The 144,179-nt window shown below is 43.4% G+C and overlaps 1 protein-coding gene across 2 annotated transcripts; it reads left to right on the top strand.

Moving 5' to 3' along the window:
- Nucleotides 1–67,855: 67,855 nt before the first annotated feature.
- CD99 (CD99 molecule (Xg blood group)) lies at nt 67,856–117,795 on the top strand. Of its 2 annotated transcripts, XM_053310174.1 has the most exons (11): nt 67,856–68,132; nt 87,787–87,834; nt 89,201–89,248; nt 90,341–90,385; nt 94,775–94,834; nt 98,310–98,369; nt 105,202–105,225; nt 106,967–107,008; nt 108,435–108,545; nt 108,891–108,944; nt 114,916–117,795. In XM_053310174.1, the coding sequence occupies exons 1-11, from the start codon at nt 68,072–68,074 to the stop codon at nt 114,942–114,944; spliced, it is 582 nt and encodes a 193-aa protein (XP_053166149.1). In that variant the 5' UTR covers nt 67,856–68,071; the 3' UTR covers nt 114,945–117,795. The 2 variants fall into 2 exon arrangements, with proteins under 2 accessions (XP_053166149.1, XP_053166150.1); XM_053310175.1 differs by lacking the exon at nt 105,202–105,225 and having other exon boundaries at nt 67,858–68,132.
- The last annotated feature ends 26,384 nt before the right edge of the window (nt 117,796–144,179 follow it).

Below are 144,179 nucleotides of genomic sequence, written 5' to 3'. Positions count from 1 at the left end.
CAGAATGGAAAAGTGAAAGGGAAGGATGGACAAATCAATATTTTCCAAAAATAGCAGCAGCAACATTTTAATCTGTGCATTTTAACAAAGTCAGGCTAATTTAGTGGATCATCAGGGTGACCATTCATTTTTCCTTATCTTTGAAAACGAATAAAGATAACAGATGAGAATGTACAGTGACAGAAAACACGGGCAATCTACATTAAGTATAATTCATTCAAATGGACTTTGACAAGACTTGCAATCTCAACTAAGCTTGGAGTCGTAGTGATCTTTCCCTGACATTTAGGGGTGGCTTGTATCTTCAGGTCACTGGGTCACACGCTCCTGAACTATAAACTATGTTTGTTAATGTGTACACACTAAGCCAGCCATACAAGAGACACATATCCTCCCTATCATATCCATCTTCCTGTCCTCTGCTAACATATTCTCAGTACATGCTGTAGTCTGCTGCTCACACTGAGCAAAGTTAGACACATCTCAAATTAGAATTTTTTCTAATTGTAAAATGCTAGTTTTAGAATTTTCTAATTTTAAAACTAGAATTAGGCCTTTTCTATAGCAGTACATTTTATATGGTATACAAGTTAATTAAGCAAGACAAATTGCACTATGAAATGGTTACATATAAGAATAAGAGATAGAAACAGCAGCTGAGCATGGGATTTTAGACTAGCAAATCCCTTTTATATATGGAGTCATGCAATTCTCTTATGCTGTAGAGAAAAACAAAGTGGCAACTCTGGCAACAACAAAAACCTTATTTGTTGGCCACCCCATAACAAATAATTCTCTGGGTGACTACACAGTAAAACAATAAAACAATTGACTAAAACGTACAATTAAAACACACAAAACAAAACATTATAATAAAATACAAACACATTTTAAATGCTTTTTAGAAAACCTATGTCATAGCTCCTACCAGAGCCAGGGGAGGAGCAGGAAGTGCACTAGGGGAAAACCTTGACCATAAGAGATTCACAGTAGGCTGCCACCATCCACTTTATTTTAATGTGGGACAAACCAGTCTCTCCATATGAGGTTCCTGGGGTGGGATGGGGGTAAAGTGACAAAATTCTCCCTAAAAAGAGCTGAGCATTACTAGGCCTCTAAGACATGTGTGACCAAGGCAGACCCAAAATGAAGAGTAGCACATTTCACCAACAATGGTTTATTGTTCGATTAATAGAAAAACAAGAGTATACAATAAGAATAATTGTTTCTTCATAAAGCAGAGAGAAGTTTTCATTAACCAGGCAACTCAGGTTCAGGCAATGTATAAAAAAAACAAAACACTTCCCTCATGCATCTATCTGAACTGGTCCCTATCACTCACAGGTAGGGATCTTCCTGCTGTCCCCAGGCTCCAGCTGTGGCCTTCCTATTTCCCCAGAAGCTTCTTAGCTAGCTGCTTCCTCAGGGTACTTTTGGGACAAAACAACCAAACAGAGCAAAGCTTTCCCTTCTTCTGCTGGTGGCTGAGTGTAGTTCCTTTCCAGTCCTCTAAATTGGTCCTTCTGTTTTTATTTCCCCAGGCTTTCCCCCTTATTGGGAAAGGCCCACCCGCCCAGCTATTGCTCTAAGTGAGGCCTAATCCTCCCTCAAATCCTTCCCATCACTACACCCCCTGCTTAAAAAGAGACCCATGGAGTGAAGGTTTTTCACGACTTGCACCGAGTTAGGAGGATTAGAACAGGTACATTATACTATGGTTTAAACTTTATATAGCCCAACCTTGGCTATCTGTTCCACATAGATATAGCACAACACCAAAAATGCTTTAGGGGAAGAGTAAAGTATACCCTCAACAAGCCAAACGTTCTACATCAGCTGTTGCTGATGCCTATATTATGCCAAACCATTTAACTGTCCCCCAAACCTTCATTGTTTTCTCCTTATGGGTTTGGGAAGAAGCATCTGTGTGCTGACTTTGGGTGGCTTGCAACCAGCACTCTAATCGCTCATGCAAGATCCTTTTCAGCTGGACATGGTGTATCCCAGACATGTGAAGCAAAGTCATCACCAATCAACATAGCAACAGGGCATTGGTCCCAAATTGCAAACTCCTATTCACCCCTCCAGTCCCTAATCTGGATAGGCAACTTCACTAAGGGCATCACCTTCTTTTCATGGGCCCCTGAAGTGTATATTATAGGTGCATTGACCAAGGGGTGGTCTTTAAGAAGGGCCTTGTGCACTTGTGCACCACAGAGATGTCAGCACCTGAGTCCCTGTGGACCACAACTGACCATTGACAATTATTGGAACTCTCCTCCCCTGGGGAATAATGTCCTCATTAAACTCTATATGAACTTAATAGTCTTCTCTTTCCTCTTTTTTGAAAGAGGGTGTATATAGTAGATACGGGCCACTGCTTGGGGACAGTCTCTTTTACGATGCCCCACTCTCCACATCTGAAACATTGAGAGTGGCCTCGAGGGTGGCCTCCAGGTGGGGGAAGTTCCTCGCCATTGGATACAGTACAGAGTGCCCTGATCCCAATTTCATGCATTGGTCCTCCTGACACACGAAGGGTTCTGGAGAGTCTTTTGGGTATAGGCTTAGGGTAGACTAGGAACTCAACCTGGCCTCAGTGAACCTTTCAGCCAATTCCCCTGCTTCTGTAATCGTCTGTGGAGCTTGACTGAACAGTTGTTCATAGATGGAGTCTGGAAGTTACATAAGGAACTAGAGATGTGCACAAACTGGTTCAGCACTCCTTTTACAGAATGCAGAACCAGTTTGGAAGTCCAGTGTTCAAGCTTGGGGGGGGGCTTTAAGGGGCAGGGAGGGTGCCCTTACCTTCTCCGCCACTCTTCTCCCACTGGCGCTATGCCAAAACCACTGGTGGAGGGCTGCAGAGTACCTCCCTGCAGCCCCGGTCAAGGCCATACCAGAAGTGGCCAATGCACGTGCGAAGGTAAGGGCTCCCTCCCTGCCCCTTAAAGTCCCCACCCCACCTCCCGGGAGTGCATGAACCCATTTGTACATATCCCTATAAGGAACTGCTCAACTTGCATAAGGTTCACCAAGTCTTCCAAGGTTTTCACCCCTGCCCTCTCCATCCACTCCTCACTGGTCCACCTCAACTGATGAGCAAAGGTCTGGTATATCTTACTGAATTTCTTCCAGAGGCTACGAAACCTCCAGCATGCATTCTTGGGGGTGAATCCAAACCTGGACAATTCTCTGCTGGAAAAGCCGATAGTTGTCTATTTCTTTCACCTTCATCTCAGCAGACATGGCCAACAATGTCCCACTGAGACATGGTCTCAGGTAATACATGTACTGTGCCTCAAGTATTTTATAACTGCTGCATGTTCTTTCAAAATTGGTCAGATATGCATCAGCCTCTTCCCCTTCCTTATATTCAGGAAACTTCTTCTTCTTTTTTACTAGTGCTGCTAGGGCAGTTGGATGGGGAATGATCCCTCTGTTAATCTGTGCCATCTCAGCCTTGTGGGCTAACTCAGCTTTCCCCTGCTCCATCACTAGTCTTTCTCTTTCTTGTTCCATTTCCATTCTCTTTAGTTCCACCTGGAACTTGCAATATTCTGGACTCTGGGTAATTGTCTCTGTGCTCCCATCTGGCCTCAAACCAGTTTCAGTTGACACTCAGGTGTCTCTGGAGGAGTCCCTTCCACCTGAAGCTAGCATTTGGCTTCTGTGCTCTCCTTTGCAGGTTTGGCACTCTTTGCACTCTTTCCTCCCCTAAGGAGCATATACACTCTCTCTGACCCTTATTCCTAGCACTACCGTGACTGTCCATCATTTCCTAGAAATAAAACTAGAAATAAAACAAAAATATACTTGCTTTGATCTGGTTGCAAAAAAGAAGATGTTTCCGTTTTCAAAAAAAGCCCATAATAACCGAATATTGTCCCTCCCATTTATTCATGGTTGCCTTAATGTTCTTCTGGTTTTCTTCCAAATTCTAATCCCACCGCATTGATGCTGTGTCATAGCTCCTACCAGAACCAAAGGATGAGGAGGGAATTCACTGGGGTGAATCCTTGACTGTAAGGGGTTCACAGTAGGCCGCCACCATCCACTTTATTTTAATGTGGGCCTATCATGGATCTCCCATGCTGCTACACTTGTTACAGCTGTTAATGAAACTGGTGAACACTCTTAGATCTATGTTTGGGCTTACATGGGGACCATACGCTCAGAAAGGAACAGTTTTATGTTAGATTTAATTTGCACAAAGTTGTGGACTCAGGAAATGATTGGACTGAGACAAGATTTACGTTTCAAAATCAAAAGAAGATATTTATTGTAGGGAGGAAAGAAATGTGTGGTTAAAGCAATATTACTATCAAAAATATGTTTAACTGCAATGAGGCGTTTTGGCTTAAAGTCCTAATTGTATATATTCACAGGCAGGCAAGAGAAAGAGGCTTTTCAGAGGGGGGGTGGGGGGTGGTTGGATTTAAGAAAGGGGAATAGAGATAGAACTGAGCCCAGTGAGGAGCAAATGCTCATATCTCCTGATCTGGACAGAGGGCTCCTGGAACAACTGGTGGACCTCATTCCTCAGGGACAGCTTGGGCAACGGTGAGTCTAAGAAGGTTGGAGGTGTTAGTTGAGAGAGATGAATCCACAAGGGTGCTTCCTCCGTAGAACCAGCTTCCTATGTTATAGAGGAAGACTGAGGAGATCAGGCTGGACAAGGAAGCCAGTCTGAAGGGTGGCATGAAGAACTGAACACATCCATGCATGGTGGCTTGTGGGACAGTAAATTGTCCCAAAAGCTGCTGGTAACTCCAAAGTAGTTGGTGCACAGAGAGCACGAAGATCACAAGGAGCACACTGGATTATGTAATAGGGACTTCTTATACCCAAAGACATAACCTGGGGGAACATTCCAATTGAGCCTTTCCATTCAATAGGTGTGTTGAGTGGAACCAGCGAGGATTCCATTGTTGCTAATCTTTTTCCCTGTGTGTAACAATGTGGGAATTGCCGAGCTTTGCCAAGGCTTTTGTCATAAAAACCAGGTGCATAGACACGAGAAGAAATCTGCGTGGACGGAAAGTCCAATAATCCAATTAGTGCTTTTAATGGGTGCACTTCTAGGTCCATATTGCTGATTCAACCTCTTTTGTGAAGGGGGAGATTTACCTCCACAAGCCTCCACTTGTGTTCTTCCTGTTGAGCTAATTGGCACATTAGCTGGCTGTTATCCTTTGTGAAAGGAGAGGATGTGGACGCAGTTCACTTTGAGGGCAGAGTGGCATTGGCAGAGAGTTAACCTGCTTTTAATTAACTTCTGGGGTCTACTTAGAGTATCCCAGCATATGGAAGGCGTGTATCTGCTCTCCTTCCCAAGTTGCTTATTAGGAACCAAATCTAGGGGCGACTGGCCCATTGCCACTAAGTGACCTGTCCCCATGTGCCATAAATGGAGAGCTCACCATACTGTGAGGCTGAGCCAGAGTGTCGCCAAGATAATTTGGGTGCCCGGACCACCCAGCCAAGAGTCCCCCCCCAGCATGAGTCCCCTCTTACCTCAGACAAGGGGTGGCTGTGGTGGGGGGAAGTGGAGCAGTCCTTCTCCCTTCTCCCCCTCCCCCTCCCCCCGGTGGCAGTGGGGTGGGAGCAGGAGCGATGCTGCACCCATGTGTTCAGGCCAGCATCTTTTAGCAACTGCGAGGCGCACCTGCACAGTGGAGAAATTGAGAGAGCACTGTTGTGATAGGATCCAATGCCCAGCCCAAGTTAATTATCTTGCTATTTTGGATGAACTACAGTCTTCTAACCAGTGGGAAGCCCCAAGTTGCAGTATTCTAAATGGAAGGTTATCATGGGTAACTGTGACCAAGTTATCTCCATCCAGGTAAGGTCACAGCCAGCATATCAACTGAAGCTGATAAAAGGTGCTCACTAGAGGGGCCACTTAAGCCTCTAGTGACAGTGCTGGATCAATGAGCATCCCCAGACTGTGAACCTGTACCTTTAGGATGTGTGCAACCTCCTCCTCTCCATATCTGGCAACTTTTAAAAAGGCACTGAAGACATATTTGTTCACCTAGGCTTTTAATTAGATAGATAGTTTTAATACTTTTAATGCTGGGTTTTTAACGTTAATTATTTTAATGTTTACATTATTTTAATTGTAAACCACCCAGAGACACAAGTTTGGGGTGGTATAGAAATATTTTGAATAAATGAATGAATGAATTCACCCAGATGGATTTACCACGAACCAGCAGTATTTCCATCTTGTCTGGACTGTCCAATTTGTTCACTCTCATCCAGTCCATTACCGAACCCAAGTACTGATTCAGAACAGTCACTGCCTCACCTGCATCTGATGAAAAAGAGAGATATACTTGGATGTCATCCACATATTGACGACTCCTCAAGCCAAATCTCTGGATCACCTCCACCAATGGTTTCATAAAGATGTTAAACATCATGTAGGAAAGAATGGAACCCCAATGCACAACTGCTAAGGGGTTGAGCAGTAATCCCCCAGCATCACCTTTCAGAAATAGCCATACAGGTAGGAGCAGAACCACCACCAAGTGATTGATTCCATCCAGATTGTCTATCCAAAATGATACCATGATTAATAGTATTGAAAGTTGCTGAAAGGTCCAAGAGAATTAACAAGGTCGCATTCCCCCAGTCTTTCTCTCTGCAGAGTTCATACCACAGGGTGACCAAGGCAGTTTCTTTTCTAAAACCAGGTCTAAATTCTGAAATGGATTTAGATAATCAATTTCCTCCAAGAGTGTCTGGAGCAGGTCAGCCACCACATGCTCAAGCACCTTGCCCAGAAAAGAGGTATTAGCCACAGGTCTATAGTTGTTAACATCCTCTGAGTCCAGACTAGGTTTCTTTTGGAATAGTTGAATGATAGCTTCCTTCAGCAAAGCTGGGACCACTCCCTCTCTCAATGAGGCATTTACAACTTGCTGGACCCAGCCAAGAATGCCTTCCCTGCTAGCTTTAATAAGCCATGGAGGGCAAGGGTCAAGCATGCATGTGGTTGGCTGAACTCAGCTAAACACCTTGCCTACATCCTTGGGCACCCATAATTTAAACTCATTCAACAAATCCAGACAAGATGACAAGTGGGCACCTCTCCCAATGATAGTACATTAATTATAGAGTTCAAATCATGATGAATGTGAGTGACTGACTTTACCTTCAAAGTGTTGAATGTATAATCATAGCATGCTACTAAAGGTTCTACCATATCTTGCCCTGGGCCAGATTTCAAAAAGCCCTGCACCACCCAGAAAAATTCCCAATGGATGGTTTTGAGAGAGAGCAATGGTAGAGGGGGAAAGCATTTGTTCTCTTTCATCACTACTACAGAATTGGCTTGATAATATGCTCTAATCTGTGTTCGCTTGGATGTGCCCCGAGTTTTCCTCCACTTGTGTTGCAGCCATCTCCCTGCTTGCTTCATCTCCCTCAGCTCGGGTGTATACCAGGGAGCTGCACAGGCTCTGCTTTGTGGGAGAGGGCGCTTGAGAACAGGTCGTGTCAGCTGCCATTCCAGAGAACTAAAGCTTTGATGGAGTGTCTGTCTGATATACTAACCATGGGGAGGGGTGCTGAAGACACACCTCACCCAGAGCACTTGTTATCCTACAACTGGCCCTGAATACAACAACTCATGCTGGGCAAATATTTTTCCAAGCCAAGGGCAAGCCCTATGCAGTATTTCATCTTTCCCCCCCAATCAAAACACATTTGATGGTTACAGACTTTGTCTGTATTTAATATATAAGGTCATCTGTAATGCAAAATAATCTCCTTGTACGAGGATCATATCTGCTATAATGGCAGGAGATAGAATTTGTTGGGGATTGCATTGAAACTTTGCTAATTATACTAAAAGATCTTTTCTTGCATATTAGAAGTTGGAAAGAAATGTCAGATATGGATGACATAAAAGGAAAAAGGAGAAAATTATTGCAACCAACTACACTCAAAGGCCCAGTCAGTGATGTTCAAAACTGACAACATAATGCTATTGACACATTTAAACATGTTTAGGTGGCTTCCACTAGCTTGAATGGAGGTATGGGAAAAAGAAAGCTCCAAAGTCCCCTGTCCACCATGGGAAATCTTACTGACTTCTTTTTCATGGCAGACTCTATCTTATAGACATCACAAAATCAGCCTATACATTGATCTAAAATCAAACCTTAATAGAGCTGCTCTAGGGTTGTTACTCACATATGAGAAGGCTGATTAAATGATATTGCTTTCCTTTTTAAGGTGCCTGATTTTGAGCTGATCAAGCAACTATCCCTTACATAAGGACAAAATGCTTTCAGATGTCCCAAAATGATCCCAGAACATCTCTCTCTGTAGAGATGGGAGAGATAATTTGGGATGCCCAGAAAAATTATTACCACTGTGATGGTGGATTGGATCAACTGAATTAATTACTTATATCCTTTGCAGTGTTGTCACCCATGATGCCTCACATCAGTGCTGCAAAACTTGATCCCAGCAGCCATCACTGCTCTGGTCTCATTCCTATATTAAAGGTAAAGTGTGCCATTGAATCGGTATCAACTCGTGGCGACCACAGAGCCCTGTGGTTGTCTTTGGCAGAATACAGGAGTGGGTTACCATTGCCATCTCCCACACAGTATGAGATTATGACTTTCACCATCTTCCTATATCACTACTGCCTGATACAGGTGTTTCCCATAGTCTGGGAAACATACTAGGAGTAAAATAAATGTAACAATTTGGTTATAAAACTGCAGGAAGAATCTCTCTCTCTCTCTGCTGGAAGTCTCATAGCTAGAACTAGTGCTTGAGAAACTAGGCCCTGTGAGAGTTTTCCAGACAAGCTAACCTTTCACTTTCCTCACAGAAGATGCACTATATGTATTCTACACAGAATGATATTTTCATACAGAGCAATTAGAATATTTGCTGAGGAGCATAGAAGGTGGGTTTTTTAAAAATTTAAACTACTAGTTCTCCTTGTTTAACAAAAACTAAGCACTGTCATTAGGTAAACAAAATGACCCTGCCTGCAGGCTTACAACTTTCCAAATGTCCCTAAAATACCCACAGGAAACTATAGGTGAAACTGTGTTTACTGTGAGTACAAAGGGGGGAAAGAAAGAAAAAAGCATGATGGAACTAAAAATGGAGCAAGGACACTGTTAACATGAGCTTCAGTTCTACAAAATGCATCTGTTGCAAAACTGGAGCACAGCTCATCCTATTTAAAATGAAAACAAAAGCATTCCCAAACATCCTACGCGATCATGGTCATGAAGTGATCAGATTTTCTCACCCTAGCTAAATCAAATCCAGAGAGACTAAGCTCTGCTGAAAATAGACTATTATGAAAGTGTTGCATTTGCATAAAGCAATGATAAAACTAATAGTCTCTTCTCACTCTTGAAGTGATTAAATTAAATTAGTCATTCCCTTTAAATAAGGTAGAGCATCTTCTAGGAACCATTGCTGAAATATTTCACCAAACATGCCCATCCCTTCTTTCATGAATTCATTGGCTCAGATATCTATATCTATATCTATATCTATATCTATATCTATATCTATATCTATATCTATATCTATATCTGTATCTATCTCTCTCTCTCTCTCTCTGTGTGTGTGTGTAATTTGCATACATGCAGCGGAAATAAATTAATGATTCCTACCTCTTTGGGTTAGGATACAAAGAACTTTTTTGTTTTGCTTTATTTAGCACTAGTACGTTTATACCCACTTGTAAACTGCCTTAAGAGCTAATTATTGGAAGTGTAGAACATACTAAATGAACTAATAAACTATCCCACCAAGGAGAGCTCCATGGAGCTCTCAGGATGGTATACCACTGTATGCCTGAGACTGAGAGGGTCAAAGTGCAATCTTCAAGGAAAGAAATAAAGGGGAAAGGTTAATGGAAATGCAACCTAGCTTGTGGGGCTAGGGGTGGCGGAGTTGTATTTTCCCAGCAGCTAAATATTGAGTGCAGAGAAAATGAGACATCCTTTGCACTGAGAAAGCTGTTTGGATCCCTTATAGCAACTGGATAACAACTCGACCTTTATTGCACAATCAAATATTAATCTGGAAAGTTTTCCTCCATGTGATTTAGTGCTTCTTCAGAATGGTCTGTGCAACTAGGCATTCATACTTTAAACAACAGATCCTGATTCCCCCCACCCCCAATTCGACTTCCAATGCATCACATAATAGCCAGAAAAAAGTAATTGCACCTACTGTATTTTTTTTCCTGGCTATTATATGACACATCGAAACAGGGAAAAAGCCAGGACCTGTCATTTAAAGTATGAAAGCTTAATTGCAAAGATCGTTCTGAAGAAGCAGTAAATCACAGTGAGGAAAACTTCTGTAAGGTCCTTTTGGCTTCAGTTATGTACTTAGATAAATGTTACTAAAGCCAAGGGAACATCTGGTTACAACACTGCGCAGAGGATTGCATACATGGATCTAAAACCTAAAACAAAGTTACAAGTTGGTCATTTCACTGATTTCTTCCCAAGTAAATATGCTTAAGAGAAGTCTGTGACTGCAGTCTTATGCACCCTTACTGAAGTAAGGCCCATTGATATCTGTGGGATTTACTTTTGAGTAAAGAAGAAGTAGAGGATCAGGCTACAGGAAGATACTGCAGTCCCATATACTTAATATGTGAGAATGTCAGCACACAACAGATTTCTTCCACAACTATTTGAGTTACTTAGAAATGACTGGGAAAGACCCAGACATAAAAATGTGGATTGATTGGTAAACTAGCAAGTACAATTTCTCTGAGGGCTTTCTCCATATACTAATCTATCTGGGTTTAGGATTGTTCAGACCCATGAAGAGATAATTGATAGAGACTCAGCCACTCACAGACAAAATGAAATGGTTTTTTTCACTTCCCTCACATGGCCTATCTCATCCTGGGGCCTTCATCCTGAATCTTAAAAAGGCAGTACTCTACACAATATCTCAAATCACAATTTTCTGCCAGCTGTATACATTTTGAAGTTAATGGTTGCATTAATTTGCCTATTTTTATCTTTTACACAGTGGGTGACATCCAGACTAAGGTACTCATGAGTACTTCCACTGAAATTAATGGGACATATTAGTCATGACTAATGTCTCATTAATTTCAATGGGGCTACTCATGAGAAATTTAGTCTGGCTGTCACTCAGTGATACAACTCAGCACAGGCACATCAAATGACAGAAATGTAACTGGCTAATTTTATAACCTATTCTGAGTTAATTTCATCATGTGTCCCCTTAGTTTTGCTTATCATGTGAGAGGATAAACAGCTGTTCTGTATTTGTGTTTCTTCTGCTAATTGAGCATCTGATTCTGTTTTTGTGCCTTAAAATGTCTTTTAAAATAAGATAAATTACAGCTATTACTTTGATGTTTTCACTGCACAATTTACAAACAGATTTCCCCCCCACTTGATCAGTTTGTTATAAACAACTTTTATAATGTTATGGCATGGTTGTATAATCCTTTTTTGCCAAGGGTTATTTTGACTTTTTTCTTTTCTTTTTGGCTTCTGAGTTTTTTATGGAAATCTGTCTCCTGTCTCTGTACTTCTCTTTCTAGAGATGTCTGTCACTGTGATACCTGGACAATCCCTTCGTTGTGCACCTCATCCTTAATTTTCTATTAAGCTAATGAAAAGCCAGTAGCACAACAGGCTGCAGGAAAGAGATGGTTGCTGTCTAAAACGCAGTGTTCTAGAGAACACAAGGAACCCATAGAAAATACATGTTTTATACAGTATTTTTCCAGAGCCTGTAGGCTTCCTCCACTGAATGACTCTTATCTAATAGCTCCACCTAATGGGATGAACAGGAATATGCTTACAGCCTGCACATTTATTCCAACGACTATATTTTTATTTGCCACATTTATATATGGTAGAGATATACATGATAGGGTCAGAGATTTGTCAGTGACTTGAGCGCTGCAATTTCAGAGGTGACATTGACCTATTTAATATTTATAACTTCATTTGCATAATCACCAACATCCTGTTCAGAATGATTCAAAGACCTCAACACTGCAAATTTCTACATGTACCTTGGCTCTGATGCTCTATTATTAAATTCAGTGCATGAATGGCAGAAGCTAGAATCTAGGTGGTGGCCATGAGCCAGTCTTTCCAGTACAAATCCCCCACTCCCCAAACAACCAAGAAAAGAGCAGTACAGTGTTATGAACAGGAGAGAGAGAAATTGCCAGAGGGCAGTGGCTGCAAGCTGCTGGGTGCAGCTTATCATCTGCATGGTACCTTCTTGTGCATAACTGGATGGATCATCATGTGAGTATCTCCCCTGTGATGAGATTTCAGTACTGCAATGTATTCTGACCAATGTAGTTATTTAAAAGAAGCAAGGGTTTCAAAAGGACCTTGGAATATAACATGCAATGTCAGCTCAAAGGTGCCCAAACTGGTACTAGTAGTGGACTCTGAGAAGTACTAGTAGTGGACTCTGATATGGAAACTAACATACATTACAACCATTGCACAACAGCCCTGCATTTTCCCAGTGGCAGCCACACAGTTGCAATAATGCATTCAATGGTCCTAACATGATGTCCTAAGCAGGAACTCATGGATCTCATCTTACAGGCAGCGGAGGGTTCAGAAGGTTATCTTCAAGCTGAACACAGAGATTGCATCACAGCAGATAGTCATCATTTTCCATGTTGAAAATCATATTTGAAGCATGAATTTGGAAGTGAGACTTTTAAAACCCTGTTTCTTTCAACCATCCAAATACACTCCTCAGGCAAACTTTATGTCCATCTAAATGCATTTAAAACTGGCACTGCCTCTTCAAAAGCATCCATGAGGCCTAATCTTGTTTGGGATCACAACTTGCAGGGAGAGGGGCTAACTCTTGTGCTGTTTTCGAGCCAGATTTTTTTCCTACTGTTATTTGTCCCTGAAACAGCTATTTGCCTTCAATATCAACTTTGCGAGGATGTTTGTTAGCAAAACAATTCCAGGGGATAGGTGCTTCCTGCTTGCCTGCTGTGATCCTGATCAATATCACACACCCTCATGCGGCTTTTTATGAAAGAAAAAGTGCTTCTGATTTTAAGCACACCTCTTAAATATTCATAGTTTGATCCTGTCTGAGCACTGGAAGAATCAAGGCATCATTTCTTCATGACACATTATTTTTGGATATGTAGGTGCACAAGGAGCTTGTGCATCTATCTCCAAGCCAGGAAGGAAAAATGTGAATTCACTTCTAAAAGATAAAAACACTTCTTGTGCATAATCAGATGGATCATAAAGTGAGAAGCATTAATGAAGGATCTCCCCTGTGATGAGCTTTCAGTACTCTTCTAGAGACAGGGCTTTTTCAGTTGTGGCCCCTCAGCTTTGGAATGCCCTCCCTGAAGAGATTTGCCATGCTTCCTCCCTCCCTCCATGTTTAAAAAACAACAATATAAAACACAACTTTTTAAGAGGCTTTTAAATCTTTCATCTCTGTTTATATCTGGTAGGTTCTTTAGTTTTTATAGTTCTCAGTTTTTAGCTTTTAAAATAACTTTTAATTTGAAACTTTTTTTAAAAATGTAATTTTAAATGTGGTTTTACCCTGATCTTTTAACTTGTTCAATTTAAATTTGGTTAACTTTGTTAGTCTTATTTTACATTGTATATTTTTATTGTTGTGAGCTGCCCCAAGCAGTAGAGTCCTGAGGGGTGAGGTATAAATATATTTAAACAAACAAACAAACAAATAAAATAAACTCTTGCTCAGAGAGGTTGCAAGGACCAAATATGGCTTCTGTAAAGAATAATGCTTGAAGTAGCTCTGAGCAGGGGTTCCCAACCTGTAGTACTCCAGAGGTTGCCAAACAACACCTCCCATCATCCCTAGTCACAATAAATTGTAGCTGGGGGTGATGGGATTTGTAGTTCATCAACATCAGGGATATTACAGGTTGGGAACCCCTCTGACCTAGAGAACTGCCTTTTTCCATACAATACTGTCTGTCCACTGATATATCCACTGCTTATCCTCCATCTGAGCCAAAGTTGGCACAAACTCATGAAAGAGCATATTCTGCTGTAGCATCCTGGTTGTTGAAGTTTCTGTCCCGAGATATCCCTTTGACCCCCGAGTTGGTGTTCTGATGTACCCAAAAAACCTTCTTGTTCTAGCCGGCATTTGGCTTGAGCAATATTTAAGTTTACTTTGCCAATGTTCTTCCTGATTTTTTTTAAATCTGTTGCTCTTCTGGGTTTTGCTTTTGTTTTTAAATAATTCACATTATCTGCCTTGAGCATTTCATGTGAATTGGAAAGGCTGGATAAAAATCTTATAATAAATAAATTAAAATCCCAGCAAGGTAGTTACTTGAAAGGAGAACCACAGGGGCACCATTCCGCAGAGAAAGCTGCTCATGGGAGCAGACTGTCATCAGATGCAACTCCAGCCTGGTTAGCAGCACAACACTCCCCTGCTCCCCAAGGTGTTGTGTTGATGCACTTGAAATTCTAAGTCATCTTTTTCTCCCCCTCTAGTTAATATTCTTTTGAAACCCATTAACACAAAAATCTGTGCTGTTAATCTCAGCTACATATGTCCATTCTGAGGAGTTTTTTATTTTAAAATAATTATTTTTTTCTATTTTAGATTTTTCAACACTAACTTTGAGAGGAGGCAACCCTCTTTTTATGAAGTATTAATATGTGGGTGCCTCATTGGTTCATAACAGGCAGGAGTGTATCCTTTCAACTTTTTCTTTCATAAAAAAAATGCAAACTGTTAAAAGGGTCATTTGGCATTTCTACTTAGTAGGGGTCATGATGGTGCATGAATGACCCAAGAACTAAATTCTGAGTCTGTATTGTTGTATATGATTTCTGGTTTTGCAAACCACCTGTAGCAAATTTCTGGTCAGGCAGGATATGAATAAAATTTACAACAAAGGTCTCCCAATAGTAACAAACATGTGCCTTTGGATCTCAACCCATGTCTTGTGGAGAAGGTCCTTAGGGTATGGGTGCTGTTCAATGTACACCTTGTATGGGAGATGAGGTGAACCCCTTCCTTGCCAGAGTTTTGGCAATGGTTGAAGATGTACCTGTTTCAGGAGACTTTCACTGTTGCATCTAAGGATTTTCTACTGGACTATTACTTTTTAATTGACTGATGTAATGTACTAAAGTGGGTTTTTAAACCTTTCAACTTAAAAAAAATCTCGCTGTAAGCGGTTTTTGACACCTCTTGAGGGGGAAAGTGGGGTATAACATTTTAAGTAAACCATGTGGGAGTACTCTTTTCTAATAATGACAGTTTTAAAAGAGCCCACAGATTACAAACATGCCTCTTTTTATGTATAGAATAGTTCCATGGGATTAAAGATCACAAATAAAAAGGCATGTTTCATAATTCCAAAGAGATTGAAAGTGACATTTTCATAAAGTGCAAGTGAAAGCAAAGCTTTTATATATCCCAAGAACTTCATGGAACTGAGTTCACTTTGACATTTCAGCAAAATGCAAAATGTCTATAAATAACTTTAATAAAGTATAGTAGTGGATTGGGTACTATAATTTATACAAAAGCACTCTCCCTGCAGTGATATATTTATGCTTCTGCATCTTCCTTCCTCCCACCCTCCCCATGCCTTTTTTTTAACCTTTGGCTTAATAAAAGCAGATTAATTCTGATGCACCACACTCCTTGAACAAAGAAGAATTAATTTCTGGATTAATTTATTTTTCCCATGTAGAAGAAGGATTTAAAATTTAGCCTGAAATATGAACAGAGGATATTTTCCAATAATGAGATGTAAAAAGACAAAACAAAGACAAAATCAAACCTATAAGGCAGCTAGAAGGGAGGGGGAGATAGACTCAAGAAAAGGTATCCACAGGGAGGTAAAATCCTATGAGGATGCATCTAGGTTTTCCTTAACTTTTTAACCGACTTTCCTTAAGGAAAGTAAACTTATGAGATCACTGACCCTGAAGTGTGTGTGTGTGTGTGTGTGTGTGTGTGTGTGTGTTTCCCATCAACCTTGCAATACCTGGACCAATATTAACCAAGTTGGGTACAGTTGTAGGGCCACACAGGGACACCTCAATGGCATAATTTGTAGGGATGTGTGAGGCGATTCAAGGTCAAATTGATTCGGCTTGAATTTTTTCTATTCGAGTGATTCAATCTCAAAACAAATCTGCCCAGTCAACACTGGCCAAATTCGAGGTTGAATCGAATCTCCCCAGATTCAAATTGATTTGAGATTTGAGTTTCCCTTATTCATTCTCCCTGATTCCCAGCTTTCATTAAAAACAAAACAACAACAACTAAGCTTTAGCCCTTGTAGAATTGGAATTATAGAGAAAAATGTACAGTCTTTTTTTTGAGAGAGTTTAGACTCTTTGGTGTGTAATGACTTTTCCTCATAATGAATCCCTAAGAGGATTCATCACACACCAAAGAATTTAAACACTTCAAACATCCCTTTAAAAAATGAACTGAGTACCCTACTACCTTGCGGGTGGGGCAAAATTAGTGGTACCCCATGTGCCAATTACCCCCAACCCACAAGCCAGTGGGGTACTCAGTTTATATTTTAGGAATTTTTGAGGTGTTTAGACTCCTTGATGTGTCATGACATTTCCTCACAATGAACTCCTATGAGGATTCATGACACACTGAATAGTCTAAACACTTCAAAATTCCCAAAGGGGAAAAAAAAACCTGAACCGAGTACCACACTGGCTTCAGTGTTCCCTCTAAGGCATGCACAAGTTTTTTTAAATGTCTGCTCAGTTAATTTTAGATCTCGCTCAGGTTGAATCACAAAGGCCCCACTCTGAATGCACATGCACACACATAGACTTGAGACTGCCACCCAGAACAAAACTCATTCTGTGCACAGATGAAAACAACTAGACAGAACACTGATTGGCTTGCAGGTTGTGGGGGGTAGTTGTCACATAGGGTGCCACTAATTCACACACACACACACACACACACACACACACACACACACACACTCTCTCTCTCTCTCTCTCTCTCTCTCTCTCTCTCTCTCTCTCACAAGACAATGAGGTACTCAGTTCATTTTTTTAGTATTTTTTGAATTGTTTAGATTCTTTGGTGTGTAATGGGTGTGTGCACGGAACCAGCTGGCCCAGTTCGGTTCGAGTCCAGACCGGACTCGAGCCTGAGCAGCCAAGTCCGGTCTGGCCCCCATCGAACCCCACCCCTGGTCCTGTCTGGACAAGTTCGTGGATTTTTTTTAAAATTAAATAAAAAATACCTCTAGCCCCTTCAGGGGGCTTCCTGTAGGCTGAAGGGGGGGATGGTCCATGAAGGTTACCCTTCCCCCCACTGGCCTCTTAATTCACCACTGCGGCCCAGAAAATGCTTGTATTTGGCCTGTTCGGGCCTCTACAAGCGTGTGCAGTGGCCATTTTGGCAGCAGCTGCACATGTGTAAATGGCTCCTGCAAGCCCTGGCATGACCCAGGGCCTCGAAGAGGTCATTTGCACATGTGCGGTGGTCATTTCCCCCCAAAAAAAATTTCTGAAAAGAAAATGGCCACTGTGCATGCGCAAATGACCTTTGAGAGGCCCTGGGTCATGCCAGGGCTCACAGGGGCCATTTATACATGTGCAGCAGTGGCCAAATGGCCACTGTGCACACTTTCAGAGGCCAAATATAAGCATTTTCCAGGCTTCCGTGGTGAATTAAGAGGCCGGCGGGGGAGGGGGAACCTTTGTGGTCCCCCCTCCCCTCCATGGCCTACAGGAATCCCTCTGAAGGAGCTAGAGGTATTTTTATTTTATACTTTTGAATTTTTTTTTAATAAAAAATATTCACGAACATGTCCGGAGGTTTAGTTCCGGTCTGGATTGAACCGGGTGTGTGTGTGTGTTTCAGTTCATTCCCAAACCACCGAACCTCCGGACCAAACCCCCGAATCCTCAAAGCTCCAGACCGGTCAGCACATCCCTAGTGTGTAATGAATCTTCATAGGGATTCATTATGAGGAAAAGTCATTGCACACCAAAGAGTCTAAACACATCAAAAATAGTGACTGCACATTTTGCTCCATAACTCTACTTCTACAAGAGCTAGAGCTTAGGGTGCTTTAAAAAAAAGAAGAAGAAGAAGCTGGGGATCTAGTTTAGGGTTAGGGCTGCTTCAAATGCTCATTATTACCTATGGCGGAAATATACAAAATCATTAAAAACTAAAAAATTCATTTAAAAAATCAACCGTGTGCCCCACTGCCTTGAAATTTGGATGGTAAGTGGCACCCTTGGGGCCTGATCCATCACCCCAGTTTGGTGCCCCCTAGACCTTTAAAAGCAGGTCAAATTTATTTGAATCTGAATCTCATCTCATCCAACTTGAATAGAATCTGATCAGATTCAAGTTTGCAGATTCAAGTTTGAATCAAATCTGGCTGATTCAATTTGACTTTGAATCAAATCACAAAAATTAATTTGTGTATATCCCTAATAGTTTGTGATTATGTTATGCATCCCAATTCAAGATGGTGGACATGCAAATGTTTGAGGCGCAAGCGGGCTAACTTGTAAAGTACCTAACTGATTTGAACCAAATTTGGAACAGATGATGTCATCCACCCTGATTTATTATAGCAGGCATATGAATGGTAGAGGCACAAGTGAGCTAACTTGTGGACTGCCTCACCAATATGAACCAAATTTGCTACAGTTGTAGTGAGTGACACATAGGGACACTTCAGTAGTGTGGTTTGTGATGATGTTCATCCACCCCAATTCAAGATGGTGGACATGTGAACATTTAAGGCTGAAGTGGGCTAACTTGTGAGGATGGTAATTTAGATTATAGTGAAAGGGAAGTAGGCAGATTAGTCCTTACCAGAACATTTATTAGTTTTGTTATTTCAATGATAGCACATCCTAGCCAAAATAATAATAATTTCATTGTAGAAACTGCAATGTGATTGGCACTTTTCTCTGCAATAAAAAGAACTGCATAGAAATAAAAGTTCCTATGCACCTCTAACTGAAGCAGGTTTACTCAGAAATAAGTCCTTCTGAGGTCAATGGACTTAGTGACACATGACAACAGCCATACAATACGAATATGCTTTATTGGAAATAAGTCCCATAGCAACAAAAATGGAGAGAGAGGTGGCTGAGGATGGGGTGAGGTGGGGAAGAAGGTTTATTTCCCAAAAAGCTTTTTAAAAGTGCAATTATGAAAGTCAATAAAAATTTAAAAAATAATAAAAGGCGGCCAATCATTCCTGAAAGATCTGGAAATGTTATGATCCTTATGAACACATAAACGGATCAGCTCTGGGTGAGAGAGAGGTACCAACAGACTTGGGGTAATCTGAAGATACATCCGTTTCACAAAAATCTGAAGGAAAAAACAACCCCCCCATCTCCGAATGTCCCAATGTAACTCAATGGTGCACAATGTTTGCAGACTTAGAGGGCACTTAACAGATACTCAGGAGCGTGGAGCTAATGGAACTCAGTGGCAATAAGAGGGGACGAAGAGCTTGGTGCGGATGAATAAATTAATTGTCTATGAGAGGAAATAATCTGTAATTAATTGTTGGATAAAGAGCAGCCTCTTATTTGATTTTGGAATACTGTAAACAAGATTAAAACAACAGGAAAAGGTTAGACGGGGAATATTAGCAAAGATAAAAGGCTCAGACATGGATTCCCCCCCACCCTTGTAGCTCTATTTATTATTATTATTTCGATTTCAATTTTTTATTTATGTCTTAAGATATGAATAGCCCTGACTTAGGGAATCTACTGTACGTATTTATTAGTTAGACTATAAATAGAAAAAATAACTAATGACAATTGCATTGTATTGCCTTATTATTCTTTGCTGCCATTGCTTGCAGCTTATACTTTGTGTTTCTATAGTTTTTGTGAAAGTATATTTTTAATGTATGTTATTTTTTAAAAAAACAAACAAACAAAAGCCACCAACATTTGTGTATATACCTGTGACTGATAGTGGGATTCCTAATAGTTGTCATAGGCAATTGTTCAGTACCTGAACCTATTCCAATAAATTCATATATCCATTTGGGAAGACAAATGTTTGTCTAAATTTATTTCAGAGCTGCAATATTGGCCTACCTCACAGGATTATTGTAAGCCCAGGTGGTCTTCATGAATGTGTCTGTGATTGATACTGGGCTTTTGATGTGTCATACAGATCACTGTTCAATCTCCCCCAATCTCCCCCAATCATCTCAGTGCATGCCTATGATCATCTGAAAACAATATCAAACGCACACCAATGTAATGGAATGACACATTTTTTGTATACTGTTATATTTTTTTGAGGATTGCAGGCCTGGGTGCAGAATCCCAACCTATTCTAATGCTTTTCAATGGCCATTCAGAATGCTTTTTTGCTTGGCCATATTGGGACAATTAATTACATTCGTTCTGGAAACAACCAAGCACCTGAAGTTTAATGTATTCCAGTGACCATTTGGAAATTCCATGCTGTCCTAGGTCCATTTGGAAGGAACCAGTGAATGCATTCCAATGGCCAATCTCCTCCCTTCCATTCTACTACTGAAGCTAAGCAGATCTGGTCCTGTGAGCTGCTCAGATAAGTGCTGAGCTCTTTTCTCATCTGCAAAGCTACATTCATTGGAGAGGAAAAACGGCTCATACCTTTGGCAGAAGGTGTGAACAAGATTATATGCATTTACGGAGAAATGGAGACTTCCAGCCATATCTTCCATTGTGCATGTGGAGATCAGGGATGGGACCAGTGGGTACAATCGTGCTCTACTCTGTACATGTTCACTGAATGCTGTTTTGAAGGTGAGAGCAAAGCTCTCCTGGGAACCAGAGGTGCTCTTACCCCCAGACCTCGGGGCTCTGGCCTTTGCCCTCCTAGGTCCGGGGGGGTTGCCCTCCAAAGGTCAGGGGCTCCTGCAGCCACTCTGCGTCATCTTGCCACTGCCACTACATCTGCCCCGCCAGGTGGCTCCAGCGTACCTTTACCAAAACAAAAACAAAAACCCAACATTGGGTGATGGTGGCACTAGCTGCAGGGAGGGGAGGCAAGGAGGGGAGAGTTCCTCTTCAAGAAGATATTTACCCAGGGAAGGGTGGGAAGGGGCACAGTGGTGGCGGTTGCAGGGAGGGTGGTGTGGTGAGGAGGGAAGAGTTACCCTCCGGGATGGGAGGCAGCAAGCGCCGTTCAGCTCTGCTGCTGATCAGCAGAGAGGCAAGAGGCTGTCACTTGGGAGAAGGGAGCAGAGCTGGACAGAGCTCTCTGCCTCCCATCCGGAAGGTAACAGTGGGAACTCTCCCCTCCTCGCTGCCCCACCCTCCCTGCAACCGCCACACCCCATCCCACCCTCCCTCGGGTAAACATCTCCTTAAAGGGGAATTGTCCCCCTCTCCCCCCCCCCACAGCTAGAGCCACCACTGTGCAGCAGTGGGGTTTTTAAACAGTGTGCAAAAGGGGTGGACTTTCTCCTCACCACCCCCACCATTGTGACAGGGGGCCTGCTGAAGCCCTTCAGATCCAGGCTCCCAAATGACCTGGGTGCACCACTGCTGGGAACCATTATATAAGCTGCTCTGGTCTCCTTAGAGGAAGAGCTACATATGTAAATAACAAATATGTGAAACTTTACTTCCTTAATTCCCCATTAATCAGGCTACATAACTCATGTGCTGATTCATTCATATAGTTATCCCTATGAAACAGAGCTGAATGATGTGCCAGGGGCTTTTTCCACACAGGGCTTTTAGCTCACACCTCTTCAGAATGGAGGGTGTGCATTCACATATCATGGTGAACTCGTGGTAAAGCCTGCTACATTTAGTCATGCAATCTGCCACATATTTTTAGAAATTTCAAAAGGTAAGTTTTGAATATCGTCATTCTTTGTATCATTTGAAGTATATATTGTAGAATGACAAAAAATTATATCATTATACAGTGTGGGGTGTTCATCACATCACCTTCATCTCTTGCCATTGCCTACATCAGAGGTTTCTGAGGTATTGTCACTTTCCTTGAAAAAACGTATTTGACTTATTTCCTTTCTCAGACTACAGTATTCATGTATTGCAAATGCCATACCCAAAAGTGCAGACAGAGGGAAATCAGATGGGGTGGGAGGGAGGAAATACACTTTTGGGAGGAGAAAAATACGTTTTGGGTATTTAACATGTGGATTATTACAGTAGCTGTCTGTGTGTGGGCGGGGGAGAAATCAGGCAGATGCAGGGAGATTCTTCAAATGCTTAGAGGAGATCTGCACACCTGGCCATGCCCCCTTTGAGATTTAATTAAGCCGAAATCTTGCCTGGGTGCTCTTTTTTATGCATTTGTTCCAAAATCCATTTTTCTCTTCCTGTTTAGGAAACTCTATCTGAAATAAAATATCCCACCATAAGGGCTTTATGTGCTTCCTAAACTGCAGTTAATGATATTTCACTTTTAAGATTCCATGTACAAAACAAGTCCCCCAATGCTGCTTTCCTACTTTTGATGTGACCTCATGCACTCAGATTTTGTGAGAATTTGGTTGCAAAATTGAATTCAATATGATGCATCGAACATTTACTACAGTGAGCACAGGATCAAGCACCCGAGTAGAAGTAACCAATTTTTTTCTGAAGTGTGCAGACTATGATGTATGTATTCTATTATATTGTGTGTTAATTAGGCCCAATATGAAATATAGCCATTATGTTTTTATATTTTAGCTTAATATTTTTATTGCCATTTTATTGTATGTTTTTTAAGTTTTGTAAACCGCCTTGAGATTGTTTTAATGAAAGGTGGTATATAAATTCAACAATAATAAATAAATAAATAAATAAATAATACTTTGATAAATCTTCTGATGTCTGCTAGCAGATTGAAATCAAAATATTTCTACGGATGAATTTCAGTGTCAAAACTCCTAAATTCACAATGAAATTACACATTCTACTTTGAATGTAAATGTAGTGTGATTCTGGTTAAATTGAAATACTGGAAATAATAAAGACATCTGAAACCCTTAAATTAGATCTAGCCCAAGGAGAATATATATATATATATATGAAAGCTGGTTGTCATGATGTGGCATGTAAGTACCTGGTGTGTATCACAGAGACTTGGTTGGGGGAGGCTGGGGGCCCAGTTTGGGCCCAGCTTCTCCCTCCAGGGTACTCTGTAGAGGAGCAGGTAAGGGAATGTGGGCGGGGAGGTGGAGTAGCTGTGGTCTTTAAGGATAATATCTCCCTTACCAGGATCCCTATCAGAGTGTCTGATCATATTGAATGTGTGTATGTACGTTTGGGGACCAGGGATAGATTGGGACTTCTGTTGGTGTACCGATCACCCCGCTGCCCAACAGAGTCCCTAACTGAGCTCGCGGACTTGGTCTCAGGTTTGGTGTTGGAGTCCCCCAGGCTTATGGTGCTGGGGGACTTCAATATCCACTTTGGGACTGGGTTGTCTGGTGCAGCTCAGGAGTTCATAGCGGCCATGACAACTATGGGCCTATCCCAAGTGGTCTCTGGACCGACACATGTTGCTGGTCATACTCTTGATTTGATCTTTCATTCTGATCAGGGTGGTGTTCCGTGGGTGGGGACTCCTGTGATCTCCCCATTGTCATGGACGGACCACCATCTGGTTAAGGTCAGACTCACAGTTGCGTCCCACCTCTGCAGGGGTGAGGGACCTATTAGAATGGTCCATCCAAAAAGGTTATTGGATCCAATAGGATTCCAAGAAGCCTTGGAAGGATTTAACATTGGCCCTGCCGGCGATCCAGTTGATGCCCTGGTGGAGAATTGGAATAATCAGCTCAACAGGGCAGTAGACATGATCGCTCCTAAGCGTCCTCTCCAACCCGCTTCAAAAATGGCTCCTTGGTATACGGAAGATCTACGGGAGCTGAAGCGGCAAGGTAGGCGACTAGAGCGCAAGTGGAGGAAGACTCGACTTGAATCCGACAGATTACGACATAGAGCACATTTAAAGATCTATGCTTTGGCTATACGTTCAGCAAAGAAGTGTTTCTTTTCTGCCCGTATTGCTTCCGCAGGCTCTCGTCCGGCGGAGCTATTCAGGGTTGTGAGGGGTCTAGTAGGGCCCCCTACTCCCCTGAATCCATCTTTGGAACCATCAGTTGCTCGCTGTGATGCTTTTAATGAGTTTTTTGTGGACAAAGTCTCTCGTATTCAGGTCGATTTAGACTCCACAGTTATCTCAGTGTCAGATGCAGAGGTATCCAGCAACTCCTCTTGTGTGGTTAGACTGGATCAATTTCAGTTTGTGACTCCTGAGTATGTGGACAAGCTGCTCGGAACGGTACGTTCTACCACCTGTCTGCTTGATCCTTGCCCGACGTGGCTTATACTATCTGGCAAGGGGGTTGTTGTGGAGAGCCTGGTGGCAATTATAAATGCCTTTCTGAGGGAGGGCAGGATGCCTCCTTGTTTAAAGGAGGCAATTATTAGACCTATTCTTAAGAAGCCTGCCTTGGACCCCTCAGAGTTTAATAGCTACAGGCCTATCTCCAACCTCCCATGGTTGGGCAAGGTGATTGAGAGGGTGGTGACCTCCCAGCTCCAGGTGGTCTTGGAGGAAACTGATTATCTAGAACCATTTCAAACTGGTTTTTGGGTGGGCTATGGGGTGGAGACTGCCTTGGGCGGCCTGATGGATGATCTCCAATTGGGAATGGACAGAGGAAGTGTGACTCTGTTGGTCCTTTTGGATCTCTTGGCAGCTTTCAATACTATCGACCATAGTATCCTTTTGGAACGTCTGAGAGTGTTGGGGGTGGGAGGCACTGCTTTGCAGTGGTTCCACTCCTACCTTTCTGGCAGATTCCAGATGGTGTCGCTTGGAGACTGTTGCTCTTCAAAATCTGAGTTTTTATATGGAGTCCCTCAGGGCTCCATATTGTCTCCAATGCTCTTTAATATCTACATGAAACCGTTGGGAGAGATCATCCGGAGATTTGGTGCTGGGTGTTATCAGTATGCTGATGACACCCAAATCTATTTCTCCATGTCAACATCATCAGGAGAAGGCATATCCTCCCTGAATGCCTGCTTGGAAGCAGTAATGGGATGGATGAGGGATAACAAACTGAGACTGAATCCAGACAAGACGGAGGTATTTATTGTGCACGGTTGTCACTCGGGAAGCGATATTGATCTACCTGTTCTAGATGGGGTCACACTTCCTCAGAAGGAACAGGTACGCAGTCTGGGAGTGCTTCTGGATCCACTCCTCTCCCTGGTTTCCCAGGTTGAGGCAGTGGCCAGAAGCACTTTCTATCAGCTTCGGTAGATACGCCAGCTGCGTCCGTTTCTTGAAGTTCATGATCTCAAAACAGTAGTACACTTGCTGGTAACCTCCAGACTTGATTACTGCAATGCGCTGTATGTGGGGCTGCCTTTGTACGTAGTCCGGAAACTACAATTAGTACAAAATGCGGCAGCCTGGTTGGTCTCCGGGTCATCTCGAAGAGACCATATTACTCCTATATTGCAGGAGTTGCACTGGCTGCCGATAGGTTTCCGGGCAAAATACAAAGTGCTGGTTATAACCTATAAAGCCCTAAACAGCTTAGGCCCACGGTATTTAAGAGAGCGTCTTCTGCATTATCCCCATCGTCCACTACGTTCATCAGGGGAGGCTCGTCTGTGGCTACCTTCATGTCGTTTGGTGGCCACCCAGGGATGGTCCTTCTCTGTTGTCGCCCCGAGACTTTGGAACGCACTTCCCGTGAGAATAAGAGTCTCCCCATCTCTAGTGGCTTTTAAAAGGGATTTAAAGACTCATCTTTTTACCCAAGCTTTTTAACTTTTTAGCTTTTTAACTTTTTAACTTTTAAATTTTTAAACTTTTGATTGCTTATTATTAGTTTTAAATTGTTTTTAGTATTTGTTGTTGTGAACCGCCCTGAGACCTTGGGTTAGGGCGGTATAGAAATGTGTTAAATAAATAAATAAATAGACTTGATAAGTTAAAGTTCTATTTGTTAAAAATAATAAAATATTTTTACAATTATATAAATCTCACATTAACAAAATTAAAATATTTTAATCATTATACAGGACCATAAATGGAATCAGATGTATGGTGACATGATAATTAAAGGCAAGATGTAATGAATGAATGAAGTTTTTCAGCAACCATATGGTCATTTCCCAAAGGATGAACTTTATTTTTCAATACAGGTACTCAATCTGGCTAGCAGCATTATGTGCATGGAAGTAAACCTTTGTATACATATTCCTCACTGGACTGGGTGGATGGAGGATGTTTGTGCATCTAGATCAGGGATTCTCAACGTTGTGTCCCCAGATGTTATTGGACTTCAACTCCCATAATCTTCAGCCCCAGGGCCTTTGTTTGGGGATTATGGGAGTTGAAGTCCAATAACATTTGGAGACCCAACATTGAGAATCCTTGATCTAGATGACATGTTCATGGTGAAGCCCTGAATATTTATATACTGCTCTTCAATCAAAATTCTCAAAGTGGTTTACATAGAAAAATAAAGTAAATAAATAAGATGGTCCCCTGTCCCCAAAGGGCTCACAATCTAAAAAGAAACATAAGGCAGATACCAGCAACAGCCACTGGAGGGATGCTGTGCTGCGGTTGGATGCTCTCCCCCCTGCTAAAGATAAGAAAATCACCACTTTAAAAGGTGTCTCTTTGCTCAGTTAGCAGGGCATGTGTTGGCAGTAGACAACCACGGAAGATGATAGATATATTCCAGATAGGACTGCATTTTAGAGACTGAAACAACTACCACTATAAAAACTTACAGGAAGATTTCGATGTGAGTTAACCTATTAAGGCTCCAAGTGAATAATCAGCATGGTGGATGACTGTGTCGGACACTATCAGTTTCCAGAAGGAGGAAACAAAGAATAATACATAAAAATAGTCTCCACCTTCTTTGACCACTGGCTACTGCTTATCTCAGAGAGACTGGAACAGCTGGCTACAATCATTTTTGTTTGGCTCATGTGTACTTCAGGATTCCTGATACATCACACATCCTGATGTAATAATAATACTTTCAAGAATTGTGAAAAGCTTCACAAGACAAAATGCAATGAAACAATATGCTCAATTATTGTAACTATTTCTGCATAAAAATGTATTTGAGTGAGAGATAAAACTCAGGACATGATCTTTATGAAGCTAAGTGACTCTCCATATATGCTTTTTAAACAATCATGAGATGTGCTAAAGGTTTTCTAATACAATTCCCAAGGTCACAATCTCATCCTCTGTCAAGGATCTGACAGACTGGACAGGACTGCACTCAACCCTCCTTGCCTGCCCAGTACAATTAACCATATTCTGCAAACAGACAGAGAGACTCCATTGATTACACCCGTGCAAGAGCACTGGGCACAGTTACAAGAACACAGCTGTGCTGCTGGCACAGTTCCTAACTACAATAGCTTGCATGGTTCAAAGGTGGGTGGAAGAGAAGTTGTGGGGAAGGGCCCCAGATGTAACCAGGATAGTCATGGATCCAATCCAGTCTCTCAAAGCCAGTTTTACTCTGGCCAACATTTCAGATGGTGCAAAGAAGCAGCATCAGCCCAAACTGGTGTGCATCTGCTTGATGGTGTTTCTGAAACCACTCTAAACTATGAAAACTGTGGCCACATGGCCACGGGCAATGTGTGGGCCTTAGGACACCTCTCTTCAGCCAAGCTTTTTGACTATTTAGCAGTGTTTATTCATCATTATTTTAATTTGAACTTTTCATATGTTTTAATTGTTTTAAAATGTCTTATTTTGTTTTATTGTTGTAAAACACCTAGAGACTTCGGTAGTAGACAGTATATAAATATATTAAATAACTAATAAAATAAAGAGGTGAAAACCAAAGAAATGACATATGGTCACTGGGTCAAACCTGGTGAGGCCAAATAGATAAAAATATTATGCTAAGATTTTCTTGAATAGAAGGATTAGGTTCTATCTTAGGTAAAGATAAAGTATGCTGTTGAGTCGGAGTCGAATCCTGGCGACCACAGAGCCCTGTGGTTGTCTTTTGGTAGAATATTGGAGGGGTTTACCATTGCCATCTCCCATGCATTATGAGATGATTCCTTTCAGCATATTCCTATATGAGCAGTGATATAGGAAGATGCTGCCTGACACAGGTGTTTCCCATAGTCTGGGAAACATACCAGCGGGGATTCAAACTGGCAACCTCTGGCTTGCTAGTCAAATCATTTCCCTGCTGTGCCATTAGGTGGCTAGGTTGCTATCTTAATACTTATTAATTTATAGGGGGGGTTAGTACTATCTCTCTAAATTTCCATTGAAAATTGTTATTTTATTTATTTATTTATTTATTCAATTTCTATACCACCCTTCCAAAAATGGCTCAGGGCGGTTTACACAGAGAAACAATGAATAAATAAGATGGATCCCTGTCCCCAAAGGGCTCACAATCTAAAAAGAAACATAAGATAGACACCAGCAACAGTCACTGGAGGTACTATGCTGGGGATGGATAGGGCCAGTTACTCTCCCCTTGCTAAATAACAGCCATTATGGAAGGGATGAGGGGGGAAATGTGAAGTCCAAAATGGTGTCTGGTATTTACAGGTCCCTCTGATTCTTTCAGTATACTACTACTACTACTACTACTACTACTACTACTACTACAACAAATACTTCTATATACAAGTGGACCTTGTTACATGCAGATTTGTTACCCATGGATTCATGTATTCATGGCTGGGAAAAAGACACCCGACCTTGGCATACAAAAAAAGTGGGGGGATGCTGACCTTGCATATTCGTGGGTCTGAGGTGGCCAGAAATTACTGCGGAGGTCATTTCCAGCTGCCATTTTCTTCGGCGGAGCCACAAAATGACTCCAGTCAAAATAGGATGAAAAACGCCGATTCTCTGCCAATTTTCAGCTGATTTGGAGGCACAGCACAACTTAGGGGGAGCAGCAGAGAACAGGAAGAAGCTCCCCCCTGTGAAATTTGGCCAATTTACCGCCACTTTCGGCTGATTTTTGGCCATTTCCGGATGACCGGGAACATGACTCCAGCAATCCCACAGCCCCAATGACCTGATATTCATGGATTCCATATCTGTGGCTGCAACCCGGAATGGAACCCCCACGAATATCGAGGTTATCCTGTACTGCTTTCCAACAAAAGTTTCCAAAGCAGTTTACATGGAGAAATAAAAAATAAAGATGGATCCCCAAAGGGCTCACAATCTAAAAAGAAACACAAGATAGACACCAGCAACAGCCACTGAAGGAATGTTGTGCTGGGGCTGGATAAGGCCAGTTGCTGTCTCACTGCTCAATAAAGAGAATCACCACTTTTAAAGGTGGTAGATCACCACTTTTAACTTTGCTCAGTTAGCTGGGGACTGCTCAGTTAGCAGTCTCTCAAATCTATGATTCTCCTTCCAGGTTCCAGTCTTCTCCTTGTTCACTTCTTTCTCCAAGCTCTTCACAGCAAAATCACAAATCAACCCTACAGCAGCTCGTTAGGGTCAAAAAAGCCTGTCTGCGCACTCCATCAGGGTGTTACACTCACAGATATTTCACCACTCTTCTCTAGAGTGACTCACACTCTTTCTGGGTATGTAGTTCTTTATCATATCTGTAAAACCATAAAATCTGTACAATTAGTAAAACCATAAAAATCTGGATGTATGTTTTATTCTTTGTATAGACTCACTTTAGAGGCTAATACATGTCATATCTTACAAACTCTATGAAATGAAATACCTATAATGAAAAAACAATACTTTTTGAGAGTACTGCTTCACTTATGGTATCCCAGACAATTGCTGTCCCCCACCCTGCACATCACCGCCAACAAAATAGACACTGCATGAAGAGAGACATGTTCACGAAAATACATTAAAGAATACTCAGATTATTCGGATTGGGTGAGGGGTACAGTGAGGAGTGGGAAACCCTGTGATGTTCTTTAAAATACCTTTCTTGAAAATATAATGTGAGCCACTGGATATGTGCCAATTCATTAATCTTTCCAACAAATGTGAATAATATTAAGGTCTTATTCTTGACCCTCGACAAGGTTTGACATCTTTATAAAATGTCACAATTTCTCAAATGCCAGCTGATAAAATACATGTGCTAGGTCTGAAATCTATGAATATATTTGTGGAAATGATGTTTTCTTTTCTTAGTATTCACTGATAGGAGTTAATGGAGTTTCAAAGGTTGATTGCCTGTAAAGTAAAGTGTGCCGTCAAGTCGATTTTGACTCCTGGTGCCCACAGAGCCCTGTGGGTTTTTTTTTTTTTTTTTTTTGGTAGTATACAGGAGGGGTTTACAATTGCTTCCTCCCACGCAGTGTGAGATAATTTTATTTATTTATTTATTTATTTATTTATTTATTTATTTATTTATTTAAACATCTTTATACTGCCCAAACCTTACATCTCTGGGCAGTTTACAACAGAATAAAAACAAAGTACAACATTCATTAAGACAAAAGGGGGTGGGGAGAAACACACACATTACAACAATTTTAAATTTTTAAAATAATATTTTTAAACAACTTTAAAACCATTAAAACAACATTAATTAAAAGCCTGGCTGAAGAAATGTGTTTTTAAAGACTTTTAAAAGCTGTCAGAGATGGGGAGGCTCTTAATTCACTAGGGAGTGCATTCCAAAGCCTTGGGGCAGCAGTGGAGAAGGCCCATCCCTGAGTGGCCACCAAACAAGCCGGTGGCAGCTGCAGACGGACCTTTCCAGCAGATCTCAGTGGGTGGTGGGGTTCATGCCGAAGAAGGTGTTCCATTAAATACCCAGGGCCCAAACAGTTTAGGGCTTTATAGGTTATAACCAGCACCTTATATTTTGCCCGGAAACATATCAGGAGCCAGTGTAGCTCCTTCAATACAGGAGCTATATGGTCTCTCCGAGATGACCCAGAGACCAGCCTGGCTGCCGCATTCTGGACCAGCTGTAGTTTCCAGACTACACAGAAGGGCAGCCCCACATAGAGTGCATTACAGTAATCCAGTCTGGAGGTTACCAGCAGATGTACCACTGTTTTGAGGTCATTCACCTCAAGAAACGGATGCAGCTGGCGTATCAGCCGAAGCTGATAGAAGGCACTTCTGGCCACCACCTCAACCTGGAACACCAGGGAGAGGCTCAGATCCAGAAGCACCCCTAGACTGTGTACCTGTTCCTTCTGGGGAAGTGTGACCCCATCCAGAACAGGGAGGTCAAAATCATCTCTCGAGTTCCAACCCCGGACAATGAGTACCTCCGTCTTAGCCAGATTCAGTCTCAGTTTGTTATCCCTCATCCATCCCATCATCGACTCCAGGCAGGCATTTAGGGAGGTTATGCCCTCTCCCGATGAGGCTGACATGGAGAAATAGATTTGGGTGTCATCAGCATACTGGTAGCACCCTGCACCAAATCTCCTGATGATCTCTCCCAGTGGTTTCATGTAGATATTAAACAACATTGGAGACAATATGGAGCCCTGGGGAACACCATACAAAAGTTCAGATTTTGAAGACAAGCAGTCTCCAAGGGACACCATCTGGAACCTGCCCGAGAGGTAGGAGTGGAACCACTGCAAAGCAGTGCCTCCCACTCCCAACCCCCTCAGACGCTCCAGAAGGATACTATGGTCGATAGTATCGAAAGCCGCTGAGAGATCCAGAAGGACCAACAGAGTCACACTTCTTCTGTCAATTGCCAATTGGAGATCATCCATCAGGCTGACCAAGGCAGTCTCCACCCCATAGCAAGCCCGAAAGCCAGTTTGAAATGGGTCAAGATAATCAGTTTTCTCCAAGACTGTCTGGAGCTGGGAGGCCACCACCCTCTCAATCACCTTGCCCAGCCACGGAAGATTGGAGACAGGCCTGTAGTTGTTCAAGTCCGAGGGATCCAAAGTAGGCTTCTTCAGAAGCGGTCTAATAATTGCCTCCTTAAGACAAGGAGGCATCCTACCATACCATAATGCCTTTCAGTATCTTCCTATATCGCTGCTGCCTGATATAGTAGCAGTGGGGATTCGAACTGGCAACCTTCTGCTTGTTAGGCAAGCATTTTGTCGCTGGCGAGTTGAATTGCAAGAGTGCTTGATGTAGTTCTGCCATGTTCTGTGGAAACCAGTAAAAATAATCAACATGACATGATGACACTAAGGATCACTTTGCTCCACTGCACAATTACTGTACTAATGTCCTTAACAAGCTACTTTTCAATATGCTGGGAATTTATTTACATGGGGGAGTATTCAAATTTATTAGGTTCTTTTGTTTTTATAGGTCTCAGTTTTATTAATAACTTTTAATTTGAAACTAAAAAAAAAAAACCCTGGGATTTTAAATGTGGTTTTAGCCTGTTTAACTTTGTTAAAGTTTTATTTCACACTAGCTATACCCACACAGAGCATCTGTGCGGCAGTACACCCCCCCACACACACACACCTTCTGGCCACCTCCCCCAACTCCTTCTGCCCCAGCCTCCTCTTCCCCCACCCCCTTCTTCCCCAGCCTCCTCTCCCCCAGCCTCCTCTCCCCAGCCTTACCACTTCTGCCCCAGCTCCTCTCCCCCGCCCCTTCTGCCTCCTTTTCCTCCCTGTTGTCCTCCACCGCTGATTTTCCTCCTGCTCCTTGATGGCGGGTGTCCATTGTCTCGCTGCCCTCTCCGAGGTCCGGTTTCCTCCTTTCTTCTTCCTTTCCCTCAGCTCTGCTCTGCTGATTCCCCTTCAATTTTCCTCCTTCCTCCTCCCCCCCCCACTCTGTCATGCTGATTCCCACCTGCCTCACCCACTGCCGTTCCCTCCTAAGGCAATATTTGGAACTCTCGCAGGACCTCGCGAGAGTTCCACCAGGCATCCAGACACATCCGGACGCAGTTTCCTACACAGTCGGCCATAAGAGAATTAAATATATAGACTGTACCTACCTACCTACCAACCAACCAACCAACCAACCAAATATATAATATTTATATCTATCTATCTATCTATCTATCTATCTATCCATCTATCTAATTTGTACACCATCCCGAACTTCATCTCTGGCAGAGGCGTAACTATAGGGGGGGCAGAGGGGGGACGTGCCCCGGGCGCCATCTTTTCTGGTCACATGGGGGGCGCCGCCATGACAATTTTTTTTTATTTTTTAAAATTTTTTTGTTAATACAAATGTTTCCTGCTCAGTGCAGCAGCACTGCAGCAGTCAAGGGAGCGCATCAATGCCCCCTCCCCCACAAGCGGTCCCTTCCGCGCTGCCCGCGCCCCCCCCCCATTGCTTTGCTGGCACCTGGCGGCCAGTCAGTGGCCTGGCTTGGCGGTGGCGGGCGCTTGTGAGGAAAAACCTAAGTATAATGTAATATGTTGGGGGCGCGGGGGGGGCGCGGGGGGCGCCATTTCAGTGCTTGCCCCGGGTGCCGTTTTGCCTAGTTACGCCTCTGATCTCTGGGTAGTTAACAATAGCATAAATCAAGTTAAAACATATTCAACAACTTGAAAGAAAAAAATTAAAAATCAACCACAGATTAAACCCCCCAAAATTTAAAAAGCTGAAAAAGCTTGGGTGAAGAGTTGGGTTTTCGAATGCTTTTAAAAAATTGATAGAGATGCGGAGGATTGTATTTCTGTAGGGAGCACATTCCACAGTCTCGGGACAGAAACTGAGAAGGCACATCCCTGTGTGGCCACCAGCTGAGCTGGCGGCAACTGGAGACGGAGCTCTCCAGACGACCTCAATGGGTGGTCTGATTATAAATATATAATCATATATATAAATATATGATTATATATTTATAAATATAGAAATGATTAAAAATATAGAAAATAAAAAATATATAAATATATAAGTGTGTGTGTGTGTGTGTGTGTGTGTGTGTGTGTGTGTGTGAGAGAGAGAGAGAGAGAGAGAGAGAGAGAGAGAGAGAGAGAGAGAGAGAGAGAGAATTCCTTCCCCCTTGCTGTGTTGGTGTATTGTTATGGGCCTGGTGCATCAACATCCTCATGGATGACTCCAAGGGCTAGCAAGGGGTATCGTGTGCTCTGCCAAAAATATTTCCTTTCCTCCTTACAGTCTTCCATTCACCAGACTTGGACATTACAGCAAAGTGTCAGACAATATAGTCATAGTATATAAAGGCCCTATAGCTTGAATTGATCATTTTAAAAGGCCTCCATTGTTTAAAGAAGCCTGATTCACCCATTCCTCTACCCCACAACAAGCAGCAGAAGCCAGTGCAGCCAGGTAGATAGGAGACTCCTCCAGCCTGTCTGGAGCCGGGCCAACCCCTTAGCTTCCTTCCTGGCCAGGACTGGGCTGGATGAGAACACGTGTGTTGCGGGTACACGGTCATCTCCTCTGCAGATTTCAGCTGGCTGGGTACTGACCTTTCTCTTCATTCTCAGTCCATCCAACATGTCCACATGGTGTTGGACAGGAAAAGAAACCTAGACTGGAAAGCAGACAAGAAGCTTTGGCCAAATTTAAAAAGACAGCATTTTCTGTGAAGTTTCTGGCTCATTTTCTGAATAAGTTTGAAAATGTCCAGCAAGCTTTATTAACAGAGTAAACAACATTAATTACCTTTCCTCTGTACGTATTTAATGTCTAGCAAATCCTCGCTGGCCTAATAGAGTTCTTTGCCACTCCTTTGCTCCCCCAAACTAGCTGCACCCCTGCAGATTCTGGTCCCCTTGCCTTCTGTGCATACAGAATGGGATCATGCTCCAGTCATGGGTTGTGTTCCTTATCATGTAAAGCTGTTTCAAATAAAATTGCTTTCAATATTTCCATTCAGTATCAACTGTTAGAAACAACACTGACATCTGCCTGCCTCCAGAACTTCTGTTCAGTGACACTAATCTTTTAGCTATCTGTTGTAGTGTTGACACAACCTTCTAATGAGAAAAATATTACTTATGAGAAATGCAACTTTATCTGGCTTCCCCCCATCATATTCACTCATGAGTCCATCAGTATAAATGCAATTGTCTTTGAAAGCTATGCACATCTGTCAAGGAAAATTACATTACAAGTTGACGAGCCTCTTCTTGGTATGCAAACGGATTTCAGGAATTGTGACAATGTGTACATCTGTAAAATAGTTATATCTTGTTTGGCTGTGATAAAAAGGAGCCAGAGCATTCACCTATCATTAATATTTCTTTACTGAAAGTTGAAACAGCCAGCAGCACTATACACTCCGTAGAATATTACTCTTTAGAATATGACACACATTACTGACAGAGGTGCACCTAGGTAATTTTGGGGCCTGGACCTAAAGACCTTTGCCCCCGCCTTGCTGCAAGTGAAGCATCATTTTTTAACACATAGGTTCTTGAGAGCACAAACTACACCACTCAGAACAGACTAAAGAGGATTTGGGGGGCCCCAGGGTGTGTAGAGGCCCTGGACTTTGGCCCCAAAGTCCAGGGGTAAGAGCACCTCTGATTACTGAGCCTTTGCTTTCTTTTCTCTGCACCCCAAAAGAAGACATGAAGAGAGAAAGACATTATTTCAGGACACTGAAACAACACTGGTAAGCACACACTGCTTTGTTTTTAAAGGTGCTTCTCACTGCCCCCTCGATGCTGCCCTCACCTGCTGCTACTGGGGGAATGGGAGCATGCAGGTTCGCTCTGCCCCCCCCATACATTTTAAAATGTATTTATTGCATCTTTATCCTACCTTAGGGAAGTGTGCATGCTTCTCCTTCTACCCATGCACCCATGACAACAACCCTGTGAGGTACGTTAGGCTGAGAGACTGTGACTAGCCCAAGGTCACCCAATGAGCTTTGAGGCCAAGGGGAAATTTGAGCAGGGAATTCCCTGGTCTTAGCTAGGGTGGCCAGGTCAAAAACACTGACTGGCACAAAATGTGCACATGTTAATTTATGTGTATAGGTGTAGATTTAGAAATAAGATCATTTAAAAATAAATACAACTCACCACAGTGGGAAACCGATGACCAAGCGTCCTGTATGTCTGCTCAGTCTACTGACTAGATCAGGCCTGCACAACATTTGGGATGTGCACGGAACCAGTTTGTGCACTCCTGGGAGGGTGGGGGGGGCTAGCTTTAAGGGGACAGAGATGGCACTGCCTCCCTGTCAGCCCCCGCCCCGCTCTGTCCTCAAAAATATGTATTCTTCCTCTCTAAAATATTTTTCTTACTGCTTTCCCTCCCTCCCACCCAGTGCACCCACACCACACACACAGAGTCCCAGACAGCCTGTCCCACTCATCACAGGGAGTGTGGCATTTCCTCCTCAGCTTGGTGTGTGTGCTGCTATGGCTGCCCCACAGTCCTGGGCCGACTTTGGGACAACTGGCCATTTCCCTTCGCTGTCACTCTAGTGGGCAGGGGCGCATTAACTCATGGGCAAGATAGTCACTTGCCTACAGCAGCCAATTCTTAAGAGGCAGCAAATTCAGGGGAGGGGTTGGGGGCAAGTAAAATCTATTTAAAAACTTTTTTCAGCTGCTGCGGCGCAGCAGGGATGGTAGCACAGACAGGGGTGGCCGGCAGAAGGTGGGCGCTTGTGGAGGTGAGGGGAGATCAAGGTGGGAGAGGCAGTGGCAAGAGCTGCTTCCATGAGCCCACCTGCTGCCCAAATGACAGGTTGGGCTGTTTTTGGCCCATTTCTGGCCTCTGCGCACACGCCTCCCAAATAGGATGAAAACAGCCCTACTTGGCATTTGGACAGCAGGCGGGCTCAGGGAAGGAGCTCTTGCCACCGCCTCCCCTCATCTCCATGAGTGCCCACCTCCCATGGTGGTACCATCTTTGGGACCACCATCCCCGCTGCGCAGAGGCAGTTGAAAAAAGTTTTAAAATAGATTTAACTTGGCCCCCCCCCAACAAGCCCTTGAGCCGGAGTGGCAAATCTTTTTTGCCTACAGGCAGCAAAAAGTGTACTCCACCCCTGCTAGTGGGCAACAGCAGCAATTCTCACCTCAAGGGCAGCCACAGATAGGCGCGCTTAAAAACTGAGTGAGGGTGTGTCACAATCGTCCTGTCACTGACCTGAGTCACTGCCCAAGAAGAAGACGTGCCACCTCACCTTCTCTCCTGCTGGCAGCTGCTGCTTCTGTGTCCGCTTGCAGCAACCAGTATCATTCAGATCAGTTTATTACACTCTTTGATCAGATAAACAGATTACAACTCAGACCCAGATAAAAATAATCTTAAGAGTAAATATTAATACAGAAAAGAAGTAAATTGAGGTAAAACCTGTCAGAGTTCTTTGGATATCTTAAAACAAAAGGGGTAACGTATCTAAAATGTAGATCACAATAAAAAGAGCAGTAAAGGAGCACATGGCCAACTGTCTCAACATCCCCATTCCCACAGGGGCACAATCTCTCCAGATAAGGCATTCTCCTGAACTTACTGTCCATTACTGTAGGGGGCAGCATATCCAGCTGAGCCAGTGTCAGGGCTCTTCTATGCATTGGGTATGCCAGATTATACAAATATTTGGCTGTTTTTTGTAAAGTTTTAACAGTGCCAAACCTTGCAGAGCTCAATGCCCAGCTTATATCAACTTGGTGTTCCATATCAATGATCTGCTGCTTGAGGATCACACTGGCGTTATCATAACCAAAAGGAAGCAGATATTCCATTGATAATCCAAATAATTTTAACTTTTTGGTGATTAGATACATCGAACTAGAGGGATATTCATCCTTAAAAATTAAGGGAGCTAGGCCAGAAGGAAAATAGATCAGCTTCAACCAAAAGTTGAAGATATAGGTCCAGGCACAGGTCTCCAAACTTAACAGGCCCACTTCCAGATGCAACTTTGCATTACACACACAACAGGGGATTGAGAAAAATAGCCCTAAGAAATTTAGATTGGACCCCCTCAAGTGGTCAAAAGGCACTATATATACAGATCTGGGAGCCATAAAGAAGCTGTGGAATTAACTTAGTTTGAAAGACCTTAATGGTACCTGGAACATATCTACCCCAAGGAGAAGAAAAATCTTAAAATTGCAGTAGTTGATCTCTGTGCATTTGTTACAATGGAGTTGATTTGCTCTTTCCAGCTACCTGTTGCCTGAATGATGACCACCAAGTAAAGTAATGATGACCACCAAGTATTTAAATTTATTTATTTATGTATCAAATGTGTGAACTGCCCCAAACATTTGTCTCTGGGTGGTTAACAAGAACATAAAACATGTTAAAACATACATAAAACTTAAAACACTTCAAACTATTTAAAATTCAAAAACAGATTAAAACCTAAAAATTTAAAAAGCTGAAAAAGCTTGGGTGAAGAGGTGGGTTTTCAAATGCTTTTTAAAAATTCCCAGAGATGGTGAGGATCGTATTTCAGTAGGGAGCGCATTCTACAATCTCAGGGCAACAACCGAGAAGGCCCATCCCTTTGTAGCCACCAGCCGAGCTGGCAGCAACACGAGACAGACCTCTCCAGATGACCTCAATGGGCGGTGGGGCTCATAATGAAGAAGACATTCTCTTAAATACCCAGGGCCCAAGCCATTTAGGGCTTTATAGGTTATAACCAGCACTTTGTATTTTGCCTGGAAACCTATTGGTAGCCAGTGTAGCTCTATCAGCAAAGGAGTGATATAATCTCTTCTAGATGACCCAGAGACCAACCTGGCCACCACATTTTGTACCAACTGAAGTTTCCAGACTACATACAAAGGCAGCCTCACATAAAGCACATTGCAGAAGTCAAGACTGGAGGTTGCCAGCATATGTACCACTGTTTTGAGGTCGTTCATCTCAAGAAATGGACACAGTTGCCATATCAGCTGAAGTTGCTAGAAAGCCCCTCTGGCCACTGCCTAAACGTGAGATACCAGCGAGATGTGTGGCTCTAGAAGTACTCCCAAACTGCGTACCTGTTCCTTTTGGGGAAGTGTGACCCCATTTAGAACAGGTAGATAAAAATCATTTCTGGAGTTCTGACCTCACACAATAAGAACCTCCGTCTTATCTGGATTCAGTCTGAGTTTATTCTCCCTCATTTTATGTATGAATGTATGTATTTAACACACTTCTATAACACCCAAAACTCATGTCTCTGGGTGGTTTACAACAAACAAACAAACAAACAAACAGTACCCAGAATGTTGGGGGCAATATGCTAAAATCATTGTAAACCGCTTAGAGAGCTCCGGCTATAGAACGGTATATAAATGTAAGTGGTATTGCTATTGCTATTGCTATTGCTAATAAGCTAAAACATTAGTTAAAATTAATGACAAAAAACCAAAAACTTAAAAACAGTAGTTAAAACAAAATAAATGACATAGTAAAAGTTAAAAGTTAACATTACAATTTAAAATTTTAAAACATTTTAAAAAGATGCTAAAAGTGTTTAAAACAATATTTAATTAAAAGCCTGGGTGAATAGGTGCATCTTTAAAATACTTTTTAAAAGTTTTCAAAGATGGAAAGGCTCTTATTTCAGCAGGGAGCGCATTCCAAAGCTCTGGTGCAGCAGCGGAGAAGACCCTGTAGCCACCAAACAAGCCAGTGGCAACTGCAGACGGAGCTCTCCTGATGATCTCAATGAGCGGTGGGGTTCATAACAAATAAGACATTCTCTTAAATAAATAAAAGGCATTCTCATCCAGCCTATTACTGCTTCCAGGCAGGCATTTAGGAGGTTATGCCATCTCCTGATGATGTTGACATGGAGAAGTAGCTCTGGGTGTCATCAGCATACTGATAATCCCCTGATGATCTCTCCCAGTGGTTTCATGTAGATGTTAAAGAGCATTGGAGACAGTATGGAGCCCTGAGGGATGCTCAGATTTTGAAGAGCAACAGCCTCCTATTGACACCATCTGGAATCTGTCTGAGAGGTAGGAGTGGAACCACTGTATTCCAGAAGGATACTATGGTTGATAATATCAAAAGCTGCCGAGAGATCCAAAAGGACCAACAGAGTCACACTTCCTCTGTCAATTCCCAGTTGGAGATCATCCATCAGGCATACCAAGGCAGTCTCCACCCCATAGCTCATCCGAAAGCCATTTTGAAATGGGTCTAGATAATCAGTTTACTCCAAGACCATCTGCAGCTGAGAGGCCACCACCCTCTCAATTACCTTGCCCAGCCATGAGAGGTTGGAGACAGGCCTATAGTTGCTCAGCTCTGAGAGATATAATGCAAGCTTCTTTAGAATAGGTCTAATTCTAATTTAAGACAAGAAGGCATCCTGCCCTCCCTCAGAGAAGCATTCATGATTTCTATCAGGCTTCCTACAACAGCCTCCCTCCCTAGACAGAACAAGCCATGTCAGACAAAGGTCAAGAAGACAAGTGGTAGGCCTCATCGCTCCAAGCAGCTGGTCCACATCCTCAGGAGTCACAAACCGAAACCAATCCAGTAGAATCACATAATAGGAGTTGCTGGACACCTCCAATTCAGACACCACAATAATTGTGGAGTCTCCATCTAAGTTGGCCTGAATACGAGAGATTTTATCTGCAAATAACTCATTAAAAACATCACAGCAGCTAACTGATGGCTCCAAATTTTGATTCAAGGTGGGGCAGATAGTAGTCCATCCATGACAATGGGGAAACCACATGAGTCCCCACCACGGAACACCACCCTGATCAGAGTAAAAGACCAAATCAAGCGTGTGACCTGCAGTGTGCATAGGTCCAGAGACCACTTGGGATAGGTCCATATGAATTCCTGAGCTATCCCAGACAAGTTGGTCCTGAAGTGAACATTGAAGTCCCCCAGCACCAAAAGTCTGGGAGACTCCAACACGAGTTCTGTGACCAAATCCGTGTGCTCAGTATGGGATTCCGTTGGTTACTGGGGCGATTGGTACACCAAAAGAAGTCCCAATCTATCCCTGGTCCCCAAACTTAAGTACACAAATTCAACCTGGTCAGATACCCCAACAGGGACCCTGGTAAGGGAGATATTATCCTTATAGAGCACAGCCATTCCACCTCCCCGCCCATGTCCCCTCGCCTGCTCCTCTACAGAATACCTTGGAGGGAGAAGCTGGGACCAGACTAGGCCACTAGCCTCCCGCAACCAAGTCTCAGTGATGCATACCAAGTTGGCCCCTTCATCCACAATAAAATCATGGATGAGTTTGGGTTTATTCTGGATTGACCTGGCATTACAAAGGAGCAAGATGAGGCTCTGTGGGTGGTTGGCATTGCTTTCCAAGGTCAAAGAGCTGGCAGGACAACTGGAGGGGAAGATAGCTATTAAATTTCTGACTTCCCTTCTCCTGGAACGGCCTGCTGACCTGCCAACATTACTCGTTCTATTCCCCACCACCACCGGAATAGCTGTCCCACACTCAACGATGGTGCAGCCTGTCTCCCCATCTCTAGACAAAACCAAACACACAACAACTTCAACCAAGTCTCAATAACAAAGCTGGCAAACCAGCTGTTACAGCTCCTAAAATAGCCAAAAGGAATATAAAATGCCCCAGCCCTCAGTCCCACAACAAAGGGTGGAACCAGAGGCTGGCCCCCTTTGGCAGCTGGCTGCACTAGCAGCCACAGCCCCCTTCCTTTAAAAAAGCCTCCAGAGCTTCTCCTCTCACAAAGCACTCTAGACAGGGCTGGTGTAATCAGTGCCTGCAGGTGGTAAAAAGTCAGGCACTTGGGAGAAGGGAAAGTTCCCAGCCAGGGCAGCAGAGCTGTGCTGGTCTAAGCTGTCCTGGCCACGAAAAGAAGGGTGGGGGGAGGCACCTATAAATCTCCCACCATGGGGCTTGATGGTAGAAGTCAAATCTCATCCCCTCCGGTCTTCTCAGACCTTATATTGCATTGTCTGTGCTACACTAACCCCATTAATTTGCCATTTATGCATAGTGGGTTTTCTGGCTTGCATTAAAACCTTTGTCTTAATGTAGTATCATGTGAACCAGTATCATGTGAACTTCCTGGCACTGCAGAGGTGGCACCTCCCCTCTGGCTTCCCATTGGACAATGCTGGGAAGCCAGGCAGAGGGAAAAGGAGGGAAGCTGCTTAGACAGAGCTGCAGTCATGGCAAGCACACTGCCAATGAAAGATATTTTTCCTCTTTAAAAAACCACACTCCCCAGAACTACACAACCCCAAAATAATAGAGATATGCACAAATCAGATTTTGCAATTTGATTTGAGCACAAATTGAATAGCAGAATCATCAAATTTATTCATCAAAAACAGCCCACTTGGCCAGCTGTTTTGACAAATCACGCACGAATCACTCAAACTGATTTGGGTGATTCAAGTGCCATTTTGAGGCCTGTTTTTCCAGGGAGAGGTGGAAAAATGGTGCTGTTTTTCTGGGGAGAGCTGCAAAAAGAGCAGTTTTTCCAGGCAGACCAGATGTGATATGTCCAGAACAAAGGCTGACCCAAATTCAGCTCTCCCTGGGAAAATGAGCCTCAAAATGTTTTTCTGGGGTGAGCCGGTCTACTAATAGAAGTTGGTGGGCAGACTTCGCACATCTGCTCACCTCGGAGGACTGAGGCTCCAGACTTCAAACATCTGCCCACCTCGGAGGACTGGTTTACCTGGAGCAGAGGGCCAGTCTACCCACCAACCCCAATTGGGAGACCAGTTCTCCCCAGAAAAACAGCACCATTTTTGAGGCCCATTTTTCCAGCTCTCCACGGAAAAATGGGCCTTAAAATGTTGCTCAAATCACCCAAATCAATTCAAGTGAAATCAGGGGTGATTCTCTTTGACCCTGAATTAGGCCCTTTATTTTGTGGGCAATTCAGTTTGAGGTCAAATCACTAAATCATTCCCAATTCAACCCAATTTGATTTGAAGTTGAATCTATTTGCATATCTCTACAAAATACCTGGCAGAACCCACAATGGGACTGCCCAGTACAAAAGAAGACGTCTGGCCACCCTAGTCCTAATCCCACCCCACCCCTATACTCTCTCTATCTATATGTGTAGATATATACCTCTACTTCCTCTGATCCTTTTACCTCCATAAAATGGTGAAAAGAGCAACACCTCTGAAACATCAGATGCTGTGGTACATGGAGGTGGGTGGGAATTAATGAATTGATTCTGCTTAAATCTGAAAAATGAGCACATTTAGAGGAAGGAACTGATAGGCTTTTCACAATTTTTCATGGGTTTCTATTTGTCAAGGCCTATTTGGCAATCAGAGCATGTTTTTGGATATATGATATTGAGTCACTAAAACAAATGTAACAAGCCTCCCTTTGATTTTTGCTTCTAAATTATTTTCCTGTTCATTTTGAAATGAATTCCAGGTCAGTACAGCAACATAGTCAAAACTGCATCACTAATATCTTTTAAATGGAGGAAGAAAGCATGAATGTTTGCCACTGATGATCTGAGTCAGACTAACTAATTAAAGCCAAATGGGTAAATTTCTATTTGCAAGTAGAACTCCATGGATTCTGGTAGATATGCTTTTCTCTGACTTTTAACAATCATAAGCAAGAAAAATAAGCTCTTAGTGTGATGGGCAGGGCACAGCACAAATGCTCTATTTCAAAACACAAGCACTACAGACCTATTCACACATCATAGGAACATAGGAAGCTGCCATATACTGAGTCAGACCATAGGTCCATCTAGCTCAGTATTGTCTACACAGACTGGCAGCGGCTTCTCCAAGGTTACAGGCAGGAATATCTCACAGCTTTATCTTGGAGATGCTGCCAGGGAGGGAACTTGGAACCTAGATGCTCTTTCCCAGAGCGGCTCCATCCCCTAAGGGGAATATCTTACAGTGCTCATATGTGGTCTCCCATTCAAATGCAACCAGGGCAGACCCTGCTTAGCTAATGGGACAAGTCAGGCTTGCTACCACAAGACCAGCTCTCCTCTCCATCATGTTCAGTACGTTTACAATCTGTGTATAGTGTATGGATGTACAGTTATTCGTGTTACGTTCCATGCACATACAGCAGTACACTTGTTGTCTGTACTCTGCATTTGAAGGGGCTGTAACCAGGTTCACTTTAAAAATAGCTATGCTCACACAAAAATAAGTGCATGTGTGCAGGCACCAGTATGCATGTATAACATCATGTTTGAATCAGGCTATTGACATCATATTTGAATCAGGCTATGCACTGAATTTATGTCCAAGTAATGTGATCAGAGAGGATGGTATCAATAAGAAGCTTTCTGAAAACCTGTTGAGTTCCTATATGATGTGTTAAACAGTCTGAAAATTACAAGGCAACTGCTCAGTGCACCCACTCCACACCTACAGATCGGGAGTGAAGGCAGGCTGATGAGATATTGGAAGCATATCACACCATGTTTCTTGGGCCTGTCAGGAGCTCACACTCTTTGTCTAGTGTGGTTTGTCACTTGGATTGGGGCCTTCTTTCTTTCTTCTTTCTCTTTAGGTCAACCCCTTTCTTGTTAGAGAGCTCTTTGTCCTGGGTCCTCCTTAATGGGCTTTTGCTGTTCTCCTACTCCTACTGCCTGCTGCAGGAGCATCTGCTTCCATTATGTCCTGCTTGTCGATTTGTAAATACAGCAAGTATTATACAGACACCATTAAGTCTCCGTCAAAGGAAACTAAACACTATCACATTTCCCCTGGAACTTCCCACCTATTGGCAAAATGGGATGTAAAGCTCTACATAAATGCCACTTCCTGACATGCTGCAACACTCTCTCAAGTTTTAACATTTTGTCATACTTGAGTGTGACCAAGCAGCAGATCCTGGGTGGGATCCATACACTATACACAGATTTACAATCTGCAGCATGCCTATCTAGCTATTATAGCTGCAGTCCACTAGTGGAAAAAGTAAATCTGAATGGGCTACACACTTGGTTAGAGGCAGGCCAAACTCCACCCCCCACCCCCCGCCGCAAAAAAAGAAGAAGAAGCCAGGAGGCAGTTTCGCTGAGTTCACCATTTATTTATAGGGAGTTGCTATACCAGGGGCGAAGCCACCATTGTGCAAAAGAGTTCAAAGAACCTGAGCCGCCGTGCTCAGGGGACTCGCTTCATGCCCTTGTCACACTCCTGCACCTGATGTCAGACGCCAGGTGTGGTTTTGCTCACAAATGGGGCCGTGCCCCTGTTTGTGAGCAAATTTCAGCCAGGTCCACATTTGCAGCGTGGACAGGAGCAGCTCTCCGTGCTTTAAAAGGCAGAGAGATGTGTTTCCTGCCCAGGCTGGGAAGCCGGCACAGGATCAACTCCTGAAAAAGAACTGTAACTGTTTTTCAGAAGCTTAGCCAGCGCCAGCTTCCCAGACTCCCTTTTAAAGCAGGGACCGGAAATTGCTTCCAAACAAGGCGAGTGAAGCCACGCCCCCTGCATCTGCCATCAGAAGCAGGGGCGTGGCTAGGGCACGAGGGCTCCTGAGCTCGACGGCTCAGGTTCTGACATCAGATACAGAAGGCGTGGGGCGGGCGCGCTGGCATCAGGCTGAACTGGAGCAGCCACTGGCCTCCATACACCACTGTGCTATACAGTCAAAGTGAAGTGCTGCACTTGGGGACAATGCTGTGTTGGTCTAAATCAGCCTAAGTGTCCCGATTCCCACCAACAAGTTCTGCTTTGGAGAGGTGCAATGCATCTATGTGGAGTGCATCTCTCCCTACTCAGCAGGGTCTTAGCTAAGCAGGGTCTGTCCCTACAGTCTCGGGGCCTTTCCTCACATATCCTGTGCTTGTATATCATAAAGGATGGCATTTCACATGTCAGTCTGATAGCCACTCCAGGCTTTTTCAGCTGCAGCATGCCTATATAGCTATTATGGCTGCAGTCACTAGTGGGGAAAAAATGAGAAAAGAATTTTGAAACTATCCTCCATTCACTGAGCTTGCCTTGATAGATGCTTCCTTTCAAAAACAGGGAGTGGAAGAGGGAAATGGTCACAGGACCAAGCATCTTTGAGTTCAGTTTTGGCACAGTATAACCTGAAGAAAGGAAATCTGTTTTTAATGGAAAGTGATTTATTTATAAAGAATTATAACCTCCTCCCAATTTTATGCTATTGTCATTTTTCCAAAACACATAGATTATATGTGTATATCATAAAATATATCTATAACAATATCTGCATATAATCTATATCTATATAAATAAAACCATGTATGAGTCATGAGTTGATGACCAGATAAATGTGACTTTGATCACCATGGATGGCTGGTTTCCGCAATGAAGCTGATGGATTAAAAATATCACAGATCAGCCCTCCAGAGCATTTTGTACAACTGTGGTATGCTGCTATTCAAACTTGGTGGCATTTTGATGTTCCAGGAATGTACATCATCTGTATTTTTCTTTATAAACCTTTATCCGACTTTGGGTAATAATTGTGTGCAAAAGAAAAGAAAGCTCCAGGGTTGTTTTAGTAATTATCTTTACTGCTTACCATTACTTACACATTACTGTAATGTGTATGGAAAAGGTCACCAGACATTGTGCTGTGTGCCTCCTTCAAGCTCAGCAACTTGGCAATTTACATCCAGCAGGCCGTTCATGTTTTTCTACATCCACGGTGTGTGTGTGTGTGTGTGTGTGTGTGTGTGTGTGTGTGTGTGTGTGTGTTGGGAGGGGGGACAACAATATAGCCACAAAAACTAAAATGAAGGGTTTTTTCCCAACCTTCACAACGTTCTGTATCTTTGTTGCAGTTTGAATACAAAAAAATGTCAAATTGGTAATGGCAAAATTACTGCGGTGTTAGCAAAATACTCAGTGTTCAAATAGAAGAAGTGAGAAATTAAGCCATATTCTATTTGTGTTGTTGTTGCTTTAGGAAGACTAGTGTTGTGACATCATCTCACAACAGCTGTGATGGTGTCCACCACCCTTTAATGACAGACACAACCCATCCATCTTGTCCTGCTTTGCAATATGACCAATTCTGCCATCTTCATTGTCCTTTTATAGTGCAATATTTTTTTAGAGTTTTCTTTAATCTTTTCATGCTGTGACAGATAGCAGTGGCAGTAACAATTTGTGCGTTAGGTTGGGGATACAGTATATCTGTAGATCGTTATCAGCTGTGGAGTCTAGAACAACTTCCCACCTTGCCTACTTTCTGAATAAAAATAATAGCATTTATAATAGCATTCATATTTATATATTTTTCTGAGCATTCAAAGTGCTTCAGTGTGTTATTTTGCTATTCTTACAACAACACTGGGAGGTAAGCAGCAAGTATCCAGGCCTGGAAGACTTCCTCTCACAGTGCCTGAGCAGTGCACAGAGTCTTGCCATGCCAAATGGCCCCTTTACGCAATAGCACTCCCCCAAACATCCCCACACACACCATTACCTAGTGGCCCACCAGCTCCACCACCACCACCACTTCTCTTCTGTCCTTTCCTCTGACCCTTCATTTTATTCAGTGGTGTACTAGTGCTGCCACTCCTCTTCCTCCCACTCCTGCTATTTTTTTTAAAGGATGAGAAAGTGTGGAGGAAGAGCTGCAGCCACAGCACTGACAGCATGTTGATAGATAAGAAAGGGGTGCTTGGTAGAGATGATTAGCAGCCTTGAGGCATTTCCTACCCATCTGCCACATGAGGAGACTGCTTCAGTAGGCCTCATGGGCAGACCGGCTGTGTAAGTACAGTTATCCCCATATTGCAACTGGGAAGCTGGAGTAATGTTACTTAGCTTAGGAGAACTGGTCTTGTGGTAGCAAGCATGACTTGTCCTCTTAGCTAAGCAGGGTCCGCCCTGGTTGCATATGAATGGGAGACTTGGTGTGTGAGCACTGTAAGATATTCCCCTCAGGGGATGGAGCTGCTCTGGGAGGAGCAGAAGGTTTCACGTTCCCTCCCTGGCATCTCCAAGATAGGGCTGAGAGAGATTCCTGCCTGCAACCTTGGAGAAGCTGCGGCCAGTCTGTGAAGACAATACTGAGCTAGATAGACCAATGGTCTGACTCAGTAGATGGCAGCTTCCTATGTTCCTCCTAGCAGGTTTATGACAGAGGCAAGATGGGAAATCCTGACTCTCTTAGCCACTACATAACAAGACTATTCACACAAGCAGCCCCATCTGGGCTTTCACAGCTCTACCCAGGTAGGATTGCTCATGTGGGACACGGAGATCGAGCCTGATCCCGGCACTGCCCCACTGGGTAGCCCATGGTCCCCCCCCCCGCCGGCTGTGGTCTGCTTGGGCTGCAGGCACCCTGAGCTGCCACAGAGCCAGGCACCTAGAGTGCCAGGTTTGCGGGGAAATCCCCCAATGCACCATGATCCCCATGAAGTGTGTTGAGGGATTTCTGGAGGCCCGGCTGTGTTCCCCCAGCCTCCAGCTGGACATGTGGCTCTGGGCCACGTAGCTTGTGTGGGTGTGCAAGCTGTATGGCCCAAAGACAATAGGAGATCATCTGGAAAGAAGGTAAGAGTGCTCCTGCCTCCCCCTCCCCCAGCCCTCACCAACCTACCATCCTTGGTTGTTTGAACGACCTTTACGTCAGCTCTCTGTAAGGCAACTGAGAAGTCCCACAGCCAGGTTCCACATTTATGGGTGTAGAATGCTTTTTCGTTGATTTTAATTGATTTTTGCATTTCTATGACACTTTTCAATAATATGGTCCTCAAAGTAGTTCACAATATTTTCTAAACATAACAGTAACAATCACATAAAACAGCTTTAATATACAAAACAACAATAATTGTTCAGCTGCACAGAAAATTAGAGTCCAGGAAATTCTCCTTCCTTCCTGTGTTAGCAGAAAACAAAAGCCGTATGGAATACACCAGCTAAAGACGTGGAGAAGGACAGATTAGCTTGACTTTCTCAGAGAAGGTAATTCCTGTGGAATTACTCAATTTCCACAGTCTTTGACGCTGATTCTTCTCTTCTTCCAGAATAGGCTTAGAGTCATCCTGCGGCCTTTAATTATGTGTGGACTTGAGGGAGTAGCAGCACCAGGAAAAGGCATGTGGATTTGAGGCTCTCTGTGTCCTTGAAAAGCCTCGAGCATGCCTGGAACATTGGGATGGACAGAGGGGAGAAAAGGGGACAAAGGGATAACAATAAGTGGGGGAGGGAATGATACTTCCCCCCACACCCCAGTTATTAGGACATCCAGATTATATCCAAATATATTATCTGCAGAAAATTCAGATCCATCCTGGCACCTTCATTGTGACATCTTCCCGTTGTGCCCTGAGCCTTATGGATAGGATGGGCTCTAAGGCCCAATTTATATTATTTATTTACATGCTGCAACTCCTCCCCTCCCAAGCTGCTTCCTTCTCCCACGTGGTTCTAGATGAGTGTTTTTCCCTTGTAAACAAGTCTGGGCAGGGAAGATGGCCAGACTTATTTGTTTGGAGGGAGATGCAGCATAAAAACAGGAGCACACACACACACACACACACACACACACACACACACACACACACAGAGCACCCTTCTGCCCACAATGTCTTCAGTGGAAAATCACTCTCTTCTGACATGACTTTTAGCAAAGAAGCCAGACATCAGCATTTTGCACATGATTGGAAACAGCATGTAGTTGGGCTCCAAGCATGGCTTTTTAAAATCACCATACTGCTGCAGTGACAAAAGAATTTGCAGTAGCAGTAGCAGCCCAAGCCCTGAGGTGAGCGAGCAGTATGCCACCTTCTCCCATGGTGCACAAAGCATGGCCTAAGCCTTCCTCCGCCACCCCCTCACCAATTGCACTCTTCCTCTTTCCACCTTTCCCCACAGCCAGACCATCGAAGCCTTACTTTTTTCCTCTTCCCTTCCACTCAACACCCCTGCCATGGCTAGCCTGTCATCATTCCTCATACTCCCTCTCCTTTCTACTGGGCCAGAACACTTCCTTCTGCTCCCTTCACCCAGAGAGGGAGGAGAGCAGAGGAGGAGGACTGTCTTGGAGCAGCTCTTTGCTAAGCCATATGTCATTGCTTGACAAACTGCTCTCACACTGACTGGAGGGTGGCAGAGGAAGGCAGGCGAGGTAGTGGGGGGGGGGATATGTGGTGGGGCATTTTGGCACCTCGGCAGCCCCCTGCAAATCTGCCTTTCTAGACAGTCACCTCACTGCCTCATGTAAGGTCCATCCCTCTTCAGTAGACACTGTTTCCCCATCTGCACACCTCTGAAAGGCACATATTCTAGTATTTCACAGCTGTGTGGGTACACCCCCATTCTCACACCAGGGATCACTGCCTGAGCTTGCCCATTATACTCTGATGAAGGCTCTTCTTTGCTTGCTGTATGCTGTATTCATTGTCTCTGTCCTGTATTAGCTTTTGAAGTGAGGGAGTGTTAGTAAACGGACCACAATGTTTCCTTCTTAAGATGTTTAATCTCAAAACGGAGCTCACTGTGCTTATTTTAGAATAGCTGCAACTCACATTTAGAGTCATATTTACTATCTTAGCAGGCAATTATGAAGTGGTAGAGGAAAGGAAGCAAATGCATTCTGGTGAACAGACAAAGGCAATTTTGACAAAGGCGTCTCCAAAATCTCCCTAAGAGACAAAAATAGGGAGAAAGATTTACTGGGGACAGGTAAGAGAAAATAGGGGCTGTTCCTGGCAACAGGAATACTTGGAGCATGTAGGAATGGTATTGGAATGCTTTTTAAATGATGCAATTTTTTAGTTGCATTTGTTGGTAACTCTGGGTAGTTTTTGTCTTGTTTATTTTTATGTGTTTTTAATTCTATGTTTTATTTTAGTTTGTGCACCACTCAGAGAACAATTTGTTATGGGACAGCCATAGAAATAAAATCATTGTTGTTTGTACCCTTGTTTGCTCTGAAGTGTGGTAGTAACTACCCTTTGTGATTATAGTTTGCTCAAAGTGGGGTGAATTAGCTCTAATGTAGCCCCTAAACCAGCCTACAGCTGTATTGTAACATTAAAGCATCAGGGAAATTTGATTGTGATATGGGTGCACTGGAATTTAGAGTGGACAAGGACCACAGACACGTATCTTGTAAACAAAGAGTTGCTTTATTGAGTGTTAACAGGGGTACAGAATAAGAAAAGGAAAGATTAGTGCCCAGCAGGGTTTTCTTACAATGGTCTTTCCCATAAGGGGTTTGTGGATTCTCTCGAAATGGCTTAGGTTGCCCCGATATACATTTACTGAGGCTATTCCCACGATCACTGGAAAGCGGGCTAAGGGAGCTTAGCCCAGTTTCCAGTGATCATGGGAACCACCAGGTTTGCAGGCGAGCCCAGTGCTACCAAGGTGGCTAGCACACCTAATTCCACTACCCCTTAAATGAGGTTAATGAAGCGAGCACTCGGTTAACACCATTCTTTGGGTCGTGTCGTCACGGTGCACGATGCCACATGAGTAGACCCCCAACCGGGAAGCTGCAGCCAGCTTCCCGGGCTTGGAGGTCTCTCCAGGATACCCTGTGCACTAGTACGGGGCATCCTGGTACTTCCGGGGGGGGGGCACGCAACCCCGCCAGCTCCATGACGGAGCCAGCAGTCATGTAGGCTGCACTTTGATCGTATGAGGGGAAAGCGGGCTAAGCCTGCTCTCCCTGCAGACCTGAGAGAAGCTTTACTCACAGATGGTGAGAAGAGCACTATGTCATAGCACCAAGGAATGGAAATAGAGGGTTGGGGTGAGTTTCAGGGACAGCAATAGAACAAAAACTCCAACCCATCCTTGTGTGTGTGTGTCTGTATAAATGTGTGAACAAGGTGGTGAGAGCAAGACAAGCAGCTGAGCGAGGGGAAGGATTTTTATAGGGCAAAACATAGCCTGGAGGCATGATTTTGACTGAATGCATCCTGCGAGCTATTGCTCAGATGTCCTCCTTAAATCAAAGAGTTTCTCAGTAGGTGTTTTACTACAAGCAGTAGTCTGAAAAGAAATGGGAAGAGGGTTATCTTTCTTTGGCATTACGCACCCTAAACTGCTAATAAAAGGGGAGTAAACATATCCCTGAGGCTTGACTGATCTCTGGAGGCTCCTTAAGAGGGAAGGAAGCCTACATTCCTATACCTTTTGTCTCCTTTGTGCACTGGGCTTGTCTGCCCTGACTCTCCGCATATGCTCAGATGAGAAGTGGCATCTCCCAGTCCCATTGCAGGTATCTCCCAGTCCCATTTCCTGTGGGTACCAGGAAATACATAACCAGAATGAACTGTAATCTCAGGAATGTAGTAGGCAAAAACTTCACTCCCATGTGCCTAAATTGACCAAACTTCTGGTCTCAGGGGGGTGCACTGAGGTGCACCAAAATGGTGAATGGAGCAAGTCTGGAAATATCCTCCTAGAGTTTTGAACTGCCAACCCTAATTTATTCTGCTGTCTACTTACAAGTCAAACCGCGATATGCTATGCCAGTCTCTTCATCCTCGTGTCTGATGTGAGTAGACAAAGATGCATATCCTTTCAATTTCATAACCTATTTCATCATAGTGACTTGTGGGAATACTCCTGTAAACTCCAATCATCTCATGAGGTAGGGCCTGCAGGCACTTGAACTTGGAGTTGTACTACAAACAACAATCAGAATAAAAACATTCCCCAAAGAATATTTCAATTGCTGTTTAAGCATGGCTGATTGAGCAGCATGGCTTACTTTAAACCAGTGCACCAGCTTTTCACCAAAGAACATGAGAAGGACTGCCTAGTATCTTCCTCCCTATCTTCAGAAAGCTGAGGAAACACGTAATTTTTTTCCAGATGACCAATTTTGAAATCATAAATCTACTCTATTTGACTGGCAAGAAAAGAGATGCCAGTCTGATAATTTTCCAGATACTTTTTTACAGACACACACACTGAATATTTGTGTGCGCGAAACTATACACTGTGAAAGGATTGCCACCTTAGCCATATTTTGTAGACATAGTTTGTATGTCTATAACAGCAGCTTTAATAGCTGTAACCAAGTGAGGGTTTCTTCCCTTTTTCAAGAATACACACAGGAAACTAAAAACAAAGTAGTTGCCAGTGACAACACTGTAGTTTTAAGTGTGTGTGTGTTGGTAAATCATTTCCTGCTGCTCATCTATTCTTCAACTAAGGAGTATTTCTAGGCCACCGCTATTACCACCCCACCCCAAAAGAATGGTTGCTAAGAGAAAATACAACAATGCTGCCAACAGGCAGCACTGCAGCTAATAGGCAATGGGCTCTGGTAGAAAGTGAATGGAAATGATCGTGGCCCCAGTGTTGGTTACTTTTCTTTGCCCACTGAAGGTTTGTCAACAAATAGACATTTATCAAGTTAGCAAAAAACAACAACCCAGAACAGGTTTTTGTTGCTTATTCATCCATCGTGTGCCACTGGAATTCTCTCTTGGGGAACCCACAACTACCCCTGAAGCCCCTGTTTCTGTCCAATTCATCTTGAAGTAGATTTCAGCAGATCCCACCCCACATTCCACAAATCTCTGCTACCACTGCTAGTACCAGACAGAATTCAAATATATTTTGAATTCTCTGCAGACCTCCCCAGTGGTGGCGTGAAGTCATGTAAATATAAATGGAAAATATAAAAAACAATTTAAATATAAATAAATGACCTCATAAGGTTTTAGTTCCATTCTGGTTCACTGGGAGAGAGAAAAAACCCTCCTTGAATCATATTTTTGGGTTCAGATTCATAGGAACATAGGAAACTGCCATATACTGAATCAGACCATTGTTCTATCTAGCTCAGTATTGTCTTCACAGACTGGTAGCAGCTTCTCCAAGGTTGCAGGCAGGAATCTCTCTCAGCCCTATCTTGGAGAAGCCAGGGTGGGAACTTGAAACCTTCTGCAGTTCCCAGAGTGGTTTCATCCCCTGAGGGGAATATCTTGCAGTGCTCACACATCAAGTCTCCCATTCATATGCAACCAGGGCAGACCCTGCTTAGCTATGGGGACAAGTCATGCTTGCTACCACAAGACCAGCTCTCCTCTCCTCAAGGTTCAGCTCCCGATACCATCCTAACATATGTGAATATTCTGTGCCCTTTCTACCCTCTCAAAACATTTTGTAGAACCTCAAAGACTGGGTGAGTGCATGTTTCCATCTGGTAAAGCCACCCTACCCTTCTTGTGAAAGCGACACCTTCTTTCCCATTCCTACAGGATATTTATCAACTCTATTGCTGCTATGATGCAAACACTGAGCAACCTTACCTGCCACTTTCCTCTAGGCTACAAAATATTTTATATTGCTTACCCACAGTGGAGTTGGCCTTGTAGAAAGGAGCCTGGCAGCCTAGGAGTTTGCTGGGAGAAGGAAGGGGTGTGTGTTTGAGACCAGAGAAGATGAACCACCTGGCTAGCCTTCTCCATTATGAGCTTCAGCAACTACTGTGATCATCTGGATCTCAACAGACTGCAGTTGCCACCAGCTCATCTGGTGGCTACTCAGGGGCTGGCCTTCTCCATTGCTGTTCCAAGACTTTGGAATGCACTCCGAGGATGCTTTATAGACAGGGCTTCTACTCTGAATCTCCTTCAGAAAAGATTGTGTGTTCACACACCAGACAAACTTACCCTGAAGTCCCTTTGATATATTTGGACCCACTCCACACACAAATCAGGCTTTGTCTTGCGAATTCTAGTTTATCTGAAGTTATTTCCAGGTTTTTAAAATGCTGGGTTTGAACTACTTTTTCTGAAAACACCAGAACAAATATTAGCATGATAAGAATGACACTGTCTTTAAAAATGCAGATGTAGCTCTTTAGTAATTGCTCTCTCGCCACCCCTTGGCTAGAAGGAAAACACAGAGGCATGCCATATGAACTTGCATCAAAACAAAACCGGAGAGCAGAGGGGAGGGGCTGCTTCCTTCAATGCCACAAGTGTGATTCGAAGTGACTTCGCTCAACATTTACCCCACAGCATGAAGCCATGTGTGAATAACTCTCTGCTGAGATAAGATCCTCTCATCTCTGACAGCTTTTAAAAGGGCAGTTAAGACATATTTATTCATCAAGGCTTTTAATTAGATATATAGAATTGTTAATGGGACTATACTGAAATGCTGGTGTAAGGTCCCGAGATTACTTTTGGGCTTGTGTGGGGAATTAGCAAGACTATAGTGAATAGTCCATTACACTGTCAATTTGTGCAAAGCTTTGGTCTGGAAATAAAGGCTTGAGATAGGAATATAGTACAATCAGATTTATTAAAGATTATTGGGGTACAGGAAAAGAAAAATGGTTAGGCAATTGATAAAGGCAATAAAATTAATTTAATTAGCAATGTAGATCAGAGACTCATGAAGAGGTGTTTTGTCTTGTGTTTGGAGAGGGAGCCATCTTATTTATTTATTAATTATTTTTCTCTCTAAACAGCTTTGGAAACTTGATGAAAAAAGGTACATAAATATTTGTGGTTGTTGTAGCTTAAAGTTCCAAATTGCGATTAAATCAGCATAAGGCTTGACAGAGAAAGAAGACCTGGAGTGCAGAGTTCAGATTTAGGAAGGAGGAGAGAGAGAGTGTGTGAGTATACCTTCTTCCAATTCTGTTGGGGTGTCTATCACCCTTGCAGGATGGAGAACGCTGGGTTTTTCTTTCCCAGGGGTCAAGCAGGAGGATAGAGTAGAGAAGAGGTAAGCATGCCACTTGAAACCCAGGAAACCAGGTTCCAGGGAAAATCCAGGAGTGGTCGGCTCTCTAAGGCAGCCGAGTGTGGTGCGTGGTTTGGATCAAGAGATAGGTCCAAACCAGGAGCTGGAAGCAAAGCTGGATCAATGGCTGGGGTAGATGGAATTGCCAGAGCCAAAGCATCCACAGGTGATGGGTCCAAAGAAGGAGCACACCACTAAGTAGGGCTTAGGGTTAAAATAGGCAAAAACATGCCTTTGGGCCAAACATGGGTCACACGTCCAGGTTGAAGGGGATGGCATCCGTGGTTAACAAAATAATATATGTTGTATGATTCAATCTTGAAAGACAATACAGTGAAAAAATCATTCTAGCAGGCTGGCCTCAACATGTCAAAAGTTCCCCAGGAAGTGGCCCCAAAGTATCAGTGCAGGAATGAATTATGTACACAAGTTGGAATTCTATACAAGGGAGACAGGGTGGTGGTATCTGCTGTCCTGAGGAGGGACATCATGAAACAGCTCCACACCTCATACATGGGCATTGCAGCTTGCCTGCGGCAAGTACAACAATACATCTACTGGCCAGGAATGAAGGATCATGACATTCCATCCAGGCCTTGGGACAAGGTAGGAAATGGAATTCTAGGATTACTGAAGACTACTACTCCAATTGTGAGGAAGTAGATTATCTGGAAAACACACAGGGCAAAACAGTCATTAGAAAGCTAAAGGCTTATTTTGCAAGATGGCATACCCACCCAGCCTATATTCTCATCTCTGATATCTTCATAGGCTTTAAATGGTTTGCTATGCAGTGGTAATTCCAGCATGAAATCACTTCTCTTGGCTACCCACAAAGTAATGAGAAGGCTGAATTTGTATAAAGACAGGAAAACGATTTCTGCTTAAGGCTATTAAGGCAGCAGGTGATCCACATCTGGCTCTTTTAGATCATCACAATATACCATCCCAAGGTATGACCAATGAGTGATGGGATGCAGAACCAGGTCACCCATCCCTAAGAGAGATTTGTGGTTACAACTCATGGCATCAAGGGGTATAAGTACATGAAGGCAGCTAGAAAAATGGCTGTCCCAACAAGTCTTGAACTATAATACCCAAGCCAAAGACTTATCTCCACTGTGCAGAGGAGATATAGTGTGAGTACAACCCATAGAGCTAAGAAGTGGGGGAAGGCCACTGTGCTGGATCTCATTGGCCACAGATTATATTAAGAAGTCACAAGCAAAGGTCAACGACTCAGACAAAATCAGCAACAGCTATGCAGTACTGGCCAAGACACAGCACCCTTATTGGAAACATCTCCAGACACACATCAGGATAATTTTGACAACTTGTTCATCAGCAGTGGTTTGGAATCTGCCAAGGATCCAGATACACAAGTGACATGGTACACAGGATAATGAACACCACCACAAGGAAATACTTGGAATGCCTGCAACACATACACACGATATGTAAGTACAGTATGTGTGTGTGTGTGTGTATGTATGTATGTATGTATTTTAACACATTTTTATACTGCTCAAAACGCAAGTTCTCTGGGCAGTTTACAAGACAATAAAAACAACCACATGCCCTGGGCGCCACTTGCTAGGGGGCGCCAAAGAGTACCCCCGCCAATCCCCTGCCTTTGCAGAAAAAAAAATTTTCTGGGAAAAAAAATTTCCCCAGTCCCGGCGCCCCCCCCCCATTGCTTAGCTCCGGCACTGGGCTCCGTGACACTGGGCACCGCACCTCTCCCAGGTGGCGCGATCCTCTCCCCGAGCGAGAGGCCGACGACGCGGAGAGTCAAACTTTCGGGGCTGGGCTGCAGAAGCCTCGCAAGTGCCCCGGGACCGCCACAGACGCAGCAGAACTCAGCAGATTGAGCGCGAGTGCTGGGGAGGATCGAGGAGGAAGCAGGAAGATCGAGGCTCAGCAAGGACAGAAGCAAGCAAGCAGCAGCGTGCCTTGTTGCTTCTTGAAACTGTGTCTGTCTTCTTGACCTTCAATAAAGTGTAAAGCATCAAGGTGTGTGTCTGTGTTTTTTGTTTTTTGAATATTTAAATTTACCGGGGGGGAGGGTTGAGGAACGGTGCGAGCGGGCCTGGGGCATGTGCACTGGCTTCTTCTTGGGGCTGCCTCCCTCAGCGTCAGCAGGGTGTCTTGTCTTCGGGGTGGTGGGGGCGTGGGCGGCTTATTAGAGCTTACTCTGAAGTAAGCGTGCATAAAACTATAGCCTTCTATTCGTGGGAGAATAGCTATCAGCTATGGGCTTTTGGTGCAGTGGAGACAACATTTCGGACCCCACCCACTCTTAATTTGAAGGAAAATTGGCATTTTTTCACGTAATACCTAACCTATAAAAAGCTGCATAACAACAGGAAAGAACTTACAAAAACAAAACGCTCCAGTTCTGGTGGTCGGTACTATTTTTTTTAAAGACTGATTTTTTTCCCCCAGGTCAAAGAGATTAGTAGAAAGCGTGGCCATCGGCCATGGGGAGAAAAGGGAGAGAAATCGAGTGTTTGGGGTATAGAAAATTGGCGACGCTTCCAGCTCTTGCTCAGGAGTAGTCCTTTATTTTATTAGGAGTAGTCCTCTATGGCTGTGCTCTCAAGAAGTGGGGGAGGGCGCTGGCCGAGGCTCCCATCCCTTTCAGATTTCTCTATGTGTGTGCAGTTTCTCTTTCTCTCTGATTTCCTTACCCCTATGCTTGAGTTGGGGTGTGTGTGTGTGTGTGTGTGTGTGTGTGTGTGTGTGTGTGTGAGTGTGTGTTCTTCCTTCTACCCCACATGCTTGAATTGCTCTCTCTGTGTGAGATTTATTTCAGTGTGTGTGGTTTCTCTCTCTCTCTCTCTTTCAGTTATCTGAAAGATGGGTGTCAGATGTTTGGACAGGGGCGCACTTTCAGTGCCTGCCCTGGGCGCTATTTTCCCTAGATACGCCCCTGCCTGTGAACAAGGAATTATGAGCATTATCATCATTAAAAGACTCTGGATTTTATAGAAAATGCTTGAAGCATCTAACCCATCCTTGCCGTATAACAACTGTAGAAATGTCGAAGATCATGAAAAAGAGTGGCAACTATGTGATCCTTAGTCAGACCAAGTGATTCATTGTAGCTCAACTGAAACGCTGAGCTGGTCTTTGCTTGCTTTGTGTTCTTTTGTGTGGAATTTCCGAAACATACTGTTAAAACAATGAGTGAGTACGCAATGTTTAATCTCTGATACAGACTTATTTCCCAATTCATTCCTCTCTCAAGGTCTCCCAAATGAGTTGACATAAGGGCCTGTTGAGTTTCTCTTCAAGAGGCAAAGCTTTAGCATAAATGGGGACTATGAGGGTGTTTAAGGCCACGTGAGGACAGCTGGGCTTGCCTTTTTGCCAAATGAGGCAATATTTTCAACTCACTATGGTTCAAGAGAGACCCTGACTTATATCACGCAGGCACAAACTCTGTGAAATGCTTTTCTGGCAGAAAAAGAGGGTATGGTAGGAGTGCTGCATGGCAGTTAACTCAGCAGACAACAGATAACCACAATAAAATGCACACCTGCCAGATTAAAGGTGGTGAAACACTAGAATTTTTCTAACCCTTGTTCGGGACGTGTGCGGGGGGGGGAGTCAAGTTTTCTCCTAGAGAAGCCTGGTGATAACATTTTCAAAGCTGTCTCTATCATAGGAACATAGGAAACCGCCATATACTGAGTCAGACCATTGGTCTATCTAGCTCAGTATTGTCTACGCAGACTGGCAGTGGCTTCTCCAAGGTTGCAGGCAGGACTCTCTCTCAGCCCTATCTTGGAGAAGCCAGGGAGAGAACTTGAAACCTTCTGCTCTTCCCAGAGCAGCTTCATCCCCTGAGGGGAATATCTTGCAGTGCTCACACATCAAGTCTCCCATTCATATGCAAGCAGGGCAGACCCTGCTTAGCTAAGGGGACAAGTCATGCTTGCTACCACAAGACCATCTCTCCTTATAGAGACTTCTAGCTTAAGCTGAATTTTGTCTAAAATGAAGAAGGATTGATTTGAGGGTATGTTTATTTATTTTATATATTCATTCAGTTTATATACCACCCTTCCTAAAGTGGCTTAGGATAATTGACATGATTAAAATAAAAAAACACATAACAAAACAATTAAAAAAAACATTTAAACCACATTAAAACTAATTAAAATTAAAATGTAAACCCATGAAAGAGGTTAGATTTGCAGCACATTCAAGTAAACTCTTTCTAAGATATGTCTGTGTACCTTAATGGGTTAGATTCTTTGAAAATGGACTGTGACAATGTAAGTATCTCTCACATTTTCTTGGCTTAAAAAGCAAGAAGTCCTATGATCATAGACTTCCCTTCTAACACTTGGCAGGGGAGGAGGGTGAGAAAGAGAAAAAGAATGGGAACTATAGCTTTAGTTCAAAATATAGAGCATTTAAAGATGTATATATAATTTCTCTATCATTCTGAATCTAAATTCAAACTTGTTACAAAGTATCTATCCGGCCCTCCTAGTAGCAGAGGAGTATTGCAGGGGAGAAAGATTTCTGACCATCAAGGAGCATGATTATTATTTCTTGTTTACACCGTCAGGCAGGTGCTATTGACTGGTTTGTTTTATCCACACATTGAGTCCTTCCCAAGGACCTGGGATGCCAGAATTTTATTGTCAATGTTGTTGCTGTTGTTATAGATATCGTTGCAGAATATAGGCTGTTCCCAGTAAAGCTGCTTTTTGTAATTGGCTGATGGTGATTTCTGTGGCCCCTATGGTGTTGAGGTGCTCTTCAAGGTCTTTTGGAACTGTACCCAGGGCGCCAATTACCACTGGGATTATTTTGGTCTTCTTCTGCCACAGCCTTTCAATTTGTAGATCTTTGTATTTGGTGATTTTTTCTATTTCTTTTTCTTCTATTCTGCTACCCCCTGGTATTGCTATGTCGATTTTTTTGACTTGTTTTTCTTTCTTCTCGACTACAGTTATATCTGGTGTATTGTGTGGCAGATGTTTGTCTGTTTGTAGTCGGAAGTCCCATAATATTTTTACATCTTCATTTTCTTCAACTTTTTCAATTTTATGGTCCCACCAATTTTTGGCTACAGGTAGCTTGTATTTTTTGCAGATGTTCCAGTTTATCATCCCTGCTACTTGGTCATGCCTTTGTTTGTAGTCAGTTTGTAGTCAGTCTTTGCTGATTTACAACAGCTGATTAGGTGGTCCAAGGTTTCATCTGCTTCTTTACAAAGGCGGCACTTGCTGTTTGTGGTTGATTTTTCGACTTTTGCTCTTATTGCATTTGTTCTTAGTGCCTGTTCTTGTGCAGCCAGTATTAAACCCTCTATTTCTTTCTTCAAGTTGCCATTCTTAAGCCATTGCCAGGTCTTGGTCTTGGTGATGTCTGATTTTCCACTTATATTGTGCAAATATTGACCATGCAGTGGCTTATTTTTCCATTTTTCTGCTCGGTTCTTGACTTGTTCTTTCTTGTAGGCCTGCTTTGTTTCATTGGTGTTGAATAGTTTTGCATTATTGACCATTTGAAGTGCATCTTCTTCACTGTCCTTTATATATTCTTCAAGAATATATAATTTTTATATATATATATATATATATATATATATATATATATATATATATATATAAATTTATTATTATTATTATTATTATTTCTATATAACCCTTCCAAAAATGGCTCAGGGCAGTTTACACAGAGAAATAACAAACAAATAAGATGGCTGCCTGTCCACAAAGGGCTCACAATCTAAAAGGAAACATAAGACAGACACCAGCAACAGACACTGGAGGTACTGTGCTGGGGATGGATAGGGCCAGTTACTTTCCCCCTGCTCAATAAAGAGAATCACCACATTAAAAAGGTGCCTCTTTGCCAAGTTAGCAGGGGTTGTTGCCAAGTTAGCAGGGGTTACTCATTAGTACTCTTTAACAAAGTCCCTGACATAAGATACAGGTGAAACTCAAAAAATTAGAATATCGTGCAAAAGTTCATTAATTTCAGTAATGCAAATTAAAAGGTGAAACTGATATATGAGACAGATGCATTACATGCAAAGCGAGATAAGTCAAGCCTTAATCCTATATAATAAAAGGCTAAGTGAGTGGCCGTGGCTTTGGAATGTTGGGGATCTGCGTCCCTGCCTCCCTGGGCTGTTCTGGGCCTGCGCGAAGCGCAGGCCCAGAAGAGCCCAAGGGACACAGGACTGCAGACACCAGTGTCCCACAGCCACGGGCGGCCATTAGCTGGTGTGTGGCGGCGGGGGAAAGTGGCCGAGGCGGCAGCAGAGCCGCCGCCTCGGCCATGAGCTGTGGCACGGCAAGAGGAGGCCGAGGCAACCAGAAGCGGCCGCCCTGAAAAAGGCGAGGGCAATGGCGGCGGGGGAAGACCGAGACGGGGGACAGGGAAGCTGGGCGAGGTGGCGGCGAAGCCGCCAACGAGGCCCCCGCCCACTCACAGCCGTCGCCCCTGCCTGCTCACCCTCCCTCCCAGCTGCCCAAAATCACCTTCCCCGCTCCCCCCCAAAAAAGATTAAGGGCCAAAATGGCCCATGAGAAGGTCGCCGCCCCCGCCTATCGCCCTCCCGCCCACCCAGCTGCCCAAGACCACCTTACCCGCTCCAGCCCGAGGGAAAAGAGAGGAGCTCACGAGCAGAGCTCCTCTCTGTGCTAAGTCACTGCTCAAACTGCCGCTATGGACGCAAAGGACGCCTATTGCGTCCATTGCGACAGTATGGGCAGCAGCTTAACACAGAGAGTAGCTCTGTTCCCGAGTTCCTCTCTTCTCCTTCGGGCTGGAGCGGGTAAGGTGGGCTCCGGCAGCTGGGTGCGCGGGAGGGCGATAGGCGGGGGCGGCGACCTTCTCATGGGCCATTTTGGCTGTTATTCATCCACACAACCCCCCCCCCCCAAAGTATAAGCAAAATAAGGAAGAACAAAAACAGAGACAACAACAACAACAAAAACAAAAAGAGAGAGGGGACAAGGGGGAAAAAAAGAGACAGAAAGAGAGAGAGAGAGAGACAGAAAAGACGGGATAGAAAGCTAGCGCCCGTTATCATAACGGGCTTAAAAATACTAGTTTGTTATAATTGTGATGATCATGGCGTACAGCTCATGAGAACCCCAAATCCACAATCCCAGAAAATTAGAATATTACATGAAACCAATAAAATAAGGATTGTAAATAGAACAATATCAGACCTCTGAAAAGTACAAGCATGCATATGTATTCAGTACTTGGTTTGGGCCTCTTTTGCAGCAATTACTGCCTCAATGCGGCGTGGCATGGATGCTATCAGCCTGTGGCACACTGAGGTGTTATGGAAGACCAGGATGCTTCAATAGCGGCCTTCAGCTCTTCTGCATTGTTTGGTCTCATGTCTCTCATCCTTCTCTTGGCAATGCCCCATAGATTCTCTATGGGGTTCAGGTCAGGCAAGTTTGCTGGCCAATCAAGCACAGTAATCCCATGGTCACTGAACCAGGTTTTGGTACTTTTGGCAGTGTGGGCAGGTGCCAAGTCCTGCTGGAAAATGAAGTCAGCATCCCCATACAGCTCGTCTGCAGAAGGAAGCATGAAGTGCTCCAAAATCTCCTGATAGAAGGCTGCGTTGACCCTGGACTTAATGAAGCACAGTGGACCAACACCAGCAGATGACATGGCTTCCCAAATCAACACAGACTGTGGAGACTTCACACTGGACTTCCATCATCTTGCATTGTGTGCCTCTCCATTCTTCCTCCAGACTCTGGGTCCTTGGTTTCCAAATGAGATGCAAAAGTTGCTCTCATCAGAAAAGAGGACTTTGGACCACTGAGCAACAGACCAGTTCTTTTTTTCTTGAGCCCAGGTAAGACGCTTCTGACGTTGTTTGTTGTTCAGGAGCGCCTTGACAAGAGGAATACGACATTTGAAGCCCATGTCCAGGATCCGTCTGTGTGTGGTGGCTCTTGATGCACTAACTCCAGCCTCAGTCCACTCCTTGTGAAAGTCCCCAACACTTTTGAATGGCCTTTTCCTGACAATCCTCTCCAGGCTGCGGTCATCCCTGCTGCCTGTGCACCTTTTTCTTCACACTTTTCCCTTCCACATAACTTTCTATTAATGTGCTTTGATACAGCACTTTGGGAACATCCAACTTCTTTTGCAATTACCTTTTGAGGCTTTCCCTCCTTATGGAGAGTGTCAATGATGGTTTTCTGCACAACTGTCAAGTCAGCAGTCTTTCCCATGATTGTGATTCCTAATGAACCAGACTGAGAGACCATTTAAAGGCTCAGGAACCCTTTGCAGGTGTTATGGATTGATTAGCTGATTGGAGTGGGACACCTGGAGCCTAGACTGTTGAACCTTTTCACAATATTCTAATTTTCTGGGATTGTGGATTTGGGGTTCTCATGAGCTGTACGCCATGATCATCACAATTATAACAAATTAAGGCTTGACTTATCTCGCTTTGCATGTAATGCGTCTATCTCATATATCAGTTTCACCTTTTAATTTGCATTACTGAAATTAATGAACTTTTGCACAATATTCTAATTTTTTGAGTTTCACCTGTACCCAGTTAGGCATATTCAGGTTAATCAAGGCAGCCAAAGAACACAGCCTCTGTATCTGTGTTCTTTCTTGTACAGCCTGAGAGCTGATGGTGGTTCCCATCAACACTCAGTGCAGCTCCCTGACTAACTGTTGTTAGCAAAGCTGAAGCTGAATACTCCACAAATTCCCCTTTGCCAAGCACTAGTGGGTCCCCTTCAAGCGAAACAGCCCTCTCAAGCCCCTGTGTCATCTTGGAAGGTGTATACAGAGTACTGGGAAATGTCCCAATGCTTTCTCCATAGAGCTCCAAGGGGAAAGCACTGGGAAAGACTATGCTTCCTAGAGCTCTGTGCACGCCTTCCAATATGGTGCTGGAGCTCAATAGCACTGTGTTTCTCTTAAAGGGCTTCCCCAACACTGGGAAAAGTGCAGCACTGCATGGAGATCAGCATGATGGTGGTCTCACATTGAAGGCATTTTCCCAATGTGGCAAAAAAACCCCTTGAAAAATAGTGAAATCATTGGTCTATATTCTTACTATAGTGAATCTATGAAATATCTCTGTTTGTGATGAACATTCACACATACAGACCCACAGTTCATGCTCATGCACACACAAAAATCAGTATGGCTCATGTGTACAGGAGGTTCATGATTTCAGGCCAACATAGTGGCTGTCATTAAGAGCAAGCAAGTGTGGGTGCAGTGAGAGAGCAGCCTAACAGAACTTCCAAACTACCTACACAGGTGCATTGGGTATGTGGCAATTTTTATGCCCTTCCCTTCCCCAGAAAGCTCTCTGTGCCACCTCAGCTAGTTCTGTAATGAGTGGTGGAAATTCTGTAGTTTCTTCTTCCCATATTCTTAAGGGCAGTGGCACCAGAAATATGTTTAGAATGATCCATATTTTCACAATACTGTTTTCTATATTTCCTTTTTTGTCCTTTTGACAGAATTACCACTCAAAACCCCTGACAACGACATTTTAAAAAATGTGTTTTTGAACCTCATTTGGTTCATGTATTCAAAGGCATGTATGTATATCATTAAATGATATACATACATGTCTGAATCAGTCCTAGATACAGAACATCTACAGGCTCCCAAAAGGCTATCCGTGAATTACAAGGTCCTTGCAGTCTCCTGTGTAGACACCATGAGACAGTTGGCCATCACCTATGTGAGGCACCACTGACTGCTGAACCTCCAGTTTGCCTTCTCATTTTGCGAACTTTTCGTTGAAAAGCTGAAGTACATAACTTCCATTTTAAAATCATAATTTTATCCACCTAAAATTTCTTTCCATCTTTGATATCACTCAACTCCTGCTTCACAGGGAACTGTGTGTTCCACTTAAGCACTGTAGACCATACCCTTGAACTCACCCTAGTCCGTAGCACCGGGCCACACATAGCCTGACATTTCACATGCTGCAGATGTTTATATATGAATGTGTATAGGCACTCCATAGCCACCTAATGGCACAGTGGAGAAATTACTTGATTAGCAAGCCAGAGGTTGCCGGTTTGAATCCCCACTGGTATGTTTCCCAGACTATGGGAAACACCTATATAGGCAGCAGAGATATAGGGAGATGCTGAAAGGTATCATCTCATACTGCGCGGGAGATGGCAATGGTAAACCCCTCCTGTATTCTACCAAAGACAACCACAGGGCAGGAGTTGACATCGACTCGATGGCACACTTTACCTTTTATATAGGGACTCCATGAGTTATAAACATCTGACTTGCAAACACCTATATTTGCAAACAAAGCTCCAAAACATAATACATGAAGGGAGTCCCAACTTACAAATACCAACTCACCCATACAAACAAGTTGTCACTCATATTTGTATTATGTTGCAGATAATTATGGCAGTGGCCTTGGAATAAGATGGGTGCATGGGTGCCACACCTGCCCCTGCCCCCTTCCTTGCCAGGTGTGCTATCCCATGCCAGGACACAGGTGGAAGGAGTGTGGTTGGCACTGGGTACCAATGAACGACCCATGCAGCTGGCCAGCGCTTTCTTCACCTGCTCAGCTGTGTGCTTGCCCTCTCACTCATGAGCAAGGAGAGGAAAGAAACACGGCAAGGAAACCAAAAGCAGCTGCAGAATGGAAGGTTTATTCTGACATGTTTCAAAATATCTTTCTGAGGGGATATTTTCACTGGACTGCCTAGAAGGGATACTTTCTTGTCAAAATTCTAGGCAGACTAATGGAAGTAAAGCACCCAGGCTGGTGGGAGGTCAGGATGGTGTAAAACTCAATGACAGTAAGGGGTGGGGGCAGCCTCCGCCACTGCAGCCACTGTTGCAACACTGTGGGGTGTGGGGCAAAAAGGTGCCCAGGGGCAGGATGAGGAGCACCCTGGTAGTACTCTCACAACCCATGGTCCAGGGACATCCCCTCCTTCAAAGGTGGAATACTCAGGAAGTAGGGGTGTAGCTATAATTGAACAGATGGGTTCAAAGAACCCAGGCCACCCAGCTCCTAAGGGCCTTCCAGCTCCACTCCTCCCTATTTTCTTCATTATCTCCCTCACTCTGTGGGGCTGCTGGAGAGATGGGGGGAAACACAGGCCCTATCTCCCCGGCTGCCAGAAACCTACATCTAGTTCAGTACTGTCTACACCAGAGCGGCTCAACTTCAGCCCTCCTGCAGATATTGGCCTACAACTCCCATAACCCCAGGCTATTGGCCGCTGCTGGGAATTATGGGAGTTGAAGTGCAAAAACAGATTGGGGTGGGGGGCAAAATTGAGCATGCCTGGTCTACACTGAACTAGCAGTGGCTTCTCCAAGGTTACAGGCAGGCATCTCTCCCAGTCCTACCTAGAGATGCCAGAGAGTGAACCTGGGACCTTCTGCATGCAAAACAGATGCTCTTCCACTGAGCAGTGGCTCCATCCTTGGCTACACCACTGTAGCCAACGCTCATGAAGTGATCCTTGCTATACTGATACCCATGATGTTACAAACAGCATGTCCTTGTTCTTATCATCACTGGGAGATATGAGAGTACGATTCCAATAATAACAGCTAGATTTTATTTAAGCGGGGGGGGGGGCATTATTTGTCCCAGCAGCATCCATCATGCAACCCAAAATGTAAACAGAAGATACGCACCTAGCAGTGTCTATTTTAAATACGTCTGCCTAACGTCTCTTGCACTCCATCTTCAGACTGTTAGGAGACGGCAGATTTTTGAGCTTCTTTAACAACAGAATGCCCAGCTTTTCTGCCTCTTTCTTTCCTTTCGTCCCCTTTAGTTTGCTTACCATTCAACTTGTAGGACAGTCCTGAAGAACTAGAAACCTGCCCGCGTTTTGTGACACTTTAAGTGGTCCTAACAAAGATACTGCCCTACAGTGGCTTTGAAATGTAGACCAGCTCTGTGTTTCCACTAGACAACCCGCTACTGTGAACTCGGAGGCACGCCTATACACGGGCTCATCATGCCACACTGCTTGCCTGGTTCTTGTTGCCTTTGCGTTCCCCCTTTCCTCCGGCAAGGGAAAGCCAAGGAGCGCCACACCCCAGCCGGCTGCCTGCGGTGTCCTATTACTCCGAAGCATGACTCAACCCTTGTGTCTTTTCCTTGCATCGGGGTGGGAAGAAAGGAGATTCTTCTCACTTACCTTATTGGCTGCATGCGCCCAGTGCCTTCTCGGGATTGGCCGGCCGGCTCCGGGAGGCAGGTCTCTATGCTTGGAGCGCGTTCAGCTCTAGTCCTCTTTTGGCCTCGGAGCGGGGCTGTAACTTTGGGGTTGTTTGTTTGCATGGTGCGCTACATTGAAGAGCGAGGGGTATAGAGTCAAGGGAGTGCATTGCTTGGCGCGCTCACCCGCTGCAGGGTAGGGAGAGGAGAAAAAAGTGCGCAGCTGTTGGCATCAGCTCCAGTTTGCTGTAAAGTTTGCTTCAACATTTGAAGTAGCTGTGACGGCGGCAGCAGACCATGCCTCGACTCGCCCTCTTTGTGTCTTTGGCTTTTGTGCTGCTGGCAGCCCATTGCAGAGGTAAGAAGGTCTCCCAGTGGCGGCTCCTCGGGCTCCCTTTCCCTTGCCTTTGGCACCGCCCTGCGAGTTCGGGCGTGGCTGCTCAGAGAATCTGCTTTTGGGCGCACTGCTGTTCGCAGGGCTGCCCCCGGCCCAACGTGTCTCCCGAACAAAGGCTTTAGACAGGGAAAGAGAGAAACGCTGGAGGTGAGAAAAGCTAGAAGTTGAGGTCCACCCCACCCGCCCCCCAGTCTCTTAAGGTTAGTGATAGAGGGGATGCGGCGGGTCACGCTCTCGGAGCTGGCAGCCTTGGGGACTAAACAGTGGGGGGCGGGGAGAGGTAATCTGCACATGTTCAACGGCATTGTCTTCAGTTCGAAGGCTCGCCTCTGGCTTTGAAAAAAATAAGCCCTGGTTCTGATTCTTGGGAGAGAGGTCTTTTTTTGCGGACCGCCGCAACACTCTGTGTATGCAGATAAGGCCGTCTGTGGGAGATGAACAAAAGGCAGCTACGCATCCCAAACTTGGCTGCGGTCTTTGGCAGTGGCACACCTACTTGGATTTGTGTAGGATTGGGCTGTAGACATGTTAGGATCGGGTGGCAACTTCCAAGAATAAGCAAAGTATGCCGTAGACTCCTGGTGCCCACAGAGCTCTGTGTTTTTTCTTTGGTAGAATACAGGAGGGGTTTACCGTTGCCATGTCCCGTGCAGTCTGAGATGATGCTTTTGAGTATCTTCCTATATCGCTGCTGCCCGAAACCGGCAACCTTATACTTGCTAGGGAAGTCATTTCCTGCTGCGCCATTAGGTGGTAAGGGGTGTGTGTGTATATATAGATATATAGATATAGGCCACAAGGACAAGATAACACCCAGGTGCACTATTGGTTAATTTGGAATAATTTTCACACTTTCTCAGAGTCTCGATTGCGGTGTAGAATCTCACTTCGTGCTAGTATGCATTGAAAAAATGGGGAGAAACCATTAAATTGTGTTGTGGCTCCAAAAGGGTGGTCAGTATTAAGAACTAAACACAGTTAAGTGATTTTGAGTGTGCATCTGTTTTCTGACGCCCTTCCGGGAGACCCATCTGCTGTTCTTTGGATGGAGTCCTCTGGCAAATTACCAGAGGGCTGTCTTTCAGCCCATTATTTAAGCAGTTATAGATGTCATCCACTTGCAGGGTAAACTGCTGATCAAGATGGCTCCAGGAGCTTTCCCAGACAGCAGGCTTTACCATGGGATTAAGAGGGGTGAAGTACTGTGAGTTGAGGATACTTCAAGTTTGCCCTAAAAATGGATGAAAATGGTGGATTTTTTTACCCCAGACATAAATCCGGCTAAGCTCCAATGAGCCATGAAAAACCCAAATCATGTATGGAGTGCTCCCCAATAGCTTGCAGGGACTTTTACTTAAAGATGGACATTATATGAGTGCACCCTTGCCCTTCCATGGTTAGTCAAAGTAAAATGGCCATCTGGGAATGCTCCATGAGAGCTTAGGGCAGAGCTGCTCAACTTCGGCAGATGTTAGCCTACAACTCCCATAATCCTTGGCTGTTGCCCACTGTCTGGGGATTATGGGAGTAGTAGTCCAAAAACAACTGCGGTGGTGGGGGGAGTTGAGCAGGCCAGGCCTGGCTTAGGGGAAAGTGAACAAAGAGCTGGAGATATGCAGTCTTATAGCAGACCTGGCTTTGGACAGATTATATTTATTGTTTGGTCCATTGCCCAGCTTTGTGGCCTTGTGAAAGTTCATCTGGAACTTTTGTGTCTCTTGCCAAGTCACACAGCATTTCAGACTTTGCGACAGTATCTTATTTCCCCCAAATTAGGTCTTCCTGCTGTCTGGTCATATATGCCAGGCTCTGGTCAGCAACTTAATTTCCCCCCTTTATTCTTTTCTCCCTTTTATTTGCCACGGAACTGGAATCTTTAGCAAACAGACTCACAGGGCTGCCTTCCTAAAAAATCTGTCATACCTTTAGGTGGATAGGCTTGCTAGGCCTAAATGTAGACTGTGGTCTGTAAATTTTCAAGGGTGCGTGTAAAGAGGATGAGGCCAAAGTGATCAAATCCTGGCATTCACTTGGCTTGATAATATAATTGTGTGAAAGTGGTAGTGGAGGCTTTGGGGGAGGATTTTCCATCACCAATGGTTTAAGAATAATCACTATTATGGCAAGTAGATTAATTGGCTGTTTGACTGCTACCTGCTTGTTCCCTGGGCTGTCTTTTTTTGAATAAATGCGTCATGAGGATGGGAGTTGCCCTTTATCTAATTCAAGAAAAGGAGGGGAGATGAACATCCATGTGATGCTGGAGTTCCACTTCCACCCTTTTCGGGCAACTGGGAGCTGCTGACAATATAATGTTCTCCTCCAAGTAGAATCATTTCCCTTCAGGAAAGAACATATATACAGTTGTTTGCAGAATGCTTACACGGCTTTTCTGCAAAACAGATGTGAGCATTCTTTGTGCATCATGGAGCACAGATGTTCATGCTGCTTGTTTTTGGAAGTGACATCTATATAAGGGATAACATGAGGAAAGAAGTTGCCTGCAGCAAATGATTTGTATTTTTTTATGTTTCTGTTGGTCTTTTTTGCCCAAGAACTCAGAGGAGCAGCTCGGGCTGAAACTGCATGTTAATCATGTTTAGGTTTTTATCGACATTTATACTGTTTCTTTCCCCTGTAAAAGCAGCTTGGAAAACATTGAGATAACCCAACTGCATGTGCTACTTTAGGTAACAGCAGCAGCTTTGTGGAGCTGGCATATGATTATAATTGTGTGCCGCTTCAGCTTTAGACTTGGATGCAATGACTCAGTCTGGGCTAAAAGAATAGTGATTGAACTAAATCCACTGTGAACTTTTTCACAACGAACATTTGAGTGAACAGACATGCTGTTGAACCGAACAGACATGCTGTTTTGGATTGTGCCTGTTAGTTTGTACTTTGCGTGAACATGAGCAGTGGGATGTGAAAGTAGAATGTATATCAAGTGAACAGTTCTGTTTGCTCTACTCTCATGAGGATTAGTTTAATAGGGACAACACTCTCCTTGAATGCCATCTTAGAATTCTGTGCTGATAAATTTCCATTTTAGGTACCTGCTGCTGCTGATATATATGCTTTTCAACAAAAAGTTCACAGAATGGTTTACACAGTAGGGATGTGCACGAACCAGTCTGGAGGCCATTATAGAGGCCTCCGAACCGGTTCGAACATGGCCCGGTCTGGTGCTAGGGGTGGTGGTTCTTTAAGGGTGGGAGAAGGTTGCACTTACCCTTCCCGCCGGTTTTCCCCTGCCAGCGCTCTGTTTCTTTGAAATGTTTTGGGGGCGGCAGCATTCCTCCCTGCTGCCCCTGCCCCTGTTGTTGCCCGGAAATACTGGAAATAGCGATTGCATGTGTGTTCGCCTCTGCACGCGTGCCCGCCCGCCATGCACGTTGCGTGCCTGATGTGCGCACACAACATGCGACATGCATGGCGGGCGCGTGCACAGTGGCAGCGGGCGCACGCGTGATCACTACTTCCGGTATTTCTGGGCAATAATGGGGGCAGGGGTGGCAGGGAGGAATGCTGCCGCCCGCAAAACATTTTGAAAAAACGGAATGCTGGTGGGGGGAAAGCATCAGGAGGGGTAAGTGCAACATGGGAGACCGGTGCTGGACCAGGCCTTAGTGGTTCTTTTCACATCCCTATTACACAATAGAAGAAGCAGTGAGCTAGCTCAAAGCTTGACAGATCCCAGCTACCAGGGAACCATGGCACCTAGAAATTTAACTGTGGCACCTAGACAGGATGTTTATTCATGTATTATATTTATACACCACCCCAAATTCTGTAGCTGGGCAGTTCACAACATGAAACAAATTAAAACAGTTTAAACTACAATTCTGATTAAAAGTTTGGTGAATAAATGTGTCTTTAAAGACTTTTAAAAACGTTATCAGAGATGGGGAGGTTCTTATTTCAGCAGGGAGTGCATTTCAGTGGCTTGTGCTGGCAACAGAGAAGGCCTGTCTCTGAGTGGCCACCAGATGGGCTGGTGACAACTGCAGATGGACCTCTCCAGATGATCTCAAAGGGTGATAGGCCTCATTGTGAAGAAAACATTCTCCCAAATACCATTGTCCTAAGCTGTTTAGGGCTTTATAGGTTATAACTAGCACCTTGTATTTTGCATGGAAACATATTGGTAGCCAGTGCAGTTCTTTTAATATAGGAGTAATATGGTCTTGTCAACCCAGAGACCAACCTCGCTGCCTCATTTTGCACCAATTGCCGTTTCCGGACTCCCTACAAAGGCAGCCTCACACAGTACATTGCAGTAGTCCAGTCTGGAGCGTACCACCATATGTACTACTATTTTGAGGTGGTTTATCTCAGATGCACACAGCTAGTGTATCAGCCAAAGCTGATATAATCACCTCTGACCACTGCCTCAACTTGAGGCACCAGAGAGAGGTTTGGATCTGGAAGCACTCCCAGACTGTGTACCTGTTTCTTCTGGGAGAGTATAACCCCATCCAGAATCAGCAGATCAAAATTGTTTCCGGGGTTCTGGCTCTGCAAAACTCCTCCACTGTACTTAAATTCAGTCTCAGTTTTTTATCCCTTATCCAGCCCATCACTGCCTCTAGGAAGGAGTTTAGGGAAGTTATGCCTTTTCCCGAAGGCTCTGACCTAGAGAAATAGATTCGGGTGTCATCAGCATACAGAAAACGCCCTGCACCCAAATATCCTGATGATATCTCCCAGCAGTTTGTTTATTATTTATTTATTTATTTAGCACATTTTTATACCGCCCTAACCCAAGGTCTCAGGGCGGTTTCATGTAGTTTCTTGGAGATGGTAGAGAACCCTGGGGGATGCCACATAAAAGTTCATGTTTTGTAGAACAACAGTCTCCAAGAGATAGCATAAGGAATCTCCCCAAGAGGGTAGGAGCGGAACCACTGCAAAGCAGTACCTCTGGCTCCCAACCAGTTTCCCCTCTAACAGGGATTCCCAGAATCCGCAGCTGCAGTAGCTTTTGCTTAGGGATTATGAGAGCTGTAGTCAGCAACATTTGGGAATCCCTTTCCTTTTGTATAAGAGGTTCAAATTGTCTTGTTCCCACACTGCTCTCCTTTCCCTCCTTTAAAGCTAACATTTTATTTATTTATTTATCAATCCTGTTTATGTACTGCCTGATATATACATCTCTAGGCAGTGTACACAATCCAAATTACAATATAAATATAAATATAAAAACAAAACATTTTCACAGAATAAAAACAAAAACAATTCAGAGAGTGAAACAATTTAAAATAATTTCACAGGATAAGAACAATTACAGTTTAAAATTAATTTTAATTAGAAGCCTGAAAAAACCAGGTATATCTTAAGGGTCTTTTTAAAAGCAACTGGAGGTGGAGAAGCTCTTAGTCTGACAGGGAGTCTATTCCAAAGCCAAAATTTCTTCCAACATCACATTTTTCAATGAATAGTTTAAAACTGTTTCACATATTCTGGAAGTACCTGGGGCCATTTTCTATGTATCAGGTTGAGTAAATGATCTGCATGGAATTGTATGACTGTTCTACACATTATGTATATTAATCACTTCCTTAGTAACCATAAACAGCAGAGTTCTGTAATGTATGGCTTGACAGGGAGGTCTTTGTGCACATAGCAGTTTTCTGCATCATTTTACAATTCTAGTTTTCTTATTTATTGTCACAGCAACGAGCAAACACACATGACCATTTATTGAATGGTAACTTAAAACAATGTGCATTGTGCCAGACTCACTGGTTCAAGGTTGATTGTCCTTCAGTCACGTGAGGCGACAGTCATCTGAATACATGTGCCCTAAAACCCTGGGGGTTCGGGTATCCTGTCAGGGCAGGTGTACTCTTGCTGCATCCCTGTCCTCTTCACATGTAAACTTCAATGTAACCCCCCCCTCCAAGCCACTCTAGGAAAGGTGGCATATAAATTGAATGAATAAAACTTAGGGCTACTGGGGCCTGTACTTCCAGAACCAGCTCTGTTCTTCAGACACTGAGGGAGACCTTTCCAGCTTTTACATCTTCAGGGCATGTTAACTTGATAACCAGCGCATAGGGAATATGTGGCATCAGTTGCAATTTAGTGAATTGCCATAGATTATTCCTTCTCTTATCAGTGCAGGAAAAGGATAAGGCTGAGAAATAGGATAAGAACAGCCCTACTGGATCAGGCCCAAGGCCCATCTAGTCCAGCATCCTGTTTCCCACAGTGGCCCACCAGATGCCTCTGAGAAGCCCACGAGCAAGAGGTGAGGGCATACACCCTTTCTTGCTGTTGCTCCCCTGCAACTGGTGTTCAGAGGCATCTTGCTAGCTGTTGGAATGTGTGAATTTCCCATCTGGTTATCAGGTATTGCATTTGGTCCCAGTTCTGTTAATAAGCAGGGAGTTTGTGGTCTCATTGTAGATGCATTACTCCTTTCTGCAATAATTGGATTGAGCAACATTTTCTTAATTTGCTAGCTCAGTTGCTAAGATTGCAAGAAATCAAAAAATCTGTTCCAGATATATTTCTTGTGAAACTGCAGATGAGCAATCCCCTTATTCTGAATCTACCTAAAGAAAGAGGTAGTATCCTGGTAATATACTTCTAAGAAGCATAACAAGTCTGAGTCATCTTAGCACATAAGATAATTTTTAATGACTCCATTCATGTGAACTGTGAAACATTGCTGGTAATTTCTATATAATGCTTTTCCCCTCAAAAGCTTATATTTTTTATTTTTTCTAAATATAGGTTTGATCTGACTTATCAGTGCACTTGAAATAGGAGTCCAAAATCAATATATATCCTTTGTTGGGTAGGTGCGGGGTGGTGAGGGTGGGAGGAGAAAAAAATTAACTGCAGTGATTAAATTAATAAAGTAACAAATACCTGTCTATAGTATGAGCAAACGGAAATATAAATACAGCTCACTAAACAGTTAAGCAAACTTTGTAGTATAGGACCTAATTGTTATGAAATGTGTGTCAAAAGAACAATAAAGAAGTATAGTAAGAACAGCCCTGCTGGATCAGGCCCAAGGCCCATCTTGTCCAGCATCCTGTTTCACACAGTGGCCCACCAGATGCCGCTGGAAGCCACAGGCAGGAGTTGAGGGCATGCCCTCTCTCCTGCTGTTACTCCCCTGCAACTGGAACTCAGAGGCATCCTGCCTTTGAGGCTGGAGGTGGCCTATAGCCCTCCGACTAGTAGCCGTTGATGGACCTCTCCTCCATTAAGTTATCCACACTCCTCTTAAAGCCATCCAAACTAGTAGCTACCACCACATCTTGTGGCAGAGAATTCGACAAGTTGATCATGTGTTGCATGAAAAAGTTCTTCCATTTGTTCAGGCGCGGTTTGTGAACTCTCCTCCGGGGGGAGGGCGGCGGGCGGCTTCTTTAAGGTAAATGGAGCCAGTGCTCCGTGCTGCCCAGCAGCCCCCGTGGCAGGGAATCACCTTCGCCACTCACCTGGCCACTGGCGAGGGCTCACCTCCACGGGAGCCAGGTGAGTGGCGGAGGCGATTCCCCACCGTGAGGGCTGCTGGGCGGCATGGAACACCGGCTCTGTTTACCTTAAAGAAGCCGCCCGCCCCCCCCCGAGGCGCATTCACGAGCCACGCCTGCGTTTGTTGGACCTAAATTTCCTGGCAATCAGTTTCATGGGATGACCCCTGGTACTCTAGTGTTATGTCAGTGAGAGAAAATTTTCTCTCTGTCCACTTCCTTCACTCCATGCATGATTTTATAGACTTCTATCATGTCTCCCCGCAGTTGTCTTTTTTTCTAAACTAAAAAGTCCCAGGTGTTGTAGCCTTGCCTCATAAGGAAGGTGCTCTAGGCCCCTGATCATCTTGGTTGCCCTCTTCTGTACCTTTTCCAGTTCTACAATGTCCTTTTTTAGATGTGGTGGCCAGAATTGTACACATTACTCCAAGTGTGGCCACACCATAGTTTTGTATAAGGGTATTATAATATTAGCATTTTTATTTTCAGTCCCCATCCTAATGACCCCTAGCATGGAATTGGCCTTTTTCACAACTGCTGCTCATTGAGTTGACACTTTCAATGAGCTGTTCACCATGACTCCAAGATCCCTCTCCTAGTCAGTCACTGACTGCTCGGATCGAATCAGTGTATTCTTGAAGCTGGTTTTTTTTTTGTCTCAACGTGCATCACTTTACACTTGCCAACACATTTGCCATTTTGTTGCCTACTCACTCAGTTTGGAGAGATCCTTTTGGAGCTCCTCACAATCCATTTTGGATTTCACTACCCAAAAGAGTTTGGTATCATCTGAAAATTTGGCCACCTCACTGCTTACCCCTACTTCTAGATCATTTATGAATAAATTAAAAAGCACCGGTTCCAGTACAGATCCCTGGGGGACCCCACTTCTTACTTCTCTCCATTGTGAAAAAACTCCATTTATACCTACCCTCTGTTTATCCTGTCTTTCAACCAGTTAGCAATCCACACACATGTACTTGTTCTTGTGAGAATACAAGCTGTTGGGCAATTCACTCCAGACAACATCTGGACCCTTTTGGTCCTTGAACTAAGTCATAAAGATGTTTGGCTAGAAAAGAAATTGCTGTTTTTCTTCTCCCTGACCCTGAGGATTGCAAATGATTCATCTGCTTCAAATAATGCACTCTTCTGCCGCCTTATTCTCACTTGTGAAACAGCTTAGGGCTTTGGGACCTTTTTTCAATCTTTTCCTCATTTTCTTCTGTTTAAGCCCCTTCATGAACCTCTTGTGGAAAAGTAGTATATAAACATTCTTAGTAATAACAGTAACTAATTGATAAAAAAATTGCCTGTTGATCAGAAAAATCACTGGCTCATATTCTTCTCAGCCTTAGGAGGGTAATGCAATTAGACTAGTTGCACTTGAGGCTTGCTGCACAGTACATGGGTAACAGGATGGAAGATGTGATTTTTCACTTCTCACCCTCCCCACAAAAGCTCTGTTGCTTGTAGAAATAGATCCCCGAGGGCTGTGCAGCCCTTGGGGATATATTTCCACAAGCAAATAGGGCTTTTGCAGAAAGGGGTGAGAAGCAAAAATTGCTTCCCCCTCCCCACCCTGAGATACAAAATTGAAAGCTTGTCTACCAGCTCGTTGCAAGGGTGGAGCTCTTACTCTGCTTTCCTAAGGCTGTGGAGAATGCCTGCCAATAGTCTGCAATATCCACACTCTAAGAGAGTATTGAGCTTTTATCCCAATCACATCAGCACATTTGAAAAGAGGGAGAACTCTCTGGAAGAACAGAGCGGTAACATTGACATGATTTCAGAAATCTTGTAAACCTAAGAGATCATTGTTTACTGCACAAAGGTCATGAAAGATTTCTTTTTTTACCAAATGGTATGGAACTTGTGCAAGCACTTCAGCTATCTTTCTCAGTGCCATTTACTGATCCTTTGAGCCCCTCTTGCAGATTGTAGCCTCTTTCCTAACACTGACAAGAACACTATTATTATTATTATTATTATTATTATTATTATTATTATTAAGTTCTACAGGTGGGTCTGTGACTGTGTCAACTTTCAAGTCTCTATGACATGTTTCCATCACTGCCACTTCTTGTCAGCATCTTGATGTTCTTCATTAGGGCATCATATGAGAGTCTACTACTTCATTTTGCAATGAATTTTACTGAATGGGCCTAAAAATGTATTATTTATTTATTTATTTATTTATTTAACATATTTTTATACAGCTCAAAACCTACATCTCTGGGCAGTTTAAAATGAATGTTACCCTGTGCAGAGGCATGCTTGTCTAATGTCATGAGTTTGGTTTATTGCTTCCTGTATGCAGTTACAGATAATTTTCAATTTATGGTGGAATTTTTACTCTAGGCATGTTTACTCAGAAATAAATAGTATTTTTTTCAGTGAGGCTTACTTCTTAGTAAGTTTATTTAGGATTGTAGCTTAAGGACAGTTCTGATTATGCAGGTTACTTATTACTTATAGAATTTGCTGACAATTATGTTTGGTCATGAGTATGAGCTCTAAAATAAGCCTTTAAAACACTTCAGTAAACACTCTTCTTTATTTTTACTATTGATGCAAACAAATTGGTCATCACTCTGATTTTTGAATGTGTGTCTTGAATAATGCAGTTAATGTGATTTCAAACAAGTGTATCTGGGAGGCCCACAAGCAGGGGAGGAAATGGTGTTCCAGTACCTGCTCTGTGGGAGCATGCCCCCTCTGATCCTGATGAAAATATATAGTATCCAGGCTAGCAGCCATTGATAGCCCTGTTCTCCATGAATTTGTTGAATACCTTTTTAAAATCATATAGATTGGTGTCCACCACCACAGCTGGTAGCAGCAAATTCCACAGTTTTATTAAATTGTGTGAAGAAGTACTTCCTTTTGTCTGTCCGGAATCTCCCAGCATTTAGCTTCAGTGGATAACCCCAGGGTCTAATATTATACGAGAAGGAGAAAAACTTTTCTCTAGCCACTTGATCCACATCATGCATACATAATGTTATACACCTCTGTAATGCCCCCCACCATTCTTTCTAAACAAAAAAGCCTCTAATGTTGTTGTCTTCCCTTGGAATGCTGCACAGTATGTCGGCCAGGGTGCTTCACCCTTCCCTTACCTGCCAGTTCTCCCCTGCAAATCCTACTAAGATCATGACAATGCAGGGGAACCTTGCAGGGGGGAATTCGTGTGCTGTGGGAGGCTGATTAATCTTCCGGTGCCTACCAATTCTCCCTTGCAAATATGTTACCCCTCAGGTTAGGAATAAACTTGGTTGAGGCAAAAAACCAAAATTTGTACAGCATCTATCACTTTTAGGCATGTTATTAATGAATAATAATAAGGGTGATGAGGGAGATTTTCAGGGGAGAACCAGCCAGTAGGGAAAGGGTTAAGCACCCTGGCTAACTTACTCAGCAGGGCTGTTCTTATGTTCTACTCTGCAGTATTAAGAAAGGAGCAACAAAAGTTCAACCCTTGCAAGGAACGGGGAGCCTAGCTGCTCTGAAGGCTTGCTGTGCATCCGAGCATGTGGCTTGGAGAATGGGGAGGAGGAAAGCAATTTTTGCTTGCACAGATATGTCTCTGAGAGCTGCATGACTCTCAGGGATATATTTGTGGAAACAAAAGGACTTTTGCAAGAACGGGGGGGATAAGCAAAAACTGCTTTGCCTGCTAGACTCTGCAGCAAGCTTTTAGTGAAGCTAGTCTAACTCCCTGCAAGGGCAAAGCCCTTGTTCCTCCCTTCTAACATTGCCGAGAATTTTGGCTCCTGTGTTTCCATTCCTACCTGCAGCTGCCAATGGGCAAGTGTGTAGCTGAAGGGAATTTTAATCTGAAGGGGTAGTGCATGCTTTAAACCCGAAGGAATCAGATCACTTTTGCAGGGGCAGCACTGATGACTGGTGAATCTTGGTAGGATTTGTACTCTCCACAGCCCTTTCTTCTCCTCTGGTCTACTAATATAGCCTAGGTCCTTTGCAATCTTCTCCTGCCCTGGGTTTCAAACTAAGGACTGTGGCTAACATCCAGACTTAGTTGCTCAATAGTAGTACTCAGGAGCTACTCTAAAGGATTACTTGATTTCAGTAGGACTTCCATTAAGTAATTTAGCCAAGATATCAGCCCGTGATTAAAACACAGGTCATTGCAAGTAGTGTTCTCTCTAATATTTTTCATCTGTGTGCAGAATGAGTTTTGTTCTGGGTGGCAGTATCAAGGCACACATGTGCAATCAGGATGGGACCTTCCTGACTTAACCTGAGCAGGATCTAAAATTAACTGAGTGAATATTTAAAAATGTGTGAGTCTGTGCACATGCCTTAGAGGGTGACTTGCTATCAGTGTCCCTCTTTTGGATCTTGCTCAACCATACATTACAGGAATGAAAAGAACTCTTAGAACTGTGAAGAACTTCAGGAACTTAGCCATTGCTTCTTTCCCTCCCAATAGGCTTTGTTGTAGCCCAAAATATTTTGCGCCAATCATGCAAAATAATCTATCTCCAGCCTGTTGCAGACTGGAGACTTAGGCTTTCATTATGTTCGGCAACATCTCTATTCCACCCCACCCCCCCCATGTTTTGTTCTGTTTTGCATAACACCCACTCTGAAGAAGAGTTTTGATGAGTGCTTGAAAGCTTACTCACTGCTTGTGACGTTTTAATTCGTCATAATAAAGATGACCTGCTTCTGCTGATTTTATATCGCCCCTCCACTAAAGGACTAATGTGATTGGCTGCAATTTTTGGAGGCCCATTTTGCTTATACTTAGGCCATTTTTACTATGTCATGGAATATGGTGGGAAAAGGCCATTGCTCAATGGTAAAGCATCTGCTTACCAGGTTCAATTCCTGTTATCTCCAAGTTGGACTGGGAAAGACATGTGTCTGAAAACTTGAACAACCATTGCCAATCAATGTAGATCAGGGCTGCACCACTTTGGCCCTCCAGCTGTTCTTTCCAACATCCGACAGTGTGCAACAGTTGGGGATGATGGGAGCTGTCGTTCAACAACAGCTGGAGTGCTGAAGTTGTGCAGCCCTGGTGTAGATGATACTAAACCAGATGGTCTGACATTGTAAGGCAGCTTTATAGGTTCATCTGAGTGTGTGGGGGGCTTAAGTTATCATCTCGGCAGAGCCATGGTTGATACTTATGGCCCATGTTCAGGAAAACTCTTGGACAGGCTCCATGTAAAGACCTTCTTAGAAGCTGCTGTTCTTATACCAAGGTTATTTGAATATGAGTAAAAACTGGTTGAAACACACTTGATAAAGCCAGATGTAGTCTGTGTCTCAGTGTAATGTTAGATTTGGAATGGACAGATATGCAACTTTCTTGCTGTTCAAATGAGGCTTTTGGGCTGTTCAAGACAGATTTCCTGTTCCTGTTCATGCACTGGAGGAGTGGGTGGTGGAAGAATAGAGCAGTGTGCAGGGACTGAAGGCTGTAAGACCCTAGAGCCAGTAGGCAAGGCAGTGAATGGAGTGTGGTCCTGCCAAGGAGAAGAGGGGTGGGGTGGGGGACAAAAGGCTGTGATTGAAGTGTGTGGCATGATGCATTAAGACACAGTGGTAGTGATGTGGTCTGTGGTGGGGACTGTTGGGAAGAGAGAAGAAGCTGGCAGTGTGGCGGCTTACGAGAATGAGGGAGAAAGAGTAGCAGAGGCATTAGGGTGCAATTTGGTGGGAAGAAGTATTATGCTAGAGGGCTGTAGCACTTGGCTGTATGAAAATGTTTAACTGCTTAGGAATTTCAGATTTCTCTCTGGTTAAAGGCTGTTCAGATGAAACAGACCTGCATTACAGGTCTGTACATTCCCGAGTAGACGTCAAATGCCTTTTTCCCAGAACAGAACATGAAATCTGTATTTCATTGTCAGACTTTTTAGTTTGACAATCTGCTTAGGGAGGCAGTCTATGAGATGCACACGTCCCAGAAGCTGCAGTGCAGTGTTAAGTCTAACTTTATGGTATGCTGCTGCAGAGCTAATTATAAAGGGCTGCTTGGCAGAGCTTGTAAACATCCTGTCAGAGTCTTTTGCTTCATAGGGAAGAATGATGCCCACAGCTCTCTGCTTAGTAGGAGATGACTAATACTGATGCAAGCTGTCTGTTCTTCTTGCATGAGTCACCCTGGTATCCCAGTCCTTCCACTAAAATACAAAAACAACAAAAACAACCCACCCAAAACTTCTGTTGGGCATTTTCCAGAGGTGATACAGCAGTCTGTGATGCAGTAAGGGAGTGAGCGGATCAGCGCTGCATCGGTTATCCTACCTCCAAACCCAGTGGATTTGGTGTTCATCTGCAGCTGTTAGGGGGGAATTAAACAAAAATGCATAAATAAGGGGAAAATAGCTTCTAGAAAACTGAACCACTCGGCCTTTTGACAGGGATGTTTTAATCATTCTGTAAAAGTGAAAAATGACCAGTGTTACTTTCATTAGTTTTAATGTAATTCATACTAAGTTTTCCCTCCTTAAGCAACTAGTTATACCTGTATGTGAATTGCTCTCTCTCTGTTCCCCATAAATTGCTGTTGGTAACTCCACTGGAAATAAATGGCAATGAATGAATTTAAACCATTTATTTTGTACACGAACACTTTAGCACCATGTTAACTATGCTTTGCATGTACTTACACCCTAATTGACTATGTATGACTCAAAAAGAATCCAAAAGCACATTCATTTTGTTGATATGTCACTTCCTCTTGGTCTGCTTACAGCACTTCCATCACAGCCTTCATTTCTTCTGTATTTCTTCTCTTATCTCTGGTGTTGGGTGGGTGGAGGAGGAAAGAGATTTATAGCACATACTTATTCCAGCAGAAGGGGCAAAGATCGTGGAACATATTTCTGGGCAACTTCCAAAATTCTCTCACTTTTGAAAAGTTACATTTCTGCCCTAGGGAAATACCTTTCTTCTTGGGTGTGACATGCCAAATATCGGACAGGGCTCAGGGAGAATTTGGTGTGGCAGGAATGCAACTGTCAGGATTGTGAAAGTGCAGAAAGAGAAAATGCATTGAAGCAAGCTCTTGCATTATTATTATTATTATTTTATTTTATTCGATTTCTATACCATCTTATCCATCTTATTTATATATTATTTCTCTGTGTAAACCACCCTGAGCCATTTTCGGAAGGGCGGTATAGAAATCGAATTAATAATAATAATAATAATAATAATAATAATAATAATACTGCCCTTCCAAAAAATGGTTCAGGGCAGTGTTTACACAGAGAAATAATAAATAAATAAATAAGATGGATCCCTGTCCCCAAAGGGCTCATAATCTAAAAAGAAACGTAAGTTAGACACCAGCAACAGTCACTGGAGGTACTGTGCTGGGGGTGGATAGGGCCAGTTATTCCGCCCCCCCCCCGCTCAATAAAGAGAATCACCACGTTAAAAGGTGCCTCTTTGCCAAGTTAGAAGGGGTTAGGGATCATTATGTTTGATCTACCAGTTAAATGCACATTTCCTCCAATAGTTTTTTCTCTCTCATAGCATAGAACTTAATTAATACTTGCTTTTGTAAATATCTGAGGAACATATGAAGAGCTCTGCTGGATCAGACCCATCTAGTCCAATGTCCTGTTACTGGTAGTAGCCAAATAGATGCTAGGGAATCCTCCAAGCAGTGCATGAAGGCAAGTTTGGTCTTGTTGGTCCCCAGCATCTGGTATTCAGAAGAATACCACCTTTCTACATAGAGACTATTTAGTTATCTTGGGTAATAGCCCTTGATAGACCTATCCCTCATCAACTTGTTTAATCTTCAGGGGATATGATTGACACCTCTCTCTCTCTCGGAAGCACATATATAGCATCTTCAGTTTGGCTCTTGCTTCTTGCTCTGCTTAGCTAATAAAAGCTACCAAAAGGGGATACAGTTCGGTGGCTGGAGGCTTTTGTTAATGCCTCACTGAGGGAGAGCAAGTTTCCATCTGTTCTAAAAGAAGCAGTTATTAGACCTATATTGAAGAAGCTCTCTCTTGATACGTCTGACTTGAATAACTGCCAGCAGTTTTGTAATCTTCCCTTTTTGTGCAAAGTAATAGAGCATGCAGTGGCAGCCCAGCTGCAGAGAGATGACACACAGTATCTGGGGCCATTTCAACCTGGTTATGGGACTGAAGCTGCCTTGGTCACCCTGGTGGAAGATCTATGCTGGGAACTGGAGAGGGGCAGTGCGTCCTTTTGGTTTTGCTGGACGTCTCAGAGGCTTTCGATGCCATCGACCATGGTATCCTCCTGGTCCACCTCTTGAGTTGGGGCTGTGGGGGGCAGTCTTGGACTGGTTCTGATACTACTTGAAGAATAAGGTACAGAAGGTGTTACTGGAGAACCATTGCTCAGCCCCATGGCCGTTGGCCTTATTTTGTTCCCCTTGCTGTTTAACATCTAAATGAAACCACTAGGGGAGATTATTCAGAGATTTGGACTTCAGTGTGAATAATATGTAGCTGATACCCAGCTCTATCTCACGATGTCATCTGATCCCAGGGAGGCAGAGGGGGTTCTGAGCTGTAGTTTGGACCATGGTGGGCTAGATGGAGGCTAGCAAGCTGAAACCTAATCCTGACAAGATGGAGGTGTTGGTGGTTAATAGGAGGCCTGATCAGGGTATGGGTTTTCAGCCTGTTGTGGATTGTATTGCACCCCCTTTGAAGGAGCAGGTTCACAGCTTGGGGATTCTCCTGGAGCTGGTGCCACGCCTAGAAAATTAGGTGGCAGCCAGGAGTGCCTTTGCTCAGCTTTGGTGTGTCAGCTGTGTCCCTTCCTTGAGAGGGCTGATCTGGCATCTGTCACATCATGTTTGGATTATTGAAATATCTGGTTTGTGAAAATACAGTCAAACAAGGATCCATATACTATATGCTAGATATATTTTATTAGGTAACAGTAAAACAGTTTTGTTTCTTTATGGCTTTTCTCACACAACATTAGACAACCTTGTCTCTGGATTATATTTACTTTCATTGGATAGCTCTAGAGCTAGGCCAGCTTGGATTTGGGCAAATTTCTATGAATCAATTTAACACAAGGCCAGTTTGAATGATAGCATTCCGATTATAAAGAGGATGTACTGAGAATGTGCCTATTGGGGTGTCATCCAATTAAAGGGATGGGATGACCCATGCCTTTAATGCATTATGGGGTTGTTCATCCAAATGGCCCTTCTACATATTCAGAGAATGTGTAGAGTAACATAGGAAGCTGCCATATACTGAGTTAGACCATTGGTTCATCTAGCTCAGTATTGTCTACACAGACTGGCAGTGGCTTCTCCAAGGTTGCAGGCAGGAATCTTTCTCAGCTCTATCTTGGAGACACCAGGGAGGGAACTTGGAACCTAGTTGAGAAAGGGATATGCTGGGAGGGATGTCTTTGGAGGATATCCCGATGGATGCTCACTCAGTGCATCCCTTTACTAATCACATGGGCAGAGATACCATCTTTCAAACTGGCCTTGTGTTAAGCTGATTCATGGAAGGTTTAAGATTAGTTCCAACTCTTTAGGTTGGGAACAACTAAACATCGGAACACACCAATGAAAATTAGCTTGCAAAGAATATTAGGCTTATTTGTGCTCAATTCTGAAGATGCTAATGGAGAAGTACAATTGTGTGAATATTAAATATATGTTCTGGATCTGGAAAAGCTTAAAGAATAGGGACAATCAGCAAAAGCCTCTCTGGGGGGGTGGGGTGGGGAGGTGTTGCAGGGTGTGGAATTGATTTAAATTAAATCAACTGGTCAGACTTGCCATGGAGAGAGGGGAGGCAAGTTGTACCTGGGATGAAGCTGGTTTGTTCCAGGGCTCCCTCAGGGTGGGCAAAAGTGTCTGGATGTGGCAGTGAGCAACCTAGATGCTAATCTTTAGTTGGTTTCTCTTCTTTCCTCTGCCTTGAGGCAAAGGATGTGAATAATAAGAGGCCCAGACCACATCCTACTGGCTTCCTTAGGACTGCAGTGGCACTATGGGGCAAAAATGCTATATATCTTTACTTCAGAGTGAATCCTCTCTGAAATCATTGGGACTTTGGAATAAGCTGGATGGAATTGGGCTGTACAACTTCTAATTCTTGATTTGAAGATGCTACCTTCCCCCGGGTATTCTAAAGTCTCAGTCTTCTATTGCTGTAGTGCTATTCTAATGAACTGATTCGATTCTGTAAAGGAACGTTTGGGGAGAGCAAGTGGACAGCTGCCTCTATCATGCTGTAGTGGTAACAATGAACAGCGGTCAGATCCTGCTGTGGCAGCTGCTGATGACAGCACACCACAGGAGGCAGGTGGCAGCAGACGGCTTCATTTAAGTAGTGTGTGTTCTCTTTCTCCAAATCAGTGGTGGACTAGAAAGAGCCCACCCCAGCATCACATTGCTTGTCACTGTGCCGCTTTTCTGGAAGGAGGAGATGGTGGTGGTGGCCAGTGTGGAGGGTGACCTGCAGGGGAAAGAACTACTGTGATGAAGGTGGCAGGTGGGGGGGAGAGGTGGGGTGGTGCCTATAGTGGCCTTCCCTGAGCTCATGCAACAGCCACCCTTGGATGTTGGCTCTCAGGATGTGGGAGCTGCAGGGAATATCTGTGGACTGTTGGTGTACTCCAGAATTCTAGGTGGAAGTTGTTCACTTTCGAGTGAAAGTTGTTGTATATAAATTTGAGAATCAGTGTATAGGAACGTACCCTCCCTTCAGCCGCGTTCTTCCCCCTCCCTTCAGCCATGCCCTCTCCCTCTCCTCCACTTCAGCCCCAGTTCGTTCTCCCCAGACAGCCGGCCTGGTTGCCGCTTTCTCTCGCTGGCTGCTCACCTTCCTCTCCCCCACGCCTCACTCATGAAATCTTGCGTCAGCTGCCATGCAGGGGATTAGTGACAAGTACGCCTTAGAGAAATATATCTATCTATATTTAATTCACCTAAATGTACCTGTTGCTAATCACGTGTGGCAGCTCTCGCAAGAGCAGAGGACTGGAGACAATGGCCCAGAGACGCCAGCCCGGCCCTGTTGGCCGGAGCAGCTTTCTGGCTGGCCACTGGGAGGAAGGGGTGGGAGGAGGTGGCGGGCCAGCTTTTCATCCGGCCCACAGGCCAGAAACCATGGGGCGGGGGAAGCTGGCTGGCCTGCCAGAAAGTTGGGGAAGGACTATGAAGTGGGCAGCAGAGGGGGAGCAGCTGGCCAGAAAGCCGGGCATGCCAGCGTGGTGGTGGTGGGAGAACAGCGATGGTGGGTGGGCCGGCCGAAGGTGCAGATACTCTGTGCCTGGCCCAGCTAGTGTGTGTGTGTGTGTGTGTGTGTGTGTGTGTGTGTAGTGTTTAATCCCATGAAATTGTTCTAACTTTTTATTCTGTGAAATTGTTTTAATGGTTACTCTGTTTTATATTTGTTATGTTAAATTTTGTACACTGCATAGAGATACACATCAGGTGGTATATAAATATGATAAATAAATAAAATTATTTAGAGAAAACAGTTTGAGTTTGAGAGTAGATTTTCTCATTTCCTTTTTAAATATTTCATAAGAAGCTTGATTTCTTTTGCTTATTGGCTTTGAGTATAATAAATAGTAGTGCAGAGAAAGATTTGTTCTCTCTCTCTCTCTCTCTCTCTCTCTCTCTCTCTCTCAAACAGGAAATTAACCATTTATGTTTCTAACAAAGTAGTAAATTTTGTTTATTTGGTTGTTGGTTATTTAGTTATATCAAACTTGGGTGGAGTTCTAGTTTGTAAACCCCTTTTCCTAAAGTCACACCAGTCTACCCAAAATGTTACCTTGTAGCAGTGAAAGCTACAAGGGCAAGGAGATAACTTTTGAAAGAGAGTAGCCAAGGTGAACTTCTAGGATTAATTGTTTTTCTGTCAAAGAATCAGAAGGGTGTCAGCAAGGTTTTGACTGTGAACTTGGCAGCCCTTAAAGAAAACCAGCTGGATGCCACAGAGTGGAACATAGTTAAGCTCAAGAGAAGTGAGTGCTGTGAAGCTCATTCTTGGTGTGTTAGCCATGATTAAGGGAGAACTGCATTGGGCCTCTAATGTTGGATAGAGCCATATATTAATGCATTTTAGAATGAAACAATATGTATATTTTTAACTTAACAGGACAAGGTGGTGATGATGGATTTAACTTGGAAGATGCATTTGATACTCGTAAGTAATTACAATATCATAAAACAAGCCTATGAAATTTTTGTGAGTTTTGTAATTCTGAAAATATTACAGTACAATGAAGATTTTGGTTTACATCCATTCCTAACTATACCTGTGCTTGAGTGAGAATTTTGCCATATCAGCAAATGAATGCTAGTAAGAGAGCAAGCAGTGACTGATACTTAAATTCAGCATTACAAACCATGGCTAGAATTCAAAGTTGTATGAAACTAATTAAGTGAGGCCAAGGGGACTTCAGGCTTGTTTTTCCCTAAACAGCAGCTCCTCAGGCCTTCTGGACAACTCATTTTAAAAAGAGTTTCAGAGTCAACTTGTGATATGGCATATGGGTCAAGAAAGGAAAAGTCAAACATTCTATGCATTTAGCACAGGTCCCGTGAGAATCATGCCAGCTCATGGCAGCTGCCTGCCAGCTTCTGGAAACTCTAAAGAGAGACACTGTAGGACATACCACACACAGTGCTGGCACATGCTGGCAGACTTATGTCCTTAAACACTAATCTGCCCAAGTCGAGTTTAAAAACAGGCTGGAGGTGCAATTGAAGAACTAGATAAGCTTTTAATATATGCATTCATTTAGATAAATTTTTGTGTTTATTTCTGTCCTGCTCTTCCTTTAGAAAGTTTAGAGTGACTTACATGGGGCACTCAGCAATCTCCCATCCAGGTACTTACAGATCAGACAAACCCATGATACTTGGGCTGTTCCAGCATTCTGTATTCCTAAATGCTCTCCCAAAAGCAAAAATAGATATTTGATATTGGCATACTTTTAGAACTGAGCCTCTATTTTAAAGGACTGAGCTGTTAGGATCTGTATTTAATTGTATTTGTACATTCCAAGCTTAATCTCCATCTCTGCTTAGTAGGTTGGCTAATTATGAATGAAAACACTCTGCTAAACCAGGGCAGATGGATAGCTTAGTCTGTAAGCCTATAGCAAGACCTGTTCTGTGCAGCAACTGCCTCTTTTTTCTTCTTTTCTTTTTTTAGCAACTTCTACCTGTAACATTTCTAGACTGTCCTTAACATTTCTAGACTGAAATTAGCCTTCAAAATGGCTTTAAAAATAGTTTATACAATCATAATAAGCCAATTTATGATTAACAATTTATTATTAGACCTATCTGAAGTCTTGTGTGGCCAGCTTCTAGTTTAGTCATCCTGCAAATGAGCTTCAAGGCTTGCATACTCTGGATAAGAGCTGACATCTTTATATATTTGTTTTGACTAGCAAGAAGCAGCTCAATGGTTAATTGTATAATGCTGTTCTGTCACAAAATCAATCCTAGCAGCTTCCTCTGTAACAACTGATTGGCTTCAAATGTTTATGTATTTTATACAGCGGATTCTACACAGAAGCCTACTTTTGCTCCTCCAAAGTCACCATCAGGTGAGTAATAAATGCATTTCTTATCCTAACAGTAATACGTGTATATTACTAGATTTAGGCAATAAGTGGTTTAGTTATTGAAATATATATTTCTCCTCTTGATGAATAAAAGACCAGTCGTGCCAAATTTGTGTGAATTCTGTTTGGTTTTATGTTTGCTGATGGATATATGAGCACTTGCTGTAATTGAGGTAGGGGTGTGTATGTGTGTGTGTGTGTGTTGCAGGCCTACTTTGACCTTGGCAATAGGGTAATCATATGTGCTTAAATACTTCTAAATCATTCTTACTGGAAAAAGGCACAACTTGCTTCAGAACTGCTGGGTTACATTATAGCAGTAGCAGCAGGTGAGGGCAGAATGTAATTCTGTATGGCGAGAGGCACCTTTAATGGTCTTTACCAGCAATACCACCAGCACCTGGAAGATGCAGGGAGCAGTGATGCCACATGCCACATCGCACACGGTGGCTGCCCTATCTATGGCTCTAAGCCTCTGCGCATGCGCCACACTCACTGGCTGCCACCGTATTATGGGAATACAAGTCCCTTTTGCAGATCAATGATTTTTACTGTATGTATCTTGATTGGGGGTAGTGTTCAAGTTACTTGAAGTTTTGTTTTCATTGATTTTTTTAAATTATCAGTGGAGTGCCTTGAGGAACTAGTCTTCTGAGGCCCTCATGCCAGCTGGACAATGAGGCACCTTCTAAACTGGTAGCTGTCTTCTGTTTAGCAGGAGAAGAGCAACTGTCCCTTTTCATCCCAGCACAGCATCCCTCCAGTCACTGTTGCTAATGTGTTTCCTTTTAGACTGTGAGCCCTTCTGAGATTGGGAGCCATGGAAGGTTTTGTTGAGAAGTTGCAAAACAATATTTATTAATTTAGCAAACTAGTGGCAACACTTCTCTCTGGCTTCTCCCACTTATTAGCAGATGTGATTTGGTGTGTGTTCCTTGACTCTATGGTGCATAAGTACTTCTTTGTGGGTGAGAGATTTCTCCCCCCCCCCCCGCTGCCCTCAAGTCCTTAGTCATTCTACCTAAAGTGCTTCCTTTCTGGAAGAGAAATAACATTGTATTTTTTTCCTGGTAGATGATGGTTTCAGTTTAGAAGATGCCCTTGGAGGTGGAGGTGATCGTAAGTACTAGAAGTATCCAAAAACATGGTAAAATGAAAACGGACTTGTATGTGTATTGGTTTTATCTTAACATTTTACAAGTTATAACTAATGTAACTGACAAGACAATGGCTGACATCTCATGTGGCATTAGGAGGGTGGAGCAGGAGCTGCACCTCTCAGTGACTGTTGCTCTGAGCTCACCTGAAGGCTTGTTGAGCAGCAGAGCACACATACAGTGGGAAGGGGGGAAGTCTTACTCTCCTCTCCCTCCAAAAGTGCTCTTTGGCACTTCCAGCAATATGTCTCTGAGGGTTGCATTTGGATGGGAGACGACATCTGTGAGCACTGTAAGATATTTCCCTTTGGGGATGGGGCCACTCTGGGAAGAACACCTGCATGCTTACATGCAGAAGGTTCCACGTTCCCTCCCTGGCATCTCCAAGATAGGGCTGAGAGAGACTCCGCCTTCCAGATGCTACATGTGCAGGATGCCAGTCATCTAAATAGCACAATTAGCCTTTGACCTATTTTAAAATCGGCCTGAGAATTGTCATTTCTGTATTCTATTAGGTTTTAGTGAAGGGTGCTCTAGGATAATTGGCAATCACTTCTTGCACACTAAAGCTATTGCTGCCATTAGCTAGCAGTGTATTTACTATGTAGTGTATGTGAACTTTATTATTGTATCTTGTCTTTGATCAAAATAAAGATTCCTGACTGGCTGCTGTTTGCTTTTCTCATGTTCTTGGTATGGCTACACTAGCCACTGCTGGTAATTTTAGCTTCTGCTCATAATTGACTGTGGGAGGTGACATTAGCAGTAGCTATGGAAAAGTAATGCATAGATTGCAGAGGCTTATTGTGCTGCCCTAGCCACTTGTAGTCATTCTTTTTTGAAGCCAAAAAATGGCTGTGAGGGGAACATCAGAACAGCCCTGCTGGATCAGGCCCAAGGCCCATCTAGTCCAGCATCCTGTTTCACAGAGTGGCCCACCAGCTGTCATATGAAGCCTACAGGTGAGGGTATGCTCTCTCTCCTGTTGTTACTCCCCTGCAACTGGTATTCAGGCATCCTGCCTTTGAGGCTGGAGAGGCCTATAGCCCTCCGACTAGTAGCCATTGATAGACTTCTTCTCCATGATGTTATCCAAACCCCTCTTAAAGTCTTCCAGGTTGTTGGCTATCACCACATCTTGTGGCAGATAATTCCACAAGTTGATCATGTGTTGTGTGAAAAAGTACTTCCGTTTCTTGGTCCTAAATTTCCTGGCGATCAATTTCATGGGATGACCCCTGGTTCTAGTATTATGTGAGAGGGGAAAAAATTTCTCTCTATCCACTTCCCCACACTATGCATGATTTTATAGACTATCATATCTCCCCATAGTCGTCTTTATTCTAAACTAAAAAGTCCCAGGTAGTATAGTCTTTCCTCACAAGAAAGGTGCTCTAGGCCCCTCTCATCTTGTTTGCCCATTTCTTCACCTTTTCCAGTTCTACAATGTCCTTTACCAGAATTGTACGCAGTACTTCAGGTGTGGCTGCACCATAGTTTTGTATAAGGGCATTATAATATTAGCAGTTTTATTTTCAATCCCCTTCCTAATGATCCCTAGCATGGAATTGGCCTTTTTCACAGCTGCCACACATTGAGTCAACACTTTCAGAGAGCTGTTCACCACGACCCCAAGATCTGTCTCCCGGTCAGTCACCGACAGCTCAGATACCATCAGCGTAAATGTGAAGCTGGAGTTTTTCGTCCCAATATGCATCACTTTACACTTGCCAACATTGAACCGCATTTGCCATTTTGTCGCCCACTCACCATGGTTGGGGTTAGGGATGTGCATGGAACTGGCAGGGGCCAGTTTGAAGATGGAGGTAGGACAACTTTAAGGGCGGGGGGTGCACTTGCCCCTCCCTCTGCTTTTCTACTGCCGGCGCTCCATTTGTAAAGACTCCGTCAGGGTGGCAGAATATCCCCGTCCCATTCCCTCCTTGGCTGGAAGTGCTGGATGCTCACGAGCACATACAATGTGCATGCGCACATGCGCACCCGGCGCTTCCAGCCAAGGAGGGAATGGGACGGCAGGGAGGTATGCTGCCGCCCTCACAGAATCTTTATAAATGGAGGGCCGGCAGGGAAAAGTGGAGGAAGGGGTAAGTGCACCCTTCCCTGCCGTTAAAGTTTCCCCATCCGTGCCTTTGAGCCTCTGAACTACCCAGTGTTAAAACCTGCTCGGAGGCCCATAAATGGGTCTCCGAACAGATTCGTGTATAGTCTCAGTACAGATCCCTGAGGGACCCCACTTCTTACTTCTCTCCATTGTGAAAACTCTCGATTTATACCTACCTTTTGTTTCCTGTCCTTCAACCAGTTACCAGTCCACACATGTACTTGTCCTCTTATCCCATGACTCCTAAGTTTTTTTCAAGAGTCTTTGATGAGGAACTTTGTTGAAAGCTTTTTGAAAGTCCAGGTATACTTTGTCAACCGGATCACCTTTATCCACTCACCTGTTGGGCACAAAGAAAAGGAAGGGAGACCTTCTTATCTTGCAACTTGCCTGGAATTCCTCTCCACAGAGCTACTACTCTTTAGTGTGGAAGTTCTCCTATGTGCCTGAGGGAGGAAACTGGATTGGTTAACTTCATATGGATATCTGTGCCATTATTTGCACCTTCTTGGACCCATTTTGAAGAACAAATCCATGTCAGTTACTCAGAAATGAGTAACTACCTTGAAGATAGTGATCTCAGAACTGTGGTGCACACTCTCTGGTAACCTTTAGGCTTGACTACTGCAATGTGCTCTGCATGGGGCTTTCTTGATATATAGTTCAGAAACTTCAGTTTGTTCAAAATGCAGCAGCTACATTGGTGTCCAGGGTGTCTCAGAGAAACCATATTATGCCTGTTTTAAAGCAATTGCATTAGCTACCAATAGGTTTCTGGGCAAAATACAAAGTGCTGGCAATTTACCTTTAAAGCCCTGAATGGCTTAGGACTGGGTTATCTAGGAGAGCACCTTCTTCTGCATGATCCTCACTGCATACTGAGATCGTAGAGTGAGGTCTGTCTCCATATTCCTCAGCTTCTAGGCTGAGAAATGTGCTTCCTATAGACATTCATGGTTTAACATCTTTGCCAGCCTTAAAAAGAGCCCTTAAGAAAGACACATTTTTCAGCCAGGCTTTTTTGTTTTTCTTGTGTTTATTTTTGTGGACCACCTAGAGCCTTAGGAGTCAGGTGGTATAGTAAATAAAAGATAACTGATTAACAGAGTTTCTAGAACAGGAAAGATAAAGCAGATATGGAAGCACTGCTGTTTCAACCAATGCTTCTAGTAGAATCTTGAATTCTACTCTTTATTTCTTAAAACATTGATTTGGATATCCCACAAGGCTGCAGAGATAGATTGAAAGTATGATAGCAAAAATGGTAAAGACTGAGACGCAATGAAGAAAGAGATTGATAATGTCTTAACCTCCTTTTGTATGCCTATATCAAACAAACTGAAAGTTTCTTGTGCTATTTTACCAAAAGTGAAGTTTATAAAGTTGATGTAGCAGCTTTAAATTTCATTTATCTAAAACACCTTGGGCCTGTTGAATTCTTTGTTTCTAATAAATCACTGACATGATCCTAGTTAAATGAATTTTTACTAAAACAGGTTTTAATTTATATACATGTGTGTGTATTTTAAACCTTGTCCCGTGTGACAGTTTGTTTCCATGTTAATTTTCAAGTAGTAAATGCAGGTGGTTCTCATTACCCGCAGGCCCAGCATCTGCGGTTTTGCGTATCCGCAGATGGGTCTTAGAGACCCAGTTTCTTTACCTACAGGAAAAAATAGGCTAAAATTAGCCTCTTTGCAGTTGTGGAGTGGCCGGAAATTACCTGGAAATGATTTCCAGCCACTTTTTTACAACACGGAGCCATTTTGAGGCTTTTTCTGTTAAAAAACCACAATGTTTTGAGGAATTTGAAATTGGTTATTTGCATTGAATATGACTCTTAGCACATTTTCTGTCAGTTTTCCATTCGACAGATCCCTGTGCCAAATCCCCAAACCAGAAAAAATAATAATAATTCAAAAGGGGTAAGAGGTTGTGGAAACCACTGAACAGCAACTGAAAGAATAACAAGGGTGTGTAATTGGATGTTATGTACCCATGAATCTGTATCACAAGTATAACCTGGATTACTTTTTTACCATTTTAGATTTGGTTTGTCAAGTAGAGTATTTGTCCTACCTGATGAATAAGTATGTCAGTAGACCAAAGAATAAGTATTCACTAAGTAGAGAATATAGCTATAACTATTTTCTTAATGCCAGCCCCCCCCCCCCGCCGATTAATGCTTTTCACATTTTGAAGTTTGTTCTACCAATCTTTGATCCATAGATGTCACCAAAAAGCCTACAGCACCTCGACCAAATCCTGGAAGTCACGGCAATGCTGGGGGTAAGATTCTCTTGAAGCACTACTTGAAATTCTAGCTTGACAATATTAATCATGGTTTCCTATCGTCATCTGTAAGGATTTCTCCCAAGCAGTAGAAGAATGGCAAAAGCTCATGTTCAAAAAGTGGAATTTATTTATTTATTTATTTATTTGACATATTTAAATAATTGAGCTTCTTTCTCTTTGCGGTGGCTTAGAGTTTTTTCCCAGTTGTTTTTCATTTAAGGTGGATGGGGAGGGCTGGGCAATGTGTGGAAAGGACTGAAGCTCTAAAATTTGCTATAGTACAGTTTGTCTGGAAAAGCCAATTGTAGGAGGGGCCAGAGCTCAGAGGTGAATCACAGTGTTTTAGATGGAGATTTTCCCAGGTTCCATTAATGGCATCTCCAGGTTAGAAAGGATCCTGTAACCGATGATGGAAAAGACCTTTTCCTGAGACCTTGGAGAGCAGCTATTAGTCAGAGTGGACAGGACTGGACTAGACTAGATGGACCTGGTAAAAGACTTGGTAAAAGGCAGCGTTCCTGTATTCTTTACACACCCATGTTTACAATTAATATAAAATCATGCTGATACGAAATCCTACTGCTATCTTGAGGGTAGAACACGTGCCTACCAAGCAGAAGGCCCCAGGTTCATCCCTGATATCTCCAGGTAGGTCTGGGAAGACTTCCGGCAGAAGCCCAGCAGAGCTACTGCTAGTCAATATAGACAGTATTGGCTCGATGCAAGGAAGCTTCAAATGTCCATAAATGAATTGTATGTATAACTAGTATTTAAATAAATTATTAAATACATGTTTTGGAAAAACATTAACACTTTTAAATCCTTGTTGGGAGTCAGGCCTGTTTTTAAAGGTTAACAGGGTTATTTTATCTAGTTTAGAGAGGGAAAGAATGTGGAGTTTCCTGTAATCAAAAGTGACCTTAGGGTAACCCAAGATAGGGAGGAAAGGTGTGTGGCAGGAAAAACCTTGAAATTCCTTCTGGATGGGGAAATCTGACTTTGGGATAACGATTCTAAATCTCCTGAAATATCCACTTTTGTCATGTAAGCAAGTGCCAGTCAGTCACATCGCTCCTGCATGCTCAGGTGGTGGCAGCAGTTAGAGTGCTTTTTAAAAAATCGGCTTGGGCTGGTTTGCCAGCTGTATACACTTCTGGAGAAAAATGAGCCAACTATGATAATTAATGCCTTAGTGATATCCTGACTGGTTGCACACTCTATATAAGGCTGCCTTTTGAAGGTTGCTTCAAATCTACGCATGGTTCAGAATGCAGCTTTTAGGAACAAGCTGCAAACAATATATAATATTTGTTTTATTATATCTTCATTGGTTTCCAGGTAGTTTCTGGCCCAACTCATAGTGCTGGTTTTTAATCTTTAAAGTCCTGAATGGTTTAGGCCCTAAATACCCTAAGGACCACATTTCACCATATGAACTGACCCACACACTAAGTTCTTCCGTGGAGACCCTATCCTGTGATTCCCACCATCTGATTTTGGTGGGTGGTTGCATTGGACAAGGTCTTCTCAATAGAATGCTAAAACTGTGGAAATACCTTCCTAGGGAGGTCTGTCTAGCTCCATCTGTATCAGCCTTAGGCACCCGGGAAAGGCAGGTCTCTTTCAGAGAGCTTGGGGGCTCATTTTCCCCCTGATATGGCTTCATCTGGGCTGTACTGCTTCTTTAAATCATTGCATTCTCTAAATCATTTTCCAAGATTGCAGCCCAGCACAGACTTCATGTTGCTGAATGCTGATGTCTTTATTATATTAAGCAATGTGGGCTGCAGGAATGTGCATTCCCTTCCCCTCTTCTTGCACAGATTCCCCACTCTCTTTCTTTGCCGACATTAGACAAGGGCTGGGATGAAATGCCCACTCTCAATTGTGCTCTGAAGTTGGAGTGCCACTTCAGCTATTTTCCAGGCAGTGTTCCTCCTCAGGGGCGTAGCTGTAATTGAGCGGATGAGTTGAAAGAACCCGGGGGGCCCAGCTCCACTCCTCCCGATTTTGTTCATTATCTCCCTCACTTCAAGGGGCCACCAGGGAGAGGGGTGAACACAGGCCCTCTCCCCACTAGTTACACCCCTGTTCCTCCTGATATTTAATTTAATCATAAGCCCCTTATAATACTACATGATGATGTAGTGACACTCTGGGGCCTCTGCGTAGAGAACAAAAAACCATCTAGCTGGTGCTGGAAGCTGCCTTTTTTCTTTTTAGATTACCAAAAAGTCCCCATCAGAGCAATGCTGCATCATTCTAGAGGGCTTCTGGCTTAAAAAGAAAGAGGGAGAAAAAAGCAGCCATCAGTCAGTGGAATGACTGCTGCTGTGGCCTTGTCAGTTCTGCCCTTTGAACTCCTTCCCTCCCCTGTTTCGAGGTGAACGTTCATTGCTGAGAACTCCTATATGAAATATGTCAGAGTTTTGCACTTTCACCAATGCCAAGTGCAGTTTTCAGTCAGAATTTGAAATGGTTTGCAGTAATTAGGTAAAGCTACTAAAGTGTTGTCATCTCCACGCCAGGCGTTTGAAGGAGGTATGAATAGGTTAGAGCAACGGTTCCAAGCCTTTGGTACTCTTAATGTTGCTGAACTACAACTCCCATCATCCCCAGCCACAGCAATTAGTAGCTGGGGTTGATGGGAGTTCAGCAACATCTGGGGTACCACAAGTTGGGAACCCCTGGGTTAGAGTGAATCCCTGGGGCAAATGTATAGTAAAAGCAACTAGATAATGAAGTTGTGCACACGGCCTCTCTTCTCAGAGCCAGGTAGGGACGGGGGTGGTGGTGGAGAGGCAGGATCACAAACAACACTTCCACCCTGCCCCACTTGCCACACCGTGCTCCTAGATGAGTGCTTCTGCAGTGAGCAACGTGGCAGCAGGGAGGCCAAGGGAAGAATGCCCAACTCCTGGGGGAATCATGCAAGGCCTTGTGCCACGAGTACAGTGCCTTGGGGGATTCCCTGGGAATCGGGCACTCTAGGCACCCAACTCTGCATGCTCAGGCCCTTAACCCTGGCTAAAGGCTGGGGTACAAAGTCTGGCTGGGCGGGAGGGCAGCACTCAGGGCTCGATCCCAGCACTGCACACGAGCAGCCCAATCCAGGCTGGGCTGCCCTAGCTTAGGTTAGGCTGCTTGTGTGAATTGACTTAGTGACTGTTACCATCTTAGTCCCAAGTAGTCCATTTGTGTTGTGAAGCTACAGTGGTACAGCTGTTCACTTGCCTATCTTAAGTACTTTGTTGGTGCAGAAGGCCTTACAATAGGTTTCCTTAGAACCATGTCCTGCTTAGTTTAATGTAACACACTTTGTGTAAATATTGCAGACCTGCTTACAGAAACTGGAAAGGTGTCAAACGCCAGGACAAATGTGGTCATAGACAGAATATACAACTTTAATTATAAGTTTATTTTGTGTTTTCACAATTAAAGTTTGTCTTTAAATGTTCTGCTTTTATAGATAAAATCACTGATTTGGACTTACTTGATGGAAAGGAGCTTCCAAAAGAGCCAGAGCGAGGTATGTTTTGAACATAACTTTTAAAAATGTGTGGTGGGATCTATTTATCTGTCTATTATGGGTGTTTTGATTAAGAAGTGGTCTTCAAAATTTTTTTTTAGATCTTTTGGACCTTTTGGTATACTTGCTTCACAATAATAGCTATGTAATAACTTAGATTGAATGTGGGGAGGGGGGCGGAGCTCAAGTTTATAGCTGAAACTGTCATTACTGGTGAACACCAAGGACTTTGATGGCTCAATTTGCCCCTAACCTATGCTTTACTACTGTTTCTGCCTGAGATTCAAGATCTTCATATATCCTGTATGATTGTTTAGGCAAGTTTTCAAGATCTCTGCTATGTATTGCATTTTGGATAGCATTTGTCTCTTTTCTTAAGGAAAGTATCTTTTAAACTTGGTCAATCACTTCTTTTTCTTTAGTTTTTCTATAGAAAGATATGCCACCCAAATATCCCCATTTTCCAGACATGTGAGAACAATTTGTTCTCTGACCACTTGGGGGCGAGAGAGACACTTTTCCTTTGTTTGTTTGTGTGTTTGTGTGTGTGTGTGCCTTGCATTATCTCATTATGTGCTAGGCCTACTTGTGACAGGTCTCAAGTGGTCTCTGCCATTTTGCTAACAGTCTGTCCTCAGAAGTGGTTGACAACAGCAGTACCTTCCTCACTATCATACTTGGCTTGCTTGCGAGTCATACCAAATGACTTGTTTATCTTGGGTTTCCTTTAGTCAGCAGTCGTCATTTCAATGTCCCCTGCAAAATAAACTGTTTAGTATTCACAGGTCAAGCTGCCTGTCCTCCTCAATTTTCCATTATAATATCTAACATACCTCTACCTCTCATATACAACAGTTCAGATGGAAAAAAGCCTGTTGAACATGGAAGCACTTCATCATAAGCAAACATGAAAGAACACAATATGTTTTCCTGTTATCTAGTTACCAGCTGAACATATCTTTTGAGCATCCGCTTAGGGGGTTTGTTAATTGTCTCTGTCAAGCCATTAGTCTGAGAAAGATAAATTGCACTGATCACTTTTCACCTCAACACAATATATAAAACACAATATATAATCAAAATTTAATTCCACTGTTATTTCCGACTAAAGAGCTTTGTTAGTTTTTCTGCTGTATGCAAACAGAAAGGTCTGGGTAGTGCTTTGCCTAATTATGCACAAGTTGATCTTGGAAGTGATTTCCAAAGGCTTTGCTATATCCATTGCTGTTTCTTCAAAAGAAATCGAAATTGGATATTTATCATTCTGCTTTCCTGGAGCCACTAATTAACCTCCCTAACAAGAGCAACTGCAACTTGCTCTATCTTCTGGAAATTCAGATAATAGAATCATTGCAGTATTGAAACCAAGGCTCCATTATGCTCCATATGATCATACCATGACACTTCATGTGCCAGGGTCAAAATTATTTGCACATCCTTTGGCACACTGTTTGTTGATTTCCTGATTTTGTTTCGGCTTTTATTTGCTTGCTCACACATGCCGTACAACAAACTGAGGTCATTCACACAATCAAAAGCTGCGTTCTACCCAATTTGGGAGCTGTGTGTGTTGCCAACTTTTGGTTGTGTGGAAGCAAGGTAAGAGGAAAGCCTGGGAAGTTCCCTTCTATATTGCTTCCACACAATCGCTTCTACCCAGGTTTTCCTCTTAACTTGCTTCCACACAACTGAAAATTGGGAGCACACACAGCTCCCAAACCCTGGTAGAACACAGTGTTTGATTGTGTGAATGATCTCACTGAGTTAATCTGGTCTCTCTAAATTGCTTTCTCGACATTGACAATAGCTTATTCTTCTTTAATGAGGCTACCTCAGACTAAACTCATACCGCTGTTTCTTCTTCAAAAGGAGATCTTCTGTTGCTCCCCACCCCCTAACAGATGTAGAGGAAAATAAAATCTCCTCCTTTGACTCACAATCTATCAATATTTTTTCTTGTGTGCGTGGGTAGTAACTGCAGCAGCATGCATTGTAGTCAATCATTCTTCTCTCCTTCTCTCTCTGGGATTGATTGCAATCCATTGTGAGGCTAACTTGTCTGGTGTGGCTCAGGAGTCATAGCAGCCATGACAACTATGGGCCTATCCCAACTAGTTTCAGGACCAACTCATATGGCCAGCCACAGACTTGATTTGGTCTTTTGTTTGGATCAGGGGGTGTTCTGTGGGTGGGGGATCCTGTGGTATCCCCATTGTCATGGACGGACCACTACCTGGTTAAGGTTGGTTTCACAGCCACAACCCAGCCCTGCAGCGGTGGATGACCTATTAAAATGGTCCACCTGAGACGGCTGTTAGATCCAGTAGGATTCCAAGAAGCCTTGGAGGGTTTTGATGTCGGTTCTGCCAGTGATTCTGTCGATGCCCTACTAGGAACCTGGAATAGGGAACTCACCAGGGCAGTAGACACGATTGCTCCCTTCCGATCTGCTTTAAAAGTGGCCCCATGGTATACAGAGGAGTTACGGGGTCTGAAGCAGCAAGGTAGGCAACTGGAGCGCAAGTGGAGGAGAGCTCTGCTTGAATGTGACAGAACACAGCATAGAGCCCATTTGAAGGTTTATGCACAGGCAGTGCATGCGGCAAAAAACAGTTTTGGTCTGTGCGCATTGCTTCTGCAGGTTCGCATCTGGCAGAACTGTCCTGGGTTGTGAGGAGTTTGATTCAGGCTCCTTCCAATTCAAACCAATCCCTGGGGTCTTTATTATGCTGCGATGCTTTTCATGGGTTCTTTGTGGACAAAATCTCCTGTATTCGGGCTGATTTGGACTCCACTGTTTCTGCAGAGTCTATTAAGGTGATGCCCAGCAATCCCTCTGGCAGTATTAGATTGGATCAGTTTCAATCTGTGATGCCTGATGACGTGGACGAACTACTTGGGGCGGTGTGGCCTACCACTTGTTCTCTGGATCCTTGCCTGACTTGGCTGTTTCTATCTAGCAGGGAGATGGTTGGGGCTTAGTTAATATAATTAACTCCTCACTGAGGGAGGGTAGGATGCCTCCTTGTTTGAAAGAGGCAATGATTAGACCACTTCTTAAGAAACCTTCCCTAGATCCCTCAGTGATGGATAGTTATAGGCTGGTCTCCAATCTCCCATGGTTGGGGACAGGTGATTGGGAGAGTGGTGGCTAACCAGCTCCAGGCAGTTTAGGAGGAAACCGATTATCTAGACCCATTTCAAACTGGCTTTATTGCAGGCTATGGGATTGAGTCTGCCTTGGTTGGCCTGATGGATGACCTTTACCGGGGAATTGACAGAGAGAGTGTAACTCTGTTGGTTCTTTTGGATCTCTCAGCAGCGTTCGATGCCATTGACCTTCTGGATCACCTGGGATAGGAGGCACTACTTTGCAGTGGTTTCTCTCCTATCTCTCAGGCAGATTCCAGATGGTGGAGCTTGGTGACAGTTCCTCTTTAAAATGGGAGCTATTATATGGAGCCCCTCAGGGCTCCATTCTGTCACCAATGCTTTTTAATATTTACATGAAACCACTGAGTGAGGTCATCAGGAGATTTGGTGCAGGGTGTTCTCAGTATGCTGATGACACCCAGATCTATCTATCTCTCCTCCTCCTCCTCCCCCCCCCATCATCATCATCATCATCATGAAATGGCATTCACTCACTAAATGCCTGCCTACAGGCAGTAATGGGCTGGATTAGGTATAACAAATTAAATCTGAATCCAAGCAAGGATAACAAATTGATGCTGAATCCAAGCAAGACGGAGGTGTTCATTGTGGGGGATTGGAACTTAGGGGATGAGTTAGATCTTCCTGTGCTGGATGGGGTTACACTCCCCCAGAAGGAACAGGTATGCAGCTTGGGAGTGCTCTTGGATCTAGGCCTCACCATGGTATCTCAGGTGGAGGCTATGGCCAGGACCGCTTTCTTTCAGCTTCAGCTGATTCAACAGCTGTGTCCATTCCTTGGAGATAATGATCTTAAAACAGTGATGCATTGCTGGTAATCTCCAGGCTCGACTACTGCAATGCGCTCTATGTGGGGCTGCCTTTGTATATAGTTCAGAAACTTCAGTTAGTCCAAAATGTGGCAGCCAAATTGGTCTCTCGGGTAGCCTGGAGAGACCATATTATGCCTGTCTTAAAACAGCTGCGCTGGCTGCGATATGTTTCTGGGCGAAATACAAAATACTGGTTTTTACCTTTAAATCTCTGAACGGCTTGGGTCCTGACTACCTTAGAGAGCGCCTTCTTCAGTATGATTCCCATTGCTCGTTGAGGTCATCTGGAAAGGTCCGTCTCCAGTTACCACTGGTATGTCTGGTGGCGACTCCAAACCAGACCTTTTCTGTAGCTGCTCCTGGTCTATGGAATGCAGTCCTGGCAGATACCTGCAGTTCAGGCTCACTGTCAGCCTTTAAGAGAGCCCTAAAAGCTTATTTGTTTGGCCAGGCCTTCCAAGGCTTGTAAAGTGGTGGTGTTTTCTAAAAGTATTTTAATTGGTTTTAAATGTTTTTAATTGTTTTATATTGTTTTTAACACTATGTATTCAATTGTGTGTTTTTATGTCTTTGTTGTACACCAACCAGAGCCTCTGGATGGGGTGGTTTATAAATTAAACATCAAATCTCAAAATTTGGAACAACTCTGTCCAACACGTAGGAAGCTGTCTTATACTAAATGAGACCATTGGTCTATATAGCCCTGTATTGTCTACTCTGACCAGCAACTGGCCTCAGTCTTTCCCAGTATTATGACCTGAGACACCTTTTTAACTGAAGATGCTGGGTATTGAACCTGAGACATTGTAAAACTTATGTTCTCTCCTATGGCACATCAGATTATGGGAATGTATGTTCTAACCGCTCATGCCTTAGAAATTCTGTTAAAGCTCTGGATCTCCGATGCATGTGTCCTTGCACACATATACCTCTGCTAGCTGGGCAAAGAGCTGCCTTTTAAAGTGGCGATTCTCTTACATTTAGCAGGGGGAGAGCAATTGCCCCTATTCAGCTCAGAATACTTTCCCTCCCAGTTACACTTTCCTACCGTATTTACCTGAATACAAGATGACTCTGAATTTGAAGAGGAGCCCCTGGTTTCTAACATTAAAACTTGGGGGAAAAACTTAGTATTAGATTCAGGTAAATACAGCACTTCTCATTCCACTCTCTTACTTAAAGCAGTTTCAACACGCCTGACCAGATTCCTTTCTTCCCCATGTGCCAAGGTTTATCTTTTAAAGCATAAAACTCTTAATCTACTTCAGCTTCCCAAATTATAAAACACTTCAGAAGGCCTTGACTTTTTAGCCTACTGTCCAGTAGGTTTATGAGATCACCTGGCATTCTCTGTGTTCCCCCCCCCCCATCAACTTTACAACACTTGGACCAATATGAACTAAATCGGGTATAGTTGTAGTGACATCTCAACGGTGTAGTTTGTGATGTCATCCACCTTGATCCAAGATGGTGGATGTGTAAACTTTTTGGGCGCAAATGGGCTAACTTGTGAACTGATTTGAACCAAATTTGCTACACATAGGGATGCCCTAATGGCATGGTGAGTAATGCTCTCATCCACTCCAATTCAAGATGGCAGCTGCATGAACATCTGATGTGCAAGTGGGCTAACTTGTGGACTATCTAACCAATTTGAACCAAATTAGGTACGCTTGCAGTGAGTGACACACAGAGACACCTCAGTGACATAGTTTGTGATGATGTCATCCACCCAGATTCACGATGGAAGATGCATAAACTTTTGAGGCACAAGTGGGCTAACTTGTGTACCACTTAACCAATTTGAACCAAATTTGCTACAGCTATAGGGGCACATGGGGAAACCTCAATGCCATAGTTTGTGATGATGTCAACCACCCTGATCTAAGATGGTGGACATGAATTTTTGAGGCACATATGCACTAACTTGAGGATTGTCTAGCTGATTTGGACCAAATTTGGTACAGTTGTAGTGACACAGGGACACCTCAGTGACACAGGGATACCTCAGTGGTGTGGTTTGTAATGATGTCAACCAGCCCAGTCCAAGATGGTGGATGCATGAACATTTGAGGTGCAAGAGATCTAGCTTGTGGACCTCAATTTGAACCAAATATAGTCCAGTTGTAGAGACAGAGAAAGGAAATTAGGCTGATTAGTTCTTATTAGAACAACTTGTTCTTAACTTCATTTTGTCAAAGATTGTGTGTTGGAGCCACTGAAGGAACTAACTGAATAGATGTGATTCTTGTTGCTAATCTCTGAAGGAAATAAGACTCTCTATGCTTCACAAAACTCCTCATGATGATCCCTTTTAGATGTGATATTTATTCCCTACACTTAATGATTGCATGAAAAATGGCTTAACGATCTCTGCATTTAATTTTGACTGGTTTTGCAAAATGCATGCTTTATTTATTAATTAAATTTTTTCTTCTATACTGCCTCCTCCAAAGACTCTAGGCAGTGAACAACAATGCCAGTAACAATTAATTAAATATAATAACAATAGTGAATAATAATTAAAGGGCAAACGCCTGGCGAAACAGGTGGGTCTTAAGAAGGGCCTTAAAAGTAGCCAGGCAGGTGGCTGAATGAATCTGGGGCGGGGGGGGAAGAATGTTCCAAAGAAGAAAGTTGCCACAGAGAAGGCCCTCCTATACATTAGACTCCCTCTCTGGCAGTTTTTAAAAAACTGTTTTGCATACATATTTTAAGAGTACAAAAATGTAAACTAGCTCTCAGTTCCATGCACATGCTTACATACACACCAAATTGACTAATATTTTGGTGAGCTGTTTCTGCTTCTAATGCTTCTTTGCACATCTTGCTGTTTCTTCATGTAGGCCGTGGTGCTAATCCTCATGCAGGTATGTGGGTTATGTCAATGTTGGCTTAGTTGAATATTGAAAACTCATCTTTGGAACTTGTGTGCTTTCTGCACAAGTGTCCCTTGTGTTTCTTTATTTTGACTTGTACCTAGTAGTGTCTTCATTGTCTAAAACCAAGGTTCCCAACCTGTGGCATTCCAGATGTTGCTCCCTTAATAAATTGTAGCTGTGGGTGATTGGAGTTCTGCAACATCTGGACTACCACATGTTGGGTGGGAACCCCTGGTCTAAACCATGGTTTAACTGATTGTGAATGGACCTGCATGAGACTTGTGCACTCTTCATTGCATGCAAGAGGAGGAGACCAAAAAAACCTTCACTTTCACTTTTGAATTAGCTACAGTTTCTTGTTTATATCTGAATTTGGAACTATGGGTTATTCAGACTGTGGTTAGTAAACAAATCAGATATAGCAACAAACCATAGTTCCCAAAGTTTAAATATAAAGGGAAACCATGATTAATTCAGAAATGAAACTGAGTTTTTGGTCTTCTCCTCTTACTTGCTTCTTTTTAAGGACTCCCACTTCATCCCGGCAGACCCTACTAATGCACTTGCTTTGTTAGTCAGGATTCCAGCCACTATGTTTGGCAACACATTCGAGAAAAAATAGTTGGTTCAGAAATATCTGTGGTTAGGAATTCAACTCAAAGGAAGAACTAGCCACAGTTTGGATATTTCCTTTCAGACAACCTGCCTGCTGCTGTCATATCTTCTGTACCTCCAGGAACACTAAAACTGGTGTAGCACTGTAACAGTAATAACTTTACACTGTCAAAGTACTAGGAAGAACAGTTTTTGAGTACATTTAAGGAATATAAGGTTGCTTCTAAAAATAGGTTATTAAAAAAATGATATTCATCATTAATGTTGCAGAGCAGTATATAAATATTCATAGTAGTAGTTCACTGAAACCATACCACCCTAATTTAATCTGTAGAATATTGGTCTTTGCTTGTAGAGATTTATTCCAAAAAAATGTGGTACAGAAACAAATTAGTTTAATAAATTAACTGGAACTGTAATAAAATGGCTTCAAGCTCTTTTTAAAACTAGCTTGGCCGGAATCTGCGCCTCGAGTTCTCCCCCATCCTTCCCTTCTCGATTTTCCCTCTGTTCTTAGCCCCCCTGCTGCCATTTTCATGTCTCACCCACTAGCTGGCACCGGCGCTTTCTATGCCTGCCCGTGTGCCAGCAACTTGCTCGCAAAGTCTTGCGAGAGCTGCCACACATGGGGGTTCATGTGGGTACACCTTAGAAAAATAGATATAGACTAGCCAACCCCGCACAGAGCATCTATGAGCTCTTTGGGGCTGGCGGTTACCTCTCCCTCCCCCCATTTTGCCCCAGTCTCTGCTTCCGGGCCCAGCCACTTCTGCCCCCCCCTTTCTTTCCACCCTCCTGGGCCCTGCCTCAATGGCCGGGCCAGCCCACTGCCTCTGGCCTCCATGGCCGGGCCGCCACTGTGGTAACCAATCCTCCTGGGTGCACCTCAGCCAATCAGGCACGTCCGCTGCCCAGCCAATCAGCTGGGTGCTGGGACGCACATTCCAAGGCACACCCAGGAGAATTAGATAGATAGATATGCATCTTAGTAATAGCACTGGTCCTTCATGAACTATTTATTTGTCGATAATCCTGTTTTCCATCTCAACATTGCATCAGAAGACAGAATATGCTTCATAGGGGAGAAAAATAACTAACAGAATTATTCTTATAGGTGGAGACGGCTCAGACTCCAAGCCCTCTGATAATACAGAAGGTAAGCTTGTATATCCATATGTTGGCATTATAATCTCTCCACTCCCCCTGGCCCAATGCATACAAAAGAAGAAGAGTGAAAACTTTTGCTTTCACTTTGTAGTTGGATCCTAATGTTTTAACAGATGTAACAAACCAAAGTTTATATAGCTTGTATGTGACATAGAACTGCAATTTGTTCTAAAGTGAAAGTAAGGTTTTCACTCCTGGTCTGCATTCAATGGTGGTAGAGTGGGGGAAAGCAGACTTGTGGCTCATCATGGCTTGTTTTGTAGCATTAAACCTAAACCGTGATTTTAGTATCATGTTCAAACTGGGCCAATATTGGTGTGGAGTTTTAATTGAAAATTTAGTATCTGTTCTAACATAGCCTGTGAGGCAAAACTTGAGCAGTGGGGAGCTGGGAACTTTTCTCACTTAGCAAATAGTGTAATGACTAGTAAATACATTTCAAAATGTATTTGTGATTGTTTAAAAATTGTGTAGTGCTTATTCTAAATTATTTGGAAGCTGAGAGAGTAGTCTTGTGTTTTTCCCCCATTTTTTTAAAAATAGCAAACTTGCTTAAACTTGTACTTTTAATAGAATCTAGTGTCTAAGATTCCAGTCCCGTGAATGCTGTGGAGTAGACTTTGATGAACCATGGGATTGCATCTGAATAAACCAGCCTGTGTATTACATGCCTGTGCAATACACAGGATTGCCCTGTGTATTAGTTCCTTTCAAAAATGTCACCCAGGTTAGGGATGTGCACGAACCTGTTTGGAGGTTTGAACCTTTTATGGGCCTCTAAAGAGGTTTGAACACTGGGCCAGGGGCGTAGCTATAACTGAGTGAAAGGGTTCAAAGAACACGGGGCCCCCAGCTCCTGAGGGCCCTCCAACTCCATCCCTCCCTATTTTCTTCATTATATCCCTCAGTCTGGGGGGCTGCCAGAGAGAGGGATGAACACGGGCCCCAAATCCCCCTGGCTATGCCCCTGCACTGGGCAGTTTGACGATGGGGGGGTGTAATTTTAAGGGTGGGGGAGGGTGCATTTCCCCCACCGGCACTCGCTAAAAACCTTGTCTAGCAGGGCAGCAACATACCTCTCTGCCACCCCATCCTCTCCTTGGACCGAAAGTAAGCTGAAGTAGCCTGCGCACATTGGGCTGCTTCCGCTTACTTCTGGTCCAAGGAGAGGATGGAGTGGCATGGAGGTATGCTGCTGCCCCACCAGACCAGGTATTTAGCGAGTGCCCGCGGGGGGGACTCGGGGGTGGGGGGTAAGTGCACCCCTCACCCTTAAAGTTATCCCCCTGCCTTCAAATCGGTCCCTTCCTGTTCCGTGCACTTCCCTAACCTAGGTTTATATATGACTTGTGGGAGATAAAGTTCAAGTAGATCAAACCTACTTTCTAACTGAGGGAAAAAAAATTTTTTTACAGGTTCTCAGGGAATGCTAGCTGGCATTATTAGCTCAGTAGTTGTGGCAATAGCTGGGGCTGTGTCGAGCTTTATAGCTTACCAGAAGAAAAAGCTCTGTTTCAAAGCAAGTGGTAAGTGGGTTGTTTTTTTAAAAAATGTTTGGTATGTTTGTCGAGATGTTACTCATAATGTCTCTCAACTGAACAGCAACATGAAGAAAATTGGCTGGGGGTGGGGGGACACACACACTTTTCTATGGAATAGCCATTCTATGGCCTAGATACTGTATGAGGATTTTGTCCTAGCTGGAGACTCACAGTTTTTAAAATGGGCATGAGAGAGAGAGAGAGAATGTATGTTGTAAATAGATAGATGGTGTGTGAGTGTGTGTGTGTGTGTGTGTGTGTGTGTACGCCAAATAATTAGTCTTCATGAAGTGCAAATCCCAGGTGTCTTAACTATTCTTGTCTGTGCAGATCAAGAAAATGTTAATATGGAAAGTCAACAAGGAGCACACGCTGAGCCCCCTGGTAAGGAATGCTCTTCTTAAAAATAGAACTTTCTTATTCCAACCATGATTCCTTACATATACCCCTAATGATGTGGGTTCTTGGGTGATCTCTTATCAAGGCAACTTGTAGGCCCAGACCTACTTAGTTTCAGCAGTAGGACTGAATGTGCATTGAGACCATTTCAAGAACATCAGGGTTCTTCTGCTAACTTTTTAAACTATCTCCTGATATCACTGGCCTTTTTGTGGGGGGCCAGGCAGGGGAAGAGTCCTGTATAGACTCGGAAAGCACAATAGGCTGTATTTCTATGGCATGGGGGGTGGGAGGTGAAGACACCACCACACACCTGCTTTTGTTTCAGGTGGACTAGATTGTCTTCTCCCCTGCCCCCCAGCATAGCAGAGTATTGAATAAGGCTGTTTGCATGAACAGCCTAACCCAGGCTAGGGCATAACCCTGCATTAGGCTGCTCTTTGCAGCGCCAGGATCAGCACTGATCTTGACATTGCCCAACCGCCTAACCCCACTTTGAAGATCAGCCTTTAGCCGGGGTTAAGGGCGCGAGTGCTCTTAACCCTGGCACCAGCATTTTGTGTGTATTCAGGCTGCTTGCTTGCCTAGAGCACCCATCTCATGAAGGTATCCCGCAATGCACCATGTTAATTTTGCAGTGCATTGTGGGATATCTGGAGGCCGGGACATGTTGTCCCAGCCTCTAGAGATCTGCACTGCTTACAGCAGCACAGATCGTATGGCTGTGCAGTTGCGTGCCTAAGACAATCAGAGCAATATATTGGGGAAAATGGGAGGTTGGCAGGTATTGGCTGTGAGAACAACCTTAATATATTTTATTGTTCTATGAATGTTGTGAGCTACTCCAGTCAAAAAGTGGAATATAAACAATACGTATTTACTTCCTCCCTCATGTCAATAACAGTTGTTGGCTTTTATGGTTAAACTAAGGAGGCTTTGCTCAGACAAACGTTTCAGATGTTGACCCACTTTGTCTCACCCTAGGGTTACTGGGATCTTGATATCACCTCAGCTATGTTTCTAGTTGCATTGGCAGAGTATCTTCTTCCCATTTCCCACAGCAAGGATCCCTGCCACACAGGATTATTCTCTCTGTGTATGCACGCACCTTATACACAGGAAGAGGTTGCATTGCATTGGAAGCACTGCATGGCCAAGGGACGAATGGCTGGGGCAATGGCCTACATCCAGACTAGTGTTGTCATAGCATAATGCTATTGCATTACCAACACAAGGATGTAGCAAAAGAAAGGAGGTCTGTTCCAGAGTACTACTTGCACTAGCGGAAGAAGCTGACACATTGAACAACACATTGTGCAACTTTGTATATGTCCTGGAGAAGGTGTTTCACTAGTGGCTGTGCAGCATCACAGAGCACCACAACTTTGTTGTGGAGCTCCACAAATAACTTAAGAGTGTGCAACTTAGAGGCGAACTGTTCATGTGGTAGCAAGCATGACTTGTCCACTTAGCTAAGCAGGGTCCACCCTGGTTGCATATGAATGGGAGACTTGATGTGTGAGCACTGCAAGATATTCCCCATAGGGGATGGATCCACTCTGGGAAGAGCAGAAGGTTCCAAGTTCCCTTCCTGGCTTCTCCAAGATAGGGCTGAGTGAGATTCATGCCTGCAACCTTGGAGAAGCTGCTGCCAGTCTGTGAAGACAATACTGAGCTAGATAGACCAATGGTCTGACTCAGTTTATGGCAGCTTCCTATGTTCCTAACTTCTCTCATTGAGCTAGCACAACACTAGTCTGGATGTCAACCAGTGATTGGCTCAATCACCCAGTGAGCTTCATGTCTGGGTGTGAATTTGAACCTGATTCTTTTTCATCACTCTAATTGCTCTGTGTGCGCGCGCGCGTGCGCGTGTGTGTGTGTGCACGTGCAAAAACATATTAATTTCCCTTTACATTTTTTCATCTGCATTTAATATTTTGCCTGTCCTAAACTGGCATAGATAGGGAAATAATTCAAAAAGTTGCTTGTTTTTCAATTACATTTTCATAATCATAATCAAAAGTGCAAAAGCTAGGTAAGTACCAACTTGAGGATGGAATAGAAATGGTTATGATGATTAATATTAATCATCATAAAATTATTTCAGCTAAAGATTACAAAGATGTGATAAATGGTTTAACTGGGGGGAAATAATACTAACTGTAATTAGCTGGTGGTCATTGTACTGGAATGTGTTGGAACTCTGACAGTAGTCCTCTTATTGTTGGGCCATGGATTAGACCAATAAAGCGAAGCTTAGCAGGAATTGACATTTAGGGAAATGTTAACAGAATTTGGACAGAGTTGAAGTAGTATAAAAGCAAGCTGGAAGCGGGAAAGATTAACTTGGCTGGTTTGTTGTGTGGAACAAAGAAGCTTCCTGTAAAAGAGAGCATAAGACAGCAACTTTTTCTTTTGTTTGTGCTCATTATGGTGGCAAGAGAATTTTTCTCAGTTTGCTCCATCTCCATAGTGCACTGTTACAACCACTGAGTGTGCTTGTGAGGCTTAGAATGACTGAGATTTGCTGTGTATTGTTCATGTCTGAGACTGCAGGCAACTTTTAACCTTGGACTGGAGTGGTGACAAAATGCTCTAGGTAATGCTTTGAAAGCAAATCTTTTGTCAATTCTGTCCTTACTGATTGGTTAGTGAAATATTTTGTGTAATGACAGAGCTAGGTTTTGAATGTAACAACTGGACCTACTTGCATGGTTAGAGTCTTGGGTAGGAATGTGCATATATCCCCCAGCAAAAATATGCAGATTCTCTGCCATGGAAGTTCTGCATGCAAAATAAAATATGTACACTAGAGCATATCCCCATATATTTAACAGCAATATAGAATGGTATCTGCGCCAGATTTCCAAATGCAGAAATCCTTGTTGCAGAAAGCAAAACAGAAATCCAAGAACTGGAGTTGCTAGCTGCAAAGGCTCTCGAAAGGTTAAGAGTGTAAATGGATGATAGAAATAGTGTCCTGGGATAGAGAGTTGCATAAAGAGAGCTGCACAGGAGATGAAGGTATAGCTGGAAATTTTGGGCTACCATGTGATAATGCAAACCAATGCAAGCAGAGTCCGGCCCATTGTTTCCAATATTGAGGTGAGAAATGAGCAGTCCTTTTCAGGTGGTGGTCCAGATATGCATTAGAACCTATGTGTGAGCAAGTATGGTGGAGAAGTGGGTAGAGTATTGAGTTAAAATGAGAAGACCTAGGTTCACACGCCCACTGACCCACAAAGATTTTAACCTATTCATTGAATACCATCCCAAACTTATTTCTCTGGGTGGTTTACAACAACATAAAACAAAAATTTAAAAAAATTAAAAATCACAATAGTTAAAAAGCTGGGGGGTGGGAAATAAATCACTTGATGACCTTGGGCCAGACAGTTGCTGTCTCCTAGCCTAACATACTTCATAGTATGGTTGTGAAGTGGGAAACATCATGAAGGTCACCCTGAACTCCTCAAACAAAAGGCATAGTGATCTAAGAAACCGGATTGAGCCTTGTTTGTTCTGAAGCAAGATTCTGCCCATTAGCCTTCTGGAAATCCAGTTTTCAGTGCTTTCCTAAAGCACTTAAACTGTGTGTAGCCTCATCTAACCTCCTGATACTGTGGGGGAGAGGGAATTTACTGGGGATGGGAAGGGTTTCCAGCCTACTAGGAAGGAGGGGCATAGATATAATTGAACAATAGAGGGGGCCAAATTTCCCTGGGCCCCTGAGGGGAGGGCACAGGTTAGGTGACTGCTTGCTCTTTGCTCTCCTCCTTGTGTGTCTCTGAAGAAGGAGTGGAGGGGCAGGGGCCTATCTTCACAGTTTTGTCCCAAGGCCCATCCCAAACATTGCCCACATTGCTCCTGCAAATACACATCCAGTTGAGTTGTCTAGGGTTGTGAGGGGGCTAGTATGTACCCCCTCCCCCTTGAACATAAACTTGGAACCATTATTCACTCACTGTGACATTTTTCATGACTGTTTTGCAGATAAAATCTCTCATATTTGGGCCAAGCTGGATTCTACAGTTACTGCAGAGTCTATTGTGGAGGTGTTCAGCAACTACTCTTATGGGATTAGATAGGATCATTTTCAGTTTGTGACTCCTGAGGAAGTGGACAAACTGCTTCGGACTGTGTATCCGACAACCTGTTCTCTTGACCCTTGCCCAACTTGGCTTATCTCATCTGATAATTATATTATCAGAGATGGTCTGGTAAATATTATAAATGCTTCCCTGAGGGAGGGCAGGATGCCTCCTTGTCTTAAGGAGGCTATTATTAGACCACTTTTGAAGAAAGCTATACTGGATCCCTCAGAGTTAGCTAATTACAGACCTGTTTCTAATCTTCCATGGTTGGGCAAGGTGATTGAGCTGGTGGTGGTCTCTTAGCTCCAGGCAGTTTTAGATGATACAGATTATCTAGACCCATTTCAAACTGGCTTTTGTGTTGGCTGTGGGGTTGAAATGGCCTTGGTCGACCTGATGGATGATCTCCCACTGGCTATCGTCAGAGGGAGTGTTACTCTGCTGATCCTTTTGGATCTCTCTGCAGCTTTTTATACCATTGATGATAGTATCTTTCTGGACTGCCTGAAGGAGGTGGGATTAGGTGGCACTGTTTTACAGTGGTTGTTCTCCTACCTCTCTGACAGTTCCCAGATGGTGTTGCTTGGAGACTACTGTTCTGCTAAGTGAGAGCTGAAGTGTGGAGTTCTACAAGGCTCCATACTGTCTCCAGTACTTTTTAACATCTACATGAAACTGCTGGGAGAGATCATCAGGAGGTTTGGTGCTGGGTGTTATCAATATGCTGATGACACCCAGATTTACTTTTCCATGCTGACCTCATCAAGAAATGGTATATCTTCCCTAAATGCCTGCCTGGAGGCAGTAATGGGCTGGATGAGAGATGATAAACTGAAGTTGAGTCCAAATAAGACAGACGTACTGACTGTAGGGGGCCGGGACCTGAGAGATGATTTAGAGCTGCCTGTTCTGGATGGGGTTACACTTCCCCTGAAAGATCAGGTTTGTAGCTTGGGAGTGCTCCTGGACCCTAGGCTCTCCCTGGTTTCTCAGGTTGAGGCAGTGGCCAGGAGTGCTTTTTATCAGCTTTGGCCATTACATCAGCTACGTCCATTTCTAGAGGGAAATGACCTTAAAACAGTGGTTACATATGCTGGTAACCTCCAGGCTTGACTGCTGTAATGCCCTCTATTTGGGGCTACATAGTCTGGAAACTACAATTGGTACAGAATGTGGCAACCAGACTGGTCTCTGGGACAACATGAAGAAACCACATAACACTGGTTTTGAAAGAACTGCACTGGCTGCCGATATGTTTCTGGGTGAAATACAAAGTACTGGTTCTTACTGGCTTGGGTCCAGGGTATTTAAGATAACACCTCCTTTGTCATAAACCCTGCTGCCTGTTACAATCTTCGTAACAGAGGCCTGGTTATAGATGCCACTGGCTCATTTGGTGGTGACCCATGACCGGACTTCCTCTGTGGCTTCCCCAGGGCTTTGGAATATGCTCCCTACTGAATCTCCTCTGTTTTCAGGAAGTCCCTCAAAACTCTCCCATTTTCCCAGACTTTTAATTAGAATTAATTTTTAATAGTTTTAAAAGCTTGTTTTAATAACTATTTTATTCTATTTTTGTCATGTATTTTAATTTGTGACTTTTACGTATTTTAAATATTGTATGCTACCTAGTGAAGTACATATCGGGTGGTATAGAAATGTAGGTAGATAAATAAATAAACCTTGCTGCACCCCTGCTAGGAAGCAAGTCTCACTGAATACAGTGGAATTCCTGAATAAACATTCTTATCAGATTATAAGGAGTTGTAGCTACAGACTGTATACTTGTAACATTTCTTCTATTGGTGTTTACATTAGGAGAAAATATATTAATTATCTTCTTTTTTTCTTTTTTTTAGTTCAACGTACTCTCTTGCAGAAACAGTAACAGAATTTAAGGTGAAGAGAAGACCAGAGAACCAGCATATTTCCCTGAAAAACACAACGCACTGCAAACAGCCAAAAATAATAATTTTAAAAATGAGTTGCAAAGCAGAGAGAAAAAACGGTCATGTTAAAGCACCCCTCTTTGAATGAGAGGGGTGTTTTAACAGATCGGAGTATTTGTATCCGTGGTTTGCCCTTTGAAGCTCAAGAGTTCCACATTGGCTGATTATTGACTTTAAAATGAGCTTTCTTTTTAAATGGGAGAAATGTCATCCCTTTGTTGCTTGGTGGAAAGAACCTTTTTATAAGGAGAGATTTCGGTATATATCAGTGGGCAGGGTGTGTACTGGGAAAGGGCTTGCATATGTGAATGGGACTTTGAGTGGTGTAGTAGATCACAATATGATCTGCACACAGACATACTTTGTGCCCACAACAAGAGCCCCTAGCAATAAGGGACATACCACCCAGTTCTTTTCCCCTCACCACATTACTGTCCTGAAATACAGGGCTTTTATTTCCCTCCCTTCAGAAGTATATGGCAACCAACTACTTACATGAGCAAAGTAAAGGGTTGCAGCACTCGTGGATACTGTTGGAATGAGTGCTTAATCTCCTTATACCAGGTGGCCTGCATGATCTCTGCCATTAAGAAGAACCCACCCTGCTTCTACTTCATAGCTGCAGCCTAGGGTCTGTTGAGGTTTTTTTTTGGAGGTGGGGGGTCACACTTGGGTGTGACCGAATGTTGGGACAGGGTTTCAAATACAGATATTTGTCTTCCAAGAAGTCATTAAATTTTTAATGTATTTTTTGGTTTGGTTTGAAGCAACTCTGATACTGTGCCTTTGCCTTCCTATAGAATACATATTAGAGCTGAGAGTGTAAAATGCATATTGCCTTAATTTTTTTTTTTAATTATCTCAGAAAAATCTGAAATGCGGAAACACTCTTCTCTTCCTCCTCTTGTTTTCTTTTGGCAGTAAAGCCATGCACATGCAACTACACAAAATACTGCATCCAGCCATCATCTCTGAGGCTGTATTCTGTCATTCAATACTTCCAAGATTCATTTAGTTAGCTCGATTCTCAGTTAAAATAGTGTAGTGGCATGTGTGGCTGTGAGATGTACCTTTTCTGTTGTTCACAAGTGCCCAGCCAACTCTTCATTTTGAATTTCCAAAAATTTTGGTCTCATTGTTAGTTAGCTATATTTTCAGCAAATAGATAATACAATTTCTATAATAAAGCTTATTTTGTCGAGATATAGATGCCTTAAGCAGTACACCTTGAAGTGCTTTTTAAAATAATCAGTAGCAAATTATTGGTCAGAACAATGTAATCTGAGTATCCCCTAATGCTTTCTTTAATGGGAAGAAAGGCCTTGGTGATGGTCTTCGAGGGCACGTGAACGAGAGCTGTTATTAGATGGAAAAACTTATAAAGAATCCCTGCTTCTCTGCCTTTGAACTCAGGATTGTGGCTTAAATCACTTACTGACAACAAAAAAATGTAAGCAGCTGCATTTCATGTTTGACCCTTTTTTGATAGCCCAGATGACTTGAGCTAAAACAGTGTGCCAATGCAATTAAATTCTAGCACAGAATATAGATTTTGAGAATTTCTGTATGCATGGCCCTCTAGTGTAAACAGGATAGCAATTTTCTTTTGAAACAGGTGAAAGCCCAAATGCTTAACTGCTTCCCTTTATCATGTATACAAATTAACAAAACACCAGTTTTCCTACCGGTATCACATGATGAACTGAACTAGCACACTTTAAATGTGTGTCCTAGGGCCAAATCACACATGATGTTAAATGCATAATTGGCTTTGATGGACTTTGTTTTTGTTTTTAGTCAATAGCAGCTGCAGCGCCCCCAAATCTGAATCTGGATCATTATAAGTGGGGGGAGGACCTTTAACCTATCATGGCCTTGGTCCACATTGAGGGTTGGAGAACCTCTTGTACTATTTACCACAGGAGGAAAGTTCCCGTTAGTGCCAGTTGGAGTCTTCTTTGGGGCAAATAGCAGCAGAGAATGAAATACAGATCAGGAGCAAAGGTCAGAGCTTCCTTCTCCATGGTCCTAATCCTGATCAGCCCCCCCCCCCCCCCGCCCAACAAGCTGCTGCTGTTTAAAGAAAAACTAAGCCTATCGGGAGCAATGACATATTTAATATATTTGGTTCAGTCCTCAATGAATCCAGTAGGAATATTTCATTTTAAAGCAAAAGGTAAATTAGAGTTTAGGTGATTAGAGAGAACATTTACTTAATGCCAGTACTTTATTTTTTATTATGAAATTCATTTTGTAAAAACCAGGATCAGTGCTTAAAATTTTAAACATTTGAGTGCTGCCAATTCTGAAGGTATGCCCTTGTCATTCCTAAACAGCTCATACTGTCATGAAAGCAGTGAGAAATTATATTCTGAATTTGTGCCTGTGATCCTTATACTATGCATGTTTTACTTAGGGAAAAATGTGCCACAGAACTCAGTGTGGTGTGCTCCAAATAAATGTACATAGAAGTGCCTGCAATCATATGTGCCCTTGGGAATAATCTCAGTTGAACTAATAATACTTGCTTGTGAATGAACATGCATACATCAGGCCATTGAAAACTAATGGAAGTTAGTTATTATTTGTGTTCATCCTAGTAGAGTTCCATGCACATTGTTTTGTGATGAAAACAACTTTGAAATACATTAATAGCTGGCTGGATGTATTAAAATAAACTTTCAGTTAGAGTTATGAATCATTAGATTGTGAAACCTCTAAGAATTGGTAATTAAGACCTAATTGTGATTTGTGATTTTTTAAAAAAATAAAAAATAAAACAAAAAACTATTTCTTGTTTGCATGTTTTATAATGCAAGGCTTATAGGTTCAGCCACAGGCGATACTGATATTTTAGAAGGCTACTTAGAATTGAAAACGAAGAAGTATAATCAGCAGTTTTTGAGTGTGTGTGTGTGTGTGTGTGTGTGTGTGCGTGCGTGTGCGTGCACATGATTTAAAAGATCAGATAACTGTTTGGATTCATTTCGACTCAAGGATGTACAGTGAGGGAAATAAGTATTTGATCCCCTGCTGATTTTGTCCATTTGCCCTCTGACACAGAAATGACCAGGCTATAATTGGAATGGTAGGTTTATTGTAGCTGTGAGAGACAGAATAACAACAAACAAACCCTCAAAAGCCCAGTGCCCAAAAGTCAGCGATGGATTTGCATTGTAGTGAGGGAAATAAATATTCGATCCCTTCACAAAAGATGTCTTAGTACTTGGTGGCAAAACCCTTGTTGGCAATCACAGAGGTCAGACATTTCTTGTAGTTGGCCACCAGGTTTGCACACAACCCAGGAGGGATATTGTCCCACTCCTCTTTGCAGATCCTCTTCAAGTCAGAAAGGTTTCGAGGCTGATGTTTGGCAATCCGAATCTTCAGCTCCCTCCACAGATTTTCTATGGGATTAAGGTCTGGAGACTGGCTGGGCCACTCCAGGACCTTCATGTGCTTCTTCTTGAGCCACTCCTTAGTTGCCTTGGCTGTGTGTTTTGGGTCATTGTCATACCCATCCACGACCCATTCTCAATGCCCTGGCTGAGGGAAGGAGGTGCTCACCCAAGATCTGACGGTACATGGTCCCGTCCATCGTCCCTTCAATGCGGTGAAGGTGTCCTGTCCAGTTAGCAGAAAAACACCCCCAAAGCATAATGTGTCCACCTCCATGTTTGACGGTGGGGATGGTGTTCTTGGGCTCATAGGCAGCATTCCTCCTCCACACACGGCGAGTTGAGTTGATGCCAAAGAGCTCGATTTTGGTCTCATCTGACCACAACACTTTCGCCCAGTTCTTCTCTGGATCATTCAGATGTGCATTGGCAAACTGCAGACGGGCCTGTACATGTGCTGCCTTGAGCAGGGGGACCTTGCGGGCACTGCAAGATTTCAGTCCTTCATGGCGTAGTGTGTTACCAATTGTTTTCTTGGTGACTGTGGTTCCAGCTGCCCTAAGATCATTGACAAGTTCCCCCCGTGTAGTTCTGGGCTGCTTTGTCACCATTCTCATGATCATTGCAACTCCACGAGGTCAGCTCTTGCATGGAGCCCCAGACTGAGGGAGATTGACAGTTGTTTTGTGTTTCTTCCATTTGCGAGTTATCGTGCCAACTGTAGTCACCTTCTCACCAAGCTGCTTGGCGATAGTCTTGTAGCCCAGTCCAGCCTTGTGCAGGTCTACAACCTTGTCCCTGACATCCTTCGGCAGCTCTTTGGTCTTGGGCATGGTGGTGAGTTTGGAAGCTGAGTGATTGCTTGCTTCTATGGGCAGGTGTCTTTTATACAGGTAGTGTAACAAGCTGGGATTAGGAGCACTCCCTTACAGAGGGTGTTCCTCATCTGAGCTCGTTACCTGCATATAGTGAAAAGACACCTGGGAGCCTGAAATCTTGCTGGTTGATAGGGGATCGCATACTTATTTCCCTCACTACAATGCAAATCCATCGCTGACTTTTGGGCACTGGGCTTTTGAGGGTTTGTTTGTTGTTATTCTGTCTCTCACAGCTACAATAAACCTACCATTCCAATTATAGCCTGGTCATTTCTGTGTCAGAGGGCAAACGGACAAAATCAGCAGGGGATCAAATACTTATTTCCCTCACTGTATGTATGCTAGGATTAGGCAATCTCTAGTTCTTTAGTCCCACAGACGGCATCACGTAGCCCTCCAGTACTTCTTAGTTTGCCTGCTATTTTCTTGCATGCAAGTGAAGATTAGAGTCTGCTGCTGCTTTACTCAGAAGGAATATCAAAAGTTCTCTCCTCATATGCCCCCCACCTTTTCACTTTATTTCATTATATTTCACTTTATTTCATTAGGTAGGTTTGTTTGTTTGTTTGTTTATATGTAAATTGCTTTCAGAACTTCTGTTGAAATGCGCTACATAAATATTCTTTGTATTCATATACCCACAGTTCTTCCCCTGGAGCTCAAGGTGGCATACATAGGGTTCCCATGCAGTCCCCCATCCACTGACCACATCTAAATCTACTCTGTGGCTGTATCATGTGCCTTCAAGTGATGCTGTAGACCTATTCTGTGCCCTTAGTCACAGATGGGTGTGAGTATTTAGCCCATCTTGGAGGGGCCACATGAGATCGCTAATAAGGGGAGAACTCTGCCCAAGTCTCTGTTGTTCACACTATGAGAAGAAAGGTGTGTGGAAATGTTGTAATATGTCCAGCCAGTAGGTAGTACTAGCATTTGCTAGTAATGATCTTAATTGGAGGCAGAGTCCCTTCCTTCTTCCTGCCTGTACTTCTTGTTGAACTTGTCTCTTCCTGTAACACAATAATAGTCTTAGCCTATAATGGCTGCCTTCCTCTGAACTTTCATGACATGGTGTCAGAAGTCTGAGACTGAATCCACCAACTTTCAAAATGGCTCACTTTCCTGCACCAGAAGCTTTCAGGTTTGACAATCCTGCTGCTTGGCCAGAATGGAAAGAAAGATTTGCTTACTTCAGACTAGCTACAAAGCTCCACAAAGAAGAAGGCATTGTGCAAGTAAGTTCCCTTCTTTATTCCATGGGAAAGGAAGCAAATAGCATCTACAAATCTTTACCTTTGCTGGAGAGGGTCAAAAGAACTGCTATGCAACTGTCTTGGCTAAATTTGATGCCCATGGAATGTGCTCAGAGAGCTTGATTTTATCAAAGGACACAGAAATCTGGGGAAAATATTGAGTCATTTGTTAAAGGGCTGTAAGAACTCCCTGAGCACTGTGACTTTGCAGACAGAAAAGATGAGCATTTCAGAGACAGGCTTGTCCTTGGAATTATTGATTAATTAATTGACATATTTGTATACCACCCAAAACACAAGTCTTTGGGTGGCTTACAACAAAACAATAAAAACAACAAAAAGGTTAAAACATTGCAGCAATTTAAAATTTAAAAAGTTGAAACTTAAAAATCAAACAAAACAGTATATAATTAAAAGCCTGGTGAACATATGTGTCTTGACTGCATTTTAAAAAGTTGTAAGAGATGAGGAGGCTCTTATTTCAGCAGGAAGCATGTTCCAAAGCCTCAGGGAAGCAATGGAGAAGGCCCATCCCTGAGTAGCTGCCAGACAAGCTGGTGGCAACTGTAGACTAACCTCTCCTGATGATCTCAATGGGCAGTGTGGTTCATAAGAACAGCCCTGCTGGATCAGGTCCAAGGCCCATCTAGTCCAGCATCCTGTTTCACACAGTGGACCACCAGATGCCTCTGAGAAGCTCACAGGCAAGACCTGAAAGCATGCCCCCTCCCTCTCCTGCTGTTACTCACCTGCAACTGGTATTCAGAGGCATCCTGCCTCTGAGGCTGGAGGTGGCCTGTAGCCCTCAGACTAGTTGCCGTTGATAGACCTCTCCTCCATGAAGTTATCCAAACCCCTCTTAAAGCCATCCAAACTAGTAGCCAACACTACATCTTCTGGCAGAGAATTCAATAAGTTGGTTATGCCTTGTGTGAAAACGTACTTATATCTGTTGGACCTAAATTTATTAGCAATCAATTTCACGGGATGACCCCTGGTTCTACAGTTATGTGAGATGGAGAAGAATTTCTCTCTATCCACTTTCTCTACATCATGCATAATTTTATAGACTTCTATCATGTCCCCCCGTGGTTGTATTTTTTCTAAACCAAAACACCCCAGGTGTTGTAGACGTGCCTTATAAGGAAGGTGCTCTAGGCCCCTGATCATAGTGAAGCAGACGCTCTCTTAAATACCCAGGGCCCAAGCTGTTTAGGGCTTTATAGGTTATTACCAATACCTTGTATTTTGCCCGTAAACCTATTGGCAACCAGTGTAGATCTTCTAAGATATGTTCTCTCCGAGATGACCCAGAGATCAACCTGGCTGCTGCAATCTGGACCAACTGCAGTTTCCGGACTACGTACAAAGGCAGCCCTACATCTCATTGCAGTAGACAAGTCTGGAGTTGACCAGCAGATAAGGATAAAGGGCTATCAGAGCAAGTGCAACTCGGAAAATCGAACTCTTGATAAAGCCATTGAAATGGCAAGGCAATCAGAGTTAATAAAAGCACAGATTAGGGAGCAGAAGAAACCTTAAACTAGTTTTGAAGAAATAGCCTTTGAACAGACGAGAGCAAGTGGACAAAGCCAATATTGCTGCTCCCTAGACCCTTACTCAATTCAAAACATTGCCTTTGATAGAAATTAGTTGCCAAGTGAAGGAATAAGCTTTCAATCTGCCCCTTCCTCTCGGGCATCTTCCAGATGGTGTCACTTGGAGACTGTTGTTCAAAACATGAACAATTTATATGGCATCACCCAGGGCTCCATACTGTCTCCAGTGCTTTTTAACATTTTCATGAAACTACTGGGAGTGATCATCAGGAGATTTGGTACAGGACGGATGTTATCAATATACTGACACCAAAATCTATTTTTCCATGTCAACATAATCAGGAGAAGGCATAACCTCCCTAAATGCCTGCCTGAAAGTAGTAATGGTTTGATGAGGGATAACCAGGGGCAGAACCACCATTGGGCGAATGGGTTCCAAGATCCTGGCCGCCACCAATCAGGGGCCATGAGCACAGCCCCAGACACGCCCCCCACATCTGACATCAGATGTGGGGTGTGTTATTTCGGTCCAAATGGGGCCACGCGGCCCCCGTTTGGAACCGAAATCAGCCTGTCCTGCATTGGCAGCACTGCTGGAGTAACTCTTCCTCCCTTAAAGGCAGGGAGTACTGCTCCTGGTCTCGCTGCCAATGAAACGGGGCTGATCGATCTCCCTCCCAGACAGGGCCATGCAGCCCTGTTTAGGAGAGAGACTGACCTGCACTGCAGTCGCTCTGGCCCAAGCTGCCCAACACAGCGTGGGCTGCTCTCTCTTCCAAATGGGGCCGTGTGGCCCCGTTTGGGAGGGAGACCACATCCTCCTGCATCTGACATCAGACGGGGGGGGCATGGCTAGCCGGGTTCCTGCGTCTGACGTCAGATGCATGGGGCGGGGCCAGGGGGCTGCGGTGGCAGTCTCACATGGGCTGCTGCCAGCCTCCTTATGCTGTTGGAGAAAACAAACTGAAACTGAATCCAGAAAAGACGGGGGTACTTATTGTGTGCGGTCGGAACTCGGGAGACAATTTTGATCTGCCAGTTCTGGATGAGATCACACTCCCTCAGAAGAAACAGGCACACAGTCTGGGGGTGCTTCCGGATCCAACCTCACCCTGGTATCCCAGGTTGAGGCAGTGGAAAGAGGTCCTTCTTAACAGTTTTGGCTGATATGCCAGCTGCGTCCATTTCTTGAGATAAACTACCTCAGAATAGTAGTACAACTGCTGGTCAGCTCCAGACTTGACTACTGCAATGTGCTCTATGTGGGGCTGCTTTTGTACGTATTTAGTATTTTATTTTATTTTTATTTATTCGATTTCTATACTGCCCTTCCAAAAATGGCTTAGGGTGGTTTACACAGAGAATTAATTAAATAAATAAATAAGAAAGATGGATCCTGTCTCCAAAGGGCTCACAATCTAAAAATAAACAAACATCTCAGGCTTTCCTCATGGTCCTGCCACTAACAGAGATCTGTTTGGAGGAGACTAGAAATAGTTTTTTCAGTTGTGGCTCCCGGAAGAGCTGCACCATACTCCCTCCCTTAGAGATGGAGGTGTGGGGTGGGAAATGCTAAATACCTATCCTTTTAAAGTGACCTTTAAATTTTTTTTTATTTGAAGCTCATATCTTGTGGGGATTGGCTTCTTATCATTTACTTTCTAACGGGCAATTTTAAAATTTGGTCTGTTGGGTTTTGTGTTTGGTTAGTTTTGTTCATTGGGTTTTTAAAGTTAATTTCTATTAATATTGTTGTTTTGTTTTTATCTGTGTTACTAATTTTGTGAGCCACCCCAAGAAGTGCACTGGAGGGTTGGTATATCTAGTATATATTCTGAACAGTTTGTGGGTGTCAGAAAGATATACTTGGTAATTACCTACAAATACCAAATTTTGCATACACAATCCTGCCAGTGAAATTAGCTGAATGAATTACTTTTTACACTGGAAGATGCTGGGTTTTGTTTTTTATTTTTGTATTTTTTAAAGAAGAAATTCTAAATAAAACCATCGGATTTTAACTGTAATGGTTCTGAACAGATTTTTAAGACTCTGTTATCAGATCAATAATTCAAAAATGACATCATGACCAAGAGAAGTAGAAATTATTTCTTAGATTCAAAATTAGTATTATTTAAATTTACCATATATGGTAATTATTCAATAAAATGAATGTTTGAAGTTGACATTTTAAAAATTTGAAACTGTTCTTTGGTCTCCCTTATACAAGCACATTATTATTAATAATAATAAAAAATCATCTCCTCCTGCATTTTACCAAAGAAAACCACATGGCTCTGTGGTTGCCAGGAGTTGACACGGACACGATGGCACAACTTTACTTTAGATTGGGTCCAACCCAATCTAAACTGATCCCCCAAAATGTTGGTTCAGGACCCTGTGGATCCTTCTCAGAGTCTGGATCAGGATTAGAGTCAGGTTTGGGGTTGGGACATACTTTAGAATATATATTTAAAGTAACTGCAGATACTCACTGTGAACCTGGAAGAAAAGTTATCTCACACCAGACAGTTAGAGGAGAAGTGAGGTAACATCAGATAACATAAGGAGAAATTATGTAAATCTGGAGAATAGCAGGAAAAACCCGGAAATCGGCTGCTTGTGAGTAAAAAATTAGCTACTTTTTAAAAAAACTTTTAAAAATTAGATATGCATGGGCAGTGTTAATGAAACTGTCCCAGGGTGTTTGGTGAACACCCCTAAATTTGTCTTTGGGTTTGCCTAGGGAAATTAGTTCAGAGAGGACAGTTCCACGTCACATTAAATTTGTGCAAAGTTGTGGACCCAGGAAATGACTGGACTGAGGCAAGATTTAAGTTTCAAAATCAAAAGAAAGCTTTTTTCATTGGAGAGAGGGGTACAGCGGAAAGAAATGTGTGGTTATAGCAATATTACTATTAAAAACATGTTCAACTGCAAAGAGGTGTTCTAGCGTAAAGTCCTAATTGTGTAACTTCCCAGGTGGGCAAGAGAAAGAGGCTTTTTGGAAAGGGAGGTGGCAGGATTTAGGAAAAAGGATGAGGGATAGAGATGGGTCCAGTGAGGGGCAAATGTTCATATTGCCAGGATTGCCTGATCTGGTCGAAGAGACCTCAGGGCTCCTGGAACAACCAAAGGACCTCATTTCTCAGGGACAGCTCGGTCAGAGGTAGGGGCAAGAAATTTGGAGGGGTTAGTTGACAGAGGTGAATCCTGAGGGTGCTTCCTCCATGGAACCAGCTTCCTGTGTTTGCAAGGCAGACTGGGCAGATCAGGCTGCAGAGGCGTAACTAGGGAAAAAGGCGCCCGGGGCAAGCACTGAAATGGCGCCCCCCCACCGTGCCCCCCCGCCACCCCCCCAACATACTACATTATACTTAGGTTTTTCCTCACAAGCGCCCACCGCCAAGCCAGGCCACTGACTGGCCGCCAGGCGCCAGCAAAGCAATGGGGGGGGGCGCAGGCGGCGCGGAAGGGACCGCTCGTGGGGAAGGGGGCACCGACGCATTCCCTTGACTGCTGCAGTGCTGCTGCACTGAGCAGGAAACATTTGTATTGACAAAAAATTTTAAAATTTTTTTAAAAAATTTGGTCATGGCGGCACCCCCCACATGACCAGAAAAGATGGCGCCCGGGGCACGTGCCCCCCCTGCCCCCCTATAGTTACGCCTCTGTCAGGCTGGTCAAGAAAGCTGATCTGGAGAGTGGCACGAAGAACTGAACACAGCCTGGCGTGGTGGCCTGTGAACAGTAAATCGCCCAAGCAGCTGGTGACTCCAAGGTAGATGGTATGCAGAGAGCACACTGGAACATGGAACTGGGATTTGATATACCCCAAGACATGGCCTGGGGAGACATTCCAATTGAACATTTTTATTTTTATCCATTTTTTTAAAAAAAGGTTGTTGGGAACCGGCAAGGGTTCCATTGTGGCTGATTGCTCTACCTGAATGTAACAATATGGCAACTGCTGAGGCATGCCAAGGCTTTTGTCATGAAAATGGAGTGCACAGATGATGTGAGAAGAGGAAATCTGCATGGACAGAGAGTCCAATAATCCAATGAGTGCATCTCTAAGTCCTTATCGCTGACTAAACATCTTTTCTGAAGGGGGAGAAAGCACCTCTGCGAGCCTTTTCTGCATTCTTCCTGCTGAGTTAATTGGTGCATTAGCTTGCTGCTATCCTTTGAGAAAGGAGGGGATGGTGAGGTGGTTCACTTTGAGGGCAGATGGCATCTGCTAAAAGTTAACCGACTTTAGTTAACTTCTGGGGTGTACTTAGGGCATCCCACATAGGGAGGGTGTGCATCTGCTCCCCTTTCCAATCTGCTTGTTAGGAGCGAGCTCTAGGGCAACTGGCCCACTGTCAACTAAGTGACCTATCCCCATGTGCCTCATTCTGTGAGGCTCCTGAGCATGTCAAGAGTGAGATCACCAAGCCTGGAGACTCAAACACAAGTGATCGGGGAGCTCCTGGCAGCCAGCAGAAAAGCATTACTAGTAACAGCAGGCAAGCAGATAGTGGGGCTGGTGATTCTCCCCCACCCCATCTCTCCAGCCTCGGTTGCTTAAAAAAATGGAAAAGGAAAAAAGAGCAGACTCTCTCTGCCATTTAGAACTCTGGAAAGCTCTTGTTTTTTGCAAAAGGGGATGAAGTTCAATCCGGCCTGGGCTGGTCAAGTTCAAGTTTGGGATCTCTTTGAACCACCAATTTTGATAAAATTGCATATGTTCTGATTTTATTGATCTAGTTTTGCACAGGCCTAACAGATACCAAATTTTGTAAAAACAATCCTACCACTTAAAGCAGCCGAATACACTACTTTTTACAATGGAATATGCTAGGGGAACACTGTAAACAACTTTTTAAAATGCAAAATGCCTTTGCCCAGTCAATGGCAGGTCTCACCTACTAGTAGACAGACAGATAGATACAGCAAGTGGGAGAGGAATGTGAGTCCTGGGGAACAACATAGCAAGAGAGATGGTAGTTGCTTAGGGCTGCTGAGCTTTTGAAGAGACCAATATCTTCTTAAGGTGATTGCTATTAATAATTGATTGTTCACAATGAAATCAAGGGGAAAGCTTCCTTTTAAGAACCAGCAGATGTTTTCCCATTATAGTGTGTCTAAACAGCTGTGTGTGCGCGTACACACATGCGCATGCACACATAACTGTGGATGACCGAATACGATGAATATTCAAATCCTGATTTCAGCAAAAGCTCCCAAAGCAGTTTTCATAGATATAAATATATAAAATGGCTCCCTGTCCCCAAAGCAGGGGCATATCTAGGGTAGGGTAGGCAGGGTACGTGCCCCGGATACAACTTGAAGAGGGGCACCATTTTTTAAAATGATTTTTTAAAAATGGCCACCAAAAATAAAATGGCCACCACGCGTGCTCAAATGGCCTCTGTGAGGCCCTAGGCCATGCCAGGCCTTGCAGAGGCCATTTGAGCATGTGTGGTGGCCATTTTGTTTTTGGCAGCCATTGTTTTTTAAAAATATATTTTTTTAAATGGCCACCGCACATGCTCAAATGGTCCCTGCAAGGCCCTAGGCCTTGCCAGGCCTCACAGAGGCCATTTGAGCATGTATGGCAGCCTCCAAAATGGCTACCATGCTGATATTTGCAGGTTCAAACAGGCCCAAAAATCAGCCCGAGACGGGCTGTGGTGGAAAATTAAGAGGATGGTGGGGGGAGGGGAAAACTTTGCAGGACCTCCCCTCCAGCCTTTAGGAAGCCCCCCCCCCCCCAAGGGGCCACAGGTAATTTTTAAAAAATAATTAATATAATATAAGTCACTGTACACATATTCAATTTGGCACTATGTACAGAGAATAAGGGCTTGTGAATACTGAGCTGAAGTTTATAAGCTAGGATTGTATTTATTTGCTCTTACTTTGCTTCTTGTGATAAGTGAGTTAAATCTGATATCTTAATAATATGGCTATTAATGGTGAGTTTGTCTTTGAATCAGTGTGAAATCCTTAGTATTAAGGCCCACTGGGAGTTTCTTGCTCTCTTTCTCTCATTTTAACTGTCTTTCTGAAATACTAGAATATATTCCAAGCAGTGACACAGTTTACTCTGCATATCCTTTAATTATTTTCAGAGTATCTTGGAAAAGTCAAATTCTCCATTTATTTTTTAAACTTATGTAATAGTGATGCTACAATGCATAGTAGAGAATTAGACAGGCACTTCTGTTTAGTTTTTCAAGTACACCTCCACATAATATTTGGGTATTTCATGAGCCCCAGCATACTGAAATTTGTAATTTTCCAGCATTTTTTGGTCTGGCTACGTCCACTGCTAAATAGTTTTTGAAATTTTAAAAGATTAACGAGCTTGACTTGTATTTTTCAGATGATATTATGGTAAAGTTATCTGAAAGATGGGTGTCAGATGTTTGGACAGGGGGCGCAATTTCAGTGTTTGCCCTAGGTGCTATTTTCCCTAGATACGCCTCTGCCCCAAAGGGCTTACAATCTAAAAAAGAAACATAAGATAATAGACACGGGCAACAGCCACTGGAGGGATGCTGTACTGGGGATGGATAGGGCCAGCTGCTCTCCCCTGCTTTTAAAAGGTGCCCATTTGCTCAGTTAGCAGGGGATGATATGATGAAATAACTCACACTGACACGTGACTAGTTGCATGTGACCTAACATGATTTTGCAGTGGTATTAATTCTGTGTTTTTATTGCTTTTTGCTTCAGTGGATGCATTCACCCAAGATATGTTGGTAGTCAATTACAGAAATTTCATGATTTGGCCAATGTCATCTCTAAATTCTGTCACGATTCCATTACTCATCAAGCATCTGAGTTCACCAATAATTTGGATTTTACATTTTCTAAAAAAGCATTATAATCAAGAAGCATTTCAGGCTCTTGTATTACAACACTTATAGTTCTCCAGAGATGCCAAGGGCATGTTTTGACAGCTGCTAACAGGTAATCTGTGTATAATTCTGACACTGATTCTTGTCTTCTCTTTGCCTCAACAATTAAAAAAGCAGATGGGAAAGCAGCCGGCAAGCGACCTCTTCTCAGTATTGATTACTCGGGCCCTAAAAGGTGAAGAAGTGAACAACTCTCTAATGGTCTATGACATGTTGCCAGAGAGCCCTTACTAGACATTTTCTCTCAGGGATTAGTGCAGTGGTTCCCAAACTGAGAGCCTCCAGATGTTGATGAACTACAGCTCCCATCATCCTCAGCCACAATAAATTGTAGCTGGGGCTGATGGGAGTTGTAGTTCAGCAATATCTGGAGGCTCTCAGTTTGGAAACCACTGGATTAATGTAGTGCATATTTATGCCACACCCTGTTGGGCTGTGGAGTCTTATGAGCATTTCCCTCCCTAAAGGCGGGGTGGGAAGGGAGTTGGGATGGGGAAAGTGTTGATTCATGTCTTTTTGCTGTCTGTGAAGTTTTGCCCTTCCCTTTTCCTAACCTCATGCCTCTTGTTCATAGGCTGATGGGAAGGATGATGACAATGTGTGGGTAATGCAGATGGGTGTTACCCAACACAGCTGCCAACTGTTTGTTATGGATACTTAGTGACTGGATTTCATTGTTTTTCAAATGTTTGCTTCTATGTGTGTGACATGGAGATTTAGGATATCTGCAGATTGGAGGAATTTCATGGCTGAATTGGAGAGTTTATAGTCAGCTTCTACCAGGTTTGAAACTCTTCCTAGGGAAGCAACTGTAAAGCTGTAGCATCTTTACCTGCTTGAAGCAAGAAGAGAGAAGACCATGGTGAAGTTGGCAGCTGCTCTTTTATGTGCAGGTTGTTTTCTGCATGCTGTTGCAGGTAAGACGTTGTCACTGGATTCTTTTCTGGTTGGGCAGTGGTGAAAAAATGAGGTCTTTAATCCCACTAGGTGGATAATTTAACAGTGTTCTGATTCTAGTATTTATTTTTAAAAACGGAAAGTGTCAGGCTCTAGTCTAAGCCTGTTCCCTAATGTATTAGAGGCTGTGGTTATTCTCTCATGGAAAACGCATTGTACATGGTCAGAGACACTCAAATCATATCTTTCCTGGAAAAGAAATTTCCTGCTCGAATTTAGCACACAAAGGAAAATATTAATGGAACATTAGCTCTGTTCTGAAACTTCAATACACATTTCCAATATATTTTCTTTATAGTATAGTAATATTCATATTCAATGTTTCATATTGTTATCTGTCCAAAACCAGATTGCTGGAGGCAATCTCTTCTTGAGGGTATGGAGAAACCTTTGGACTAGGGGTACACAACTCAAATGCCCCAGTGGGCCGGACTTGGTGTGTGGTGGCCAAGGTCAATTTTCAGCACATTAATCATTACATTAAAATCAAATATTAAAAATCTATATAATTAATTTTCCAAGATGTGCCGGTGGGGATGTGTGGTGGAACTCTCGTGAGAGTGGCAGCACCCTCGCGAGAGTTCCTGACTTTGGGTGGGCGGCCGGCTGGTGGGTGAAGCCGCATGGGCCTGAGGAGGCAGCAGGCCAGCTGGAGGCAGCTGGTAGGTGGGCGGGCGGTGAGGGATAACTAGGGGCTCAGATGCTTTGTGTCCGGTCAGCTAGTATTAATTAAAGCAGTTAGTCGTTAGTTGTCGATCTTCCTCCCAGGTTGTGGGTCAAAGGACCCACAATTTTAAAGCAAAGATATTGGCCAGAAAACAGACCTTATCCCTGCTGAGTCAGTGGGGAACTTGGAGTGCATGCCAGCCCCAAACAAATGCCAAGTCTTCTCCTTTCCCTAAACTGCTGTTGCTTTCAGACTGTAATCCTAGGCATGCTTACTTGGGATGAAGCCTCACTGGGTATAGGATGGCATTGTAAGGTGGTTTTCAACTGCCATGTTGCTGCAGGATATTCCTACCTGGGGGCCAGTAAAAAAGTGCCCAGGGGTCAGATCCGGCCTCGGGCCTTATGTTGTGCAGGCCTGCTTTGGATTCTGCTCTATCTAGGCAATTACAGTTCCTAACGTTTTAGCAAGGTGCTCAAGAGGATGGGGACTGGACAATTTCAGGCAGTGTTGGATGAAACTGAATATCTAGATCAATTTCAATAGGTCTTGGATCTTTTAGAAGGTTTTATTTATATGCTGGAGAGAGTAAAATCCAAGGTAGCTTCCAGAAGTGCTTAAATTGCAGGAGATGGAGGATCAGCCTCCTTTTAGTTACTATTTTAAGAAGGCTAAGGCTAAAATTGGGTGGAATTAGGTGGAGTGTGTGGATTTTATCAAGAGATGCCCCCCTCCCCACTTACCGTTCTCCCTATAACTTAAGCACTGTGTGCAAAGTTCCCACTGTTAGCTATGGAAGCAGGAAGGATCCAAGGCTGTCTGCTCCAGTTTGTAATGACAGTTTTGTGCAGGCAGAAAGTTAGGGATTTTATCTGAATAAGAAGTAGGAGGAATGCAAGTTTGGTTACCTTTTGCGGGGCTTCAAAAGTGCTAATATTTGCACAAATCCAGTTAACAGTTATGTTTGAACCATATTAATTCCCAAACTTGAATCCAGTCAAGGCCAGTTCTATAATGCCTGAAACAAGAACAAATTAAATATTTTCAGTTTATCACGTAACCAGCCAATGACTGACTGGAAGAATGACAGTGCTGTATGGAAGAAGATCATTTATTTGAGTTTGGCAAAGACTGGCAACCCATGCAGTCTCATTAAGTCTGGTATGTGGACTTTCTTGTTCTGTAAAATATTGTACTGGGAGTTGCCTCTTTATGCAATAGTAATGCTTTGACACTTAATTTCCACATGCAAAAGCAATTCTTTATATGGAATGGTATGTATTTTATACGAGATATTGCTTGCAATTCTCACCTATATACAGTTTTATAAATGCTATGTTTAAGATGTGGAACTTCTCAGTTTGGTTTCTTGTTCCTTTTTTTTTAACACACACCTCTCCCCACCCCATTTTTGTCCATTGAGTTGTACCGAAAGGCAAGAAAAATCTGTGCACCGGTCTCTGGTGAACATGCATTTGAGAACATGGTATATCTGATGTTACAAGAGCACTTTAAATGTCACACTGTGGTGGGAGGTGCTTTTCTGTGAGATCATCCCACAATACAAGTGTAGTTTTTAAAAGCCTGAAAGCATGTGGGTGGGGCTAATTGAACCCATGGAATCCACACCTCAGGAGGGGAATGTTAATTCCATGTGAGAGAACCTCACTATCAGCCCCACCCACATAGCTGTGGGCCTTTAAATTTAACACTTGTGCTGTGGGATAAACCACATGGAGTTGCTCAGCCAAACATAATCTTAAAACCTGCCCATACACCACATTAAAGTCATTTGGCTCATCTGTTTCAGGGGCACACATAGTTGACAGCCTCTGTGTGTATGTGTGTAAATATGTGTGTAAACACACACACACACACACTGACTGTATCACATAGATTTGGATTTAGATTATGCTTGATCCAAATTAGAGCCTGCTACAAGCCAAGTATTTGTCCATCTAAGGCTCTAAAGGGGTGACACAAGACCTGAAGCCACGTGTGTCACACCCTCCTACAAAAGACCATACTAAAGTTGCTTTCAAATGTCATGAATTCCAATCTCACTTCATGATTTCAAGAGGATGGCTCATACTGGTAACTTGTTGGTGAGAGATGTATACATCTAAGGATCTGTCTCCACCAGAGGATGTTAAAAATAATCTGGACTGGTAGGCCCCTATCCTGGCATCGCTGTTCACCTATATTGACACGAATGGCCAAATTCTCAAGGACTGGGGGTGGGGGGGGGTAGTGATCATTGTCTGTATGTTTAAAATGTTCAAGAAGGATGACCCTGCCAATTACAGACCCATCAGTTTGCTCAATAACGTTAGCAAACTTTATGTGAGACACCTATATGGGAAACTTAGGGATTGGCTGGAACAGAAAAATCTTCTTGCTGAGGAACAAGTGGGCTTCACCGGAGGGCACTCTACTATCGAACAGTTCCTAGTTCTACAGCATCTCATCGGGAAATACTCCTCCTGCAGGGTGACCTCTCTTTATGCCGCCTTCATTGATCTCAAAGCAGCATTCAGTTCCATCTCATGTGTCAAATTATGGGAGAAGTTGGAAGCCTCCTCCATTGACCAGCACCTGCTATACCTTCTTTGCACCCTGCATGTAGACACATCACTCAAGGTGAGATGTAGCCCCCAAGGCCACCTCACAAGAGCTGTTACAACTCAGAAGGGTGTTGTAAGGAGTTACAACTCAAACAAGGGTGCATTTTGGCCCCACTCCTCTTCAATTTCTACATGAACTCTATGGTGGGCCAACTCAGCAACCCAGATTTCCACCCTCCAAAGTTCACTGGGAGACACATTGCCATCCTGTTATATGTGGATGATGCAGCCATCCTCTCAAGGACCTCCCACTAGCCTTAGAAGAGCAATGAGGGCCTTGATGCTGCACTGCAGGGAGGACTGCCCAGAAATAAACTATCACAAAACTAAAATTATGGCCTTTGCCCAAGATCCACTCTTGATGGATTGAGGGGCATAAGATTGAACAAGTTGCGCACTTCAAATACTTGGGAGTAGTTTTTCATTCCGGCAGCTCTAGGAAAGCTCATGGAGAACACGTGGCTTTAAATGCCCAGAGAAGCTCCTCTGCCATTTTCAAATTCCTGTGGACAAGAGGAGGCCATTATGTACCTGCAGCTCTTGAACTGTTCACAGCCAAGTCGCTAGCTCAGCTCCTCTATGGTGCTCAATTGGGCCACTTCCCCAACAATGCAACTCTGGAACTTGTACAATCAAAATTCCTGCAGGCAGAGCTCCAAGTATTAAGATGTGTCTCCAGTGCCACTCTGCACTTGGAGACAGGCCTGTTCAAGCTGGAGGCTAGGGTGTGGATGGCCATTTTCGGTTATTGGCTCAGACTATCCTTTTGCCCAATTAGTCTTGCTCCCCTAACCCTACATGATGATTACCAGTCTAGCTGGATTCAGACAATTGAGACAAAAATAGCTACTCTGGGCCTTTCCCCATTTACCTTGCTCAGCATGGGCTACGATCAGGCAAAAGCAACCATCAAGCAGCACATAATAGACATTGAGCACCAAACCGATCTCAGCAGTGTCCCAAAATTTCATATCAGTGAAGGGCTTAGATATTCTGCTTCTCCAACAGCATACCTCACCCAACTGGAGGTTCCAAAGCACAGAAGGGCGTTCACTTTGGCTCGGTGTCATGGCCTCCCTTCACCAGTGCTAGAAGGCCATTATAGAAGGACCCCATTTGCAGAAAGACTATGCCCCTGTGGCCTAGGGCAGATCAAAACTGCTAAGCATGTTCTCCTCTACAGCTTGTTCTATAGAGACATTTGTGCCTCTCTCATCCTTCCATTGCTAAGCAAGTATCCAGATAACCCGAGCCAATTCTACAGCTCCTTGCTTTGCTGGTCAGTGACCGAATAAACTTATAACTAACAGCTCCTTGCTACTCTCTGACTCTAAGCCTGCCATCACATATAGCATTGCCAGGTACTGTGCAGCTGTGATCATCATTCATCAGTGGATGACAGCCAGTGAGTCCTATCAGCCTTAATCTGACCCTCGGTGATTCTGGGCAGGCCCTGCAATTGCTCACATACCTCCCTTTTAACTGTACCTTATAACCTTTAATCTGGCTGTTTTCCAGTTTTTATTACTCAGGCTTTTATGTATTTCTGTCTTCTCATTTCTTTTAAACTGTTTACATCCATTTTTATGCCCCACCTCTTGTTGTTTGTTTTATGCCTTTCATGTGTTTTTATGACTTTTACTATTTCTCAGGCTTTTAGGCCCTCATGCTTTTGGTGTATTATCTACTATTTTTAGTATTTTTTGTCCTTTTAATATACCGTTTAATATGTAATCACCTTTTATCTACTCTCACTTTTAACATGTAATCATCCTTTCATTTCAAATTTTTATTAACTTTTAACAATAATAATAATAACCATAACAATCATAATAAACACAATTACAAAATTGACTTCCCGTGCACCTCTTTTCGTGATAACAACTATAAATTTTACCCTTATTATAAAATTAATTTTAAAAACCCACAAATTTAAACCTTCCACCACCATTAATCTGCCCAACCTGCATTTCAAATATCAAATCCTGCTGTAAGATCCATAGTAGGAAAATAATTCTTTAAATAAACCAAAAAAGGTTCCCAATCTTCCTTGAAATGTTCTAAACTTTGATCTCTAATCAGTGTTGTAAGTTTTGCCATTTCTGCATATTCCAAAATCTTTATCAGCCAATCTTCTTTTGAAGGCAGTTCATTGGTCTTCCATTTCTGTGCATATAATATTCTGGCCGCCGTAGAAGCATACATAAAAAAAGTTAAATTATTTATAGAAATAGCTCCTTGTGTTATTCCTAGCAGGAAGGATTCTGGCTTCTTAGGAAATGTCACTTTAAGTATCTTCTTCAATTCATTATATATCATGTCCCAATAGGCCTTAGCCCTCTCATAGGTCCACCACATATGAAAAAAACTACCTTCAATATGCCCACACTTCCAACATTTGTTTGAAACATTTTTATACATGAATGCCAGTTTTTTGGGCATTAAATACCATCTATACATCATTTTGTAATAATTTTCCTTCAAAGCATAACAAGCAGTAAATTTTAAATCACTTTTCCATAACTTCTCCCACGTTGCCATTTCTATATTATGTCCAACATCTTGAGCCCATTTTATCATAGTTGTTTTAACCAATTCCTCTCTTGTCTCCTCCAAAAGTAATAATTTATACATTTTGGAAATTAATTTTTCATCGTCTTGACATAATTCCTTCTCAAAATTCAAAATCTGATCTTCAAATCCAACTTTAAGGTCTTTCTTATATATCTCATTTAACTGATAGTACTGAAACCAATCTCTGACCACATTTTGTAATTCAGTTAAAGATTTTAACTTACAATCCTTTCCATAAAAATACAACAGATCTCTGTACGTACCCCCCGACATTTGCATATTTACTTCTTTATGTGATAAAACTTCGATCAGGGATATCCATAACGGAGTTTTTGGTTCCAACCAATTTTTATATTTTAACCATACCCTCATTAAACTCCTTCTTACATAGTGATTCAGAAAATCTTTATGTACTTTAGTTTTTCATACCATAGATAAGCATGCCATCCAAACCTTCTATCAAATCCCTCCAGATCAAGGATTCTAGAGTTTCTCAATGTTATCCATTCCTTTAGCCATGTCAAACATACAGCATCAAAATACAACCTTAAATCTGGCAAGGTAAGACCACCCCTTTCCTTTGCATCTGTTAAATTCTTAAAGTTTATTCTTGGTCTTTCCCCCTGCCAAACAAATTTAGTTATATCCTTCTGCCATTGCCTAAAACAAGTCAAGTTATTAATTATAGGAATAGTCTGAAAAAGAAATAACATTTTAGGCAAAACATTCATCTTGACCACTGAGATTCTTCCCATCAAAGATAAATTCATTTTCGACCATCTTTGCAAATCATTTTTCATTGAGTTCCATGTTTTAACATAATTATTTGAAAACAACACAGAGTTATTATTTGTTAACCAAACTCCCAAATATTTCACTTTCTTCTCCACTTTTAACCCACTTATTTCACCAAATCTATCTTTAATTTTCTGATCTATATTTTTAGTCAAAACCTTAGTTTTAGTCTTATTTATATAAAATCCAGCCAACTGGCCAAATTGCTGTATCTTGTCCAAAAGTCTTTCAATCTTATCCATTGGATTCTCTAAAAATAACACAACATCATCTGCAAAGGCTCTCAATTTATATTCTTGTCTCCCGATTTGGGACCATGTAATTCATCATCTTCTCTAATAGATCTACAAAGCACTTCTAAAACCAATATAAAAAGCAATGGAGAAAGTGGACAACCTTGTCTAGTCCCTTTTTGTATTACACAATTATCTGATAGTTCTCCATTTACAATAATCTTGGCATATTGTTCCAAGTAAATGGTTTTAATTGCTCTAATGAAATGTTTACCAGCAGCTATTTCCTCTAATAGTTCCCACATGAACTGCCACGAAATATTGTCAAAAGCTTTCTCTGCATCCAAAAAGATCATCGCCATCTGTTTATCATTATGTTTTTCATGTAATCATCCTTATACTTTATGCTGGTCTATGACCGTAATGAAGATTAATGGATTGATTGAAGATCTGTGTCCATTGTCCTGCAAATTCACCATGACCTCTGGCTAACAAATGATCTGATTCTTCTCTTCCTCCAAGTAATGAGCCATTGTCCAAGTGGTTGATCTGCCATTTCAAAACATTATAGATGGCTGCAGCATGCACTTATTGGTGTTGTTAATTTAGGGACTCTCAGAGATAGTGGTATCATGCAATTTGGTACACAACACTCTAAGCCGGGGAAACCTGTAAATGTTTGCACATTTCCCCTCCAAAATGGAACTTGGAGTGCATCCTAAAATGTTTATGCTGTTCCCACACTAGCGAGGAAGGTGAGACTTTATACTCCAGACGATATGCTAACTTCATGACCAGGAATATGTCTGTGAAGGTTGTGCAAACGTCATAGACACAGTCTTGGTGCAAAAAGGGCTTTTGAGGGCAGGGGAGAGAAACAAAAATTGCTTCTCTTCCACCTGCACTGGAGAGGCAAACCTCATGAGCTATTAGCTAGATTGCTCCCTGTGAGGAAGGAGGGCTTGCTCTATCCTCATAAGGCTGTTGAGCATTTTAGTCAATGGGATTGCTAGAAAAGTATGAAAACTGGAGATTTTTACCCCTAAAGGTTTACACCTTTAATTAAGCAGCGGAAGAGTGTTGGGATATGTTGGAACATCTCCCTCTACCCATTGGTGGAGCCCGATCTGCTCCTTGGTTTTCCTGGGAGCTTAGGGAGATGAAGCAACTCGGACGACGGCTGGAACGACGCTGGAGGAAGAGTCGTGACAAATCCAACCGAACATGGGCTAGAGCCCATTTTAGGGACTACTCCATGGCAGTGGGGGCAGTGAAGAAATGCTTTTTCACCGCCTCCATTGTGTCTGCTCAGTGCAGACAAACAGAGCTGTTTCGTGTTGTAAAAACCTTGCTCCACACATCCCCCCAGACAATGGGGGAGGAGTCATCTACAGCTCTTTGTGATCAGTTTGCCTGTAACTTTGTAGATAAAGTCGCTCGCATCCGTGCTGACCTGGACTCCAGAGTTTTGGCAGTTCCGGCAGACGTGCCTCTGGTACCATGTGGTCCCGTTGTGTTAGATTCTTTTTGGTTGGTGCGGCCTGAGGATGTGGACAAGATCCTGGGCAGTGTGCGGGCAACTTCGTGCGCTCTTGACCCTTGCCCTTCATGGCTAATAAAAGCTGCCAGGGAGGGGACAGGCAGATGGCTGGAGGTGATCATTAATGCTTCATTAAGGGAAAGCAGGATGCCATTGTGCCTCAAGAAGGCGGTGGTAAGACCACTATTAAAAAAGCCCTCCCTTGATCCCTCCAACCTGGATAACTATAGACCTGTGTCTAACCTTCCCTTTTGGGGCAAGGTGATGGAGCCTGTGGTGGCGTCTCAGCTGCAGATGGTCTTGGATGATTATCTGGACCCTTTTCAATCTGGCTTCCGCCCCCGGTATGGGACTGAGACTGCCTTGGTTGCTCTAGTGGATGACCTACGCCGGGAACTAGATGGGGGGGTGCGTCCCTGATGGTTCTGCTGGACCTCTCGGCAGCGTTCGATACCATCGACCATGGTATCCTTCTGGGCCACCTCTCGAGTATGGGAATCGGAGGCACTGCGTTGCAGTGGTTCTGGTCCTATCTTGGGGGGAGGGTCCAGAAGGTGGTGCTGGGGGACTACTGCTCGGCCCTGTGGCCGTTGGCCTGTGGGGTCCCGCAGGGATCGGTCTTGTCCCCCATGCTATTTAACATCTACATGAAGCTGCTGGGAGAGGTCATCCGGGGACTTGGACTGAGTTGTCAGCAATATGCAGATGACACTCAGCTCTATCTCTCCTTGTCATCTGATCCTAGGGAGGTGGTGGATGTCCTGAATTGGGGGCTGGAGGCCGTGATGGGTTGGATGTGGGCTAATAAACTGAAATTGAATCCGGATAAGACGGAAGTACTGTTGGTAAGTAGGAGAGCCAATCGGGATGAGGAGATTTTACCGGTTCTGGATGGGGTTGCACTCCCCTTGAAGGAGCAAGTACACAGTTTGGGGGTACTACTGGACCCGGCTCTGATTTTGGAAGCTCAGGTGGAGGCGGTGGCCAGGGGTGCCTTTGCACGGCTTTGGCTAGTGTGCCAGCTGCGTCCCTTTCTCGAGAAGGCAGATCTGGCCACGGTTACCTATGCCTTAGTCACGTCGTGGCTGGATTACTGTAACGTGCTCTACGTGGGGCTGCCCTTGAAGAATATCCGGAAACTGCAGCTAGTGCAAAATGCAGCAGCTAGGGTTTTATCCGGAGATGCCCATTGGGAGCACATCACCCCCATTCTGAAAGAGTTGCACTGGCTGCCAGTTCATTTCCGGGTCCAATTCAAGGTGCTGGTTTTGACCTTTAAAGCCCTTAACAGTTTGGGCCCGGGGTATTTGAGGGACCGCCTGCTCCCAAGGGTTGCTGCCCGCTTGACGAGGATATCTGAAGGGGCCCTGCTCCGAGTGCCGACAATGAGAGAGGCCCGGCTGTCGTGCACTCAGGACAGGGCCTTCTCTGTTGCTGCTCCCAGACTTTGGAATGCTCTCCCAGTGGCCATTCGCTCCTCGGACTCCATCACGGCTTTTAGAAAGCTTGTTAAAACTTGGCTTTTTATCCAGGCTTTTACATAATCATTTTTACTGCTGTTTTTGAGTGTTTTTACCTGTTGTATTGTTTTTATGTTTGTATTTTATAGATTTTAAATTTGGTTTGTTTTTATATTTTTTAGCTTAATATTTTTATTGTCATTTTATTGTATGTTTTAACTTTTGTAAACTGCCTTGGGGTTGTCTTTTAATGAAAGGCGGTATATAAATGCAAAAATAAATAAATAGATAGATAGATAGATAGATACGCTGATGACTGATTGTGAAATACATGGTTTGTCCGAACTACTTTAATGCTGAAGTTCAACCATGTGTAGATGTGCATCTTGGATGCACCTCCTCCTCCCCCACTACTGAATTGGGGAGAGATATGTGCACTCATGATCTTCCCCATGTGATTATAGAGGGGGTGTCAAACTAGGCCTTTAAGAGTTTGTGAAGGAAAATGCCAGTGAAAACTGTATGGCCCTCTAATGTAAGATCATTTATGGAAGGAGAACTCAACATTCCTGAGTAAAAGAGCAATTTTAAAACAACAACAACAAACAAAAACACCCTAGAGCCTTGTCCAGACTAGAACTCTGTTCAGGAGTTACATTGTTACCAAAGGTGCACTTAGGTAATTTTGGAACCTGGATCTAAAGGCCTTTGGAAATACACACACACACACACACACACACACACACACACCCTCCTGCTGCAAGTTAAGCATCATCACCCCCCTACACCAGGGTGGCTCAGTTTCGGTGCTCCTGCAGATGTTGGGCCTACAACTCTCATAATCCCTGGCTATTGGCCACTGTGGCTGAGGCTTATGGAAGTTGTAGTCCAAAAACAGCTGGGGGGCCTAAATTGAGCAGGCCTGCCCTAAACAAACAAACAAACACACACACACACACACACACACACACGAAAAACACAGTATTTTTAACACATGGAGTATATTTATGTGAATATGCAGTAGCAGAAACATGCAACTTAACATATTCCCACCCCACATTTTCTCCCCCCCCCCATTTCCCACTGGGCTGACCTCCACACAGTAGTTTTTCTCGGTGGTGGGAGGGCTCTTTAACAGAGACAGAGCCCCTCTTTCGAGCTCTAACAGGAAAACACTGGAAAGGGCTATACTTCTCAGCCCTCTGTGCATGCCTTCCAAGATTATGCAGACTCAAGAGGGCTCGGTTCGCCTTAATCAAGCCCCACTGTGCAGGACAAAGTGCAGCACAGCATGGTGGGAAAGGTCATCTCTGCCTAGTGTTAGGTGGACTGTGCAGAGTATTCAGCTTTGGCCAAAGAGTCACACTGGTCTAATAAAGGTCAGGGAGCTGCACTTATTGTTGTTGGGGGCTGCCACTAGCCCACAGGCTTTACAGTGAAGATCACTGCTCTGAAGAGACACATGCTGTGCTCACGGAGAAAATCCACTGTTCCTAAACACAGGAAGAATCTCTCCCCAAGTTGCGGGACCCAGGCTATGGGCAGGTACCAGAGGGAGAGTTCAGAGTCTGAAGTTGGGACCAGGAAAAGTCAGGATCAGGAGGCAAACTAGAGACAGAGTTGAAGCCAGGGGTCAAAGCCAAGCAGTTCCTCAGTCCCAGGTGTTAATTTCCTTTTGATATTATTCATGCGTATTGTTTGTGTGTTTTGTTTAATTTAAAACAAACAAAAAGGAAAGCAGTCACTGCATGTAATTAAAGATGACAACAACACCCAAAGGTGTGTGTGCATACACCCACCCACCTGAAGGAGCCCTAGTATGCATCAGCAACACCCACCAATATCAGCAGGTGCTTAGAATTTAACTTCTCTAAGTTTTGATACTTAAACCAATAACTAGTTTCCCTTGAGGGTTACTTTGAGGAAAGTGGTAGGTTAGCTGGTGGTGGTTACGCTTGCCCGACAGGTTAACTAAAACTTGTTTAGATGTTTTCCTTGGTGATTCTCCGCTGCATGCCTACATCTTCTGTGTACTTAGTCATCTTCTGTGGATGGATGAGGTCTTCTCAGCTTCAGCTTCAGTGTCTGAGCCACTCAAAATATTCTGACTCATCGCAGATGTATGGTAAGATTGTGGTTCACCATTTCCTGTTCTTGATGCAAGAGGTTGTATATTTTCCAGAAAGGGGGATTTGTGATTTCTTCATGCCTGTACAATATATCACACCATTCAGTGACTGGTCACCACATCAAAAAAATATCCTTTGTGGCATTTATACATTGATATCTCAATTGTCTTTAGAAGTATAGGCATTTGCCAGGAACGGAAGATGTACAGAAAAATCTAAAGCTTATTAGGAATAAGATATTAGACTCAACCTCTTGGGGCATCTGCTTATTCTTATCACGGAATCCTACTAGATCATAATATTGTCATTAAGTTAAAACTGATGAGAAGTCACCTCTTCATGACTTTACCACATCAGAAAAGGACTACAAAAGTCAATCTTACATTATACTTGGATAGGCTCTGATTTTGTTTTGTTTTTGTTTTGTTAATTTAGGGAAGTTCACAGTAATGAAGCTAGGGAATATGCTGCCAAGATGCTAATCAGAGAAACACTGCCTATCTTTTAACTCTAGTGGCTTTGTAAACGTATCTGGCTCAGTAGGGTATGCTAAGTTATGCTAAGGCATTTTGATTATTCCCCACCACCTCCAGTAACACATTCATCAAATTTCTGAAGCAGTACTGCTGTTGTCAAAGTATAATTATTTTATCATCTGAAACTTCAGCTTCCCCTGCTGCAGCTTCTAAATTTCCTCCTGTGAGTCACAGTCCTTTGTATTTCCTATTGCTTCATGTATTTAAATACTAGCAGTTCAGATGGACTACAGTCTGGATAGAACACGGGCAGGGAGAGTAATGAATGGCGATACATCCCAAGATGCATCAGTGTCTCTCCTACTTTTCTATGTACAAAATTCTTAATACGTCCTATTTCACAAAACCCGTAGTCGATATTTGCCTATCCACACAGAAAAATTAATCGCTTCCCTCCGATTGTCAGCACAGTGGCCGATTGCTCCTTGACTCCCCGGTCCCTTTTCTGCTTGCTTATCCTTTTAATCAACATTACACCATCTTCCTTGTCAGTTCCTATATGAGATTTTTCTCCAATTCCAGACCTCAGTGAATCTCAATTGGATTATATGCCCTATTGGCCTTGCCCACTGTGCAATTAGGGACGTTACTCTGGATGTCTCCTTTCCCTTCCTGGCATGCTAATCTGCTTTTCATAAGCACATGATGGGAGATTATCCAAACTTCTCTCCCTCATATGAAATTTAAATGTGATATTACATTAGTTTGGATGACTACCCCCCCCGTCCCGCTTCACAATTAGGACAAGCAGAATGGGTTGGGAGTGGGTCATGAGTACTCATGCCCCTAATCCACATAATGGGCAGGGCCAGTCAGACATATTGTCAAAATTGTCCTCTGGTCTTTTTCTTCTCTTTACATGATCCTCTGCCATTTTTATCGTTCCATCATGCCCTTGCTTTTCACTCTACTGCCAACTCTGTCTCCTTTCCTTTATCCATCCATCTTCTTTGGGCTCTCCATCCCTTAACTTCCCCATCTTTCAGCTTCCTAAATATCTAGCATGTCTCTGTATCTCTGTCCTGCCAAGAGCACTTTCCAATCCCCTCCTGCCAAGAGCACTTTCCTTTTGTGGGCATTATGTGAGGTAATGATCCAGCCAAGCTGGGAAGCAGTGCATTTCTATAGAAGCATACAATTCAGGGCCACCAGATCTAAAGAAGGACATTGTAGAACTGGAAAAGGTGCAGAAGAGGGCAACCAAGATGATCGGGGGCCTAGAGCAGCTTCCTTATGAGGAAAGACTACAATACCTGGAGCTTTTTAGGTTAGAAAAAAGATGACTGGGGGAAGACATGATAGAGGTCTATAATATCCTGCATGGTGTGGAGAAAGTGGACAGAGAGAAAAAAATTTCCCCACTCACTTAACACTAGAAGCAGGGGTCATCCCATGAAATTGATTGCCAGGAAATCTAGGACCAGCAAACAGAAGTACTTTTTCACACAACGCATAATCAACTTGTGGAATTCTCTGCCACAAGATGTGCTGACAGCCAACAACATGGAGGGCTTTAAGAGAGGTTTAATAACTTCATGGAGGAGAGGTCTATCATCGGCTACTAGTTGGAGGGCTATAGGCCACCTCCAGCCTCAAAGGCAGGATGCCTCTGAGTACCAGTTGCAGGGGAGTAACAGCAGGAGAGAGGGCATGCCCTGAA

This window comes from Hemicordylus capensis, chromosome 3, assembly GCF_027244095.1.
Source record: "Hemicordylus capensis ecotype Gifberg chromosome 3, rHemCap1.1.pri, whole genome shotgun sequence".
Lineage (NCBI taxonomy): Eukaryota > Metazoa > Chordata > Lepidosauria > Squamata > Cordylidae > Hemicordylus > Hemicordylus capensis.
Note: the sequence above shows the minus strand (reverse complement) of the source record. Positions and strands in the feature narration are given on the sequence as shown.

What these genes read in the sequence shown, in the direction of transcription:
- CD99 (XM_053310174.1), top strand. Translation starts at nt 68,072, where the DNA reads ATGCCTCGACTCGCCCTCTTTGTGTCTTTGGCTTTTGTGCTGCTGGCA. An exon ending in TGGTGCTAATCCTCATGCAG is followed by an intron (nt 105,226 to 106,966) that starts GTATGTGGGTTA and finishes TTATTCTTATAG; the next exon opens with GTGGAGACGGCTCAGACTCC. An exon ending in GCTCTGTTTCAAAGCAAGTG is followed by an intron (nt 108,546 to 108,890) that starts GTAAGTGGGTTG and finishes TTGTCTGTGCAG; the next exon opens with ATCAAGAAAATGTTAATATG.